The sequence below is a fragment of the Gossypium raimondii genome, chromosome 9 (genome assembly GCF_025698545.1).
Source record: "Gossypium raimondii isolate GPD5lz chromosome 9, ASM2569854v1, whole genome shotgun sequence".
NCBI classification, from domain to species: Eukaryota; Viridiplantae; Streptophyta; class Magnoliopsida; order Malvales; family Malvaceae; genus Gossypium; species Gossypium raimondii.
The window spans coordinates 36,045,878-36,185,687 of record NC_068573.1 but is presented as its reverse complement, the minus strand read 5'-3'; the positions used below and the strand labels follow the sequence as shown (position 1 = coordinate 36,185,687).

At 32.4% G+C, this 139,810-nt stretch overlaps 11 protein-coding genes, 1 long non-coding RNA gene and 1 pseudogene across 16 annotated transcripts in view; 7 read left to right on the top strand and 6 right to left on the bottom strand.

Moving 5' to 3' along the window:
* The first annotated feature begins 4,621 nt into the window (after positions 1 to 4,621).
* LOC105799326 (uncharacterized) lies at positions 4,622 to 8,198 on the top strand. The gene is made up of 6 exons (XM_012629828.2): positions 4,622 to 4,786; positions 5,451 to 5,504; positions 5,626 to 5,695; positions 5,885 to 5,925; positions 7,738 to 7,797; positions 7,907 to 8,198. Exons 1-6 carry the CDS (start codon positions 4,721 to 4,723, stop codon positions 7,955 to 7,957), a joined length of 342 nt encoding a protein of 113 aa, XP_012485282.1. The 5' UTR covers positions 4,622 to 4,720; the 3' UTR covers positions 7,958 to 8,198.
* A 960-nt stretch (positions 8,199 to 9,158) lies between these two features.
* On the bottom strand, positions 9,159 to 10,800 carry LOC105799325 (10 kDa chaperonin, mitochondrial). Its single transcript, XM_012629825.2, has 3 exons — positions 10,562 to 10,800; positions 10,337 to 10,476; positions 9,159 to 9,438 (listed from the first exon to the last, which is right to left on the bottom strand). Exons 1-3 carry the CDS (start codon positions 10,664 to 10,666, stop codon positions 9,390 to 9,392), a joined length of 294 nt encoding a protein of 97 aa, XP_012485279.1. The 5' UTR covers positions 10,667 to 10,800; the 3' UTR covers positions 9,159 to 9,389.
* A 6,434-nt stretch (positions 10,801 to 17,234) lies between these two features.
* Positions 17,235 to 20,753, top strand: LOC105799324 (proteasome subunit alpha type-3). The gene is made up of 9 exons (XM_012629822.2): positions 17,235 to 17,402; positions 17,502 to 17,541; positions 17,649 to 17,732; positions 17,854 to 17,927; positions 18,040 to 18,211; positions 18,335 to 18,381; positions 18,961 to 19,026; positions 19,508 to 19,598; positions 20,368 to 20,753. The coding sequence occupies exons 1-9, from the start codon at positions 17,299 to 17,301 to the stop codon at positions 20,437 to 20,439; spliced, it is 750 nt and encodes a 249-aa protein (XP_012485276.1). The 5' UTR covers positions 17,235 to 17,298; the 3' UTR covers positions 20,440 to 20,753.
* Positions 20,754 to 29,302: 8,549 nt separating this feature from the next.
* On the top strand, positions 29,303 to 30,880 carry LOC128032598 (uncharacterized). The gene has a single exon (XM_052621245.1). The coding sequence runs from the start codon at positions 29,303 to 29,305 to the stop codon at positions 30,878 to 30,880; it is 1,578 nt and encodes a 525-aa protein (XP_052477205.1).
* Positions 30,881 to 30,886: 6 nt separating this feature from the next.
* Positions 30,887 to 33,779, top strand: LOC128032597 (uncharacterized). Its single transcript, XM_052621244.1, has 4 exons — positions 30,887 to 31,066; positions 32,310 to 32,460; positions 32,623 to 33,153; positions 33,256 to 33,779. The coding sequence occupies exons 1-4, from the start codon at positions 30,887 to 30,889 to the stop codon at positions 33,777 to 33,779; spliced, it is 1,386 nt and encodes a 461-aa protein (XP_052477204.1).
* Positions 33,780 to 57,479: 23,700 nt separating this feature from the next.
* LOC128032439 (uncharacterized) lies at positions 57,480 to 59,264 on the top strand. The gene is made up of 3 exons (XR_008188582.1): positions 57,480 to 58,054; positions 58,167 to 58,946; positions 59,048 to 59,264. It is a non-coding gene; the product is annotated as an uncharacterized LOC128032439 (long non-coding RNA).
* A 2,407-nt stretch (positions 59,265 to 61,671) lies between these two features.
* LOC105799322 (transcription factor GAMYB) lies at positions 61,672 to 69,769 on the bottom strand. Of its 2 annotated transcripts, XM_012629819.2 has the most exons (5): positions 69,724 to 69,769; positions 69,309 to 69,363; positions 68,068 to 68,407; positions 62,448 to 63,408; positions 61,672 to 62,364 (listed from the first exon to the last, which is right to left on the bottom strand). In XM_012629819.2, the coding sequence occupies exons 3-5, from the start codon at positions 68,392 to 68,394 to the stop codon at positions 62,198 to 62,200; spliced, it is 1,455 nt and encodes a 484-aa protein (XP_012485273.1). In that variant the 5' UTR covers positions 68,395 to 68,407; positions 69,309 to 69,363; positions 69,724 to 69,769; the 3' UTR covers positions 61,672 to 62,197. The 2 variants fall into 2 exon arrangements, with proteins under 2 accessions (XP_012485273.1, XP_012485272.1); XM_012629818.2 differs by lacking the exon at positions 69,724 to 69,769 and having other exon boundaries at positions 69,309 to 69,696.
* Positions 69,770 to 95,701: 25,932 nt separating this feature from the next.
* Positions 95,702 to 98,881, bottom strand: LOC105797677 (protein NRT1/ PTR FAMILY 5.7). Its single transcript, XM_012627615.2, has 3 exons — positions 98,767 to 98,881; positions 98,313 to 98,533; positions 95,702 to 97,031 (listed from the first exon to the last, which is right to left on the bottom strand). Exons 1-3 carry the CDS (start codon positions 98,852 to 98,854, stop codon positions 95,805 to 95,807), a joined length of 1,536 nt encoding a protein of 511 aa, XP_012483069.1. The 5' UTR covers positions 98,855 to 98,881; the 3' UTR covers positions 95,702 to 95,804.
* A 13,251-nt stretch (positions 98,882 to 112,132) lies between these two features.
* On the top strand, positions 112,133 to 118,144 carry LOC105799321 (vacuolar protein sorting-associated protein 26A). 3 transcript variants are annotated; one of them, XM_052621329.1, is made up of 13 exons: positions 112,206 to 112,373; positions 112,540 to 112,614; positions 112,920 to 112,994; positions 113,429 to 113,503; positions 113,633 to 113,705; positions 114,067 to 114,111; positions 114,344 to 114,455; positions 114,621 to 114,687; positions 116,098 to 116,142; positions 116,229 to 116,303; positions 116,505 to 116,560; positions 116,673 to 116,848; positions 117,581 to 118,144. In XM_052621329.1, the coding sequence occupies exons 2-13, from the start codon at positions 112,612 to 112,614 to the stop codon at positions 117,757 to 117,759; spliced, it is 981 nt and encodes a 326-aa protein (XP_052477289.1). In that variant the 5' UTR covers positions 112,206 to 112,373; positions 112,540 to 112,611; the 3' UTR covers positions 117,760 to 118,144. The 3 variants fall into 3 exon arrangements, with proteins under 3 accessions (XP_012485266.1, XP_052477289.1, XP_052477290.1); XM_052621330.1 differs by lacking the exon at positions 112,206 to 112,373 and adding an exon at positions 112,417 to 112,440; XM_012629812.2 differs by lacking the exon at positions 116,229 to 116,303 and having other exon boundaries at positions 112,133 to 112,373.
* A 1,151-nt stretch (positions 118,145 to 119,295) lies between these two features.
* Positions 119,296 to 123,442, bottom strand: LOC105799319 (CBL-interacting protein kinase 32). Of its 2 annotated transcripts, none has more exons than XM_012629811.2 (14): positions 122,989 to 123,442; positions 122,831 to 122,893; positions 122,500 to 122,571; positions 121,947 to 122,054; positions 121,788 to 121,868; positions 121,572 to 121,625; positions 121,354 to 121,479; positions 121,184 to 121,273; positions 120,892 to 121,014; positions 120,685 to 120,804; positions 120,432 to 120,545; positions 120,292 to 120,348; positions 120,137 to 120,211; positions 119,296 to 119,713 (listed from the first exon to the last, which is right to left on the bottom strand). In XM_012629811.2, the coding sequence occupies exons 1-14, from the start codon at positions 123,157 to 123,159 to the stop codon at positions 119,690 to 119,692; spliced, it is 1,278 nt and encodes a 425-aa protein (XP_012485265.1). In that variant the 5' UTR covers positions 123,160 to 123,442; the 3' UTR covers positions 119,296 to 119,689. The 2 variants fall into 2 exon arrangements, with proteins under 2 accessions (XP_012485265.1, XP_012485263.1); XM_012629809.2 differs by having other exon boundaries at positions 119,296 to 119,658.
* A 4,412-nt stretch (positions 123,443 to 127,854) lies between these two features.
* On the bottom strand, positions 127,855 to 132,653 carry LOC105799318 (COP9 signalosome complex subunit 2). Its single transcript, XM_012629807.2, has 12 exons — positions 132,484 to 132,653; positions 132,277 to 132,369; positions 131,699 to 131,777; positions 131,115 to 131,355; positions 130,962 to 131,036; positions 130,746 to 130,880; positions 129,707 to 129,894; positions 129,100 to 129,168; positions 128,932 to 129,022; positions 128,685 to 128,819; positions 128,373 to 128,485; positions 127,855 to 128,274 (listed from the first exon to the last, which is right to left on the bottom strand). Exons 1-12 carry the CDS (start codon positions 132,491 to 132,493, stop codon positions 128,184 to 128,186), a joined length of 1,320 nt encoding a protein of 439 aa, XP_012485261.1. The 5' UTR covers positions 132,494 to 132,653; the 3' UTR covers positions 127,855 to 128,183.
* A 2,989-nt stretch (positions 132,654 to 135,642) lies between these two features.
* Positions 135,643 to 137,655, top strand: LOC128032596 (EIN3-binding F-box protein 2-like; annotated as a pseudogene).
* Positions 137,656 to 139,168: 1,513 nt separating this feature from the next.
* LOC105799317 (proteasome subunit alpha type-3) overlaps positions 139,169 to 139,810 on the bottom strand; it is a 3,156-nt gene continuing 2,514 nt past the window's right edge. The window contains exon 9 of the mRNA XM_012629806.2: positions 139,169 to 139,452. Within this exon, the coding sequence (XP_012485260.1) occupies positions 139,381 to 139,452 (72 nt within the window). The 3' untranslated portion in view covers positions 139,169 to 139,380. The remainder of the gene's footprint in view (positions 139,453 to 139,810) is intronic.

Sequence of the window (139,810 nt, the reverse complement as noted above, 5' to 3'; positions counted from 1 at the left end):
AGCTAGTTGGTGAGGCAATAGCTTACCAAGGCGATGATCAATAGCTGGTCCAATAGGATGATCAGCCACACTGGGACTAAGACACGAACCAGACTCCTATAAGAGGTAGCAGTGGGGAATTTTTCGCAATGGGCGAAAGCCTGACGGAGTAATGCCGCATGGAAGTAGAAGGCCCACGGGTCGTGAACTTCTTTTCCCGAAGAAGAAGCAATGACAATATTTGGGGAATAAGCATTGGTTAACTCTGTGCCAGTAGTCGCAGTAATATAGAGGATGCAAATGTTATCTGGAATGATTGGGTGTAAAGCGTCTATAGGTGGCTTTTTAAGTCCGCTGTCAAATCTCTGGGCTCAACCTTTGATAGGTGATGGTGTCACACTCCTAACTCGTATCAGTCGTTGGAACATAGTTACAAAGCATTACCGAAATAAACAGATCAAATACTTATATTTCATAATATTTAACATTCATGTCAGATATTATTTATAAACTCTCTTATATGAACCCTCGATGCCTAAAACAAACATTAGAAACAAGATGGGATTAAACCGGGTGCACAGAAAATTTTTCGCAAAATCTCAAAATTTTTCTAAGGTGCAGGGGACACGCACTCGTGTGGTCAGGCCATGTGGGTATTTGAAATGGGGCACACGACCGTGTCCCAACCCATGTAACTCTTTGACTTGAGTCACACGGCCAAGTCACACGCCCTTATGCTAGGCTGTGTGTAAGTGCAGGGGTCACAATGTCAAGCCACACGCCCGTGTGTCAGGCCGTGTGATAAATCCTGAGCATTCTGTTTTGAATTTTAAAGATGCAGAGGACACACGACCAATTCACATGCCCGTGGGCTAGGCCATGTGTCACACACGGCTTAAACACACGCTCGTGTCTCTGCCAGTGTGGACGAAATAACTTTATTTCCAAGCTATATTTCTCACCCAAATTTGCCTTCCACCTACATTAACATTTTAACTCATTCACAAATCAATTCAAGATAATTAATTCAAGCCAAAGTTATGTTTTAAACATGTCATATTACCATATATTATCTCAAATCAATCATCAATATACCTATATGTTTTTCATCTATCAATCATACCAAACACTCACATTGAACACGATATTGCCTCTTATATATACATCAAAATATGTCCAACATAAGTCATTCCAATGGCTTATTACAACAAAATGTTATTAAGCCAATATTAGCCAATTTACCTTATACATGCCGTTATAACCAAAAATTAGTTTTCTATATGTACCGAAATGGGCCGATGGATAGTGTGATGTGTCTCCGACCAACTTCCAACCTTAACGAGCTTCCGAGCTACTATAAAACAAAGAAAATAAAACAGAGTAAGCATTTAATGCTTAGTAAGTTCGTATAACAGGAAATAAACTTACCATTCATTTACATTTAAGGTAAGCATACAAAATGCATCTAAGCAATTTGGCTAATAGCCTAAACACACAACTTCATCAACATGTTAGTCATATATTTCATGTGAATACCAAGAATCAGGGATGAGCTCATCAATATCAAATTTCCATGTATTTTGTGTATATACATGTAACATTTCACCTTGAATTCATTAATTTTCTCATATCAAGATTTTGCCTATTGAATCATTTAAAATATCGATAGATACCCAGGTAGTACATATGAAGTGTACAAATTTGAAATCCGTCAATTCATATTCGGGGGTGCTCATTAAAGCAAATAATCGGGAAGCTCTCTCTCGAGCCATATAACAGGAAGCTCATGTGAGCCAAATAACGGGAAGCTTATCCAGGCTGTATAACAGGAAGCTAATAAGAGCCATAATCAAGAAGCTCATGCGAGCCAATAACAGGTAGCTCCAAAGAGCAATTAACGAAAAGCTCCAGATAGCTATATATCGGGAAGTTCAAGCAAGCCATATCAGGAAGCTCACGAAGAGCCATATAATGAGACGTTCATAAGAGCTGCAGTGTGCCCACAACACATGCAGGATCACGACCGATCGGGATGCTCCAAAGAGCTATTATCGAGAAGCTTACAAGAACCATATAAAGGAAAGCTCGAGAGGGCTATTAACGGGACACTCTTTTAAGCAATGGTGTGTCTGCAACATATGCATAACCACAACCAATACGGGAACCCTATATCCATCAAATTTCATTTATTCAAACGAGACTTAATACTTATCGATCATTGTCGGATATGTAATTAATTTCATGCATGACAATTACACAATTCACATACACAACATTCAATTCAAACATATACATATACAATTTAGTTACATGAACTTACCTCGACAATGTTTGTGAACTTGTATGCAACTAATCCGTTACTTTTTCTTTACCTCGATCTAGCTCCGTATTTGATCTATTCGGATCTATACGAGTAAATTTAGCTCAATTTAATACAATTCATATTCAATTCACATCCTAGGAAAAATTACCATTTTGCCCCTATACTTTTAATTAATGACGATTTCGTCCCTCGACTCGGAAAATAAACTTTATGCAATTTAATCATTATTCCAAACCTAACCAATTTTTACATGTAACATTTACAACCCAAGTAATTCATAAAATTCTAAATTTTCCCATAAATTTCACATCTTTACAATTTAGTCCTTAAATCACAATTTCATCAAAATTTATTTTACAAAAGTTGTTTATTTATCAACAACCTTTCATTTTCTACCATAAATTTCATAATTCATACATATTCATCCATTGAAAAACCCTAGTGCTTTGATAAATTTACAAATTAATCCCTGAGATAGCTAGATTAAGCTATTACGATCTAGAAAACATAAAAATTATTAAAAATGGGACAAGAATGCTTACCCAATTAAGCCAAATAAGCTTGCTTGAGTTCTCTTATCTTAGCTAGGGGTTCCATAAAAAAATTTGGGAAAGATGATGAAAAGATGATATTTTATTATTTAATTAACTTATCATCTTTTATTATTTCAACTTTCTAATTTAGTCCTTTTTATCAAATTTTCCATAGGTGAATCATCATACTTATCTACTATCTCCTCTTAATAGTCTATTTGTCATATAAGGACCTCCAATTTTGAATTCCATAGCTATTTGATCCTTTTAGCTACTAGAATTCAATTTTTGCATTTTATGCAATTTGGTCCTTTATCAATTAATCATGTAATCAATAAAATTTTCTTAACAAAATTTTTATACGATATTCCTATCATAATGCAGACCATAAAACAATATTAAAGTAAATTTTCTTTCAGACTTGAATTTGTGGTCCCGAAACCACTGTTCTGATTTCATTGAAAACGAGTTATTACATATGGAAACTACCAAGCTGGAGTACAATAGAGACAAAGGGAATTTACGGTGAAGCGATGAAATGTGTAGGGATCGATAATAACACCAATGACGAAAGCATTTTGCTGGGCCGACATTGACACTGAAAGAAAAAAGTTCGGGAGTGAATGGGATTAGATACCCCTGTAGTCTTAGCTGTAAATGATGGATACTAAGCGCTATGCGTATTGACTCGTGAAATGCTGTAGCTAACGCGTTAAGTATCCTAACTGGGGAGTACGTTCGCAAGAATGAAACTCAAAGGAATTGACAGGGGCCTGCACAAGCGGTGGAGCATGTAGTTTAATTCGATTCAAATCGAAGAACCTTACCAGGGCTTGACATGCCACGAATCCTCTTGAAAGAGAGGGGTGCCTTAAGGAATACAGACACAGGTGGTGCATTGTTGTCGCCAGCTTGTGCCGTAAAGTGTTGGGTTAAGTCCCACAATCCTCGTGTTTAGTTTCCACAGTAAGTTTGAAACCTTGAGCAAACTGTCAGTGATAAGTCGAAGGAAGATGAGGATGACGTCAAGTTAGCATGCCCCTTATGCCTTAGGTGACACACGTGCTACAATGGATGGGACAAAGGGTCGCAATCCTGCAAGGATGAGCTAACTCCAAAAACCCGTTCGCAATTTGGATTGCAGGCTACAACTCACCTGCATGAAGCCGGAATCGCTAGTAATCGTCTGTCAGCCATACGACAGTGAATTCGTTCCTGGGGCTTGTACACACCGCCTGTCACACTACGGGAACTAGTCATGCCCAAAGTTGCTACCTTAACCACAAGGAGAAGGATGCCGAAGGTAAGGCTAATGACTGGAGTGAAATCGTAACAAAGTACCCTTATTATATTATAAAAAAATTAATAATAAGAATTTAAAATTTATAAATAAATTAGTTAACTTTGTTTACAAAATAACTAAAATTTTCTTATTAATTTTAATGCTTAAATTATCTCTATTGGTTTTTTATTCTACCTAAAATAACCCTATTAATTTTTATACTCTTAAAGCACCTTTATTTATATTAAATAAAATAATTAATAGTAAGTAATTAAAATTTATAAAAATTAACTTTATTTACAAAATACTTAAATTATCTTTATTAATTTCTAATGCTTAAATTATTTCTATTTATTTTTTATTCTACCTAAAATACCCTATTAACTCTTGAACACTACTGATTTTATATAATATATAAATTTCAATTACTCTTATATTTGTTTTTTGAAGTTTTTTTAAATAATATAAAATTTGTCTTTTTTCCTAGTCATTGTTGATCCCGGGGCAGTTTGGTCATAATAAGATGATTAGAATCATGCTTGTAAACCTTCAGTCAAAAGGAGATACAAATTATTGAGGATTATTCTCAAACAGCTGGGAGACATGGATGAACAAGAATTTCGGCGCCTTCTTGATCTCTTCCCTGTTGTTCGATCTGGTGATTACCATGTAAATTTCAAAACCCCTCTTTATTTTTTCTACACCATTTTCTAATTCTAATCATTCTTTTGTTGTTCATTTATCTCTGGCTCTCTCATCGATCTTTTCCCTCAATTTCACCTTTTTTTTTCTTCTTTTTCCGCCCTGAATTGATAGGTTTAAGGTTTGTGAATTGCGTTAGTTCCACAATGTAAAACGTTCTGAGAGATCCTCGTTTTGTTTCAGTGCTATAATAATCTTATGTCTTACCATATTTAAATCGGTTTTTTTGTGATTGTGACGACCTTTTCTTGGATTTGATTGATGATCTGTGTGTTTCATGCATCTGTATTTGGAAAGAGAGTATTGTAAGGGTTTTTACGGGACTTAAGCATAAACCAATTCTATTAGTGCTAATGTTTTTGCTCGATGTTGTCAAAATGATGCCTTTTTAAGCTGTTTAAGGATTTAATTGTCTCACTATTGAATAGAAACATCTGAGATTCTTACTTGGCTTTAGTTGCATTCACAAATTGCTTGACGGGTGGCAGTTTTCTAGTTTAATTATGTAATTTCCGATTTTTATAACTGAAAGCTGTTGATGCATGCAATAATGTTTACGGCTATGACAGCAGTCATTCTGATACTAAATTTTTAGATTCATTTTGCTTGAAATTATCTTTAAATGTTTCAGGCCGAGTCTGCTTCATCTAGACAAGCAGCTTCTTGTTCAGCATCAAATGAGGCGGTATTTACTAAAACTGATTCATCCCCTTACTCCTCTTTCTATAATTGATCAATGTTTGTAGTATTCCGTTGAAATGTCTCCGTTATATGCTAGCTTGTCATGTTTTTCATTTGCTAAACAGATTAAGGACTGGCAAGATGCATGGCATGATGAAAGAAAAGAAACAGAGAATCAAGGAACTGATCTGCACGGTAAGTTATTACACACAGTCCATAGAATAAAATATCTCCATAAAACTGTATGGATAAGAATTTTGATCTGTTGTCAATTGATCCCTTTATATGTTAAACTTTGGGGAAATAATGGACGGCTTACATTTTCTTTTTTCGAAATATAGTCTTGCAACTTTTTTGTTTACATGCATGTATTCTTTTTGACAGATAAGTTCTGGCAGAAGCTAAAGTTGACAGCTGAGAAGAAGGTATGCCTAAAATATAATGACTCCAAGTTAACTAAATTTTCAGTGTTCTAAATTCTTTAGGCTTTCTTGAATTTATTCTCTTCTGAACTGGCATATTTGTTGCAATATATGTAGAAGTTATTATGATTCTGATGAAATTACTTACTACTGGACTATAAAATTCAACTGGCAACTTGAATGGTTTATTGTGGATTTGATGAGGCAAGGTATCGTTGGAATCAAAACGTTTCTTTTCTTCCACTGAAAACTAACCTCGTACTTTTTCTGATTAATGAAATTAAAGAAAGAAGTAAAAGTAGTACCAACGTGGTTTTTGTGTTCAGATACAAAATTTTAAGCAGAATGCGTTACTTACCGACATGTAACTAAAATTTGTAGATGTTTCCTGCCATCTGATTTTCTCAGTACTTAATGATCCTCCCTCCCATGGTCCTTAATTCCCATGCAGAGCTCCCTGAAATCTTCCTAAAGTCTTTAATTTCCATGATTTTTCCTTTTCTTTTTTTTTTTTTGTTGCTTGAAACGTCAACAAAGTTTGTTAAATTGTAATAAGCCATCGTAGTGAGATTGCTTCTACAACACCAATAATTTGATTCTTGAGGGGCCTTTACATTCTTTCAACCATTATTCTGACACCATCTCTTTTCTCTTTCAGCCTTTTTTCTATTATGCCATAGTTGAAGATCTTTTCTATTAGTTATACAATTGACAATTCACAAGCCTCTTGTGATGATAATTACTGAATATTTTGAATTAAAAGTTTTGGTTGGTTATGAGCTCTAATAATAACTGAGGGTGCAAAGCACCTAATATTGTCTTCAATGGTGCTGCATCAAGAGATCCAGCTATCCACCAGTGTCATGGGAAACATTATAACCTTTTTTTAAATAGTTCTGGGGCTAGGTGAATCATTTGTGATGATATAGACTATAGAGTGAATACATGGTAATTGCTAAAATTTTGATTATTTATGTGCTTTAACGATAAACTTGGTGAAAAGCATATGTGGTCCTAGATGACTCACACCAAGAGTTCCATCTTGTCAGCTATTCTCATGGGGCAACTGTGGCTTGTGCCTTTGAATTTTTTCTTTTTAAATTACTAGAAGTATTCTGCTTGAAAGAAGATAAATTTTAAAGTATTTTATTTAGTTCTTATTAATTAATTTAATTGAATTTGATGCTTTATATTGTTTATTAGAGTGAGCATTTCTTATGACATAGAACCTTTATTGTCCTACTCTACATAATGCATGGCAGTAATGAAGCCTTTTAAGCTTTATGTGCTCTCTTTTGGGAATGATTAACAGAAAATTGCAGTTTTACTTACCATTGATGCATAATAACCATAAAATGCTAAATAAGAAAGAGAGAGCTCCTCTCTTGTACAGGCTCTTAAAGGTTAGGTCACTACCTGCCTTTGCTGAAGAGGTTTACTTTTTACTACCCAGAGGTCATATAGATTGGAACCCAGAGTGATAAGAATAGAAATTAGCAGGAAAAAAAGTTTGAATCGAATCTTGTCTCTGCAGTAGCCTGCAGTTATGCATGTTGCAGTTACATGCCAAATCATCCATAAAAGAGCTTTTGCTACTGAAATGGTTCTCGCCTGTAACCCCAAATGTTATCATCTTTTTCTTGGTTTTGAGGTTCTTATGGGATATTTTTGTTGAGTTGATTGTAAATTACTGTTGTCATAGTAAGTTTTTGGTTTACTGTTGATACAGTTCCAATGCTTAATAATAGTTAATGACAATATGGTGCTGGAAGCATTTTAAACATGTTAATAATGGCTACTTGTTGACTGACATAGGTTGGTGCAGCAGAGGCAGACAAACTTTGCAAGGCTTTTCAACACGTTCACAGGAAACTTGTATGTCTATTTTAGTTAATCCCACATAACCATTGAATATTTCTTATGATTAATTTCCAATTTCTGATATTTGATTGGACAAAACTTCAAAATCTTTAATCATTTGCAGGTGTACGAGGGGCTGAGTTTTGAAGCTGCTCAGAAGTTCCTAAACTCATGAAACTGCTGAAGAGATAGTCCCTTCATGGCTAATACCTGTTTTATATTGTTAGGTTCTTTTCTTCATCTGTTTTTTTCCCCTTCTTGGTTATGAAGAAGTTGCAGAACCTGTTTTGGGAAAATTTATGATAAAAAAACTATTCTTGTTGTGCATTGTTAAATGAGTTTCATCGTATTTGACAGTCATTCTCAATGTAACCTACATTCAAAAGATTAAGACATCCTAGACTTTCAATTTTATACTCAGCTTGTCTCATAAGCGTCTCTACTCATGGGAAAATGAGGAAGAGCTTATTTTTGGCTTTTGCCCATTTCTGTTTTAGTTCTCTATCGTTCACTCATCAGACATTTCTGATGTTACTCTTTACCATATTGAAACTATTCATCCTTTGTTTTTTGAATAGCATAGTTGTTTTTTTCTTCTGTAATTATAAAGACCAAAAAAATAATAAAGCCGTATACTTAGATCAATAGGTTCCTGTAATAATGCATGGAAATTTCTCAGCTCATTGAAGATTTTTAAGTCCTTGTTGTCTCCTGTAGTTGCGGAAATTGGAGCAACTAGCTGGCAATGGGGCAAGGTGGGGAGGATTTTATAAAGGGATATAGGATGCAAGCAAATAAAATGTAGTTGATGTAGCAAACATATATATTAGTATATATTTTATGAGTTCCCTGTTACTGTTACGGTTGAAAGTATATGTCTCGACTTCACCTTTAACTATGGAATGAAACATTTTTTAAGGTAATTTCGTAATTATCTCAGGTCAAGGTGATGCAGGTTTAGAATAAACCTTAACTCTGACCTGACTAATTTTTAAAAATTAACACACTCCAATTCTGATCTATCCCCAGATTTGATTTCTAAAAGAAACCTGACCTTATAAGGTCAAGTCAGATATTCTTGCCATCCCTAACATCAGCTCAAGACCGGATTTAACATTTTACATAATATTCACATACGGAATTTCCTTTTAAGAAGATCCTTTATATATAGAGGAGACGAATTTAGGGATTGATTAGGATAAAAAGATGGCAACCATTGCCATTTAACCTACTCAATTATTAAATACCAAATTTGGTAATCCTTCAAGAAAGCATCATTCCTCTTGCTGTATTAATTTCCATGCATGTTATCATATGGTTTTGTGCATCGTTGAACTCAATTTTGTCCGTATGAAAATGCTTATGAATAAGCAGTATAAAACCAAAATGGAAGAGATTATTGATTGAAGATTTTAGCAACATTTTTTCCCCATAGCTAGTAAAATTCTTGAAAACATTCCTCATCCAAAATGCCTTCAAACGAATAAAAAGTCTTAAAACATGTAAAATTACTGATAGAGTCACAAGTCCAAGGTAAATATTTGTTTCCTTCAAGAACAGAGACATATTTGAATGAGAATCATTCTCCAGTCCCACAGCCGCAAAATTCAGTCATGAAGGGTTCCCAAGATGTCATCATCTCTGTATAGGTGATACCTGAACAATGGGTTAAGAAGAAAACATGTTAAAACTGAAAAGAAGTAACTGCCAATGAATGGGTAGCTTAATCTTAGAAAATGAAGAACAGATAACATAGTTAACAAGATGTTATCATGTTTGCACAACCCTATAATCCATCATGTTTGCAGAACCCTATAATCCACCAACTCCATGCAGCACTTGAGTTAAAAACAAGGTCAAACGATGATACAAGCATAGATAATTGCTTTTATTATATGCCAATCAGCAAGCAAAGAATGTGGTTTGCTCTCATTGACCTCCAGCATCTAGATTTCGGAATTGAATCCACCAACAACTTGTGATGTTTCAAAGGATTCAAGAACCAAAAGTTCGACTGCAGACTATAAACCACAAAAAAACTGATAACTAATTGTCAAAAAAACCAAGGTAGTAAAGTATGGAAAAAAACCAAGGTCATACATTATAATCTGATGCCACGGTCCATGATTGCCGATTAACACCTTGATTTCATTAACCCCAGGTTCACCATTGGCGGAGATGCATCTTGACTATCCTAGAGGCTTTATAACCTTGAACACACTTCTAAAGACTTCACCAGAAACTAGTACTTAATCAAAGATTTTTTCTTCTACTGTATCCCCCCCCCCAAATTCCAATATTGCAAATATATATATACACACGTCCACAATAATGATGAGGTGAACCTTTTAGAGGAATTACTGCATTGCACCCAAAGCACCTCAGCTTGCTGAACAGCAAATGAGTGTTAAACATTTTTAAGCGTTAAATAATTCCTCAAAAAACGAAAAGCACCAACCAATCACAAGCTTAGTGTAGTAAAAAAAAAAACACAACCATACAAAACATTAAGAAATAATAGCATGAAAAAGGAGATGTAAAACAAAGGACTAACTCTTTTTCACCAAGCTTGACTTCAGTGCCACCATATTCAGGCAAAAGAACTGTATCTCCTTCCTTCAGATTAACTGGGATATGCTTCCCATCTCTGTCTCGAGCTCCTGGTCCAACTGCTACCACTTTTCCAGAGTTCAACTACAACAAATGGGGGAAACACAAAATTAGAAGAAAAAAAATAACATCAACACAAAGTGAGTAAATTGATGGATAAAATAAAAACCTTGGGGGTCTTCTCAGGAAGCAAGATCCCAGAGTTGGTTTTAGAAGGAGGGATTATTTTCTCAACCAAAATGCGATTAAATGAAGGAATCAATCGCTTTGCCATGTTTGTTGTTAGAGAAGGGCAGAAACAGAGGTTCTTTGTGCGACGGGATTGGCTGTTACAGGAGATGATTGAAAGAATGGGGAGATCTTAGGGTTTAAGATGGATTCAGGGTTTCTGTTGAATTACGAAAATACCCCCTCACCTTAACGTTTGGAAGACTCTAGACTCTAGACTCTAGACTTTAAACGACAACAACAACAAAATTAGAAGACTCTAGACTTCTAGGGTTTAAGATGCATTCGTGCCCGTTATTTTTTTGTCTATTTATTTAGAGAAGCTAATAACCTTCATTTTGGAATTTAAGTATTCTATATTTTTAAAGTTCATTTGTATATAAAATATACTACCAATTGACCATGGAATGACACCTCATAAACAAATATTAAAAATAAATACAAATGGCCTTACATAAATTTATACACAAATTATTTATTAAATACAAAATCTTATTTTCCAAAGGGTATCCAACAATTTTTTTAAAAAAATATTTAGCATCGAGGTCAGTATTAGTTTTTTTTTAATTATAATTACAGGATAAAACTTGAACAACAAACACGATTAACACAACTCAAATCTAGGCCACACCTAGGACGATAAATAACCTTAACCATCGAGTCATCACATAGGATTAAATACTAATTTTAATTTTGATATACTAAAAACCTGTTTGTGAATTTTATTCTTCCTCAACAATGTGCACCATAATAATTCTGTAAAAAAATTATCAATATTTTTCTTTATATTCGAGACATTGCTTCAAAATTTCCAATTTCTTATATTTTCTATTTGATGAATTTTTTTATAATCCATAAATTAAATATTCATTTTACCTTTTATCCAAGTTTAAAAGTGAATCTCAAAATATAATTAGACTAAAACATCAAATACTATTCAATCAATATAATTATTTTAATTTTAACCTGAAAATTATAAATTATTATAATTTGACGGTACAGCCCTGCATAGTGGGGCAATATTACTAGTAAAATATAAAGTGTTTCACAGTTTAATATATCATGGTTTAGGCTTTTCACTTTTTCATCAACAATTTTTTCACAATCTTTTTACATTTATTTTTTATGCTGGGTTTTGTCCGATTTAAGGTACATATGATGAGTTTGGGCTCATAATTATATTGTTGTTGTAATAAATATAACAAACCTGTTTGATCTGTTAATCAATTTCGATTTTTGATTTAATAGTTGTTTTGAGAAGTTTGCTCAAAATTATGTCTTTGTTTTGAATCCATTGTTAAAATAAAAAAATTAGATATCAACTTTAATAAATTATGATATGTCATATCAAATTATCAAGAATAAAATTAGATGCGTAGTATACTTGAATCCATTAATATCGTAAAATCTTTGAGTCTTACGGTGTTGATCTTTCAAATTAACACACGAGTAATTCAAAGAATGTAACTCTCTTTTCTAAAGATAAGATGTCGGAAAAGTTACGTATATATAATTTAGGGTTATAATTCTAATATATAACTTTCGCACATTAGTCTTAATTTTTAATCAGTCCATCATCAATTACAAATTAGTTACGAGAGTATCTACACATATTTAAATCATACTTTATTTATTAACTGAAACTCAATAAACTTTAACCAAATTATATCACTTTTAATTTGGACTAATATTTTATGATAGTAAATAATTAGTAATTATGCTTATTATATATGTGATGTCCATATTTTTCCTATAATCTCCCACTTGGACCACATATATACCGATTATCTTATAATTACATGTCATTATATAACCTTATGAGTTCAAAACTTTACTATCATATCCAAAAGGTATTCCAAACAATCTCGTCCATTAATTATGTTAACATAGAATCAAGGCGACTTTCGTTACATATATCGTAATTAAAACCATCCCTGATCACGTATATTAACACAACCAATTGACATAGACCAAGTATGAATGTGTAGCATGAAAATTACTATTGGATCTGTTGCCCTAAGTGTGGTATTTTCATCAATATACACTTGTAATTTTTCAAACAGATTGGTTAATAAAACAAATTCATTTATTACTATCAATATACTTTGTATTATTGTCCTCAAATGGTTTTTGCACGCAAAGCAAAATGGAAGCAAATGTTGCTCATTGGTTGTTTAATGTTTAACTAATACTAAGCGGTATTACGTGGTCGGACCGTAGTACAGAAAGATAGCTTGTATTAGTACACGAACCTAAGCATATCCTTAGTCTAATCGGAAATGAGCAAACCGATTGAAAGACTAATATTCCGACTATCAAGTCCAATTGGGGAGATGTCTTATCTTGGGCATCAGAGCGGGTGACTACCAAATGATAGAGATATAAATATGACTGACTAGACTGACAATATATCAGACATGACCCAAGCAGAATAGATCCTTAATCGGTTTTATGGATTTAATCACTTGTGACGTTCATAGTGTGACATACCTGAATCCTGAGTGGATGACAGACTGTATATGCACGACTTGTACACTTTGATGTAAGTAAAAGTCTGAGTTCAAATAGATAAGAAACCGAAAGCTAACGCATTGGTTGTATGACTTATGTTGTATGTAGAGTCATTCACAATAGTGGAATTCATAACCCAAAACATAGGTAAATGATATCCTCTCACTGGCATTACATGGTTGATGAAAAGTAAACGTGGTCATAGGTCGTTCGTCTTTTGTAATGGATGATTTTATCACTATTTGATAGTGATTGACTTTTCTTGAAGGAATATGTAATGATTACCATGAGATAAAATATAATCATATTGGGAGAGCGGATATTATCTCAAAGAGATCAATGATATCCTATGAGGGTAACACACTTATAACAATGTCATTAGACGAACACTGAGTAGTTGTTTTCGTAATAGTATGTCGTTGGGGAGAGCTCAGTTACGATACTATAGTGGAATGACTTCGTGACTAAATGAGTTTATAATTAATATGCGAAAAGCCAAAACATAAGTATAAATCATTTGAACCTCAACTACATATGTCCAATCGGTTCCACCGCTAGCTCATTTAAACCACAAATGAATTGAGTGTTTGAATAAAAAAAAAAGGGAAACATTCAGGAATGGTTATGGTTTTCTCCGAAATGGAGAAATGGAATCATTTGGAAATGAATGTAGGTTTCCAGTTTCCAGAAATGGAAATAGAAATGAAAATGAAAATGGAAACTTACAATCCTATATAGGATTACTTAAAAAATGATGGAATAGTAAGTTTATGTTTTTTGACTGTTTTGAAGCCCAAAAATGAAAATAAATCATTCGGTCATAGTGAACATGTTTAGTTGTGACATATTGAACAAATTTTCTCGAAATTTTATCGGGGATAAAATCGTCAAAATTTTATCGGGGGTAAAATCGTCAAAATTTTATTGGGGGTAAAATCATCAAAATTTTACCGGGAGTAAAATTATTAAAATTTTACTAGGGTAAAATTGGGGTGAGAACTTATTTAATATGTAGATATTAAATTGTATTTTGAGAAATAGAAAAACTGAATTAAGTTGGGTCATATTATAGAGTACTAGGTCAAAAAGACCCAGGATGTAACACCCTTAACCTGACTCGATTCACCAGATTCAGATCATGAGTGTTATCACACAAAACGCTTAGTCAAATTCACAAAAATGTATCAGATAACCTCTTATTTAAAACATACTCTTTGACCCGAACTTTATTTATTAATTGAAGCCCAATAAATTTTAACCAAATTAGATCACTTTTAATTTGTACTAATATATTTATGATAGTAAATAATAACATGTAATTATGCTTATTATATATGTGATACCCATATTTTTCCAACACCGATACTCTCATACTCGAGGTTTGTGGTTGCCCCTCCAACAATATGTTCTCTAAAGTTTGAATCTGCATTCTTTTATTGGAGTGCAATATTGACTTACTACTACGTTCAACACTGTAGGCAACAACATTGCTTTTATCTAAATACAAGCTTTTAATTTTTCTATTTTTTAATGAATGAACTGCACTCAAGGTCACTAAACTATTAGTAAATTTATGTTTCAGTCACTCAACTTTAAAAAGTTACAAAATGGTCACTGAGTTATTTGAAAGCTTTCATTTAAGTCACTATACTATTATAATTGCTATTGTATGACATTCTTTGTTTGCATTGTCTACACTAATTGAAAGTTCTCATTTCCTTTCTCTTCTATAGTTCAATTTTTTATTTCATGAAACAACTTTGGATTTCACAAATCTATGAACCAAAGTCCAAAAAACTTTTGATACGAGCCAAGGAGGTGACACTCAAGGGTTGTTTTTCCTAGTGGTCTTATCACTCGAAGCAAGGCACAACAATTAAAATCAAAGATGAATGCTTTTGTCCAAGACTTTGTTGCTACAAATTTAATTCATCGTGTTCGTGACGTTGACAAATACGAGAATGCAATTCACTGGACCAATCTTGGAATAGTGAAAGCCCATAAATTGGTGGATTAATCTTTTATGTATCTTATTATTATTATTATTTACTTATTTCTCATTGGTTGGGACACATCACTTATGAGTTTTAAGTAATTTTATTGGTTAGGTTATTATTTATTTATTTTCTTAGAGAATTTTAAAGAGTTTTATTAGGGTTCAATTACTCTTGTATTTTGCCTATAAATAAGCTTGCTTTCTACACATTGAGGGGATGGAATAAAAAGAGAGTATTTGTTTTCTTCCAAATTTGTGTGAGGCAAATTTTTGAGAGTAGAGTGATTCTTCTCTTGCTATTTAGTTTGGAGTTTGTTACTTTCGAGGGTATTTCGGAGTTACAAATATTCAAATTTCTTTCTCGTTCATCGGTGTTTCTAGAGGTTCTTCTTCTAGGGGTTTCGTAGGGAGCCGCTCAATCATTGGCGTTTTTGGTTACAAGTTAACCAAGGGTTCCATAGGGCAAATCTATCTTTATTATTATTATTTAACTAATTTTATTTATTCTCATTTTATTTCTAATTTGTGTTTCTCTTGTGTCTAGATCCGGGATTCCGCATCAGTTGGTATCAGTTTCAGGCCATTCGGTGTTATTTTTTAAGCTAAAATTATATCCGAAACGAGTCAAAATACCAAAAACACTTCTCATCGGTTTCTTCGATTCTTTTTTTTCTCCTCTTATTCTTTTTTTTAAAGAAAAAGCATAAAAAAAAACCGCAAAAAAAAAGTTGCCTACCTTTCATACGTAGATTTCTTCTTTTCTTATTATTGTTATTATTTTTATTTTATTTTTCCCAAAATTGAATTTTTTTTCCTTATTCTTTTCTTGACTCAAGTATAATTAAAGCTTCAATTTTTGAAAATCTTAAGACACCAAACGTTTCCGATTTTTGTTTTTTTTTTTTTTAAATTGGGTAGAGTTTTCTTAAGTGTTCTTCTTATTAAAGCTTTTCTTTGACTCTAGAGTTAGGGATCGTTGCAGGTCTACGTTTTTTGTTTCTCTTACGCTTTCTAACACTTTGTTTCTTCTTGTGTTAGCAGATATTAAAGGCACGCACAATTCCTTCATCCGTGTAGCCTCCATTACAAATTGCCTCGTCAAGTTTATTGGCCTCTTAGAGTAATTAGGGTCTTCATTGTTTCTTTGAAGTTTGCACCTCCGTTATTTGATCTTGATTAGTAACCTTCTCCAAACATATTTATAAGTTTTGAATCATTCAGAGAGTTATTCTTTTGAGAGCTAACAAGTGAGGTTATTATTTTTTCTTTCGCATCAACTTTCTTCTTTGATCTCCTGTTAGATCGACTTGGATCTAAAGTATGTTTTTTAACTCATTGATGAGTACTGACCAACTATACTAATTGTCGAATCATCGCTTGGAGCTCACTAGCCAAACTAGAAAAAAGACATAATGCCAAAAATAGCCCTTAACGTGTCTATTTAGTCAATTTGGCCCTTTATCCTTTTTTTAGAACACTTTAACCCCTAACGTTTAGTTTTCTGTTAAATTATTCCATTTTTAACAGACATGCTGACGTGGCCATTAGTTGACTAACAATCAACATTAATTGCCGCCGTGATGGTCCAAATGTGACTAAAATAGTGCCACGTCAACATTTAATTACATTTGGATCACCACGTTAGCGGTTAATGCTGATCGTTAGTCAACTAACAACCACATCAGCATGCCCATTAAAAATAGACCAATTTGACAAAAAATTAAATGTTAGGGGTTAAAGTGCTCCAAAGAAAAAATAAATGGCCAAAGTGACCAAAGAATCAAATGTTAGGAGTTATTTTTGGTATTATGCCAAAAAAAACTTAACAACCTAATAACTTAAATGAAAACTTTCAAATAAGTCATTAACCATTATGTAACTTTTTATACTTAAGTGACCAAATTGTAAATTTAGTTTAGTGACATTAGGTATAGTTTCTCTTTTCTTAATTTAGCCAGGGGATGGGGAGGTGAAGGTTCTAGCCCGACCCAATACTTAGGGCTTCTGTGTGGCGATGGGGAGAGGTTCAGTGGATGGATTAGGCCCATTCCCATCGGTAATGATGTCTTGAGAAGAAAGAAAAGCTCCAATATTTATATAAAAAAACAAAAGCAGCAAAAAGAGCAAAGTATTCAAGTGTGGGGGAAAAAAGCAGAGAAGAAGAAACAAAGATGAGCAGCATCGGAACTGGTTACGATCTCTCAGTCACCACTTTCTCTCCCGACGGACGCGTTTTCCAGATCGAGTACGCCGCCAAAGCCGTCGATAACAGCGGGTCTGCCCTTCTTATTCTTCTATCTTATAGATCTCTTTTAGGGTGTCAAAATTCTAATTTTGTTTTCAAAAACATATTTTTCTCCTTTTTTTTTTGCAGAACTGTGATTGGAATTAAATGCAAAGATGGGATCGTTTTGGTTAATTTTCTCTTTTCCTTTTTTCCTCAATTGCTTATTTTGATGAACAAAGAAACTAGCAGCATCAAATATTTGGGTGTAGACTAAAATGGCTGTTACTATCTTAGGGAGTGGAGAAGCTGATAGCATCAAAGATGATGTTACCTGGTTCTAATCGTAGAATCCACTCGGTTCATCGTCATTCCGGCATGGTATTCACTATTCTTTCAGCTTTAGCTTTAAATCAGTGGCATCTTTACCCACATTTTTCAATGTTATCGTTTGGGGCTCTTACCACCTTTTTTCTCGTTGATGTTCAATTCTGTAATTCAGGCAGTGGCTGGATTAGCAGCTGACGGGAGACAAATTGTGGCCCGTGCTAAATCTGAAGCTACCAATTACCAAAGGTTTTTGTCCCTCTTCATTACTTTATTAAGTTTCAGTTCCATAAGTTCAGCTTTAAATTTACCTGCTATGTGTCCATCTAATTATAAGTTTCATTTGTTGGTGTTTGTGAAGTGTCTATGGTGAACCCATTCCTGTCAAAGAACTTGCTGAACGCGTTGCAAGTTATGTGCATTTATGCACCCTTTACTGGTGGCTCAGGCCCTTTGGCTGTGGGATAATTCTCGGAGGTTATGACAGAGATGGTCCCCAATTATATATGGTTGAACCATCTGGCATCTCCTATGTAGGCCCCAATTAGAGTCCTTTTGTTTCTTTCCGTGTCATTACTATGTTATCTGTATACTATTTTTTCACTAGTCAATAATGTTGTTCTTGTTTACTGTTTTGCTTGTTAAAATTTATGTAGAGATATTTTGGTGCTGCAATTGGGAAGGGAAAGCAAGCTGCCAAAACGTAAGTTATAAGTTTATTTCTTTTATGCTGTAAAATTTGGAGGAAATTTGATAAAAATCATCTGTTCATGCTAGCTAATTAAATGAACTAATTGGAGCATTGAATGTTGTGAAACATTTGTTTTTGCCAACTATTTTAAGCTAGTGGAGTTCTTTCATGATTTTTATGCCCAAACCTTTCTTTGCCAGATGTTTTACGTCCAGCTGAAAAGCCTTTGGTGGGCTTTATTCATTTTCTCTCTGAAGTCTAATCTGCAAAATATTTCTGGCATCCTTTAATCACACATGGTTTCCCTAATTGATCCATGCTAGTGGCCTTAATTCCAAACTTGCATTAGAAAATAGAGAGAGAAAAAGGAAAGATGAAATGTTGAAGTGGATGTATGAAAAAAGAAACATATCCTTTGTATATTGTTTCATTACTTGCCAAGTTGTCATTGGTCCATGAGTACTCAAAATCTAGTCAACACAACTTTGAGTCTAAACTATTTTGTTGGCTACATAAATCATTTCTCTCAGTAATATTAATACTAATACTAAACAACTAATAAGGTTACAAATGCATGGTCTACGTGGACAGGGAAATTGAAAAGTTGAAGCTGTCAGAAATGACCTGCAGGGAAGGGGTTATTGAAGTAGCCAAAATGTGAGTTTGTCTATCTTAATTCCTTGCAGTTTCTGTTTTAATGAACTTATTAGGAATCTGTTGTGTTATTGGTGGTTCATTGAAGTTATGTATATTTTTTCAGTTTCCTTTCTTACCTTTCAAGACGATTGCTTATATCTTCTTTTCTGAATGTTAATGATTCTTCTTTCTTTTCCTGCATTAAGTGGCAATCTAGAGAACATGTTGATGTTCCTTTTCCATTATTATTATTTATTTATTTTCTGTAATGTTGGTCTAGTACTATGACAAGCCTGGTGCTTGTGCACGATATCGAACATATTTATAAGAATGTAGGTCGAATACTCTGCTTGGAAATAACCATCTACCATGACTAAGATGGTGTCAAGCAAAGTGCTGGAATTGTATTTGTTTACATTTACAATGCATATGCACAATAGCATTTTCCTTTCTCTGAGAATGCATGTATAAGATTTCATAGTTTGAGTTTATCATTGAGCAGCATCTACAAAGTACATGATGAAGCGAAGGACAAGGCCTTTGAACTGGAGATGAGTTGGGTCTGTGATGAGTCAAAGCAACAACATCAAAAGGTAATTCCTGATACCCATTTTGGACATACATTACTTTCTGCCTTTTTGCTAGCTTCATCGACTAACAGCAATTACATGCAGTCGGCTATACGAATTGAATTATGTTTGTGTTTTATTCAGTTTCTTATCTTTCAATGAGCGTTTTGTATTTCATGGAAGTTGGGGACATGTAATCCTTATGTAAAAGCCGCCTTCGTTTCACTCATGGATGATTCTCATAAGAGATTCCTTGCATCTCATAAGATTCTTGTTCTTGAAATTCTGCACTTTCCCAACTCAGAAAATTTGGGTTACTTATTCCTTGGAGCAAATACTTTCATACATAGCCATCTTACATGGACATTTATAAATTTGTCTGATATGCCAAAAGCGACGATATTTTTTTTTTTTTTTACTTAATCTATTGCATGAGGCTTTCAGTTCTAATCATATTTTGCCACTTCCCACTTTTTGTTCTCTCTTCATAGCCTGACAAACTATAAAGTTACTATGTTGAAGGAAATAAACAGTGTTGGTGCCATGATCTTATCCACTTCTATATCTTATGCATAGTTTGATTTGTCATGCTTGTTTCATGCGCTGGAATCTGAAATTTATCAACTATAAATGGTCATTAGAACCATATTTAAAACGACATGGATAAATGTACATGTTCTTTATTTTCTGCGGAATTTAGTTGTCGTTTGGAAGTTTTATTGCAAAGTCCTTGATCGGTTTTCTTTTTCTATGCTTTCCATCTGACGACTTGTGGCACTTCACAAAATTTCAGGTTCCTGATGACCTTTTAGAGGAAGCCAAGGTTGCAGCTAGGACTGCATTGGAAGAAATGGATGCTGACTAATGATTACCGGAGACAGAATCATCTTGTTATCTTATGTATTTCGATCTTCACCAAGTTCCCAATGTTATGGACCGTCAAAAAAGGAGTGAGTGCCTGATTAAACAGGGTCTTTCTAAGATCATATGAGCAGCAGGCTTTTGGATGAGATCATGGATTCAAAAAACCTTGGAACTGTACTGTAGATTTTTTAGGCATCACGTAGACTTTGCCAGTGGCAACTACTGTGAAGGTTGTCGAGAAACATCTTTCTAGGTTTGGTGTGTATACCGCTAAACAATATATTGGTTTTACAGGGGCTATATTTTGGAAGTCAATTTGAATGGTGTGGTACTAAGACTTAGGAATGAGCATTCGATTGATTCAGTTTTGAAAATTGAACAAATTTGACGAACTTGAACCAACTGAAATATGAACTTGAAAATGGAATAATTGAACAATCTCGAACCAATTGAGACCAAAATCTGATCAATGGCCAGGTGAGAAATTGGACTAATCGAATTGAAATTGATTGTTTGGTCCTAGGTATATTGATAGTTAATTATTGGTAACTTTACAATTATTCTTTCACTACCATTAATGAGTAATCGCAAAATTATGTGGCTGTGAATTCATGATTATGATGATTATGATATGCATGACAAAGTTCTAATAACAAAGCGACTAAAGTGATTTGAATTCAAGTCACACTTGAAGTGGTGAATACCTAACACAAGGGATTAAAAAAAAGAGAGGACAAGAGATTAAAGAAAAGAGAGGACACAAGGGATTAAAAAAAAAGAGAGGACAAGGGATTAAAGAAAAGAGAGGGGCTGTAATAATAATAAAGATAAGCAAATAGTAAGAACAAAGATGAGAGGATGGTAAGACCCAAGATGGGATAATTTTTTTCTTTCAATTTGGATGCCTCTAGTTTATACATGTTTATTTAAAGGATTTTAATTGTTATGGGTTACAAATACATAAATAAGAAAATTAAGACACTCCATAAATTCTATGAGAATTTTAAGAGTTGGAAGGTCTTCCACATAATTGTTTAGGGTTATAGAGTTGAGAGGACATTCACTTATGAAATAATTACAACACTCTCTCTTGAATGTCCATCAACGAAAATGTGTCTCGTTAGAGCCTTACTAAAAAAAACTTTAAGAAGATTAAAACTTGATAAAGGAAAAAGAGTACATAATTTCTCATTATAATTTGTCTCGTTTAACACTTTTAATAGAAAAACATTACATTACCTTTTGAGTCGATGCATTCTAATCTTGTATACTACTTTTTCAAATGTTACAGTTTGCAATGCATTTTGATGTATCTGTCACTCAATTGAGCTATACATGTTGCATTATCTTTGTATAAGATTGTTGGCATCTTTTCTTGTAGATTTAAATCACATATTTTATGGTTATGTTGGGTCAACAACCTTATCCAAACACATTTTCGGCTTGCTCCATATGTTGTAATTACTTCTTCATGATTTCAAAAGACAACGACTAATGTTTGTTTTGTTAAAGGTCATGATACGGCTGTACCCCCATACGTAAACAAATGATTTGTTTCAGATAAACCTTTATGTGGATTCAATCCTGTACAAGCCCAATTTCGCCCAGCCCATAACAACAAAACAAAGGGCCCATTACAAACAAATAAAACACAAAATAACCTACTAACCCTCAGCCCAAAATAATTAAACCCCATTACCAAACCCAATACAACACCAGCCCAATACCCTAAATTAGACCCAATTGCCAAGCCCAACTGCATTGGGTCTAAGGTCTCAGCCTCCATGGTCAAACTAGGGTTTCAGAACTGAAACCCTAGCTTACCTGCCCTCAACGCCTAACCACCGCTAATCACTCATCATCATCTCCACCCACGCGCCCATGCCTACAATGACAGAGAGAAACATCGACAAGCAAAAAATAGACTAGAAAACTTGTGTAAATCGGCTATAAAGCCGAGAATTAATCATTGTAAAGGGTTCGATTTTAAGCAAAAAAAATACTTTGAAGAAATAAGAAAAACAGCAAAGGTGATTTTCTTAGTTTCCTTTCGGTTTCGACTAGTTTCTATTTATTTCTCTTCTTTATTATAAATATAAAATATAACTTAAGTAAATAAAAAAGGGGAACATACCTGAGCCGTCGTTGTTGTGGCGTCGCCGGAGTCCGAGTCACTGAGAACGGACGAGGATGACGACTTTTGGGGTTCTCTTTTTCGGCCTTAGGGTCTTTAAAACCCGATCTTCGAAAGGCTTTTGAAAAGGGGTTTAAAAAACCCGACCTTTCACCTTCTGTCCGCCGCCTACGGTGGCGCCGGCGCCGATAATCGACGACCAGCATGGTGGCCCTGGCAGGGACTTTGGCCGGAGAAAGGAGGGGTGGGGAGAGTATTTTTGATTTTTTTTTTGTTTAAAACAGAGGGGAATGAAAAATAACTAAAAAGGGCGGCTTAAATAGACACCCTAAATGGCGTCGTTTAGGGCTAGCACCATAGTCCAAAAACGACGTCGTTTTGGCATGGATCAAACCGACCCAACCCGAACCGCCTAGGATCCGCGTGTTTCTGGATAAAAGGGGTTATTTGCGCTCCTGATCCTTCCGCTTTTGAGGCTGTTTACGATTGGGTTCTATTTTTTTTATTTTTCAATTTTGCCACAAAATTTTATTTTTCTCTCGATTTGGTCCTCAATGAAGTTGTGCGTTTTAGAGGAGAAGGGAAATTTTCCCTTCCAGTCCCTCTATTTTATTCGCGCATTCAAATCATTCCTTCCCTTTTATTTTTGTTTTCGATTTCGCCCCAAATGTTGTTTTTATTATTATTTTAGTCCTTTTTCTATTTTTATTAGACCAATTAAGTTAGTACTATTATTATTATTGTATTATTATAATATATATACAAATACATTTTTATAATATACACTTATTTTTTATTTATTATAAATACATATTTTATGTTTCACTTTTTTTACATACATATACGTACATATATATATATATCTATATATTTTAATTCATATACATATATACCTATCTTTATATTTTATATATTTCATAACTTTATATATACATGTATATACATACTTACATTGTTTTATAATATATATTCTCATATCTATTTTGTCTATATGTAATATATATATACACACGCGTATTTTTATTCATATATATACATACTTATGTTTTCGTATTTTATAATTTATATATATATATTTATAAAGTTATGCATATTTGTATTTATATATACATATCCCTATGTATTTTAATTTATAATTTACATACATATATACATACATGTTTTGAATTTAAATGCACATACTTATATATTTTATACTCTATGATTCTTATACATATACATATATATATATATACGTGTAGACATACATATTTTCGTTATATATTTATATACCTACATATTTTTTCTTAAAATTTTAAATTCATACCTACATTTTTATATATTTTATAATTTTATTCATTTTTCTCATTTATTTGTTTTATTTATATGTCCATTATTATTATCTTTTTATGCTTTAGTTTTATTTGTTTATTTCTTATTATTTTGCATGTTGTCGATTTATCCTTTTTATTTATCGTATTTTACTATTGTTGTTCAGTATTACTTATGCTCACATTATTGCATTCATTAACATTTTGTTATGCATATTAATATCCTTAAAAAAATATATTTCAAAATAAGACAATATCTTGCGTTTGGAAATTTGAGGAACGTGCCCTAAGGTACTGGGTTTCGATTTCTCGTTCGACCAAATAGCTAAATATCCTTTTAAAAACTTTTAAAAAATAAGGTAATGTTTTGCGTTTGGAAATTTGAGGAACGTGCCCTAAGGTACTGGGTGTCGATTTTTCTCGTTCAACCAAATAGCTAAATATCCTTTTCAACAATTTCAAAATAAGGCAATATTTTGCGTTTGGAAATTCGAGGAACGTGCCCTAAGGTACTGGGTTTCGATTTCACGTTTAGCCAAATTGCTAAATATCCTATTGAATTTTAATCCATGCCATTCGAAATTTTTTTAGGGATCGTATTTTGAATTTCTTTAAAGTTTTCAGCTTTTCGACACTAAGACATTAAGTAATCAACTAGGTACCAATTTTGGGCGTATCGAGGGTGCTAATCCTTCCTCGTGCGTAACCGACTCCCGAACCCGTTTTTCTGAATTTCGTGGACCAGACTTGTTGTTTTAATAAAATAAAATCATTTTGTTAAAAACAACCACTTTTCAAGGTGATCTGATCACACCTTATTAAAAAAGGATTAGTGGCGACTCCCGTTTTTTTTGTTTTTGTCAAAACCCAAGTCGACCCCGTTTTCCATCAAAAAAATAGTGTCAACAGCTTGGCGACTCCACTGGGGAATTTAAATAAGAGAGTCAAGCCACGAGTTGATTATTTCTTGTCTTTTTGTCGAAAATTGAAAATTTGATTTAAATATACGATCTTCTCATTGCATTTCATTTGTTTTGAATTATAGCTTTCATTATGCTTTGTATTTTTAATTTTTATCTCTGCATTGCATTACATGACCGTTGGTCACACCTTTTAAGTGGGAGTGAGAAGCTATTCCTTCGTGAGGTTTTCACCTCCGTGCAGGATAGTGGATCGCTTTCGGGATACATCTGTACCTATGTCTTCGTGAGATTTTCATCTCCGTGCAGCCATAGGGAAATGTATTCCCCTGAACCGAACTCGGTCTGTATGACCCTATAATAGGTGAAGATCGAAGAATCTGCTGGTTTGGGTACCCTTACTTTAGAGCCAAACCATATATAGTGAACCTTAGGGACTCACCCTAGGTAAAACTACACCGAACCCTAGTGGTACCCTGATATGTGTTCTTTCTGAATTGTTTTGGATTATATGTTTATATCTGATACTAATCTTTGCTGTTTTACTTTGGATGCATGGCATTTTAACTGCATCGCATTTTATTACAAAAGGCGTTGATTCACATTCGATTTCTAGACAGAAAGCTCATCATGGAAAACGAATTTCTTGATAAGGCTGAAAATAATGCGGTTGTCCAAACATGGTCAGAAAGAACGCAACTTGAGAAAGGTGATAGTGTAATGGAGGGGTATACATCAGAATTATGGGACTTCACTTGTATCAACGTAACTCAGAATAATCTCCAAGACTTGAAAGAAATCTGGGCTCAGTGGGATGACGAGGTCAAACAGTTGTTTCCCTACTTGCTCGACATCAAAGTGGACGAGCATTTATTTCGAGCTCTGGCCCAATTTTGGAATTCTGCTTATAGCTGCTTCACCTTTGGGGAAGTAGACTTGGTGCCTACTGTGGAGGAGTATACAGCTTTGTTTCGTTGTCCAAGAATCCAAGTAGATAAAGTTTATGCTAGAACTGCCAATGTTCTCCCTTTTGCAAAGAAGTTAGCAAAGATCACTAGAATGAGCGAGCAATGGGTTACGACACGAACCAAGCAAAAAGGAGAAAATAAATGTATCCCGTGGAGAAGTTTGCGAGATTATATTTTGGCACACCCTGATACAAAGAAGAAAGTCGATGTCCTCGCCTTGGGTATCTATGGGCTGGTTATTTTCCCCAAAGCGTTAGGACATATTGATGAAACAGTTACAAATTTGTTCAATCAGCTTGACAGGGGGGTTACACCCATCCCAGCAATTCTGGCCGAAACGTTCAGATCTTTAAGTGCATGCCGGAGAGCGGGCGAAGGAAGATTCATTGGTTGTGCACAGCTCCTGTTAGCTTGGTTCCACAACCACTTCTGGAAGGTGGATAAGGTTTCTTACAAAGTATTCTCTGAAAGGTATTCTCCTTTGAAAGAATTAGCAGCGACGCCAAGACGTGACGATATTTCTGGAGAAAGGTGGATGGCAATCCTTCAAAATCTCCGAGATGAAGATGTTGAATGGAAAGCTCCTTGGATGGTGCCTGACGAGATTTTATATCGATGTGGAGACTTCGATTGGGTTCCTTTACTCGGAATTTGGGGAGCCGTTGGATATACCCTTCTGCTCGTATTAAGACAGTATAGATCAAGGCAGTTCATACCGGCAACTCAAGGACTGGCCGAATGTGAGTTTTCTTATGGAGATAATAACTACAAGGGAAAGATTCGAGAAATGTCCAACACTTGGAAGCAAACTCATCGGATAAAAAGATTTACCGTTGGGGCAATGATAACTCCTGAATATCATGGGTGGCGAAGTAAGAGAATTAACGACAATATTCCTGAACCAAGTCACGAAGGTAGTCAGTTAATGGAGGAGCATTTACGGGTCATCCCTTCCAAACTGGAAATATTAAAGCAAGACTTTGAAAGAAGAAATGCAGAATTAGAAAAGCAGATAGAGCGAATAGAGGAAGAAAAAATAAATTTAAGATTGGATGTAGATGTTCAGAAGCTTGAGGCAGATCAATTAAGAAAAGGGAAAGCTAGGGTTGAAGAAGATCTTGATAGTTTAAAAACAGATTACAAGAAGATGCGGCTGTCAATGAGGACTGCCGGGTTGGGAAAAACTTCGGAATAGTGGCGCAAAGAAATTCAAGAAGAGAAGAATAAGGCTGATGAATGTGAAAGGAGGTTCCAAGAAATTCAAGCACAGAACGAGACTCTGAAGAGGAGTTTGTCGGAGAATCAGAAAGAGAAAGGGGAGCTAAAGAACAGAGTGACTGAATTAGAAGGATCTCTTCATCGGCACCGAAATCGGAACTCTGTGATAGAATTGAGAGCAAGCCTAAATAGAATTGAAAAGATGAAAGAAAGAACTGAAGAGTTAGAGGCAGCATTGCGAAATTGCGAGATCCGGATCGAGTATTTGGAAGCTAATGAAGATCGTCAAAACGAGCAGTTGCATTACTTTCAGAACCAAGTTAGAGATAGGGATCACATTATGGGAGAAGCTGTGGCTCAAATTCGAGAGGTTGCGGATCATCTGCAGACACTAGCAGTGCAAGCTGATACGCTAAGTGTGAAGTATGAGTTGGAATCAAGCCGAGGAAAAGAGCTAGCTTCATTACTTAAGAAGATTAGAATTTTGAGCATTAGGGCAAAACCGTATATGTAATCGGACTTATGTAAAGAATTTTGTTTTTCTAATAAAGTTTTCTAAATGAAATTGAATCAAAGTCAATGCCTTTTCTTTCTGCATTCATTTCATGCATTGCATCACATTATATGCATTAACAACCATTAAAGGACCCTAATTGAATAAAATTATTTCAGTTAACCTGGAAAATCGACACTGTTACGGCACCCGTGCTAAATCAAAAATTATGGATCAAAGGATGGAAAAACTAGAACGGCTTCAAAAGGAAATGCAAGACCAGTTGCAGGTGCAAATGAAGGAACATATGGAAAAGATCCAGAAAGACATGGCGCAAAAGATGAAAGAGTCTCAAGATGACCTAATGACTAAATTGACGCAATTAATATCCAAGGGAGCGGATAAAGGGAAAAGTCTTGTGATTTGCGATGAAGAAGGAAACAATGATGAGCCACTTTTTCCTCCAGGATTCACACCTCCGCAAGCGCAAATTCAGATTGAACCACATCCCCGAAGACCTTCTGTTTCTATTAGGCCTCAGCACTGTCAAGTTGACGCTTCAATACCGAAGAACCTTCAGGTCAGATCTGGTTCTAGTCCTGGCGATAATCTGGTTGTCCCGGACTTCGATGAAGTAGCTAAGAAAGACAAGATGAAGGAAGAGTTACCAAAGCAGTTTGAGGAGAAATGGAAATGGATTGAAGAGAAGTTTAGGGCGATAGAAAGTATCGACAGCTATCGTGGAATAGATGCGAAAGATCTGAGCTTAGTTCCGGATTTGGTTTTTTTTACAAATTTAAGATGCCGAAATTCGAGAAATATAATGGGACCAGCTGCCCAGAAGCTCATATCACTATGTTCTGCAGGAGAATGACGGGGTATATTAATAATGATCAATTATTAATACACTGCTTTCAGGATAGTCTTATAGGTGTGGCGTTAAAATGGTACAATCAGCTAAGCCGGACCAAAATTGCTACTTGGAGAGATTTGGCACAGGCATTTATGAGACAATACAATCATGTCTCAGAAATGATGCCTGACAGGATAACTCTGCAGAATTTGGAGAAGAAATCGAACGAGAGCTTGGACAATACATACGAGAGGTGGAGAGAAGTGGCGATCTGAGTGCAACCACCTCTTTTGGAAAAAGAAATGACGACGCTTTTTATTAATACATTGAAAGCCCCATTCATCACTCACATATTGGGAAGCGCTTCAAAGAATTTCTCGGATATAATCATGAGCAGCGAAATGATCGAGCATGCTATTAAAAGTGGAAGAATAGACGGAGGGGAGAGCAATAAAAGGACAGCCCCGAGGAAAAGAGAAAATGAAGTGAATAATATGAATGCCTACAGTAAATCAATTACTGTGAGTCAACCAAGGAAAGCGGTCATTAATCAACAGGGCTCATCGAAACAAGAGTCGGGAATGAGGCACAATACTGAGAAGCCCCAGTTCACTCCCATTCCAATGACATATAAGGAGCTATACCAGAATTTATTTAATGCACACGTTGTCGCTCCTCGTTACTTGAGTCCTCTACAACCCCCATATCCAAAATGGTATGACACAAACGCTCAGTGTGACTATCACGCTGGAATTTCAGGACACTCGATAGAAAATTGTACTGCTTTCAAGAAGGTAGTGGAAGGACTTATCAAATTGGATGTTGTCAAATTTGGTGACTCACCCAACACAGAAAGTTCGTTGCCTAATCATGATGAAGGGGTGAACGCGATAATTGAAAATGGAGGAAGGAGAGTCAAAGCCAATGTAGCAGAGATAAGGACCCCCCTTGAATAGGTTTGGAAACAAATGATGAAAGGAGGACGCATCAAACAAGATTCAATAGAAAAGCCTGAAGGAGCAAGTAAGTTTTGTGAGTTCCACGCAGAAGAAGGCCACGACATCCAAAAATGTACCAAATTCAGAACCATGGTGCAAAACTTGATGGATAACAAAGAGTTGGAGTTTTATGAAGAGATTAATGGACTAGAAGAAGGAGAAGTTTATGCTGCAGAAGAAGGATCCACGGGGAAAGCCCAAAAGGCTAATCACCTAGTGGTAATTATTTCAAAACCAATGAGTAGAGAATCTAGAATTCAAAAAGCGCCAAAGGTCATAATCCAAAAACCTGTATCCTTTCCTTACGAGGATAGCAAAAAGGTTCCTTGGAATTACGACTGCAATGTGACAATTCCAGGGAAAAAGAGCTTGGTAAACGCTTCAGGAGAAGATGAAGGATTCTATACACGAAGTGGAAAACGCTATGATCCGGCAAACACAAGAGTGGAATCCGAAAAAGGAAAAGCCTTAGCGGTTGAGTTGGGAAAAGTAAAAACAGACAAAATTGAACCGCGTGTCAATCAGCCGGTGACTGAAAATGAGGCTAGAGAATTTCTAAAATTCTTGAAACATAGCGAGTACAGCGTGGTAGAACAATTGCATAAACAACCGGCTCGTATCTCGGTGCTTGAGTTGCTTATAAGTTCGGAGATACATCGTAATGCGTTGATTAAGGTGCTAAATGAAACTTATGTCGCTCACGATATCTCAGTGAATAAGTTGGACCGCTTGGTTAACAATATCAGTGCCGACAATTTTATTTTCTTTAATGATGATGAAATACCGCTGGAGGGAAGAGGAGCCACCAAAGCATTACATATCACTGCTCGTTGCGGGGAGTATGCGTTAGCAGGAGTGCTAATTGATAATGGGTCAGCCTTGAATGTTTTACCCCTATCCACCTTGAAAAGGTTACCGATGGATAGCTCTTACATGAAATCATGTCAGAATATAGTGAGAGCATTCGATGGTACTGAAAGGAAGGTGATGGGAAGAATAGAAATACCCCTCTTGATTGGCCCTAATATATACGAGGTGGATTTTTTAGTGATGGATATCAAGCCTTCGTATAACTGCTTGTTGGGAAGACCCTGGATTCATTCAGCAGGAGCGGTGCCTTCATCATTATACCAGAAGTTGAAATTGGTAACAGAAGGCCGGTTAATTATGATTGACGCTGAGGAAGACATCATTGCATCTGTAACCAGTGACGCGCCATATTTGGGAACAGATGATGAGGCGGTTGAATGTTCCTTTCGATCCTTAGAGTTCATAAATGCGACCTATGTCATTGAGGGAAAGAAGATCCCGATGCCCAGCATATCTAGAGCCACGAGGATGGGACTACAAATGACAGTTGGGAAAGGAGCTATGCTTGGAAGAGGACTGGGAAGATGCCTTCAAGGAAGGATAGAGGCACCAGTGCTGAAGGACAAGCAAGACCGTTTTGGTTTAGGATTTAAACCAAATGCTAAGCAAAGAAGAAAAGAGTTGGAGAAAAGACAAGAGAGGAGGAAGGCGCGTGTAAACGGAAAAGAAGTTGATTAGGAACCGATGGCTTTCCCCCACATATCCAAGACCTTTGTATCGGGAGGAACCAAGTATTCTGGACTGAGGACTCCAAGAAGGGAAATCACAGAGGAAATGCTAGGAAACTTGAATATCAATGCCATATCTGAAGAAAAATCTGAAGAAAGAAGTACATTAGGCATCTATCCCGTTGAACCTGGGAGTGTTTTAAACAATTGGACTGCAGAAGAAATGCCTGAAGTTTTTAGAGCTTTTTCAGAGTAATATTCAAAACATACTAATTGTTCTAAGCCTAGAGAAAATGAAACTTTTTGTGAAGTGAAAAGGGCTTATATTTGAACATTGTGATTTCAATGAAATATATTTTTGCATTTTGAGTATATATTCTTTTAAAATTCTTTTCATTCTTTCGCATAAATAGTCATCTTGGATGCTTTTATTCCAAATCATTCTTTCATTTCATTCATGACCATATTAAATAAGAATCCTTAAATTCATACATTCCGTGTACATTTTTCGGTACTTATAACAGGTCCCAAGACATCAATGACATGAGTGACCCTACTATGGACTTAGAAAATCGTTTCGAACGAGATATGTGTTTAGAGGAATCTCAAGATTTTGAAGATAACATAGATTGCAACCTATCTCCGGACTTGTTGAGGATGGTAGAGCAGAAAGAGAAACAAATCCTACCTCACAAGGAAACAGTAGAGACGGTGACCCTGGAAGAGGGAAAGGTGGTGAAGATTGGCACATGCATAGCTGAAGAAGTAAAACAATACCTCATTGAGTTGCTTCGAGAATTCAAAGATGTCTTCGCATGGTCATATCAAGATATGCCGGGGCTAAGTACTGACATTGTAGTTCACTGACTTCCTATAAAGAAAGATTGCAAACCGGTTCAAGAAAAACTCGAAGAATGAGGCCAGATGTTGTATTAAAAATAAAAGAGGAGGTGCAAAAATAATTCGACGCTGGATTCCTGCAAGTGGTCAAATACTCCGAGTGGGTGGCCAATATCGTTCCTGTCCCTAAGAAAGATGGGAAGGTACGAATGTGTGTGGATTATAGAGATTTAAATAAGGCCAGCCCAAAAGATAACTTTCTCTTGCCACACATCGACACCTTGATAGACAACACAGCGGGGTATTTACTATTTTCTTTCATGGATGGTTTCTCTGGATATAACCAAATTAAGATGTATCCTGGGGATGTGAAGAAAACTACGTTCATAACCCTATGGGGAACCTTTTGCTATAAAGTGATGCCATTTGGGTTGAAAAATGCAGGGGCAACGTATTAGAGGGCTATTGTGACTTTGTTCCATGACATGATGCATAAGGAGATCGAAGTCTATGTTGATGATTTGATCGCAAAATCTAGAACTGAAGAAGAGCATATTCAAGTCTTGAAAAAGTTATTTTTGAGATTGAAAAAATTTCAGCTCAAGCTTAACCCGGCAAAATGCACGTTTGGAGCCAGATCAGGGAAGTTATTAGGGTTCATAGTCAGCAGAAAAGGGATTGAGGTTGACCCTGACAAAGTAAAAGCAATACGAGACTTACCGCCCCCGCGCACTCAGAAAGAAGTTCGAGGTTTCCTGGGGAGATTGAATTACATTGTTCGATTCATTTCACAATTGACGGAGAAATGTGATCCAGTGTTCCGTCTCTTAAAGAAACATAATCCAGGTGAATGGGATGAGGAATGTCAGAGGGCTTTCGATAAGATAAAGTAATACTTGGCTAATACTCCAGTACTATCGCCGCCAAGTCTAGATAGACCATTGATACTGTATCTAACAGTGTTTAAGAATTCTATGGGATGCATATTGGGTCAACATGATGAGATAGGACGAAAAGAAAGAGCAATCTACTATCTCAGTAAGAAGTTCACCGAATGCGAAACAAGATATTCGCCAATCGAGAAGTTATGTTGTGCATTGATCTGGACAACTCGGAGACTGAGACAGTACATGTTGTACCATACAACCTGGCTAATTTCTAAATTGGACCCTCTGAAATACTTGATGGAATCAACCGCTTTGAATGGAAGAATGGCCCGATGGCAAATTCTCCTATCTGAGTTTGACATAGTCTATGTGAACCAGAAGGCTGTAAAAGGGAGTGCAATAGCGGACTTCCTAGCAAGTAGAGCGCTGGAGGATTATGAACCCTTGAACTTTGATTTCCCAAATGAAGATTTGATGAATGTTGCAACTATAGAAAAAGATTTTCAAGAAGATGGTCCTTGGAAGCTGAATTTTGATGGAGCTTCAAATGCTATAGGCAATGGAATCGGGGCAGTACTCATGTCCCCTAGTGGAAATCATTACCCTTTCACTAGCAAATTGGATTTTGATTGTACAAATAACATGGCTGAGTATGAAGCTTGCATTATGGGCATCCGAGCAGCCATAGAACGGAAAATTAAGGTGTTAGAGATTTACGGGGACTCTGCATTAGTAATTTACCAGCTCAAAGGGGAATGGGAAACAAGAGACCCCAAGTTAGTCCGCTATCGAAAATTGGTTATGGAATTGATTGAGGAATTTGATAGTGTCACCTTTAGTTATCTCCCACGAGATGAGAATCAGATGGCAGATGCTTTGGCTACCCTAGCTTCTATGTTCAAAGTAAATAGGCTAGAGGATATGAAGCCTATCCAAATCAGCATTTATGAGGCTCCAGCCCATTGTTGCAATATTGACAATGAAGGAGAAAATGATGATCACCCCTGGTACCATGACATATTGCGATATGTGAAGAGTCGTGAGTACCCTGACCATGCGACGGAAAATTATAAGAAGACATTGAGGAGATTAGCCATTGATTATGTCCTAGATGGGGATATCTTGTATAAAAGAGGAAAAGATCAAGTATTGTGGACGCTGTTGAAGCTAAGGAAATTTTGAAAGAAGTGCATGAAGGTATTTGTGGAACGCATGCCAATGGCTTCACGATGGCCAGACAAATTTTGAGATTTGGGTACTATTGGTCCACCATGGAAAGGGATTGAATTAATTATGCCAAAAAATGTCATAAATGTCAAATCTATGGTGACAAAATGCACGCACCACCGTCACCTCTTCATGTTATGGTTTCTCCATGGCCTTTCTCCATGTGGGGAATGGATGTTATTGGGCCAATATCTCCGAAGGCTTCTAATGGGCATCATTTTATCTGTGTAGTTATTGATTACTTCACTAAATGGGTGGAGGCTGCTTCATATGCAAATGTCACGAAGTCAGCAGTTAGCAAGTTTCTGAAAGAAGAGATCATATGTCGATACGGGATGCCTGAAAGGATCATATCCGATAATGCGCTGAACTTGAACAACAATTCAATAGCGGAAGTTTGTAGTTAGTTCAAGATCAGACACCACAACTCGTCACTGTACCGTCCAAAAATGAATGGTGTTGTGGAAGCAGCTAACAAAAATATCAAGAAAATTGTAGGGAAAATGACTGAAACCTACAAAGACTGGCACGAGAAATTACCTTTTGCCCTTCTGGCATATCGTACCTCTGTTAGGACTTCTACGGGGGCAACGCCATTTTCTTTAGTCTATGGGATGGAGGCAGTCTTACCCCTAGAAGTTGAAATTCCTTCTCTCCGAGTATTAGCTGAACTAAAGTTGGATGAGGCTGAGTGGATTCAATCCCGATATGACCAGCTGAACTTGGTTGAAGAAAAGAGATTAAAAGTTCGTCCCAGAGAATTTTACGAGGGGGACTTGGTGTTGAAAAAGATTCTTCCTCTACAAAAGGATTTTAGAGGAAAATGAATGCCAAATTGGGAAGGTCCATATGTGGTAAAAAAGGCATTTTCAGGAGGAGCTATAATCTTGAGCGAGATGGATGGTAAAAGCTTGCCAAATCCTATGAACTCAGACTCAGTCAAGAAATATTTCACTTGAAAAAAGGGGTCTAAAAAAAAAAGGGAGAGGCCAAGGTGAAAACCCGTAAAAAGGCACCTTGAGACCAAAGGGGATTTGAGTTGAAAACCTGAAAAAGGCGGCTCAAATTTTGATAAGGCAGGAGGTGAACGGAACAACTCAAATTTTGATCAAAAATCTGGGGCATGTGGTGGTCTCGCTATACCGGAATCGCAAGAAAGGGTAGGCGACATCTTGGGGTATCGACAAAATGCTGTAGATTCCCTAAGCACATATTAAACGGTCTTTAGAAGATTTGTGCAGGGAAGCTCGTGCTGCGATATCTGGGGCATCTGTTGTTATCTTATATTTTGAATCTTGGCGAAATTTGTTGCTTTGATTGATGTATTATTCATTTCAAGCTTTGTTCCCCAATAAAATTTCATTTTGTCTATTTTCATCTTATCTTAGCAAAATTTGTTAACTCATTTCGAGATTTGTTCTCAATAACATATTGTTTGTTTGTTGCGATAATCTTTCAATGGACTGAATGTTCAAGCAAATGGAGTTTTGCATATTACTCTAGAAATTTCTAAATAATGAAGGAACCTGAAACAGGACTATTGTTTAGAAAACACCAAGTTTAAAGGGTGAAATATCTAAGAAGGAAGAGTCTAAGTTAAAGACTATCCTTTTAGATTTTATTGTCTAAACATTGATTAAACAAAATGACAATATGTCGTGTTGGTAGCAAAGCTTCAATGAACCGACAAGCGATGTTTACCAGGCAAAAAGAAAAGGTCTTCTGGGAGAAGAAATTTTTTTGCAATTATGCATGAGCATTTGGTATGACACCTTGGGGATGAGGTAAAGGACCAAAGAGTTTCACATTCAATATAATTAAATTGCGATAGGAGAGGATTGAGAAAGCCGTATCTTTCTACCCTTGGGTTACAGTGGGAGATTGGTGGTGCAAATTTTTATGTCACAGTGGATTGAACTTTGACGTGCACAGTGGGGGGCAATCAGATTAAGTGTTTCTTTGGATATGTTAGTCGAGCAAGAAGGCGGTGTAGCACGTCGGTGATAAAGCCTTAATAAGCTTTTGTGTGATGATAACCTAAGCATCAATGAATCATTTTCATGACATTTTGCATGTCATTCATACACATCTAGTTAGGAGCATTTGATTCGTTCTGATCATGTCATCCTAATCATTAGGCATAATTAGGTTCATTATACAGGTCTTATCTCCCTGAGATTACAGTGGAGCAGACCGAAGAATTGTAGATCTTATCTCCCTGAGATTATAGCGGAGCAGATCAAAGATGGTAATCCTATCTCCCTGATATTACAGTGGAGCGGATTAAAACCAAGGATCTTATCTCTCTGAAGTTACAGCAGAGTAGATCGCGCCAGGTCTTATTTCCCTGAGATTACAGTGGAATAGGCCGAAGAATTGCAGATCTTATCTCCCTGAGATTACAGCGGAGCAGATCAAAGATGGTAATCCTATCTCCCTGATATTACAGTGGAGTGGATTAAAACCAAGGATCTTATCTCTCTGAAGTTACAGTAGAGTAGATCGTACCAGATCTTATCTCCCTGAGATTACAGTGTAGTGGATTGAAATAAAAGATCTTATCTCTCTGAAGTTACAGCAGAGTAGATCACATCAGATTGAAGCCAGAAATCTTATCTCCCTGAGATTACAGCGGAGCAGATTGAAGTTAGTAATCCTATCTCTCTGAAGTTACAGTGGAGTGGATTAAAATAAAGGAGCTTATCTCTCGAGTTACTGATGAGTAGATTGCACGGTCTTATTTCCACGAGATTACAAAGTGGAGCAGAATCAAGAATTTCAGATCTTATCTCCACGAGATTACAATGAGCAGATTGAAGCTGGTAATCCTATCTCCCTGAGATTACAGTGGAGCGGATTAAAACCAAGGATCTTATCTCTCTGAAGTTACAGTAGAGTAGATTGCACCTTGTCTTATTTCCCTGAGATTACAGTGGAACAGACCGAAGAATTTCAGATCTTATCTCCCTGAGATTACAGCGGAGCAGATCGAAGACACTATCCTATCTCCCTGAAGTGCAGTGGAGTGGATTGAAGCAACAAGACGCAGTGGACTGGAGTGAAGCTACTTGAAGAAAAGCACCAGGACAAGTCCAAAACAGGCGAGACTAGGCAAAATTGGCCTTTCTTGGTCTTTGCTCTATTCTCGTTACACGACAACGAGCAAAGAGGGGCAGCTGTACAAGCCCAATTTCGCCCAGCCCATAACAACAAAACAAATGGCCCATTACAAACAAATAAAACACAAAATAACCCACTAACCCTCAGCCCAAAATAATTAAACCCCATTACCAAACCCAATACAACACCAGCCCAATACCCCAAATTAGACCCAATTGCCGAGCCCAACTGCATTGGGTCTAAGATCTCAGCCTCCATGGTCAAACTAGGGTTTCAGAACTGAAACCCTAGCTTACCTGCCCTCAACGCCGCAACCACCGCCAACTGCTACTGTCATCTCCACCCACGTGCGCCCATGCCTACAATGACAGAGAGGAAACATCAGCAAGCAAAAAAATAGACTAGAAAACTTGTGTAAATCGGCTATAAAGCCAGGAATGAATCATTGTAAAGGGGTTCTGATTTTAAGCAAAAAAAATACTTTGAAGAAATAAGAAAAACAGCAAAGGTGATTTTCTTAGTTTCCTTTCGGTTTCGACTAGTTTCTATTTATTTCTCTTCTTTATTATAAATATAAAATATAACTTAAGTAAATAAAAAAGGGGAACATACTTGAGCCGTCGTTGTTGTGGCGTCGCCGGAGTCCGAGTCACTGAGAACGGACGAGGATGACGACTTTTGGGGTTCTCTTTTTCGGCCTTAGGGTCTTTAAAACCCGATCTTCGAAAGGCTTTTGAAAAGGGGTTTAAAAAACCCGACCTTTCACCTTCTGTCCGCCGCCTACGGTGGCGCCGGCGCCGATAATCGACGACCGACATGGTGGCTGCTGGCGAGGACTTTGGCCGAGAAAGGAGGGTGGGGAGAGTATTTTGATTTTTTTGTTTAAAAGCAGAGGAATGAAAAATAACTAAAAAGGGCGGCTTAAATAGACACCCTAAATGGCGTCATTTAGGGCTAGCACCATAGTCCAAAAACGACGTCGTTTTGGCATGGATCAAACCGACCCAACCCGAACCGCCTAGGATCCGCGTGTTTCTGGATAAAAGGGGTTATTTGCGCTCCTGATCCTTCTGCTTTTGAGGCTGTTTACGATTGGGTTCTATTTTTTTTTATTTTTTAATTTTACCACAAAATTTTATTTTTCTCTCGATTTGGTCCTCAATGAAGTTGTGCGTTTTAGAGGAGAAGGGAAATTTTCCTTCAATCCTCTATTTTATTCGCGCATTCAAATCATTCCTTCCTTTTATTTTTGTTTTCGATTTAGCCCCAAATGTTGTTTTTATTATTATTTTAGTCCTTTTCTATTTTATTAGACCAATTAAGTTAGTACTATTATTATTATTGTATTATTATAATATATATACAAATAGATTTTTATAATATACACTTATTTTGTTATTTATTATAAATACATATTTTATGTTTCACTTTTTTACATACATATACGTACATATATATATCTATATATTTTAATTCATATACATATATACCTATCTTTATATTTTATATATTTCATAACTTTATATATACATGTATATACATACTTACATTGTTTTATAATATATATTCTCATATCTATTTTGTCTATATGTAATATATATATACACACGTATTTTTATTCATATATATACATACTTATGTTTTCGTATTTTATAATTTATATATATATATATATATTTATAAAGTTATGCATATTTGTATTTATATATACATATCCCTATGTATTTTAATTTATAATTTACATACATATATACATACATGTTTTGAATTTAAATGCACATACTTAAATATTTTATACTCTATGATTCTTATACATATACATATATATATATACGTGTAGACATACATATTTTAGTTATATATTTATATACCTACATATTTTTTTCTTAAAATTTTTAAATTCATACCTACATTTTTATATATTTTATAATTTTATTCATTTTCTCATTTATTTGTTTTATTTATATGTCCATTATTATTATTATATTTTATGCTTTAGTTTTATTTGTTTATTTCTTATTATTTTGCATGTTGTCGATTTATCCTTTTTTATTTATCGTATTTTACTATTGTTGTTCGTATTACTTATGCTCACATTATTGCATTCATTAACATTTTGTTATGCATATTAATATCCTTAAAAAATATATATTTCAAAATAAGGCAATATTTTGCGTTTGGAAATTCGAGGAACGTGCCCTAAGGTACTGGGTTTCGATTTCTCGTTCGACCAAATGACTTAATATCCTTTTCAAAAATTTTCAAAATAAGGCAATATTTTGCGTTTGGAAATTCGAGGAACGTGCCCTAAGGTACTGGGTTTCGATTTCTCGTTCGACCAAATAGCTAAATATCCTTTTAAAAACTTTTAAAAAAATAAGGCAATGTTTTGCGTTTGGAAATTCGAGGAACGTGCCCTAAGGTACTGAGTGTCGATTTTTCTCGTTCAACCAAAGAGCTAAATATCCTTTTCAACAATTTCAAAATAAGGCAATATTTTGTGTTTGGAAATTCGAGGAACGTGCCCTAAGGTACTGGGTTTCGATTTCACGTTTAGCCAAATTGCTAAATCTCCTCTTGAATTTTAATCCATGCCATTCGAAATTTTTTTAGGGATCGTATTTTGAATTTCTTTAAAGTTTTCAGCTTTTCGACACTAAGACATTAAGTAATCAACTAGGTACCAATTTTGGGCGTATCGAGGGTGCTAATCCTTCCTCGTGCGTAACCGACTCCCGAACCCGTTTTTCTGAATTTCGTGGACCAAACTTGTTGTTTTAATAAAATCAAATCATTTTATTAAAAACAACCACTTTTCAAGGTGATCTGATCACACCTTATTAAAAAAGGATTGGTGGCGACTCCCGTTTTTTTTGTTTTCGTCAAAACCCAAGTCGACCCCGTTTTCCATCCAAAAAATGGTGTCAACAAATCCAACATTAACATAGCCAACTAATAGAGATCTTGAATCACTTAGAATAAAATAACTCATACTAGTGGTTCCTTTAAGATGTCTAAATGCTTTAATTCTATTACAATGTGTTGAATAAAAGCTAAATCTTGCTAACAAGCTCATGAAAAATGATATATCAGGTCCCCTGTTGTTTGCAAAATACATTAATGCTCTTATGGCACTAAGATATGGTACTTCAGGGTCAAGAAGCTTTTCGCCATCCTTACAAGGAAGAAATAGGTCTTTATTTACATCTAGTAATTTTACAACCACCGGAGTACTCAATAGATGTGTTTTATTCATGTAAAAATTTTTTAAGATCTTTTTTGTATAAATTGATTGATGGACATGAATTCCATCATTAAAATGCTTGATTTGCAGGCTGAGACAACTTTGTTTTCTCATTTTAAATTCTTTTTTTAAATAATTAACGTATTTTGAAGCTTTTCAAGAATTCAAATAATTTTAAATAGTTAATGTAAACAACAACCATCACAAATTCTAATTTTCTTAACTTTTAAATACTTTTATTCATAATTATAATAAGTGAAATTTCAATTTAAAATTCAAATAACTCATAAAAATGAAATAATGAAATATACCGCTATGACTTGAAATTCAATATGTTTGGTTCACTTGTATTAAAATTTTAATGTTGTTATTGTATGGGGAAAAAAAATAAACTTATGAGAAATTAATTGGAGGCTTCAAGGCATGTAACTGTGCCACTATCTTTAAGGTTCTATTCGCCTCCCCCTATACTTTAGTGTGCAAAAGAGTTATTGACAAATGAACCTTGAGGATACAATGAAGCCTAATAACTATTTACATTTAGCATTGACGGAAACAATCCACTGAGCATTGAGCGAAGTATATGTAACATCCCGATTTTGGGCCTAGTCGGAATAGTGGTTTTGGGACCACAAATCCGATGAGAAAAAAATTATTTTTCTTATATTTTTATGGTCTATGTTTTCACGGAATGATTTTGTGAAAATTTCGTTCGAAAATTTTGACGTTTGGGGACTCAATTTAGTCAAAAGGACTAAATTGTAAAAAGTGCAAAAGTTGAGTTCCACATGTTAGAGGTGTCCAATTGTTATGAAAATTTAAATTGGAGGTCCTTATATGGTAATTAGACCATTGGTTAAGTTGGTAGACAAAAATGGACGTGAGATAAGTGAAATGAGAAATTTTTAAGTTCGGGACAATTTGGTAATCTAGTAATAAAAAGAATTAAAAAGGGAAAAAGATGGCAAAATGTGCTCATCTTCTCCATGGTGAACGAAATCAGCAATGGGGAAGCCATATTTAGGGTTTTCAAGCTTCCAAGCTCCATAGTAAGTGATTCCAAGCCCCGTTTTTAATGTTCTTTACGTTTTTAGAGTCCAGGTAACTTGATAGCTTATTCTAGCAATAATTTAACCTAGGATTTATATTTGGAAAAATAACTATAGGTGAAATGTGTTTATTTTGATGTTTTATGATAGAATATGAAGCTAGAAATTATGTTAAACAACTTTTGCTAGCCGATTTTAAGCGAAAACGAGTAAAACGACATAATCAGTAAAAATACCTAATGTTCATAAGTACATGTTAGAGTGAGAATTTGATGTTGGCATAGAAGGGAAAAATGTTCAGCGTGTCATAAAACATAAGAATAAGGGATGAAGTTTAATTTCTGAGCCTTAGGGAAAAATGTAATTATGTAAAAGTTTAGGGGCAAAATCGTAATTTTTACAAAGTTAGAGTCGATGGCTGTTTTGATAAATGTGAGTATTAAATAATTTAAATTTTCTATTTTAGATCAAGAAGAACGAAACTCGAGGTTGGACAAAGGAAAGAGTAAAGTTGAAGACTAAGTTAGTGAATTGGGCTATATTTGGTACCGAAGTAAGTTTACGGTAAATAAATGCAATATTTCAATAATTATTATTAATGCTGCTATTTTCCAGCAACTATGAATTTATTCTATGAATTTATTTGATGTTGATTCAAGTATAAAATGATAAAGAATTAATATTAAAAAGTCTCGTTGATACATAAGGAAAGTACTTGATACAAATGTCATGACATTTGGGTAAAGAGATCCCATGTAAGACCATGTCTGGGATATGGCATTGGCATCCTTGGGATCATGAGAGGTGTAACAACCCGGTTTGACTCTAATCAGAATAGTGGTTTCGGGACCACAAATCCGAATTAGAAAAATATTTTAATATTATTTTGTGTGTTTATTTTGTATGCAATTAATTGTGTGAAATTTTCGTGTTTTAATTTTGTCGTTTAAGTGTCCGATTTAATAAAAGGGCTTAATCACGTAAAATGAAAATTTAGGGGTTAATTATTAAAACACCTAATTGTTGTTGTCTTTATAATTTAGAGGTTTTATTATGCAATTAGCCCACTATGTAAGTTAGTGGGTGGCAAATGACTAATGTAACCTTATTATATATGTTTTATATATATATATTAGTAAAGGTTAATATAGTAAAATAATAATAAGGTTAATATATGTTTAATATAACAAATCAAAATGCCATGTTCTTCATCTTTTGGCCGAATTGGAGAGAAAATAAAAGGGGTTTAAAGCTTGTTTCATCCGGCACTTTCAAGCTTTGATTAAGATCGAGAACCAAAGAAATCAGAGTTAGATTGGGGAAAAGCCAAATTAGTCGAGTAATCGTCCGACTTCGATTTTCCATCGTCCGAGGTAAGTCTATTAGCAATTTAATGTTATTAACTCAACATATATATATGTGTGTATATTTATTATATAATTGATGAGCTATAATTAAAAGTATATAAATTGAATTTAGTTAATATAAGCATTTATATATGTAAATAAGAAGTTCGAATAAGTATGTATATATAATTATAAGTTTTGGAGTTAAGTGAAAGTATGGATGTTATATTTGTATTTATAATGTTCGAATATATATATGTATATATATATAAATAAGTTTTTGAATTTAGTTGAATTGTGAATGTTATAAAAATATTAATAGGGTTCGAATAAGCATGTATAAGTTATTGTATTGAAATTAGATATGAAGTTATATATATGAGCATGAGGTTCGATTGTGTATGAATATATATATATATAAGTTCATGAGTTGAATTATAAGTATAAATTATATATAAATGTATATGAGATGCAAATATGTATGTATACATATGTATAATTTTGTATTGAATTGAAGGTATGAAATTATTAGCTTAGATTATTTATAATATATTTGAATGTATGATATGTTTTCTTTGAAGTGAATTTAATGCCATAAAATGTGTATGTATCTAAGTAATTGAATGTTAAATGTATATTACTTGGTATATTATAAATTTAATAGTATGATATTAGTAGTAGGATTCAAGTTATAAAGTTATATACATAAATTTGTTAGGTTGAATCATGAAGATATTGAGCTGGATTTGGTGTTTGAATTTCATGTACCTATGTGGTTCAAAGATATAGGTTATAAATTTTGAGCTAAATTTTTATGTATGGATTTATATACATATATAGTTCGAATATGAATTACGACTTCTTTGAACTGAAATTATTGTTGTGAATTATACAAGTATGTTTTAAGTGCATGATTGTTACGTAGAATTGAATATAATTCAATTCCAACGGAGAAACGACTATCGGATTTATTGCCAGTGAAATTATTCAGACTATATGTGTAACAGCCCGATTCTGGGCCTAGTCGGAATAGTGGTTTCGGGACCACAAATCCGACGAGGGAAAATATGGTTATTATTATATTTTTATGGTCTACAATTTCACGGAAAATTTTTGTAAAAATTTCGTTCGAAAATTTCGACGTTTGGGCACTCAATTTAGTCAAAAGGACTAAATTGTAAATAGTCAAAAGTTGAGTTCTACATCTTAGAGGTGTCTAATTGTTATGAAATTTTAAATTGGAGGTCTTTATGTGGTAATTAGACCATTAGTTAGTTGATGGACAAAATAGACATAAGAAATGGGTGAAATAGATTTTTTTAAATGGGGCATTTTAGTCATTTGGTTATTAAATAGAATTAAATGGGAAAAAGATGGCAAAATATGCTCATCTTCTTCATGGTGAACGAAATCAGCAAGGGAAGCCATATTTAGGGTTTTAAGCTTTCAAGCTCCATAGTAAGTGATTCTAAGCCCGTTTTAATGTTCTTCGTATTTTTGGAGTCCATTAACTTGGTTTAGCTTATTCTACCATTAATTAGTGTTAGGGTTCATATTTGGAAAAATATCCATAGGTGAAATGTGTTTATTTTGCTGTTTTATGGTGGAATATGAAGCTAGAGATTTTGTTAAACAACTTTTGCTAAGCAATTTTAAGCAAAGGTAAATAGACATAATCGGTAAAAATAATTAATATTCAAAAGTATGTGTTGGAGTGGGAATTTGATGTTGCCATAGAAGGAAAAATGTTCAGCATGTTATAAAACTTAAGAATAAGCGATGAAGTTTAATTTCGAGCTTGGGGACAAAAGTGTAATTATGCAAAAGTTTGGGGCAAAATTGTAATTTTCAAAAGTTGGGTGGTGGATTATTTTAATAAATGTGAATATTAAACGAGTTAAATTTGCTATTATAGATCAAGAAAGACGTGAAGAGTATATCAAGCGGGGAAAAGGAAAGATAGTGGAGTAAAGTGCAAAATTACGATATTTTGCACCGAGGTAAATAAACACGTGACTTAATGTATTATTTTGATATTATTTGATATATGTTGAGATTTATTTGGAATTAAAATAAATGTTTGGCAATATCCTAAAATGTTGTTAAATCGGAAAGGTGATAAAGGGTTGCAATATATGGGTTATGGGTTGAACACTCGGAATAAGCCGTAGTATGTTGTATATAAAAGGGGTTGCTGTGTCTGATTCCCGATTTATGGGTGGTGCTATGTGCGTGATCCACCATATCTTTGAAATGTGAAAGGGGTTGCTATGTCTTTGATTCCCAGGGGTTGCTAAGTCTTGATTCCCGATTCATTGGTGGTGCTAAGTCGATATCCACCATATCTTTGAAATAAAAGGGGTTGCTATGTCTGATTCCCGGGGGTTGCTAAGTCTGATTCCCGATTCAGTGGTGGTGCTAAGTGGGGATCCACCAATAACGGCTAACATTCCAGTGTTCAACGAAAAAGTGTGGAAGATGAATATTGCCATATGGTGGAAAATTTTATGGGGTAAATATTGAGTTGAATACTAAATCGACCCATGTATGAGATGGGAGAAAATATCAAAAGCATAAAGGAACGATTTAATTATAAACTGTGTTGAACAACAGCAATTGGGTAACTTTGAAAAATCACCATAAATGGTGGAAAATGAATGGGAAGCTGAATAATATATGAAATTGAAGTTGAATGTATCTATTCTCATATGAAAGAAATAGAATAAGCAAAGGAGTTGTATTTTGGAGATATCTGAATTTTACTGAAACAGGGCTGGATTGACTTCGAGATCCCCTGTTCTAACTTTGGAAAATTACCAAAATTGTAAAAAATAATTATGGCATGAAATTTATATCCCTGGAATCCTTATTGAGTCTATTTTATTAGAAACAAGCGAAACCATTTTTCAAATTTTGTACAGAGAGTTAAGTAAATTTTAGTGAGGAAGGGTCAGAACCGTTGGGCAGTGAAACAGGGAAGGTTTAATGAATAAACTGTACTAATTGGCTGAGTTAAAATTCTGAAATTTTATGGTGAAATTTTATATGAGTCTAGTTTCAGGGAAAATTTACAGAACTCAATTTGGAGCCCTGTAGCTCCAGATAAAAATAAATTAGCGACTATGACGCAGAAAAACAGCTTGCTGGAAATTGCCTAAACAATAAAGTTATTCATGAATAAGTTTATATTTTGGTGTAGTTATGGGAGTAATTACTTATTTATCATGTGTTTACTTACTAAGCTATATGCTTACTCGATTTTATTTTTCTCTTGGTTATAGTGACTTCCAACAACTCGGAAATTGGAACGAAGTCAGACAATCATCTACACTATCCTTCACATTTGGGGTATTTTACTACTAGTGTTCCGAAATTTTATGGCATGTATAGACACTTTATGTAATGTGGGATCATCATGTAAATATATGTTATGGTTCCCTTTTAAATGTAGTGTTTATTAATAGTTAAACTATATGTGTGTTTATACAAATGAAATTGGTTGGTATATTGGAATGTGTTCTAAATTTGCAGGAGGTTTAAGCAAAAATAAGTAGGAATGCTGTCGAAAATTTTTAAAAATTTAGTAATACCTCATACTCTGTTCCGGTAAGGAATACGGGTAAGGGGTGTTACAATATGTCTAGCAGGCTAAGTGCCGGTGAATTGAATCGGACTATACGTCCAGCAGGCTAAGTGCCGGTGAGTTGAATCGAGGCTACAAGCCTAGCAGGCTAAGTCTTGGGTGAACCGAATCGAGCTATAGGCCTAGCAGGCTAAGTGCTTGGTGAACGGAATTAAACTATAAGCCTATCGGTGAAGTGCCAGTGAATCTGCTTTAAATTAAGTGATTCTATGCATTGGGTATAAATATATATGATTTTGTTTATATGAAATGGATAAATTTATGAACATTATTTCAAGGTGGTTGATGAGTATATAATCATTGAATCCTTGTGAATAGTGAGTATGTATATATATATATATCGGTTATCATGAAATTGTTGGATATAAATATATGTGTGTATATGTATGCATTCGGCATAGGTGGGTATAAGTGTATATATGCATTTGGCACTTATAGTTGATAAGTATAAAATTTTGCTCTTGATATATGTAATTGAACAATTATATATAAATGGATCCGATGAAGTCACGAACAATAAGTACTCTAGTAATCGTATATGCGATTAATGATTATGTTAGTAACTTGATTATATGCATATAATGTATATGCCCTTGTCAATTTATGTATATTAGTTAAATATACATTCTTTTAGATTTAAACAAAAATGACTTAATATAGCAATGATTGGTTAGTAAATATATTTGATACTTGTGATTTCAATAAATTTACTTAAAGAATTATGTGATTCTTTTATATGTATTTTTAGATATGCTATAGACTTACTAAGCTATAAAAGCTTACTTTGATTGTTTTGTCCATTTGATTTTATAGATTTTGGAGACGCGTTACGAGCTCGGGGATCATCAGCATAGTCTATCACACTATCGACTTCTTTTGGTATTTTGTTAAATATTTAAACTTGATCTTATGGCATGTATAGGTTTGAGTACGATGTTGGTTAGATTTTGATTGTAAATTATAAATAGCTATGCGAAAATGATTTAATTTTCATGTTTAGGATCAGTTTGGTTTTTAAAATGGTTGTGTTTGTTCGGTAATGCCTCGTAACCCTAATTCGGCGACGGATACGGGTTAGGGGTGTTACATTTTATTGGTATCAGAGCTACGGTTTAGTCGATTCTCAGACTAACGTAGTGTGTATGAGTCTAGCTATACATGCCATAATTTTTATATTGAGATAGTGTGATGACTGCTGACATCTAAAAATGTGTTTTCGTATAGTAATGGATCCCGAAGGAGCCGTAGCCGATGATGTTGAGAGTATAGCGCCTGCTCCTGCGCAAGGGACAGAGCCGGTAGATTCTCGACCGACCTCGAGTAACCAGGAGGGAGAGGCTAAACAAGCCTTTTACCAAATGATGAATGACTGGTTTACTCAATATGTCCAAACAAATCCGGTTGTACAACGACCTCCACCCCCGACTAATCCATCTTCGGTTCCTGTTATACCTCAAGTAAGTGATCCGATGAGATTACTTAAACTTCCTGTTGATAAAATTCGAAAACAAAAGGCCGAAGAGTTCAGAGCTACTGATGATGATGACGCTGAGCGAGCTGAATTCTGGCTAGATAATACTATTCGAGTATTTGATGAGTTATCTTGCACTCCTGACGAGTGCTTGAAATGTGCCATATCCTTGCTACGGGACACTGCATATCACTGGTGGAATACACTAGTATCGGTGGTTCCGAAAGAGCGAGTGACCTGGGAATTCTTTCAGACTGAGTTCCGTAAGAAATATATTAGCCGAGATTCATTGATCGAAGCGTAAGGAATTTCTTGAATTGAAACAGGTCGGATGATGCGATGTGAATATGAGCGAAAATTTGTGAGACTCAGAGATATGCTCGAGAGTGTGTTTATTTGAAGCTATTATGTGTAAAAGATTTGAAGATGGGCTGAATGAAGATATTAAACTGTTAGTGGGCATACTTGAGATAAAGGAGTTCGTAGTACTTGTTAAACGAGCTTGTAAAGCTGTGGAGCTCGGGAAAGAGAAGAGGAAAGCTGATTATGAAGCTCGAGATTCCCGTAAACGATCATTTAGTAAATTGTTCCAGTCGACCTCAAGGAAATCCAGAGAGGATCATAGCCGATCTAAAGCTACTGCAGGGTTTCCTAAGTATGATCGAGATCGACCCCTTGTGAGTTCACGAGCTACTTCAGTTGCTAGCGTTGGTAGTGTTCGACAAAATAGATCAGAGTGCAAGCATTGTGGGAAATGGCATCTTGGAGATTGCAGATTACATGATCGGTCTTGCTTCAAGTGTGGTTCAAAGGATCATTTCATTCGAGAGTGTCCGATGGTAACTGATCAAAATACTGTGCAGAATACCAGACCGAGTAATGTGTCAGTACGGGGTAGACCGCCAAGGCATTTGGGTAATGCAAGTGGTAGTCAGAGAGGGACAAAGGACACAGCAGTTCGATCTGAGGCTCGTGCACCTGCCAGAGCATATGCTATCCGAGCTCGAGAGGAGGCTTCTTCTCTAGATGTTATTACTGGTACTTTCACTCTTTATGATACTAATGTTATTGCGTTGATTGATCCTGGTTCGACTCATTCTTATGTGTGTGAGACCTTAGTATTCAGTAAGACTTTACCTGTTGAGTCTACTGAGTTTGTAATTAAAGTATCAAACCCCCTGGGCCGGTGTGTGTTGGTTGACAAAGTGTGTAAGAATTGTCCGTTGATGATTCGAGATTTATGTTTTCCCGCTGATTTGATGTTGTTGCCATTCGACGAGTTTGATATAATTTTGGGTATGGATTGGTTAACTCTGCATGATGCTATTGTAAACTGCAAACGGAAAACTATTGATCTACGGTGTCGAATGATGAGATTATTCGGATTGAATCTAATGATCTGAATGGTTTACCAGCAATAATATCCTCGACGTCGGCTCAGAAGTATGTGAGAAAAGGTTGTGAAGCTTATCTTGCATTTGTTCTTGATAATAAAGTGACCGAAAAGAAGATTGAATCTGTGCTAGTAGTGTGTGAGTATTCAGTCGTGTTTCCTGAAGAATTACCGGGTTTGCCACCTATTCGAGAGGTAGAGTTTGGTATTGAGTTAGTACCAGGGACGACTCTAATTTCAATAGCTCCATACCGTATGGCACCGACCGAATTAAAAGAATTGAAAGTACAGTTGCAAGAGTTGACTGATAAAGGTTTTGCACGACCGAGTTTCTCTCCTTGGGGTGCACCAGTTCTGTTTGTGAAAAAGAAAGATGGAATGATGAGAATGTGTATTGATTACCGGCAACTCAATAAGGTGACTATAAAGAATAAATATCCGTTGCCACGTATTGACGATTTGTTCGATCAGCTAAAAGGGGCTTCATGTTTTCGAAGATAGATTTGAGATCAGGTTACTATCGATTCATGAGTTAAAGACTCTGATGTGCCAAAAACAGCTTTCCGAACGAGGTACGGACATTACGAGTTCTTGGTTATGCCTTTTGGACTTACTAATGCACCTGCTGTTTTCATGGAGTTGATGAATCGGATTTTTAGACAGTATCTGGATCGATTTGTGGTAGTATTTATAGATGACATTTTGATCTACTCTCGTGACGAAACTAAGCATGCCGAACATCTAAGACTTGTGTTACAAACTTTGCGAAATAAGCAGTTGTATGCAAAGTTTAGTAAATGTGAGTTCTGGTTACGTGAAGTCAATTTTAAGGCCATGTTGTATCGAGATCGGTATTCAAAGTTGATCCGAGTAAAATTTCAGCTATACTTGATTGGAAACCTCCGAGGAATGTCTCAGAAGTTCGAAGCTTTCTGGGGCTCGCTGGTTATTATAGACGGTTCGTGAAAGGGTTCTCTATGATTGCGACCCCGATGACAAAGTTATTACAAAAAGACGTTAAGTTCGAGTGGTCAGAAAAGTGTCGGAAAAGTTTTGATCGGTTGAAAGTTCTTTTGACCAAGCTCGATCTTAGTTCACCAATCGGGTAAAGAGTTTGTTATTTATAGTGATGCATCTTTAAATGGTTTGGGCTGTGTTTTGATGCAGGAAGGCAAAGTTGTAGCCTATGCCTCGAGGCAGTTAAAGCCGCATGAAAAGAACTATCCAACGCACGACCTAGAATTAGCCGCTATTGTATTTGCGTTGAAAATATGGCGCCACTATCTGTTTGGTGAAAAATGTCATGTTTATTCCGATCACAAAAGCTTGAAGTATTTGATGACTCAGAAGGATTTGAATTTGAGACAGCGCCGATGGTTAGAATTGCTAAAAGATTACGAGCTTGTGATTGACTATCATCCGGGAAAGGCTAATGTTGTTGCTGATGCCCTAAGTCGAAAATCACTGTTTGCTTTGCGTGCAATGAACGCGCATATGGCTATGTCTGATGATGGAGAGATAGTAGCTGAATTGAAAGCAAAACCGTTATTTGTTCAACAGATTTGTGAAGCCCAGAAAGTCGATGATGATTTACTTGCAAAACGAGCTCAGTCTGACTTAAATGTTGATTCAGAGTTTCTAGTTGATGCTGAGAATTGTTTGAGACTCAGAAACCGATTATGTGTTCTGAAAAATCCAGAGTTAATTCAGATGATTTTGAATGAAGCCCATAATGGACGATTTTCTGTTCATCCGGGTAGCACGAAAATGTATAACGATCTGAAACAACATTATTGGTGGCATGGTATGAAACGAGACATTTCTGACTTTGTTTCGAAATGTTTAATATGTCAGCAAGTAAAAGCCGAGCATCAGGTACCTTCTGGATTGCTTCAGCCGATCATGATACCTGAATGGAAATAGGATCGAATTACGATGGATTTTGTATCCGGTTTACCGTTAACACCGAGCAAGAAAGACGCAATTTGGGTTATTGTTGATAGGTTGACAAAATCGGCTCACTTTGTTCCGGTTCGTATTGATTATTCACTTGATAAACTTGCTGAATTGTACATTTCTCAGATTGTGAGGTTGCACGGAGTACCTGTTTCTATTATTTCGGACAGAGACCCGAGATTTACATCGCGGTTTTGGAAGAAATTACAAGATGCTTTAGGTACGAAGCTACATTTTAGCACAGCTTTTCATCCGCAAACAGATGGTCAATCCGAGCGAATCATTCAGATACTTGAGGATATGTTAAGATGTTGCATTCTCGAGTTTGAAGGTACGTGGGAACGATACTTACCTTTGATTGAATTTGCTTATAATAATAGCTTTCAATCTAGTATCAAAATGACACCTTACGAGGCTTTGTACGGTCGTAAACGTCGTACACCATTGTATTGGACCGAGCTCAGTGAAAATAAGATACACGGAGTTGATTTGATTAAAGAGACTGAACAGAAAGTGAAAGTGATTCGGGATAGTCTGAAATCAGCATCGGATCGTCAGAAATCTTATGCGGATTTGAAAAGAAATGATATAGAATTTCAGATCGGAGATAAAGTGTTTTTGAAAGTCTCACCGTGGAAGAAAATACTCAGATTCGGTCGTAAAGGCAAGTTCAGTCCGAGATTTATTGGACCGTATGAGATTATAGAGCGTGTTGGACCGGTTGCTTATAGATTGACGTTACCGCCTGAGTTAGAAAAGATTCATAATGTATTCCATGTTTCGATGCTCCGTAGATACCGATCTGATCCTTCACATGTGATTAGTCCGATGGAGATTGAAATTAACTCTGATATGTCATATGAAGAAGAACCGATTAGCATTCTGGCTCGTAAGATCAAAGAGTTACGAAATAAGAAAATTCCGTTAGTTAAAGTATTGTGGCATAAACACGGAGTTGAAGAAGCAACTTGGGAGTCAGAAGATACAATGAAAGAGCGTTATCCAAACCTATTCACCGGGAAGATTTTCGGGAACGAAAATCCCTAAGGGGGGAGAGTTGTAACAACCCGGTTTGACTCTAATCGGAATAGTGGTTTCGGGACCACAAATCCGAATTAGAAAAATATTTTAATATTATTTTGTGTGTTTAATTTGTATGCAATTAATTGTGTGAAATTTTCGTGTTTTAATTTTGTCGTTTAAGTGTCCGATTTAATAAAAGGGCTTAATCGCGTAAAATGAAAATTTAGGGGTTAATTATTAAAACACCTAATTGTTGTTGTCTTTATAATTTAGAGGTTTTATTATGCAATTAGCCCACTATGTAAGTTAGTGGGTGGCAAAGGACTAATGCAACCTTATTATATATGTTTTATATATATATTAGTAAAGGTTAATATAGTAAAATAATAATAAGGTTAATATATGTTTAATATAACAAATCAAAATTCCATGTTCTTCATCTTTTGGCCGAATCGGAGAGAAAATAAAAGGGGTTTAAAGCTTGTTTCATTCGGCACTTTCAAGCTTTGATTAAGATCGAGAACCAAAGAAATCGGAGTTAGATCGGGGAAAAGCCAAATTAGTCGAGTAATCGTCCGACTTCGATTTTCCATCGTCCGAGGTAAGTCTATTAGCAATTTAATGTTATTAACTCAACATATATATATATATATGTGTGTATATTTATTATATAATTGATGAGCTATAATTAAAAGTATATAAATTGAATTTTGTTAATATAAGCATTTATATATGTAAATAAGAAGTTCGAATAAGTATGTATATATAATTATAAGTTTTGGAGTTAAGTGAAAGTATGGATGTTATATTTGTATTTATAATGTTCAATATATATATGTATATATATATATAAATAAGTTTTGAATTTAGTTGAATTGTGAATGTTATAAAAATATTAATAGGGTTCGAATAAGCATGTATAAGTTATTGTATTGAAATTAGATATGAAGTTATATATATGAGCATGAGGTTCGATTGTGTATGAATATATATATATAAGTTCATGAGTTGAATTATAAGTATAAATTATATATAAATGTATATGAGATGCAAATATGTATGTATACATATGTATAATTTTGTATTGAATTGAAGGTATGAAATTATTAGCTTAGATTATTTATAATATATTTGAATGTATGATATGTTTTCTTTGAAGTGAATTTAATGCCATAAAATGTGTATGTATCTAAGTAATTGAATGTTAAATGTATATTACTTGGTATATTATAAATTTAATAGTATGATATTAGTAGTAGGATTCAAGTTATAAAGTTATATACATAAATTTGTTAGGTTGAATCATGAAGATATTGAGCTGGATTTGGTGTTTGAATTTCATGTACCTATGTGGTTCAAAGATATAGGTTATAAATTTTGAGCTGAATTTTTATGTATGGATTTATATACATATATAGTTCGAATATGAATTACAGCTTCTTTGAACTGAAATTATTGTTGTGAATTATACATGTTTTAAGTGCATGATTGTTACGTAGAATTGAATATAATTCAATTCCAACGGAGAAACGACTATCGGATTTATTGCCAGTGAAATTATTCAGACTATACGTCTAGCAGGCTAAGTGCCGGTGAATTGAATCGGACTATACATCCAGCAGGCTAAGTGCCGGTGAGTTGAATCAGGTTACAAGCCTAGCAGGCTAAGTGCCGGTGAACTGAATCAGGCTATAGGCCTAGCAGGCTAAGTGCCGGTGAACGGAATTAAACTATAAGCCTATCAGGTGAAGTGCCAGTGAATCTGTTTAAATTAAGTGATTCTATGCATTGGGTATAAATATATATGATTTTGTTTATATGAAATGGATAAATTTATGAACATTATTTCAAGGTGGTTGATGAGTATATAATCATTTGAATCCTTGTGAATAGTGAGTATGTATATATATATATATATATATATATATATATATATATATATATATATATATATATATCGGTTATCATGAAATTGTTGGATATAAATATATGTGTGTATATATGTATGCATTCGCATAGGTGGGTTTAAGTGTATATATGCATTTGGCACTTATAGTTGATAAGTATAAAATTTTGCTCTTGATATATGTAATTGAACAATTATATATAAATGGATCCAATGAAGTGCGAACAATAAGTACTCTAGTAATCAGTATATGCAGTTAATGATTATGTTAGTAACTTGATTATATGCATATAATGTATATACCCTTGTCCATTTATGTATATTAGTTAAATATACATTCTTTTATATTTAAACAAAATGACTTAATATAGCAATGATTGGTTAGTAAATATATTTGATATTTGTGATTTCAATAAATTTACTTAAAGAATTATGTGATTCTTTTATATGTATTTTTAGATATGCTATAGACTTACTAAGCTATAAAAGCTTACTTTGATTGTTTTTGTCTATTTGAGTTTATAGATTTTGGAGACGTGTTACGAGCTCGGGGATCATCAGCATAGTCTATCACACTATCGACTTCTTTTGGTATTTTGTTAAATATTTAAACTTGATATTATGGCATGTATAGGTTTGAGTACGATGTTGGTTAGATTTTGATTGTAAATTATAAATAGCTATGCGAAAATGATTTAATTTTCATGTTTGGGATCAGTTTGGTTTTTAAAATGGTTGTGTTTGTTCGGTAATGCCTCGTAACCCTAGTTCGGCGACGGATACGGGTTAGGGGTGTTACAAGAGGTCCCCTGTAAGACCATGTCTGGGACATGGCATGGGCACTGAGATGAGAGGTCACATGTAAGACCATGTCTGGGACATGGCATTGGCACCGAGATGAGAGGTCCCATGTAAGACCATGTCTGGGACATGGCGTTGGCACCGAGATGAGAGGTCCCCCGTAAGACCATGTCTGGGACATGGCATGGATACCGACATGAGAACATCCCATGTAAGACCATGTCTGGGACATGGCTTTGGCATGTTATTATCAGAAGAGTACCGAGTATCCTTATTATTCCAATGTAGTTCAACGAGCTAATAAACAAATCATGTTCAGGAAAGTTCAGTTAAAAGCATAAATGGCAAGCTTAGGTAAGTTATAAGAGTTAAGAGCTTATTATATTATCAATTGATACTCAACATTTCAGCAAGGGTAGAGTAAGTTATGATCACGAGTTAACTAAGTAAACAAGCAAGAGAATGAGAATGAGATTAATCAAAGAGTAAATTAGAGACCTTGACATTCGAGTATAATCATTTGTGTTAAATGTTGTTATTTATTTGCTAGTAAACTTACTAAGCTTAATGCTTACTTCTTTTATTTTTCTTTCTCTTATAGTATTGCAAAGCTGCTTCAGGGATCCTAAAGAAGTCGGAGATCGTCTACACTATCAAGAACAACTACTCGGTATTTTATGATGAAACACGTTTGAGTTATGGCATGTATAGGGATTTAGTTATTTTGCATGTTTGTAATTATGATTTTGCTAAAGAAAGATGTGTAAGTATTTGATGATGAATGCTTATTAAAATGGTTAAATATGAATGTGTTTGTTGTTATAAAAGCCTAGGTGACAAGTTATGCATGGAAATTGTGAAAGGGTAAAATTTTGCAAAGAAACAGAATTCAGGCAGCACAGTGACGTGACTTTGAAAAATCACCTAGGATGGTATAAAATTAATTAGAGAATTTATGATGTATATAATGAAATCTTGTTGAGTCTATTTTCATGGAAAAATAACGGTTGAGCAAAAAGAGTTTTATATTTTGAGATATGTGAATTTTAGTGAGACAGGGTCAGAACTGTTTTTGGAGTCCCCTGTTCTGAGTTTAGAAAATCATTAAAAATTGTAAAAAAATAGTTTTGATTTTTAATTCATATTTATAGATTCCTTATTGAGTCTATTTTCTGTAGGAACAAGTGAGAACACCATATGAAAATCATACAATGAGAAAACTTATTTTTAGTAACAAGAGGTAAGAACAGTGGAATGGTGAAACAGGGGAGATTTTAACTAATAAACTGTACTAATTGGCTGAACAAAAAATTCTAAAAATTTTATGGAAATTAGATATATGAGCCTAGTTTCAGGGAAAATTTACGGAGTTAAATTTCGAGTTCCGTAGCTTGAGTTATAATTAATTTAGTAACTGCTACGCGATTGGACAGATTGCTGAGAGTGAAATTAATTTTCAAAACAAGTTTTTATGCTTCGAATTAGTAAGATAAGCTAAGGAATGCCTCGTGCTTGACTCCAGCAATGATCTCGGGTAAGGGGTGTTACAGTATAGCAATAGTATCAATTTCTATAAAAATAATTACAGTAATTCTTTATAGAGCAATATTTGAATATAAAATATGGTGGAAAAATAGAAAGAAACTTTGTTTTTATAGTTTTTGGTTGTTGCCATACAAATGAAAGTTCACTCCTATTTACAGGAGTTCTCATGTCTCTTTACAAATACATAACTATTCAATATGCTTATTTGGATAGTCACAACCATTACCAATAAATTTAACTATTCAATAATAGTTATAACTCTTTGTTAATTAACCAAATAAGCTTTCTATATTTAAATGATATAACTCTTGGTTATTTTTAACCTTTCATTTTCAACTATTGGAACACTATATAAATTGAAAATGTTCCAACAATCACCCTATTTTCAAAATATTCTAGATATTGATAATTTTCAAATATATATATAAATAATCTAAAAATATATATAAATTCAAAAGGTTATTAATATATAAATAAAAATATTATAAAAATTAAAAAATACTTAAATTTGTTAAAGTTTAATATATTATTTTGAAAATATATAATGTCATTAAATTTTAAAAGATAATTAAAATATATAATTTCAATTTTGCCTTGATTAATATTTTCATAAGAATCATATTAGTTTGTATAAAACATCTACTTCTATCATTATAGGTATTTGTTTTATTTTTTAAATTTCCACTCTTTTATTCAATTTAGGTATAAATAAATTGATCAATCATCTCAAGTTTGATCTCACTCAAATTCAAATAAGATGTTTTGGGTTAAGAATTCATTACATTTTTTTTTACAACGCTAATGTAACATATCGAAAACCTCCTGTAACCTCTCCAACTCGGCCTAAACGTTAGACTCGAATTCAGAAGATTACATTAGTCTTCGAAATGACTCAGTAAGCTATCAGAGTTTTGAAAACAATCATTTTAGAACATTTGTTTATCTTTAGAAGAAGACTTAGTTAATTACCGAATTATTTATTACTCAAAAGTTTAATTGTAACACCCTAAGTTTTTTAATTTTTTTATTGTTAAAATGTGTCAAGTACTTTGATCTGGTTCAATTGTTAAGTATCTGATTTTGTGTTTTAGATTCCGTGTTCGACTTCTTTCCCGTAATTTTTTTTATTATTTTTCTCCCAATATCTAGCTTGTGACGCTTAGATTATCTCTAGTTTTCATAAGTTTATTAACAAGTGTGGGCAACAGCCCCATGGTTAAGCATTCTCCTTTTCCTTCTGCAACTCAAATTCAAATCTCGTTTGTGCTTAAGTGAAATGATTGTTTATTATTATTATTTCTTCCCTGCTGTGCCACCCATGTTGGTCAAACTCAAACTCTAGGCAACCTGATTGAGATAAAAACGGAATCAGATTAGGTAGGATTTAATTAGTTTATTTTTTAAAATTTTGAGGACTTATCTCCTAAAAATCCTCCTAGTGTCGCCCCCCTCTCCCCCATTTCCCCACTTTTCTTTGTTTTCCACTTTTGTTGCTGTAACCTCCTCTTTTGTTGAATTCTCTCTATTTTTCCCTCCTTTCTTTATCTTCTTTCTTTTTACTCATTTGTTTCCATAATTTCACGTTAACACCCTCTTGATTTCATCTTTTGCAATCCCTACCTACTGTGTTGCCGCCGTCCAGACTTTGATCCTTCCTAGTGCCGTAGCTAACCCTCTGGTCTCGTTACTGGTTGTGTGTGATTTGGAGTTTCAGTATAATATCATAATTTTGCGTAAGTGTAATCCATTTGTTTTAAAAAAAGCTTGTTTCCGGTTTTATTTGAGGGGTTTGTTGGTTGTTGTTGGCTGAATAGTGATGGTCTAATCGTTTTTGGTTCTATTAAGGTGAGGATCGTGAGGCGCATACCCCTCCTGCGAATTAAGTGCCTTGGAAACCTCTACTCCTTAGGGTAAGTAGTTGAAAGCCTAGTCAAGGGGCTGGCAGGTGTTAATTTTTGCTTTGGTCGAATGCTCTCAGGGAGCAAGGGCTGAATGCCTTAGGCTGATTTTCTATTATGGATGCCAATTGGTTAAGGTTTGATGTCATGGGCAGAGCGCGGATTGTTGTTGTAGTGCCGACACCTCAAAAACAATTAGGTGTATGTTTTAACCCTACTTGATTTGTGAGAGTAGAAGTTAATCAAATGTTGCGGTGTTTTAATTAAACTCGTTCGGTTGTGACTGAGTTTTTTTTTTCTGGTGCTGGCTGAAAGTAAGTATTCCCTTAATTGTTAAATTTGGTGTTAGTCGATTGGCTATGGGTGTGTTTCGGTTATGGCTGAATCCGAGTAGGTAAGTTGGGTGTCGTGATTGAAGGTGAGTATGCTTGATTTGAGTTAGCTGATTGCATGTATGTTTCAACGTGTTGTTGAAAGTGATACTTGCTTGTTTTATTTGCGAGGGCCGAACTTGCCAATAACTTGTTTCTGATTTGTTAAACTATATGTACCATTAGCATGTTACCGATCTGTTTAATATGCATATGGACATGTATGATTTGAGTATGCTTAGTATGTCAGGACATCTGCATGTGCATTGGGATTTGGGATATGTTTGACTTGGAGGAAGTTTTGGCAGACTATGATCTACGATTCTGGCTGTTTTCCCGCAACTCTGATTTGGCAGGTAACCTGTGATATCTGTTTCTGGTAGTATTTTCACGATATATATCTGGCAGCTTATCTGCATATTTTGATGGCTTACGACTACAAATTTTGGTGTTCTAGTTGGATGGGTACATAGCAACCCTGTTTGGTGTGTTGGATAGACGAAGTTGGTGTACAGCGGTTGAGGATAGGATTACTCTGAATAGTACTATGCATTATTAAGTATGTCATGTCATTTGTTTTAACCTTATTCTTAATGTGTTTTTGGGTGATTCTCTAATGTTAATTGTGAATTTTATACTCTTAATATTTTAAATTCATATTTTAATGTTTAAAACTCGAGAGCAAGCTGCAGGAGCTACACGGGCTAAATCACTCCACATGAGCATGTGACCTACACAAGCGCATGGTAGGCAGTATCGATTTCACGGAATTGCGCACCAAATTGCGGAAAATCGCAATTTGTAGATTCTTTGGGAATTACGTATATATGACAAAATAAGAAGATAAAAGTAACCGTCATAGAATATTTAAGAAAACAACTTGAAAAACACCATTGAAGCCGACTTTAAAACAATGTCAACATTGAAGATTCTCATTTGATTTCTTAGGAAATTATCATGAGTTTTTTTATTTTTTCAGTTATACTTTATCTTGGATTTTTTTTTCAAACATGAATTAATTTTCTAAATATCTAGAAAATGAACATTATGATGGATTCCGTCGTTTGATTTTTATTTTACGCGATAAATATTCAGTTTATTGTTCTTTATTATGTGTACTTAATTCTTGATTTGATATTTCTAAATTATTGATTCATGTTTGATGTGCTTAAATCGGTGGTTGAATAGACTATATTTAAGAGTAGATCTTGGAGTTGCTTACCTAAATAATATAAAAAAATAAATATTTATTGATATGAGATATGCTAATTATTATTTACAAAACTAGGCAAAAGGAACAATGGATCAACGGTGCTACTTGAGTAATCGGCAGCACCACCCCTTAATTGTCAACAATGACAAGTGAAATTATTACTTTTTTAAAAAAAATAACTTTTTTATGATGTCACTTGAGCAATCGGTAACATCAATATCACGTACCTAAAAAATACTTTAATATTTTTTAATAGTGTCACCAATGTGTCAGGCGATACCAAAATAAATTAATAATTAATTTTTTAAAATTCAAAAAAAAAGTTCTCTCTTTTATGCTAATGGGTTGTTCATGTATTAGAGTCGTAGGAATAGATCAAAGGGAGTCTTATAGCTGGGTTTTCATCAGGTTTGAAGGGAAGAAATGATTGTTTTGTTTCTGCTATGTCTTTTCATTTCCGATTGCTTGAAATTTTTTCGTTCTTTTTTTTGTCTGGGGCAGTGTAATGAGGGGCTCCAGGTTTGACTTCTGATTAGTGCTTTATTTGTCGAGGTTAAGATTATGTTCCAAAAAAAAACGGAAAATCTCCATGTTACCCATTGTTGCAAATTCAAAAAATATAAAGGCTCTTATTTAGGCCCTTTTTTCTTTCTAATTTTAAATAATTATTAATTTATTCTAATGTTGCCTTTATATATCGGCGACACTATTAAAAATATTTTTTAAGCTGACAGTATAAAATATTAGTGTATATTTTGGGTACATGATACCGGTGCCGCTAATTGCTCAAGCGGCACCATAAAAAAATATTTAAAAAAAAAATCATTTTACTAATCATTACTAGCAGTTGAGGGTGGTGCCGACGATTGCTCAAGCGGCACCAGTGATCCACTGTTCTTTTTGCCTAGTTTTTTTAAATAATGATCAGCCTATCCCATATCAGTAAATATTTATTTTTTTATATTATTTGGGTAAAAACCTGTAGATCTTACATAGTTGAGTAGAGTTCATGTAATTCTAGAAATAGGACGACGTAAATTTACTAGATTAGAGTCAAATTTAATAGGGGAATTCATAGTACAAGTTAATGCAATAATAGGAGTTTTAATTAGAAATTCAATTAATCAACCTAGAGTCAGTTGATCTTATGGTCGAAAGAGATATTTGCATAATTTAGATATTTCTACGGATCAAAATATTAAGTAAATAAATTGCGTAATTTAAATTGATAGTGACATATGAAATCTAGGTGAATTCTTTCCTAGATATTGTTTTGCTTATTGATTGTTAATTGATTATTTTTGTATTTTATTTTTATTGTGTTCATTAATTAATTAAATTAGTTAATTTTAATTTTAATTAATTAATCAAATTATTCGTTAAATAATAGAAATACGGCAATACTAATACTTTTAGTCCTCGTGAAAACGATATATTTGTTCACTGTAGTTATACTATTAATTGATAAGTGCACTTGTTTTAACCAAATGTTTAATTAATTTCGTAATGCATAAAAATATTGTAAAAAAATTAAAATATATTTTAAAAATTTTGATAGTATTTCGATTGTTATCAAAATTACTTTTGAAAAATAAAATGATAATTTTAAACATTATGTTATAAAGTAAAAGATTTAATGAGAGATGAAAGAAAACATAAGTTCAAAAATAATTTTCAAAAGTTAAAACTTTGATTTTAGTTTAAAATAATGATTTGGTTTGAAAACGACTAATCTATCATTTTTTTGAAATCAAAGTTTAAGTTAAAAAGTACTTTTCAACATCAATAATAATTAAAATTTAAGATGCATTTTCATTATGGTGAAAAAGACTTCTGAAATAAATATGTTCTTTTTTATTGTAGAAACAATGGAAAACACTATACTTTTACAACAAAAAAAAATGCAGTTAAAAAATGCTTTTTCATCCAATCGCAAAAGCTAAGATAAAACTCTCATTGTCGAATTGAGGTGCAATTAATGTCACTAAAATGGTAAGACATACACTACTGATATGAATGTTTGCAATCAATTTGGTCTTTGAGCATCATGCTCTCTCTTGAACTGAGCACCATAGAAAATCAAACTCGCACAATCTGTTACTTCAAGTGCTACATCCAACATCAGCCAATTTGTTCAGAGTGCCACAAACGTTCTTGGCACCACCACTTTCATCTGCTTCAAATGTCAATCAAAAGTTCAATGACAAAACAATTGTAGTTCCATAAAAACTTATCCAACACCTCCTCCAATAGTTCACAAATTCACAAAAATCTTTAAAAATTCCACCGACAGCAAGGGAAAATATCATAATGGCAATTCGAGTTCCAAGCAATTTCAATGATTTTCAGAAGGTTGACAAAAAATGCAAGCACCTCGAATACAAGACGAGTTTGCTAGTAGCCACAGCAAGCATCTTCACCGAGAAGAGCCGCTATAACATCTGTTACAATGGGTTTATCGTTCACGCACCCATTGTCATGACCAAACTGACCACGTCCCAGAAAATCATCTAGTCCAGAAATAGCCATCTGATTCGGAGTTTCATTCTTGCCGTTGCCTCCTGCATGAGTCACGACGAATAGTATTAATATAAAATATTATTAATTATGCCACAGAATTCATCGATTGCAGAACATTTCTCACCCAGAATGCTCTCAACAAACTGTGATTCATCATCCAATGAGCTTCCACAAACAGGAGTGTGCTCACTAAGAACGGATGCAGCAGAAAGAGCAGAAGGAGAATTCGGGTCGCAGTGTGCTTCAAATTCTAATTCACAATCCTTCAGGTGAAAATCAGCAACATCGTCAAGCATCAAATTAGAAGACTGCTGACGAGAATCATCCTTTGAGCTATTAAGCTTCTTTGACTCGTAAAGTACAGCTTCAAGGAGACCACTGTTTTGTAGTGCAAAACATTCTGACTTAGCCCGCTTCATTGGAGGGGACTGGATCAGAGTATCAACAGACTCAACCAAAGCTAGTGGGACTGAAGAATTGACCCAGCTATCTTGTTGATTATCTGAATATTGGTATGAAGGGAGCTCCAAGTTCATAGGCCCGGACAAGGGCTCAGAAGGAGAGAAATTACTATTTAGAAGGGCATCACTGCCAGGATGTATACCAAATGATGATTGGTCATTGGTACTGAAATCAGAATCATATGGAGAAGATGACTTGTAGGGCTCATCAAAATTTTCCTTGCAAGCAAAATCAGTCATTTGGTTGGGCAATGACATATAGTTGCTGACACTTTCCTGAACATGCTTCGGAGGGCATGCCATTGGGAACACATGGCCATAACCATGGGACAAACCAATAGTTTTTGGAGGAATGTTGAGAAGTTCGGGTGAATAAGACAAAAATTGTTGGTTAAGCTCTAAATTCTCAAATTCCACATGTGGAATCCCAAAAGCATCTGACTGCACGAGATTGGAACCAAAGGAGTCCTGATTTGGCATTGAAGCCACGTTATGACTCTCTTCTTGACTTAAATTTACTTGCAAGCACACATCAGGAGGGTAAATTGGCAAGCCAGCACGTTGCAGTCTCTTAATTCTTGTATTCCAGAAGTTCTTTATCTCATTATCAGTTCGTCCAGGCAACTGGAGAAAATAAAGGGATGGAATGATTATAAAAGTGAATTAAATAATAAGAAAATAGCACATGAAGGGATTTTGTTTCAAAGAAAATTTACTATTAGGAAGAAAGAACATGCGTATGAGAAGAGCTTGCTTATCATGCCCCAAAAAGATGAATAAAACTTACAATTTAGACTAAGCAGTACAATATACATAAGGGAAAAAATATGAAATGGGCTGTTGGCTAGGTACATATATGCAGATATACGTAGCTACCAACCTTTTCGTCTGCGTCCCATATATTGTCCTCCTTAACATTATTAACTATTGTTATTCTAGTTTTAAATTTCCATAACAAGGAATAAAATTATACATGAGCATCTTTTTCGTTTAATTATTTAAATTTTCTGTCCTACTATAGTTATTGGAGTTTATTTATGTTTAAAAGTATTTTATTAAATATTTAATGTGTGTGTGATTAGATAGGATTCTTAATAAGAGTCATAGTATAAATATACTACTAGAGGGTTAATAGGACTATTAGTAAGAGGTTTTAGTATAAATATTCTAAATGGTTAATAGGATTAGTTATTCTTTTTCAATAAGAGATAGGATTAGTTTTTTTCAATAAGTGAATTTTATTAGTAGTAGGTTATTGAAAAAACCCAAAACCCCATTCTTTCAGTTACAGCAATAATCTCCTTTTAATTTTTTAGCCATTTAGATTTTCCACTCAACCGAATAATTTACCACATCAATTTTGGTATCAAAGCCTAATTAGATCCTAGGACTTATATTAAAAATCGCTTCTAAGCCACGACTAGACATACAAGAGGTCAAGAGAAAATTAAAGCTAGCAAATAGACTTGTCAGAGATGAGACGTATGATTGAAGAATTGTCGCAAGTTGTACAAGCTTTGCAACGACATGGACAGGTGGAAACCCGAATGGAGATTCTGAAAGGTGCCTACAATCCCTAGGACATGTCAAAAGGTGGTCTTGAAGGTGAATCCAATGAGGGAGAGGTTGATAACCCCTTTCAAAATATGGTTAATGTAATTTAGAATATTCTTGACAATATGCCTTACCCGCTGAGAAAAGGGTTTTACACCATGGTGCAAGGAGACCTTTATCTAGTTGGGCAAATGGCGTCTCCCAAAATAGTTACAATGGTAAGGAAACTGCTTCTTCGGGGTCTATGAAGGAAGTGCAACAAAAACCAACAAAGGTGATATAAGAGTGAGTTGCGGGGTGGAACACAATCCAACTTTAGTAAGGCAAACATTGACAATAAAATAAAATCAAATGTTTTGGTTGTGTTGATAAGGGACATGCATCTTTTGCTTGTCCTAAAAAGGAGGGTGAACCTAATTGAACATAATGAAAAAGGCCAACTGTTTGATACATCTATGGTGATCATACAGAAGGGGAACCATTGAGGGTTGCAAGGTTAATGAACATCCCACAAAAGAGAGAATGAAGATCGGAGGAGACAAAACATTTTTAGAACCGGTGTACTTGGGGTTTTTTAAGTATGTGATGCAATTATTGATAATGGGAGTTTAAAAAAAATTCTAAAAAAAAACAATGAACATGTTAAAGTTACCTAATGAGAAACACCCACGTCCATACAAATTTCAAAGGGTTAAAGAAGGGATTTGAGATACTTATCAAATTTCAATGTTAAAGATTCATCAAATTATTAACCATAGGTTGTTGGCAAAACCCCAACCCCATCCTTTCAATTATGTTAATGTATCTCCTGTTTTTTTTAGCTATTTAGACTTTCCACTCAACCTAATAATTTACCGCATCATTTTTTGTATCAAACCCTAATCAGATCTTAGGACTTCTATTGGAAATCACTTTTAAGCTATGACTGGACATACAAGAGGTCAAGGAAAAGAAAATCAAAGCCAACAAATAGAGTTGTCAGAGATGAGGCCCATGATAGAAGAATTGTTGCATTTTAATTTTTTTAGCTATTTAGATTTTCCACTCAACCAAATAATTTACCACATCAATTTTGATATCAAAGTCTAATTAGATCCTAAGACTTATATTGGAAATCGCTTTTAAGCCATGACTGAACATACAAGAGGTTAAGGAAGAGAAAATCAAAACCAACAAATAAAGTTGTCAGGGATGAGATGCATGATAGAAGAATTGTCCCATTCTAATTTTTTTAGCTATTTAGATTTTCCACTCAACCTAATAATTTACCACATCATTTTTGGTATCAGAGCATAATTAGATCTTAGGACTTATATTGGAAATCACTTTTAAGCCATGACTGGACATACAAGAGGTAAAGTAAGAGAAAATCAAAGCCAAAAAATAGAGTTGTCAGAGATGAGGCGTATGATAGAAAAATTGTCGCATTTTAATTTTTTTTAACTATTTAGATTTTCCACTCAACCTAATAATTTACAGCATCAATTTTTGTATCAGAGTCTAATTAGATCTTATGACTTATATTGAAAATCACTTTTAAGCCATGATTGGACATACAAGAGGTCAAGGAAGAGAAAATCAAAGCCAACAAATAGAGTTGTCAAAGATGAGGCTATGATAGAAGAATTGACACATTTTAATTTTTTTAGCTATTTAGGTTTTTCACTCAACCAAATAATTTACCACATCAGTTTTGGTATCAGAGCTTAATTAGATCCTATGACTTATATTAGAAATCACTTTTAAGCCATGAATAGGCATATAAGAGGTCAAGGAAGAGAAAATCAAAGCCAAGAAATAGAGTTGTCAAAGATGAGGCGTATGATTGAAGATTTGTCGCAAGCTATACTAGCTTTGCAACAATATGAACATGTAGAAACCCAAACGGAGATTCTAAAAGAAGCCTACAATCCTTTGGTCATGCCAAAATGTGGTTTTGAAGGTGAACTCGATGAAGGATAGGCTGATAACCCCTTTCAAAATATAGTTCATGTAATTTAGAAGATGACTGACAATATGCCTTACAAGCTAAGAAATGAGTTTTACACTATAGTGCAAGGAAACTTTTATCTAGCATGGCCATCTCCCAAAACAGTTATAATGGTAAGGAAACTCCCTCAAATAAGGTCTATGAAGGAAGTGCAACAAAAACCAACAAAAGTGATATATGGAAGAACTAGTTACGGGGTGGAACACAATCCAACTTTGGTAGGGCAAACAGTGACACTCAAATCAAATGTTTTAGTTATGTTGACAAAGGGCATGCATATTTTGTTTATCCTAAAAAGGACGATGAACTTAATTGAACATGATGAATAAGGCCAAGAACTATCTGATCCAGTTATTATAATCATATTAAAGATGATGATAACATAGATATTTACCCAATACAAAGGGAATCATTGATGGCCAGAAGGTTAATGACAACATCCCACAAAATTGGAGGAGACAAAGCATTTTTTAGAACTCCTTGTCTTTGCAGTTTGAAGTATGTGATGCAATTATTGATACCGGGAGTTCAAAAAATCATATATTAAAAGAACAATGAACATTTTAAAGTTACCTAAGGAGGACACCCGTGTCCATACAAAATTCAGTAGGTTGAGAAATGTCTTGAGATATCTATCAAATTTGAATGTTTCATCAAATTTGTTATAGGTAGTGATGTAAGTGACAAGGCTTTGTGTTATCTTGTGCTGATGGATGCATGTTATCTTTTTTCGACCTTGGTTATTTGATCATGATATACAGCATTTCATTGAAGAAAATACATATTATTTTCATAAAGGGGTTAAAAGGTACACTTTACACCCTTAAAGGGAGACGACGACATCCAAAATCAACAAGTTGAATGGGTTCGTAACAACTAAATAGTTGGAGGCAACAAGGTAAAGTAAGGTTGTCCAAGAAGTTCTTGATGCCTACAGGTGATTCCTAATAAAGTGGGTGGGAAAACCAACTTGCAGAAGCATTTGGATTGTAGAAGATGAGTTGAGGAAACTTGATCCTGAAGTTCATGAGGAAGCGGTCAAAGTTTTTGCATCTAAAACAACTTTTTCTCAACCAAGGGAGAATGATGCAGGAGCATCTAATTTTACTTAATTATTTAAAGTTTCTATTTTACCTTAGCCATTGGAGTCTATTTGTGTTTAAAATTATTCATATGATTAGGATAGGATTCTTAGTAACTCCTTTTAATTTTTGCAGTTGTTCGGATATTCCACTCAACCTAATTATTTCCGGCTTCATAAAATTTCTTTTGCAACAAAGGAAGAAGATGTATGACCATCATAGCCACAATCCTTGGTTGGACCAAGCCAAAAAACAGGATGTTCATTCAACTAAAATGAATTTATCAAAACATAGAAGAACTAGTTCTTAAGCAAGTTTATCATGTGCACTATGCATCGATAAATCCCGTGCACTTAACTCTCCATGGAAGCATGCTAATCATTGTCTAAGCCATAAGTTTTGAGTCTTCACATATCAGGATAGAATAAGGAACGTGAAGGAAAAATGACTTTGCACATTACAAAAATTGGCCATTCACAAGCATCAATTAGAACATTTCATGAGATAGGAAGAATCATCATCATCTCTCGAAATAAACATCAACATTAGAGATTGCATATGTTTGTTGATTAGTGCAAATGCTGTATTCTACCAAACCAACTTTGAAAGTTAAAAGCGATATGTTATTATATTGAATAAGTCAAAAGCAATACCAACCTCAGCAGCCATTCGTGCCCATTTGTTTCCCAACTTAGCATGTAGCTCAACTATACGACGCTCTTCCTCTGGAGTAAACATGCCCTTCTTCAAATCCGGCCTTAGGTGGTTTGCCCAACGCAGGCGACAGCTTTTCCCACATCGTGAAAGTCCAGAGTGTTTCTGGACAGCATTCCAATTTCCCTCACCATGCTTCTTTACATAGTCCACCAAAATCGCATCTTCTGCTGAAGTCCAAGGCCCTTTCTTCAAATGACAGCTTTCTCTCATGTTGCCTCTCCTACCAGCTTCTTCAACTAATGAAAAATCAGACTGACCTTTCCGCATGACTCCGTTGCCTCTATTTTCATATTACAAAAACCAAAAAACAAAGATTTCTTCAGCACCAAAAACAAAATACCTAGGATGATACTTAAATGCATCTATTTTAGTATAATATTATTGTTTTTCTAGTAGAGATGATTAAGGTTCGATTTGTTTTACACAAAAATAACGGATAATATATAATATTAATTTAATAGAATCTCTAATGGACACAACGAAAGTCCCACTAGTTGAGATCAATTTACTTCATTTTTAATTCTAAAATTATATTGTTTAATTTCTATTACTTTTTCCAGAATTTTAGAAATAAAATATTTGTTTTATATAATGAAAAATAAATTTCAATTAGAAGGATTGTGGTTTTAACTTATGAACAGAATACCAAACCAAATAGGCTTATAATTATCCAAACTGAATCTAATAAAAACCAAACCAAACACCAAAATTCAATTGATTTTTGGTTTTCTCGATTCTTTTTCTCAACCCTACTTTCTAATAGGTCTTTGCACTTATTAATGTGAACCATAGTGGTGATAAAAACCTACTCCATTAGAGTAGCATGATTTCAACTATACTATTTTTATCAATCAAATTTGATAAACAATATATTGTAACAAAATAGGATGATTTTATTTATTTTTTATTTTCGATACGCCGAGCATTCTATAGAAAGGTTCTGAGTAATTCTTAAAAATTTGATCATAACAACTGGCAAAATGTTCCGAAAATCACATTTTTCACTGCCCTTTCTATTTTATTTTTATTTTCTACGAATTGGTTATGGAAAATCATTTCTACAAATAAGCTCAAAATTTTATTTACATTTCATTCAATTTTTTAGTAGATTAATCTACAAACTGAACCATCAACTTGATCAAAATATAACTATCGAAATGCAAAATAAAAGTTGTTCTTACCAGAATGAGCTGAAGATCAAGGGAGTTTGCAGAGCTCATCCAAAACCCTAAATACCTAATTAGTTATTACGGATTTCCAGAACCAAAAGCAAAAGAAAATTATTTTTTTTAAAAAATTAAAAGAAAAAATATATAAATTGCTCAAAAATATAAATATCAAAATTGGGAAAAGGAAACCATGAATAAATCAACTCCAGAAAGCCACATTTTCTTTGAAATATTCTAAAAGAGATTGTAAGAATATAGCTGAGAGAGAGCTGATTTAAATTGAGCGAAGAAGCTCTGAATTTTTCTCTTTTCTTAAAAAAATTAAAATAATAAAAAGGAAAATGAAAAAGTGAGAAACCTAAGGTAGCAAGGGAAGTAGAGATGGCAAAAAGAGAGGGAAAATAGGAGAGAGAAGAGGCTCACTCACCTGAGTCAGCTCACCACACCTCATGTCTCTCATTTTTTGAATTTTTATTACCTTTTAAAAAATTTTAAAATACATTTATCCTTTTAATTTATAGAAAAAAAAAAGAGAAAACTTATTAAAATAATCACGAACCAATAACCAGGTTATTATTTTTATCATATTACCAAAAAAAATATTTTTCTTATTTATTCTTATTTATAGTTTTTAATTAAAATAAACCACAATTATATGCATGGAGAAATTATTTTATGAACCATTCTCACTACATTATTCATAGTTCATTTCTAATTATTTAATCATCTTTCGGTAATTTTTTTGTAATTAACACAATTTTTTTCATGTCATTGACTAGGTGTGAGTAAAACTTGATTCGATTTGGAAAAATTGAAAAAAATTCGAGTTAATCGAATCGAGTTATTCAAATTATTCGAATCAACTCGAGTCGAGTTTCGAGTTCGAGTCGATTTAAATTTCATAGTTCGAATAATTCGAATAATAGATTGGTGTTAATATTTTTTTGGTCCCTGTCAAGTAGACCTGTCTATGGGTCGGGCCGGGCCGGGCCCGGAAAAATTTTTCGGCCCGCCTCCTAGGCCCGAGCCCGGCCCAGCCCGAAATATAGGCATGAAATTTTGCCCAGTTCGAATTTTGCCCAGCCCTACCGGAAAAATATCATAAGCCCGAGCCCTACCACTTCACCCATTTTTAAAATAAACATTAAAAATTTATTTTAAAAATAAAAAAAATTTATTTTAAAAGTATTTTAAAATTAAAAAATAAAAATAATATATTTATTATATTCGGTTGGACCGGTCAGGCCAAAAAGTGGTGCCGAGGTCTGCCCATTTTTAAACGGGCCTCATTTTTGCCCAAGCCCATATTTCGGGCATATATTTTACCCGAACCTCCCATATTTCTAAGGGCCGTCAGTCCGGGCAGAACCACCATGGACAGTCTCATGTCAACTTTGAAAATAAGCAAATTTGTCTCTCTTAACAAAAATTACAAAAAATTTCAAATTAATTTTAAAATTCAAAATATTTATAAAAATTTTAAATTTTAAATTTTTAAAAATATATAAAATTTTAAAAATTTCTAAAATTGTATAAAAGTTAAGATTTTAAAATTTTCTAAAATAATAATTTTGGGACCTAATTAATTATTCAAATTTATCATACTCAAGTATTTTTTATAATTATCTTGCTTTGGAAAAATTATCAAATATATATTATTTCAAATTTATGTGCTCTAGCATGGAATTAGTTATACCGTAACAATATTTTTATCTGACATGTTTAATTTTTTTAATTTAACTCGAACAATTTGACTCGATTCAATTTGACTCAACTTGAATTTCATTTCACTTTACTCGATTCGAAAAAATTTCAAATCAAGTTAGGATAATAAAATAGGACTCGTGAACTTGATTAACTCAAAATTTTTCACTCGATTCGATTGAATGCTCACCCCTATTATTGACACATAATTTTGGTAATTATTTTCAGTACAATATCTGGTATTAATTTGTGATCACGTTTAGTAAATTTCGAGAAAATATGAAAATGAGTTAGATAAAAAGAGTTCATAATGAATTTAATAAAAAATTTAAATATATATATATATATATTTAAAGATAAATAATTTTACAAGTATATATGAATAAAATAAAATTTTAATATAGATACATAATAATAATTATAAGAAATGTAATCCACGAGAAATTTTTTGTTAACATCTATATTATTTTATTAACAAAAATCATATTTTTATGTAGGTTTGAGTTTTTTTAAACTTAATTAAACCCCAATTTTTTTACATTCAATTGAGCCATTAAACACATAAAAGTGGTCAAATAGACCCTTTGACTGACGTTGACTGTTAGTATTTAACGACAACACTAATGTAAGCGACACATCAAAAAAATATAAAATAAAAAATTTTTAAATTAATTTTAAATAAGTACATAATGGATTTGGATATTTTTGTTGTCCATGTTCATTTGAATTAGGACAATCATTTGTCGAGATTCATTTTAGAATTATAAAAAATATAGAAATTATTAGAAATTAATTAAAAACCATAAAATTTTATAAAATTTATAAAAATTAACTTATTTAAAACCACATGATATTTAGAAAATATAATTTATAAAAGTTATTAGAAATTAATTAAAACCATAAATTTTATAAACAATTAAGTTACATTTTATAAAATTTTATAAAATTGTTTTTCTCATTTTGATTAACTTATTTGACTAATATAACTTGCACAAATTGAAAAATGAGAAGCAAAAATATAACAAAAAAATTGTTAATATTGATTTTATGATATAAGTTGTTGATGTTTGTTTTCTGATTTAAAATATAAAAATAATAAAGTATTTTATTATTTTAATTAATTTCTAATAATTTTGTTAAATTTTAATTTTTTATAATTTTATTGATTTTTATGTTTTCTTATAATTCTAAAATGTATTGGGTAAATGGGTGTCCAGATTCAAATGAACTTGAACAACCTTTTGTTCAAATTGATTGTGTATTTATTTTAAAAATAATTTTAAAATATATATAGTTGAGTCTTGAAATTTTTATTTTTGCTGATATGTCGTTTGTTAACAACCGTGTCAGCATTGTCATTAAAATACTAACGGTTAATGTTAGTCAAAGGGACTATTTAACAAGTTTTATTAGTTCAATGGTTCAATTGGATGCAAAAATTTAGAATGGATTAATTAATTTGTTTTGAAAAGTTTTGAGGACTTATAATACTATTAAGCCTTTATTAAAACAAAACAACTTTAACATCTATAGAATTTTAAAAATGTAACCCTATACTTTTTAAACATTTGTGAAACGTTATAAAATAAATTTCATATTTTTATTAAACAAAATTAAGGCAATTTTTCCACATCTTTATGAACCATTCCGAATTGGAATACACGTGTATTGTTTATATTTTTCTCATATCATTTATGGTGTGAATTTCAAAATATTTAATTACATTAAATGCATTTATTACAAATTAATAAATTTAAATTTAATACTCATCATATAATTCCATAAAATGGAAATTAATAATTTTAACTTTATCTATTAAATGCATTAAATCATATATACATTCTTTCTTAAATTTATATATATGGTATGAACCCCATGCGATGGCTTGATAGTTAACGGTGTTCATCGTCCTAGGTGTGGCCTGGATTTGAATCGCTATAGTCATGTTTGTTGTTTAGGCTTTACCTTATTATTATAATTCACCAAAAAAAAATCGAGAAGAAACCCAGTTAGTGACCCTAATCAACTCTCCAAGAAATAATCTCACGACTCCTTAAAGAAAATAGAGAAGAAAAACTCTTCTAAATATTACAAGAAGACAATCTTGCACAAAAGAAACTAACACCACTATTAAAAAAATTATTAATGGAAAACAATTGTCGTTAATGAACAATGAAAGGGTTCTTATATAGGCTAACTAATTACATCCAAATAAAACCCTAAAGTATATTGAAACTCTAATTAATCTAAATAAAAAGTAGTTTTAAACTAAACTTTTTATTGACTAAGAAACACAAAACTCCTAAATAACTTAAAAGAGAATAACTTACATTAGGATGATCCTAAAAACTAACGTTTTTAGGCACCAATAAAATTTTGCTAGATCATCAAATTTTAAAGACAAGAAATTATTATACACTCATCCATAGAGAAATTATTTTATGGACCCTTCCCACCACATTATTCACGGCCCCTTTCCAAATATTTAATGATATTTCAATAATTTTTCCATGTCATTGACACGTAATTTTGATAATTTTTTTTACGTTGAACCCCAAATCCAAAACCTTAAACACTAAATCTAGAGTCCTAAACCTTAAACCAAAAACTTAACACCCCAAACCCGAACTAGGAACTTGTAACCTATAACACAAACCCTAAACTCATAAACCATAACCCTAAATCAAACATGAACCTTAAACCTTAAATCCTAAACCCAAACCTTGAACCTTATGGTTTGAGGTTTAAAGTTTAATATTTAGGGTTCGAGTTCAAGGTTCGAGGTTCAAGGTAAAATAATTACCAAAATTATGTGTCAATGACATGGAAAAAATTGCACAAAAGTTACTAATGTCATTGAAAAAATTGCACAAAAGTTACTAATGTTTTTCTTAATTGGTTGCACAAAATAAAGAATATTAACTTATGAAAAAATAAAATGATTAAAATTTGTAAAAGAAGAAACATGTTTGTTTATAATTTAAAAATTAATTATTCAATTAAAGTTAAATTAAGTTGGAGAAGATATTAGAGATAGATGAGTGTATAATAATACATTGTTATATTTAAAATTTAATGACTGACACTATTTTATTGGTGCCTAAAAACTATGCTTTTTAGGATGATCCTAATATAATTTATTCCCTACCTTAAAATACTTAAAAAAAATCCAAGGAGATTAATGATATCTTATGAGGGTAACACACTTATGAAAAGGTCATTGAACGAGCACTGATCATATTGCTTTTGTAATGTTATATCGTTAGGGAGAACTCAATCACGATATTATAGTGGAATGACTTTGTGACTGTTGGGGATCAACCCAATTAAGCAACGAACAAGTAAAAAAAGTGGAAGAAATTAAGAAATTGGACACACAAATTTAACGTGGAAAAACCCTTCCAAAGAGGATAAAAAACCACAGGTAAAAATAATTATACTATAATGGCAAAATAACAAATAGTACAAAAGATGGAGATAAAACTAAACCCCAAAAACCTGAAAACAAAGAACCCTCAAAATGTAAACACAAAATTCTCTAAATGTGTTATGAGTTCTAATCTCTAACGTGTGTGTTTTCTAAGGTTGTAAAAGAGCCTATTTATAGGCTAAATTCAGGTCAAATATTAATAAAATAATCTAGACTAATCAGAAATTGATAGAAACAAATAAACAGAGTTTAACTAGAAGATTGATTCTCTAATTTGACTGAAATAGGAGTCATACTTAACAAATCTCCACCTTGACTCATATTTCCACAACGCCATCTTTGCCAAAGCCCGCCACGGGCCTATCTTGAACTATGTAGGGATTAATTGAGTCGAATCTGTGCTTAGAAACTGGAAGACTTCTAGCCTTTGATTTGTATACTGCCAAATCAAAACTAACTCGGGTCTGATTTTCACAAACACAGTGCCCTAACTTTTCAAATCCTGCATGCAAAAGAGAACCTCTCTTCAACAAAACAGTCATACATTTTTCCCTCATATGACCAAGTTGCCTCCGCTTCAAACGAGTTGACTTCGACTCCGTAACAGATGAGGGATGTCTGATTTCACTATTCACTGTAGAACCTTCCAAAATATAAAGACTGCTAGTCCTTTTACCTTTCAACAAAATGAGAGCTCCACGAGATACCTTAATGCTGCTCGACTCGATGTTGATTCTGCATCCTTTTAAGTCTAAAATATTCAAGGAGATGAGATTCTTTCGTAAATCAGGTATATAACGGACATCTGAGAGTGTCCTAATCGTCTCATCGTGCATTCTAATTTTAACAGTACTAATACTAATTACCTTAATGGATGAATCATTTCTCATGCACACAACTCCACCTTCAACTAAATTGTATGTGGATAACCATTCTCTATTGGAAGACATGTGGAAAGAACATGCCAAATCTAGGATCCAATCGGATGTAAGCTCAGAGCTTTTGCTCGTTGACACTAACAAGAAATCGTCACTGCTTTCGTTGGTCAAATTAGCACCAGCTACATCTTCCTCGTTACTCTTAGCAGCTATTTTATTTCGCAGTTTATAACAATCTGCTTTGACGTGACCTAACTTTTTACAATAGCGACACCTTTTGTCTCGCTTCTTTGATGCTACCAAAACGGAAGCTTGCCTATCTGCCTTGCTATCCAAACCAAACTCATTGTCGAGTTTGTCTCTACTCAACAAATGACCCTTCACATATTTGAACGAGAGTTTGTCTCTACCATAAATCAAGGTCTCCTTGAAAGACTTGTATGAAGGGGTAAAGAGCAAAATAATAGCATAGTCTGATCTTCATCTTCAATTTGAACCTCAACGTTATTTAAATCATTTAAAAGAGTAATGAATTGACTGGTGTAATCTCTAAGAAGCTCACATTCGTTCATGCGAAACATAAATAGACATTGTTTCAACACTAAATAGTTAGCTAGAGACTTAGTCGCATAAAGAGTTTCTAGCCTTTTCCACAAGACGGATGAGGTCTTCTCCATCAATACCTCCCGCAATACCGTATTCGCGAGACACAAGTGGATTGCAGACAAAACCTTTTCATCAAGCTTTTCCAATTTTGTTTGATTTAGATTCTCAGGCTTTTTCCCGGTAACAACCTTTTTCAAGCCAGTTTGAACTAGAATTGCCATCATCCAAACTTGCCACAGATTGAAATTTGTCTCACCATTGAACTTCTCAATTTTAAACCTTGTTGCTGCCATATTTGAACGGGCTAATTTATAAAAATTGAACTAACTCTGATACCACTTGTTGGGGATTGACCCGATTAAGTAACGAACAAGTAAAAAAAACAGAAGAAATTGAGAAATTGAACACACAAATTTGACGTGTAAAAATCCCTCCAAAGAGGATAAAAAATCACGGGCAAAGAAAATAATACTATAATGGCAAAAGAACGAATAGTACAAAAGATGGAGATAAAAACTAAACCCCGAAAACAGAAAATAAAGAACCCTCAAAACGTAAATACAAAATTCTCTGAATGTGTTATGAGTTCTAATCTCTAATGGGTGTGTTTTCTAAGGTTGTAAAAGAGCCTATTTATAGGCTAAATTCATAGGTCAAATAATAATAAAATAATCTAGACTAATCAGAGTTTGATAGAAACAAATAAACAAAGTTTAACTAAAAGATTATTTCTCAAATTTGATTGAAATAGGAGTCATACTTTACAATGACTAAATGAGTTTATAATTAATAGATGAAAACCTGGAACTTTATTATAAATCATTTGAGCTCTAATCGCATATGTTCAATTGGTCCCTCTGCTAGCTCGTTGAAACAAGAAATGAATTGCATGCTGAATCAAATGAACAAAAATAAATAGAAATGGTGAAAATGGAGAAAATGGAGAAATGTGAAACATTCGGAAATGATTATAGTTTTCTCCAAAATGAAAATGAAAATGGATAAATGGAATCATTTAGAAATGAATGTGGTTTTCTCAAAATGAAAATGAAAAAAAGAATGAAAATGACCGAAATGAATTTATGTTTTTGAAGTTCAAAATAGAAATAAATCATTTGGTCATAGTGAACTGCTGAATAAAGAAATATTAAATATATTTTCTCATAAATTCTTTTATGGTATAGTAGCCATTATTTTAACAGAATTAGAATTTTGTTAAGAAGATTATTTAATTTGAAATATAATAAAGTTTAATTTGAAAAATAGAAAAACAAATATCCTGTTGGATCAAATTATAAAGTATTGGGTTAGAAGTCTAGGAAGTATGTAATATCCTCAAAACCCCATTGGTTGTAAATAATATGAGATTAAATATTAACAAAATAAGGTATAAGATGAAAGAAAGTGAAAGTTGCAAGATATCAAAGAAAGTTAAATCAAGAAGCATGACATGATGTATTAAATTAATGAAGGACTAAATTTTAAATATGTGGAAAGTTCTGTGGCACAAATATAAATATAGAAAAGTTGAAGTGAAGGGCCAATAGTGCAAATATCTTTAAGGTAGAAGGATTGAGAAATTAAGGAAAATGGATGAATGAGGACTAAATTGAATAAGTGGAAAAAATATAAGGGACTAAATTACAAATTTACCAAATTAAGTATTTAAGGATGGAATTTTGAAAGATCATAAATGCCAAAATAGTAAAAGCAATAGAGAGAATTCTAGAAGGCAATGATGATATCAGAAATATTTGATGATATTTTATAATTATTTAATTAGATAAATATTAATTTTTCATTATAAATGGCTACCATTGAAGGAGAGAAAGATGAAGAAGAAGAAAAAAAAAAGGATCATCCTTCCATCTTTCCTGTAACACCCCGACCCGCGTCTGTCGCCGGATTAGAGTTACGAGGCATTACTAAACAAAGCACACATTCGAAAACACATAAAACCCAATTTAAACAAGATGATCATGAACAAAACGTTTTTAAAACCAAACTGATCACAAACATGGAAATTAAACCATTTTCGCATGGCTATTTATATTTTATGATTCAAAACTAACCAAAAACAACTCAAGCCTATACATGCCATAAGATCAAGTTCAACATAACAAAATACCAAAAGAAGTCGATAGTGTGATAGACTATACTGATGATCCCCGAGCTCGTAACGCGACTCCAAAATCTATAAAACAAATGGACAAAAACAATCAAAGTAAGCTTTTATAGCTTAGTAAGTTTACAGCAAATCTAAAATACATATTAACGAACATATATATAAACATTATATGTTTATAATCAAGTTATAGACATAATCATTAATTGCATAAATTAATTTCTAATATACTTATCATTTGGATTTCATCGAATGCATATCTATGATCTTTCAAATACATATGTCAAAAGCTTATATTTTTACTTATCAACTTCATGAACCAAATGCACATTTATACTTCTAATCCACATGTGCCGAATGTATACATGTATATTCAACAATCTTCATAACAACCAATATATATATGTGCCTATCCACTAAACACATAGATCCAAACATTTATATGCTCATCAAGTACATATAAATAAATATTCATATACTTATCCATTATATATAACCCAAAATCATTTACATATTTATATATATCAAATGCATATAATCACTTAATTTAACATCTTCAGATCACCAGCACTTAGCCTGCTAGGTTTATAACCTGATTCATATCACCGGCACTTAGCCTACTAGGCTTATAGCCTGATTCAGATCACCGGCACTTAGCCTGCTAGACGTAAAGTCTGAAACATTTCACCGGCATCAAGCCTGCTAGACGTAAAGTCTGAAACATTTCACCGGCATCAAGCCTACTAGACGTAAAGTCTGAATTATCTCATTGACAATAATTCTTTTAGGCACCAATCAGCTCAAACACTCAATTCACCCAAATATTACTCATTTTCGAACTATATAGGTATATAAATTCCATGCTTAAATATTCAGCTCAAAACTCATAATTTATATCTTTGAAACACATGAATATGTAAATAAAACTCAACCACCAAATCCAATTTGATAATTCAATAAATTAACCGAACACATTTATGCATAACCTTATACTTCAAATCCTACTACAAATAGCATACTATTTAACTAAAATATTCTTGAATAATATACATTTTACATTTGAACATATTAAACTTATACATATATATACACATAATCTAAACTAACATATACAAATATCATCTAATAACAAATTTCAAAACTAAATCTTATACATGTATACATATATACACTCAAACCGCATATACTTTTATAATGACACATCTTAATTGACTCAAAAGTGTATATATATACATGTATATTTACATGTTTAATTAAAAAATTACTTACACAAATATAACATACATTTTACAAATCCAGTCCAAAGGTTTATACATTTATATATATATATATATATATATCTATGTATATTTTGAATCCCCAAGTACACATATATACATATACATATCTTTGATTAAATCAATAATTTATACATGTATATACGTGTATGAATTCGAACCTTGTATATATATAAAACCCTTATACTTCAACTAAATTCAATAACATTTATGTATATACTTATATACCTTCACACTTTAGCTAAGTTCAATTACCTATATAAGTTCGAACATTAAAAAAAATACATAATCCAATCATACTTTTAATTTATTCAACCGATATACTTTAAATTATAATTCACCAAAATAAATACATATACATACTTATATACTGATTTTAGTTCTATTTATAAGCTAGTAGACTTACCTCGGATATCGTTGACTGTTAAATCGGCTACTCGACCACTTTTGTCTTTCCCCGATCCAAATCCGATTTCTTTAATTCTTGATCTAAATCATATTCAAATTAAGCTTATTTAAACACCATTCTATTCAATTTAGCCTAAAAATACATGAATGGGCAAATTACAATTTTGCCCCAACATTTCACACTTTTTACAATTTAATCCTTTTTTTGCTCAAAACGCAAAATACACAAAATTTAACTACACTCCTAATGGCCGAAAATTCCTAGTGTCTATATAATTCCATATTTTCATTTATTTAGCATTTTAGTCCCTTGAAAATTTTATTTTCACAATTTAACCCTAATTACTCAATTTCATCAAAAATTCAAAACAATACATGTTAATCTAACAAATATATTTCATATTTCACCTACTAGCATCATAAAACTCAAGCATTCATCAATGGCACATTTCAAAATTATTCACAGTTCACAAAATTAAGACATGGGTTTTGAAAAACAATAAGCAACAATCTCAAAAACGTAAAAATTTTTAAAAACCCAACAAAATACATACCTAAATTAAGGATTACAAGTGCCGAACCAAGCTTTCTCTTTTTTTTTCTTTGTCTTTTGAAGTTTCGGCTAAAATGATGAACTTTTTGCATGTTTCTTTTATTTTTATGTTTTATTATAACATATATTATCAAAATTTTTAGTTTACCAATTTAACCTTAAATAATTAATATACAAAACATATAATATAAGGTCATTCTTGACCATTGGCATCCACTAACTTATATAGTGGGCTAACTGCATCATAGAACCACCAAATTATAAAGACAACAACAATTAAACACTTTCATATTTAACCACTAAATTTTCATTTTCTCATGATTTAATCTTTTTATTTAATCGACACTCAAACGATTTAAATTAAAACACGAAATTTCACAGAATTAAATTCACACATAATAAACACACAAAATAATATTAAAATTTTTTTTTAACTCAGACTTGTGGTCCCAAAACCACTATGTCCAATTAGAGTCGAAATCAGGCTGTTACAACTCTCCCCCTTTAGGGATTTTCGTCCCCGAAAATCTTACTTGTGAATAGGTTTGGATAATGTTCTTTCATTGCATCTTCTGAATCCCAAGTTGCTTCTTCAACTCCATGTTTATGCCACAATACTTTGACTAACGGAATTTTCTTATTTCGTAACTCTTTAACCTCACGAGCTAGAATATAAATCGGTTCTTCTTCATATGACATATCAGATCTAATCTCAATCTCTGACGGACTAATCACATGTGTAGGATCGGATCGGTACCTACGAAGCATCGAAACATGAAATACATTTTGAATCTTTTCTAGCTCAGGTGGTAACATCAATCTATAAGCAACCGGTCCGACACGCTCTATAATCTCATACGGTCCAATGAATCTTGGACTCAATTTGCCTTTACGACCGAATCTGAGTATTTTCTTCCACGGTGAGACTTTCAAAAACACTTTGTCACCGATCTGAAATTCTATATCCTTTCTTTTTAAATCCGCATAAGATTTCTGACGATCCGATGCTGATTTCAGATCGTCTCAATCACTTTCACTTTCTGCTCGGTCTCTTTAATCAAATCAACCCTGTATCTTATTTTCACTGATCTCGGTCCAATACAATGGTGTACGACATTTACGACCGTACAAAGCCTCGTAAGGTGCCATTTTGATACTAGATTGAAAGCTATTATTATAAGCAAATTCAATTAAAGGTAAGTATCGTTCCCACGTACCTTCAAACTCGAGAATGCAACATCTCAACATATCCTCAAGTATCTGAATGATTCGCTCGGATTGACCATCTGTTTGTGGATGAAAAGCTGTGCTAAAATGTAGTTTCGTACCTAAAGCATCCTGTAGTTTCTTCCAAAATTGAGATGTGAATCTCGGATCTCTATCCGAAACAATAGAAATAGGCACACCATGCAATCTCACAATTTGAGAAACATACAATTCAACAAGTTTATCGAGCGGAAAATCTGTGCGAATCGGCATAAAGTGTGTCGATTTTGTCAACCTATCAACAATAACCCAGATTGCATCTTTCTTGCTCGGTGTCAACGGTAAACCGGATACAAAATCCATCGTAACTCTATCCCATTTCCATTCAGGTATCATGATCGGCTGAAGCAATCCAGAAGGTACCTGATGCTCGGCTTTTACCTGCTGACATATTAAACATTTCGAAACAAAGTCAGAAATGTCTCGTTTCATACCTTGCCACCAATAGTGTTGTTTCAGATCATTATACATTTTCGTGCTACCCGGATGAATAGAAAATCGACTATTATGGGCTTCATTCAAAATCATCTGAATTAACTCTTGATTTTTTTGGAACACATAATCGGTTTTTGAATCTCAAACAATCCTCAGCATCAACTAGAAACTCTAAATCAACATTTAAGTTACACTGAGTTCGTTTTGTAATTAAATCATCATCGGCTTTCTGAGCTTCACAAATCTGTTGAACAAATAACGGTTTTGCTTTCAACTCAGCTACTATCGCACCATCATCAGACATAGCCATATGCGCGTTCATTGTACACAAAGCAAACAATAATTTTATGACTTAAGGCATCAGCAACAACATTAGCCTTTCCCGGATGATAGTCAATCATAAGCTCGTAATCTTTTAGCAATTCTAACCATCGGCGCTGTCTCAAATTCAAATCTTTCTGAGTCATCAAATACTTCAGGCTTTTGTGATCGGAATAAACATGACATTTCTCGCCAAACAGATAGTGGCGCCATATTTTCAACGCAAATACAATAGCGGCCAATTCCAGATCGTGAGTCGGATAATCCTTTTCGTGCGGCTTTAACTGTCTCGAGGCATAGGCTACAACTTTGTCTTCCTGCATCAAAACACAGCCCAAACCATTTAAGGATGCATCACTATAAATGATAAACTCTTTACCCGATTCTGGCTGAACTAAGACTGGAGCTTCGGTCAAAAGAACTTTCAACTGATCAAAACTTTTCTGACACTTTTCTGACCACTCGAACTTAACGTCTTTTTGTAGTAACTTTGTCATCGGGGTCGCAATCATAAAGAACCCTTTCACGAACCGTCTATAATAACCAGCGAGCCCCAGAAAGCTTCGAACTTCTGAGACATTTCTCGGAGGTTTCCAATCAAGTATAGCTAAAATTTTACTCGGATCAACCTGAATACCCGATGCTGATACAACATGGCCCAGAAAATTGATTTCACGTAACCAGAACTCACATTTACTAAACTTTGCATACAATTGTTTATCTCGCAAAGTTTGTAACACAAGTTTCAGATGTTCGACATGCTCAGTTTCGTCACGAGAGTAGATCAAAATGTTATCTATAAATACTACCACAAACCGATCCAGATACTGTCTAAAGATCCGATTCATCAAATCCATAAAAACAGCAGGTGCATTAGTAAGTCTGAAAGGCATAACCAGGAACTCGTAATGTCCGTACCTCGTTCGGAAAGCTGTTTTTGGCACATCAGAGTCTTTAACTCGCAACTGATAATAACCCGATCTCAAATCTATCTTCGAAAACACTGAAGCCCATTTTAGCTGATCGAACAAATCATCAATACGTGGCAATGGATATTTATTCTTTATAGTCACCCTATTGAGCTGCCGGTAATCAATACACATTCTCATCGTTCCATCTTTCTTTTTCACAAATAGAACTGGTGCACCCCAAGAAGAGAAACTCGGTTGTGCAAAACCTTTATCAGTCAACTATTGCAACTGTACTTTCAATTCTTTTAATTCGGTCAGTGCCATACGGTACGGAGCTATCGAAATTGGAGTTGTCCCTGGTACTAACTCAATACCAAACTCTACCTCTCGAATAGGTGGCAAACCCAGTAATTCTTCAGGAAACACGTCTGAATACTCACACACTACTGGCACGGATTCAATCTTCTTTTCGATCACTTTATTATCAAGAACAAATGTAAGGAAAGCTTCACAACATTTTCTCACATACTTCTGAGCCAACATCGAGGATATTATTGCTGGTAAACCATTCAAATCATTAGATTCAATCCGAATAATCCCATCATTCTAACACCGTAGATCAATAATTTTTCGTTTGCAATTTACTATAGCATCATGCAGAGTTAACCAATCCATACCCAGAATTATATCAAACTCGTCGAATGGCAACAACATCAAATCAGCTGGAAAACATAAATCTCGAATCATCAACGGACAATTCTTGTACACTTTGTCAACCAAAACACACCGGCCCAGGGGGTTCGATACTTTAATTACAAACTCAGTAGACTCAACAGGTAAAGTCTTACTGAATACTAAAGTCTCACACACATAAGAATGAGTCGAACCAGGATCAACTAATGCAATAACATTAGTATCATAAAGAGTGAAAGTACCAGTAATAACATCTGGAGAAGAAGCCTCCTCTCGAGCACGGATGGCATATGCTCTGGTAGGTGCATGAGCCTCAGATCGAACTGCCGTGTCCTTTGTCCCTCTCTGACTGCCACTTACATTACCCAAATGCCTTGGCGGTCTACCTCGTACTGACACATTACTCGGTCTGGTATTCTGCACAGTGTTTTGCTCAGCTACCATCGGACACTCTCGAATAAAATGATCCTTTGAACCACACTTAAAGCAAGACCGATCATGTAATCTACAATCTCCAGGATGCCATTTCCCACAATGCTTGCACTCTGATCTATTTTGTCGAACACTACCAACGCTAGCAACTAAAGTATCTCGTGAACTCACAGGGGGTCGATCTCGATCATGCTTAGGAAACCCTGTAGTAGCTTTAGATCGGCTATGATCCTCTCTGGATTTCCTTGAGGCCGACTGGAACGATTTACTAAATGATCTTTTACGAGAATCTCGAGCTTCATAATCAGCTTTTCTCTTCTCTTTCCCGAGCTCCTCTTCTTTACAAGCTCGTTCCACAAGTACTACGAACTGTTTTATCTCAAGTATGCCAACTAACAGTTTAATATCTTCATTCAGCCCATCTTCAAATCTTTTATACATAATAGCTTCAGTCGAAACACATTCTCGAGCATATCTACTGAGTCTTACAAATTTCCACTCATATTCTGTCACTGTCATCTGACCCTGTTTCAATTCAAGAAATTCCTTGCGTTTCTGATCAATGAATCTCTGACGGATGTATTTCTTACGGAATTCAGTTTGAAAGAATTCCCAAGTCACTCGCTCTTTTGGAACCACCGATACTAGTGTATTCCACCTGTGATATGCAGTGTCCCGTAGCAAAGATATGGCACATTTCAAGCACTCATCAGGGGTGCAAGATAACTCATCAAATACTCGAATAGTATTATCGAGCTAGAATTCAGCTTGCTCAGCATCATCATCATCAGTAGCTCTGAACTCTTCGGCCCCGTGTTTTCAAATTTTATCAACAGGAGGCTTAAGTAATCTCATCGGATCACTTACTTGAGGTATAACAGGAACCGAAGATGGATTAGTCGGGGGTAGAGGTTGTTGTGCAACCGGATTAGTTCGGACATATTGAGTAAACCAATCATTCATCATTTGGTAAAAGGCTTGTTTAGCCTCACCCTCCTGGTTACTCGAGGTCGGTCGAGAATCTACTGGCTCTGTCCCTTGCGCGGGAGCAGGCACTATACTCTCAACATCATCGGCTACGGCTCGATCGGGATCCATTACTATACGAAAACACATTTTTAGACGTCAGAAGTCATCACACTATCTCAGTATAAAATATGGCATGTATAACTAGACTCATACACGCTACGTTAGTCCTAGAATCGACTAAACCGTAGCTCTGATACCAATAAAAATATAACACCCCGACCCGCGTCTGTCGCCGGATTAGAGTTACGAGGCATTACTAAACAAAGCACACATTCGAAAACACATAAAACCCAATTTAAACAAGATGATCATGAACAAAACGTTTTTAAAACCAAACTGATCACAAACATGGAAATTAAACCATTTTCGCATGGCTAATTATATTTTATGATTCAAAACTAACCAAAAACAACTCAAGCCTATACATGCCATAAGATCAAGTTCAACATAACAAAATACCAAAAGAAGTCGATAGTGTGATAGACTATGCTGATGATCCCCGAGCTCGTAACGCGACTCCAAAATCTATAAAACAAATGGACAAAAACAATCAAAGTAAGCTTTTATAGCTTAGTAAGTTTATAGCAAATCTAAAATACATATTAATCGAACATATATATAAACATTATATGTTTATAATCAAATTACGACATAATCATTAATTGCATAAATTAATTTCTAATATACTTATCATTTGGATTTCATCGAATGCATATCTATGATCTTTCAAATACATATGTCAATAGCTTATATTTTTACTTATCAACTTCATGAACCAAATGCACATTTATACTTCTAATCCACATGTGCGAATGTATACATGTATATTCAACAATCTTCATAACAACCAATATATATATGTGCCTATCCACTAAACACATAGATCCAAACATTTATATGCTCATCAAGTACATATAAATAAATATTCATATACTTATCCATTATATATAACCCAAAATCATTTACATATTTATATATATCAAATGCATATAATCACTTAATTTAACATCTTCGATCACCAAGACTTAGACTGCTAGGTTTATAACTCGATTCATATCACCAAGACTTAGCCTACTAGGCTTATAGCTCGATTCAGGATCACCTAAGACTTAGCCGCTAGACGAAAAGTCGAAACATTTCACCCAAGCATCAAGCCCGCTAGACGTAAAGTCTGAAACATTTCACCAAGCATCAAGCACGCTAGACGTAAAGTCCGAATTATCTCATTGACAATAATTCTTTTAGGCACCAATCAGCTCAAACACTCAATTCACCCAAATATTACTCATTTTCGAACTATATAGGTATATAAATTCCATGCTTAAATATTCAGCTCAAAACTCATAATTTATATCTTTGAAACACATGAATATGTAAATAAAACTCAACCACCAAATCCAATTTGATAATTCAATAAATTAACCGAACACATTTATGCATAACATTATACTTCAAATCCTACTACAAATATCATACTATTTAACTAAAAATATTCTTGAATAATATACATTTTACATTTGAACATATTAAACTTATACATATATATACACATAATCAAAACTAACATATACAAATATCATCTAATAACAAATTTCAAAACTAAATCTTATACATGTATACATATATACACTCAAACCGTATATACTTTTATAATGACACATCTTAATTGATTCAAAAGTGTATATATATACATGTATATTTACATGTTTAATTAAAAAATTACTTACACAAATATAACATACATTTTATAAATCCAGTCCAAAGGTTTATACATTTATATATATATCTATGTATATTTTGAATCCCCAAGTACACATATATACATATACATATCTTTGATTAAATCAATAATTTATACATGTATAGACGTGTATGAATTGAACCTTGTATATATATAAAACCCTTATACTTCAACTAAATTCAATAACATTTATGCATATACTTATATACCTTCACACTTTAGCTAAGTTCAATTACCTATATAAGTTCGAACATTTAAAAAAAATACATAAACCAATCATACTTTTAATTTATTCAACCGATATACTTTAAATTATAATTCATCAAAAATAAATACATATACATACTTATATACTGATTTTAGTTCTATTTATAAGCTAGTAGACTTACCTCGGATATCGTTGACTGTTAAATGGGCTACTCGACCACTTTTGTCTTTCCCCGATCCAAATCTGATTTCTTTAATTCTTGATCTAAATCATATTCAAATTAAGCTTATTTAAACACCATTCTATTCAATTTAGCCTAAAAATACATGAATGGGCAAATTACAATTTTGCCCCTAACATTTCACACTTTTTACAATTTAATCTTTTTTTTGCTCAAAACGCAAAATACACAAAATTTAACTACACTCCTAATGGCCGAAAATTCCTAGTGTCTATATAATTCCATATTTTCATTTATTTAGCATTTCAGTCCCTTGAAAATTTTATTTTCACAATTTAACCCTAATTACTCAATTTCATCAAAAATTCAAAACAATACATGTTAATCTAACAAATATATTTCATATTTCACCTACTAGCATCATAAAACTCAAGCATTCATCAATGGCACATTTCAAAATTATTCACAGTTCACAAAATTAAGACATGGGTTTTGAAGAACACGAAGCAACGATCTCAAAAACGTAAAAATTTTTAAAAACCCAACAAAATACATACCTAAATTAAGGATTACAAGTGCCGAACCAAGCTTTCTCTTTTTTTTTCTTTGTCTTTTGAAGTTTCGGCTAAAATGATGAACTTTTTGCATGTTTCTTTTATTTTTATGTTTTATTATAACATATATTATCAAAGTTTTTAGTTTACCAATTTAACCTTAAATAATTAATATACAAAACATATAATATAAGGTCATTCTTGACCATTGGCATTCACTAACTTATATAGTGGGCTAATTGCATCATAGAACCACCAAATTATAAAGACAACAACAATTAAACACTTTCATATTTAACCACTAAATTTTCATTTTACGCGATTTAGTCTTTTTTATTTAATCAGACACTCAAACGACGAAATTAAAACACAATTAAATTCACACATAATAAACACACAAAATAATATATAAATTTTTTTTAACTCAGACTTGTGGTCCCGAAACCACTATGTCCAATTAGAGTCGAAATCGGGCTGTTACATTTCCAACTTGAGTGAAAGTGATAAGGAGATTATGGAGAACAAGAATACCACCTTAGATTCAAGAAAACAAAAGTTGGAGGAGAGAGAAAATCAAGTTAATATTTGAAATCAGTAGGACAATGTAAGAATATCAAGATTTCAATATATTTTTAAGTTTGATTTTATTGAAAAAGCATAAAAATAATGTTAAAGTAGAGTTTTCTTATATAAATTTTATGTTCTTAATATGTTAATGAAGGAAATAAGAGGAAGTGATGAGAAATATTGTAGAGAAAGGAAATGAAGGAGTTACAAACTTAGTTGTCAACATTTTACACTAAATCAATTTTGGACAGCAATATAAGTTTGACTTTGAAAATTCACCAAAAATTATACAAATCAAATTAGAGGTTAATTAAAGTATGAAATAAAAGCCTATTGAGTTTAGTTTTACATAAAAGAAATGTATAAGCAAAATAATTTTATATTATGAGATATATAATTTTTGTGAGACAATGTCGAATGATTTCGTGTTTTTGAATTTTATATTTTAGAATCTCTTTAGAATTTGTATATTTTTTGAATTTAAATTTATTTTTGGGTTTTTTTGTAATTTTCAAAAGTTTAGCTCTTTTTAAGTTTAATTTTAATTTATTTTTTCATTATTATTTTGTAAATTCTTTTTATTTTATTTTTCTATGATTTTTAAATTTTTAATGATATATAAATATTTTATTTTTCTGATACTTTTAAAATTCTTATACCTTTTTATTTCCAAAATTTTGTTTTTTAAAATATTTATTGACCTTCTTATCAATGTGACATTTGTGCCTTGAGTAAAAATCTTATTAGTTATTGAAGTGCATAATGTTTAGCAAGTAAAAGTATGGATGTGGTCCACTCCACAAATGCATAAGAACTAGCATTGACTAATTGCGCAAAGTTTGAATACCAAAATTTACATTAATCCAATTTTGAATTAAAATTTTAAAGCACCGTTAATAGTTACAAAAGTAAAAAATACGCGTGCCATTAAAATAAATATTGTTAATCATAGACCCTTGGTTATATGAAAATCATTTTAGATTTTTTCAAAATGCCAACAATTCAATTTAAAACTTTCACTATTCTCAAAATTTAATAATTTCATTCAAGTTTTTTTAACATAAATTTAATTTTTTCATCTAAAATTTATCTTAATCCTAACCTATAATTCATAGTTATAAAGTCGACTTAAATATTAATTTAATTAGTATTGCTGTTACCACTTCAGGTGAACTAAGGCAGGTAAATCCTCCATAGGTAAGAATCTCAATGCGTTCTTTTTAACTCCTCAAGGAATGCTTGACAAGTGATGAAGGGTTGTTTTGTCGTTATGAAAATATGGTTATAGTTTTGATCTCTATTATACTCACATTTTGTATTTTAATTTCACATAATTTACTCCTCTATTTTTACAATCACATAAGTTAGTCCAAAATAATTAATATCCTTAACTGTTTTTGTTTAAAATCCTAATGAAGTTTTCTTAAAAATATATTTCTAACACACAAAATTGTCTTCACATTATATTATAAAAGTATAGGAACCAAATTATATCAAATTAAAGTGTAGATATTAAATCCTAAATTAAACATAGTATAGGGACTATAACCATATTTGATATAAAACAATCTATTGTCATTTGTTTTATTATAAAAAGTTTAATGATTTTAAAAATATATATTTTTAATTAAGGGTCTGTTTATTTACATTTAAAAGTTTTATAGAAAATATTTTTTGCATTTTCCGTGTTTGTTTCACATAACACAAATTGGTCAATGGAAAATAACTTACAAGTTAATGTAAAATAAGCCATTTTTCTTGTAAAATGACTTCTCCTTTTGAAAGCGTAAGTCAATTTTCTAAAAAGAGCTCCTCTATAGATAATTTTATTTTTATATAAAATTAACTTAAATCAAGCTTAATATTATTATATTGATAATAAATTTTATTTTATTTTTAAAATATTTAAAATTATTAAAATATTATATTTTTCAATATTATTACACATACATATTTAATTATTTATATTTACTCATATAATAAATTATTTAATATTTCAATTTTATTTTGATAATAAATTTTAAAAATAATATTATTCTCGTATTATTGAAAATATTCGTATTAATATTTTAATAATAAATATTTATTACAATTATAAATATATTAATAATAAATATTTTGTAGTATAAATATTAAAATATGCCTTAAGCTTATGTACACGTAACAAATTTGCAATTTAGTCTTTGTACTTTTGTAACAGCCTAATTTTGACCCTAATCGGATAGAGTGGTTTCGAGACCATGATACGAGTCAGAAAAATATTTTTATAATGTTTTTAATGTGTATCGCAGTTTAAGTTATATGTGTGAAAATTTCATGTGAAAATTTGATAGTTTGAAGGCTCAATTTGATAAAAAAAAGGGCTTAATCGCGTAAAATAAAAATTTAGTGGTTAAATATGAAAGTACCTAATTGTTGTTGTCTTTTAAATGGAAGGTTTAAAAGTGTAATAATACCAAAAATAAGATAGTGGGTGGCAATAGTCAACATTACCCTTATATTATATGTTTATTAAATTAATTAATAAAGGTTAAATAAGTAAAATAATAAATAAATAATATATGTTATGTTAAAACATAAAAAAATGGCCATTTCATCATCTTTCTTAGCCGAAATGAACAAAGAAGAAAACCATTAAAGCTTATTAGGGATTCGGCACTTTACTAGTTGATTAAGGTATGAAATTGTTTCGGTTTTTGATAATTTTTACGTTTTTGAGATCGTTGCTTTGAATACTTCAAAACCCATGTCTTAATTTTGTGAATTGTGGATGATTTTGAAATGTGCCATTGATGAATGTTTGAGTTTTATGATGTTAGTAGGTGAAATATGAAATATATTTGTTAGATTAACATGTTTTATTTTTGAATTTTGGTGAAATTGAGTAATTAGGGTTAAATTGTGAAAATAAATTTTAAGGGACTAAAATGCTAAATAAATGAAAAATATGGAGTTGTATAGACACTAGGAATATTCGCTCTTAAGGACTGTAGTCAAATTTTTGTGTATTTTGTGTTTTATCCAATAGGGATTAAATTGTAAAAGTGTAAATGTTAGGGCAAAATGGTAATTTACCCATTTATGTGTTTTTGGATTAAATTGAATGTAATTATATTTAAACTAGCTTACTTTGAATATAATTAGATCAAGAATCGAAGAAATCAGAGTTGGATCGGGGAAAAACTAAAGTTGTCGAGTAATCGTCTGGTTTCGAATTTACACCGTCCGAGGTAAGTCTATTAGCAAAATAATGTTATTAAACTAGAATATATATATATATATATATATATATATATATATGAAAATCTATCATTTATTTAATAAGTTGAATTAACTTTGTTAATTTCATATTGTTAGCCGAATATACAAGTTGAATTGGTAGGTTGAAATTTTATTGTACAAAATTGTATATGTTATATCATGTATGTTTGAGTTTAATAAGATAAAATTAATAGCATAAATTATATAAATATAGAATGATGTTCGAATTTATAATACAAATTCTTTGAGTTGAACTTAATGTTATAAATTGTATATATATATGTGGTTCAATAAATGATGTAATATTTTTGAATTGAATGTAATGTTATGAAATATATATATATATATATAAGAGGTTTGAATATAAGATACAAGTTTCTTCGAGCTGAACTTAATGTTAATAATTATATATAATTATACATGTGGATTAAAGATAGGATTTGAGTTTCTTGAGTTGAATTTAATGTTATGAATCATGTATATGTGGTTCGGATGTGAGGTTGCTATGAAGAGTTGAATATAAAACAATTCTTATCGAGATATAGTTATTGAGAAAGATTTATGTGAATTATAAAGAATTATATGAAAGATTAACTTTGTATTTGAGTTATTCAGCTATGTGCCTAGCGTGCTTAATGCCGGTGAAATAATTCGACTTTACGCCTAGCGTGCTTAATGCCTGGTGATACATTTCGGACTATAGGTCTAGCGGTGCTAAAAGCCGTGTATCGAATCGTTTTAAAACCTAGCGTGCTAAGTGCCGTGAATCTATTTAAGTTATGTGAGAATATGCAATTGATATATTTATGATTTTGATTATATGAAATTGATGAATACATAAACATTCAGATTTTACATGCTTGGTGAGTATTCACCTACATTCGGTTTTGCATTGGTTAAATATAATTGTATGCTTTCGTATATATATAATTAATAAAAGCATATGTATATTAAGTATATGCGATTGTTGAATTTATAATTACGTATGGTGATATGCGGTTGTTAAATATATATATATATTGAGCCTATGTGTTTGATAATTATTTATGTATGCATTTGAGGTATATATATAAATGTGCTCATTTATATATATATGAAGAATATGTATATATATTTGAATGTAGGTATTAGCTATGCATTCGTGTATAAATTTATAATGAGTATATATATATATATATATATATATATATATATATATATATATATACAAACGATTATACAATGTGATTGGTATATATGTGTATGAGTAATTATATGCATATGATAAGTACATATGTGCATTCGGATGTATGCGTGTAATAAAGATGCATACACATTCGGTTATAAAATTGTTAAACATATGTTTATATATATGAAATCGGATATTTATGTTAAAATGTTTATACATTCGATTTTTATTTTAAATTGTTGACAATTATGCGTATGTATACTTGTCTAAAGACATTTGTTAATGTAAATGGTGTTTGTGAATTCATTAAGTGTACCAGAAATTTTATAATTTATATATATATATATATATTTATTTATGGTTATGCTATAGACTTACTAAGCTATAAAAGCTTACTTTGTTTACTTATGTCTTCCTATTTTATAGACTTAAAGATCAAGCTTCAAGCTCGGGGATCGTCAAGAAGTTCATTACCCTATCTATTATCTCGGTATTTAAAATATTTAAATTCTAACTATGGCATGTATAGACTAGATAAATGTTTTGAAGGTCGTATTTTGTTGTATTGTATATGATTATAATAGCCATACTAAAATGGTTTATCATCTTATGGATTTGCTAGTTTGCAATATCTTTATTAGTTAGATTTTAATGTCTTTGTTTGTTTTTCTTAAAAATGGTTGGAAGGAGAAGTTTAAAATTTTGCATTTTGTTTTATAATAGACCAAGCTTATTATATTTAAATATATATATATATATTTAATATATATGTATTGAATTTGAGATGGTTGTGTTTGTTCAAGAATGCTTCAGAACCCTAATTCGGTGACAAATATGGGTAAGGGATGTTACAACTTTTATTTTCAAGAATTTAGTCCCTTTCCTTTTCAATTTTAAAAATCAAGTCCAATTTTAACATCTTTAATTTTTTTGTCAATTTTGTTGATGTCACATTTTAAATAAAAATACTCACCGGGTAGTCGTGTAATTAAAAATGACGTTGTAATGAACTCGAATTTAACATAATATTTTTATATGTGCAAAACAATGTAAAATATAAAATTATAGATAAAAATAAATTCAATTAAACAATGAAAAAATAAAATGTATGTTTGTTTCATTGGAAACAACTTTTATGAAATATTTTAAGAAATCTACTAAACAATGTAAAATATTTTATATGATTCATCCAAACACCGTAAAATATTAGCTTTTCCGAAAAGTAAATCATTTTTAGAAATCATTTTCGAAAGTCATTTTCTATTAAACAAATGGAACCTAAGTTCTTTTATTAATAAAGAAACAAGTTCAATGATTATAATTAGTTTGATAATTATATATTGGAAATTTAATAATCATCTAATAAATAAGGGTAAACTACATAATTGGTCATTAACTTTCATAAGTTTTTATTTTGGGCATCGAAAATAAAATTGTAAATTGAGCATTGCCACTAACATCTATTTTCATTTTAGTTACTTAACTTTAATAAGTTCTCATTTTGATCATCCGCCGTTAATTCAATGTTGTACACTCATTTTAGTCACTCAACTTTAGTAAATTTTATTTTAGTCATTCATTTTATCTTTTAAAATCAATTTTATTGTTTTAGAATTAAATTTAGTTTTTCTGTAAAAGGAAAAACTCAGGGCTTTATAGGGAATTAACTAAGTTTTTATAGGAAAAACTTGGATTTTTACAGGAAAACTATTTTATCTTTTAAATTCTTTTTGTTTTCATTTTTAGAATTAGTTTTAGTTTTTCCAATGAAATTAAGAAAAAAAAGAGATTTTACACGGAATTGCTAAGTTTTTATAAGAGAAACCCATTTATCTTTTTAATTTTTCCTTTTAGAATTAATTTTAATTTTTTCCAATAAAAGGAAACAATCTGGGGTTTACAGAAAATGACCTGGATTTTTACAAGTAAAATTCATTTTCTTTTTAATTTCCTTTATTATTTTCCATTTTATAATTAATTTTAGTTTTTTTCCAATAAAAGAGAAAACCTAGGTTTGTTTGTTCACAAAAACTTGGGTTTCCTTAGGGAAAAGAGAATTGAGCTATAGGAAAAACTTGGGTTTCATCTCCATAGTTGAATAACTCAATTTCATCTAAAATAAATAAAGTTTTTTGGAAAAAATAAAATTATTTTTAAAAAGTAAATGAGTGACAAGAATGAAAGCTTATTAAAGTTGAGTGACTAAAATGAGTGTACAATAACATTGAATTAATGAGATTGACCAAAATGAAAACTTATTAAAATTAAGTAATTAAAATGAAAATTTATTGGTCGTTAATTCAACTTGTACACTAATAAATTTTTATTTTGGTAATTCATTTTATCTTTTAAAAAAATCAATTTTATTTTTAGAATTTAATTTAATTTTTCTATAAAAAGGAAAAACTTAGGATTTTATAGGGAATTACCTAAGTTTTATAGGAAAAACTTAGATTTTACAGAAAAATTTATCTTTTAATTCTTTGTTTTTTTTTCAATTTTAGACTTAGTTTTAATTTTTTCAATGAGATTTTATACGGAATTGTCTAAATTTTTATAAAAAAATCAATTTAACTTTTATAAGAAAAATGAGTGTACAATACTATTGAATTAACAGGATTGACCAAAATAAAATTTATTAAAAGTAGGTAATTAAAATGAAAATGATGGTTAACAGCACAATTTAAAAAATATTTTATATTTTATACCTAAAATAAAAACTTATAAAAATTGACTAACCATAACTTTTAGGATAAATAACTATAATATCTCAACATCCCTTCCATCCACCTCCTCTATTAATATCTCAACATCGCTTCCATCGACCTCCTCTATCTCAATATCTCTTCCGTCAACCGCATCTGGTATGTTCCAATCAAACCTTAAGGAAAGAAAGATGTAAAGGGGCAGGACAGCAACATTCAAAATCGCCAACATGAGTAAGTACTTGTCCAATTGACGCTTGTCAATGGTGTCGCCGAGCCAGTCTGGTCCAAGCAAAACGGCAAGCCCACTTAAGAAACTCCCAATTACCGTCAAACTTTGATTGAATAGGACCACAAAATACCGTTTGGATTCGGGCACACGGTCATAAAAGAAATCTGTTAGCCCCTTAGAAACAAGTCCATTGGCAATTCCTAGCAAGCCAAACTGAGGAGCCAGCCATAGTATTGTCATGCGAATAACTTCGTCGTTATTAGGGTTTTTCTTGATTAGATCCGATCTCCGGCGCTCCACTAACCAAGCACTTGACAAGGAGCCAAAACCAACCGCCATCCCAACACCCATTCTCCAATATCTAGCACCACGTTGCATGGCTTCTTCACTGCTCCAAAGCTTCCTTATTAGATACTTGGTCGACATGGATACTAAAAAGCTTATGAATTGTTCAAACACGTAGAGTGAGCTCACGGGAACTTGATTAAATGAATGTAGAGAAATCCTGGGATTAATTTCGGTATCCAATCTATCACTTTGAAGTATGAAAATGGAGAAACCCGCAACTTCCACTAGACAATAAGGGATGAATAAAAGCCAAAGAGGGATCAATTTCACAAGCCCCCCCGCTTCCTTCAATCGAGAAACAGCGGTTCGTCGTGTTGGAGGTATGCGTAGGAAAAATCGTTTGCCGCAGATGAAAAGTGCGTAAGCCGCCGCCACCTCGATGAATGAAACCATGATCCTTTGCTGCCAACGAAGGCTTGATGTGAACGTCCAACATATGAATTGTCCAAGAAAGCCGGCACCAGTGGACCATAAACTAGCACGACCGTCTACAATATCGTTATAGTCTTCCTCCTGTTGTCTTTCCGACTTAGTCTCATCAACAACAATAGTTTCTTCTACAAAATGCTGACGTAAAAATCCTTCTAGAGAAACTTCCTTTCCGGCTAAGCCAACCAATATTACCGGTAGAGCTATGTAAAGCATTTGATTCCTCGTTTGTTGGGATCGAAGCAAACTAGAAAGCCATAATATCAATAATCCCTACAAAAATAATGCCATTTATTTTTTATTTTTATATATTGTTATAAAAAAATGAATTCTATTCTTATTTTGTTTGGTAATTAATTTTTATGATGAAAATTTTATAGTTAAATTAGTTATAAAAGTGTTTTTAAAATTTAAAATTAATATCTCAATCAAATTAAATTGGATGAACTGCAGTTTCAATAAGATATCATTTTTAAACAAAATTTATTTTTTGATTTATTTCATTTATTCCAAGACTAGAACATGGGATACACGTTACATCATGATTTTGAATTAAAAAAGAGATTTCAAGAAATGACAGATCTATAAAATTCAATTCAGTTTGATTGTTTTGGCGTTAATAAAAAAAAGATGACACTTCATATGGTGATAAGTGGAGAGCCGTATTTTCCCCCTCCTTTCTAAAGTCATGTTTTGAAAATTTTTACATCTCATTTGCATCTTTTCACGTATTATTGTAAAAAATCATCTTAACTTTTTTTTTTACATCAATAAAGTCAATTATTATTAATATTTAATTCAATTTTGATTCATATTCTAGACCTAGAAAATAATTATAAATTTTTTTACAACAAATTCGAACCAAACTATTATCGTCAAGCATAAAAAGTAGGTTGCTTATATTAGGAACAACCATATTGATACTATTGTTACTCTCAAAGTATTTCTTTTAAGTTTTAATCGTTTTATTTTCACTGATTTAAATATGAAAGAGCACCTAAATGTAGATGTTACAATGTACTCGTAGTATATGGTATAGATGTAGTGATTTATTTGGTTCTTTAATTTTTAAAAAAATTATTTTAATTTTAATTTTTTAACTTTTAAATTTGTGTTATTTGTCAAATCACCACAATATAAATGAAAAAATTATCATCTGTTAACTTTGGTCCATCTAGCATTTAGCAATTAATTAATTTTTAAAAATTTAAAATTTAAAAATCTAAAAATATTTTATATTTTCATACCTTTTAAATAATTTTTATAAATTTTAAAAATAATTAATTATTAATATGGCATTTATGTGGCAATGTACGTCTATACCACTTTTTATTCATTTTGAATGATTTGATAAGTATTACAAAATTAAAAACTAAAAAGCGAAAAATTAAAATAATTTTTTTATAAAATTGAAGGGTCAAATAATTTATTATACTTATATTATAAATATATTTGGTAAACCCAAAAACCCGAGGAAACCAGAGATCACATTGGGCCCATCACTTAAGAGATAAACGTGAAGGTTTAAGTTAATAAAAAATAGTAATTACTTACGAAGATCAAACATGGGATGGTGAGGATAATGACTCGGAAATCACCGTGACGATCAATTGCAAGGTGGTGAATGAGAATGACCAGAAATTGTTGTATGCCATCTGCAGCTACTGTATAGACTATAGCTACCCCAATAGATAAGTTTTCCAGGGAGTCGATGATGTAGAATATCAAGAATGCTTTAAAAGCGTTCTCTATAAATGATTTGCTGAATATCAAACCTATCATTATTGATATCAGGTTAACCCAAAAAGTAAATTGCCAATCATGAAGTGCTAATTCTAATTCCATGTTCTATAGTGATGCAACAATGGGTGCATTTGTGCTTTTCTGCTCAATGGATTTTAATATTGTAATAATAATTTAAATTCATTTTTAAGGTTTAAACTTTGGTTATTAGAGTAGTAACAAGGGGCTAATATATGAAAAATGGGATATAGAAGGATATAGTTACCGCTGATGAATATGGCGGCCTTGGAGAACCGAATGTAAGAGGACGCCCATTTCCATGAGCTGGATATACAGTGCTTGAAGTTTGCCATTTGTCACAGTGAAGACGATGATGTGATGTTGGGAATGGAGATTAATTTATGTATGGTTCAGCAGTTCCTATTCTGATAACAATTCTGGTAACTTTGCTTCAACCCAGAGGATGGAATTGTCCTTTACTTTTTGCATCCTCTTCTTTTACTGCGCAGTTTGACGTAGTCCCCGTGATACACGATGAAATTATATCATTCATGAGTAATGATGGGAGAATAATAAGAAAATATATATTCACATGCCTCTTTTAATTTATATTAGTATGATTTTCACCACGTTTTGGAGCAAATTAATTATATTTTCGAGTTATATTATTAAGTAAAATTTTAAATATTAAAATATGTTTTAAGTTTATATATATATTTTTTTGTAAATTTAAAATTTAGGATTCTTTTGGATGGGCAATGTGTTTATCTACTATTAGTGTCAAAATAGTGACGGCAGTGAGATTAAATACTATAGCGTGAGACAAAAAGAAAGCTAAATGCACCGCACTAGATATATTCATCCAAAGGAGCCCTTAGTCTATATATTTTTACTTTTAGGAATTTTATCTATTCATTTCTAAATTTAAAAATTCAAATCCAGCTGTTAACACCATTAAAATTTTATTAAGTTCTTTAATGTGACATTTTAAAATTAAAAAAAACACACATATGGTAGTCATATAATAAAAAATTACATTGTAATAGACTTAGATTTGATAAAAAATTTAACGATATTAACAATTTATAAAATTCACATAAATATTTTAACCAAAATAGTTAAAAATTAAAATATATATATTAAATCTCAAATTTAAATACAATACAAGGACTAAGCTAAAATTTGACCATTATTATATAATTGTAAAAAGAACCAAAAGGTTGTGATACCTACAATAAAGGAATGACTTTGGGTAATGATTTTTTTGGCTCATATTTATATGCATTATGAATCAATATCAAATAATAAATCTAATAGTTGAATATGCAATATATTAGGGATGATTGTGTTCAGTATAAATTGTCATTCATTCATATTATGAATTTTGATCCCTTTTCAGGTTTGAATTTGAGATTTAATTATTATACTTTTATTTGGTACAATTTATATTAGGAATAGATTATCTTTTGTCTTTTATGGTTTTGATTACTTTACCATGCTTAAATTTGATATTTAATTCTATACTTGGTTTAGGTAAATTCGGTCTCTATTTTATTATAACGACGTTAGCTAATTCAAATAATTAGTATCTTTAATTATTTTAGTTAAGATGTTGATGTGGACTTTTTCTTAAAAGCACTAGTTCAAATTAATAATGATAAAATATTTTTTTATTGGAATAATGTTCTTAAAAAATTACATGTAACCCCTAACCCATATCTATTGCCAGAATAGGATTATAGAGCATTACCGGAGTTTACAAATTAATTTACAGACATTTCATTTCATCAAGCATTCATATTTAAAATCAATCAAAATCAAAACATTAATGAGCTAACGTTGGCCAATTTAACTTATACATGCCATTCAATGCATTATTCCCCTAACATGCATAAACTCAATATTCAAGTTAGTTCAATAATTTCCATGTATCAATAATATATATACCAAGATTGACGAGCTCATCGATACCATGATTTCCATTTCCTTGTTATTTTTCCATATTTATCCCGTTGAATTTCTCGGAATTTCGACAGATTTTCAGGGGTACACTTTAGTGTACAAATCCGGGTCTGTCAATTCATATTCATGTGGGCACATTTCCATTTCAGTGAGCACACTCCCGTGAACCTCATCCTTATAGCGGGATTACCAGTCTAGGCTAAATCCCCTATAATATAAACTCATAGAGTATTGTCGGGATTACCAGTTCAGGCTAAATCCCCTGCAATGACAATTACTCTAATGAGCTTGGATCTGAATTACCAGTCCAGGCTAAATTTAGACCCTAATTCGGATCACCCGTCCGGGCTAAATCCATTTTCCACATATTCTTCAGAAGGGCTATATCAGAATAGGATCACCTGTCTGGGCTAGATCCTTTTTACCGTCAATTCCTTTTCAGAGATCCATCGAATTTTCCTTTCATTCAACCGGGATTTCTTCCTCTTTTATCAAATATATCAATGTTTCACCAGTTTTCATACAATGAATATTCAAATCATATTCACATCAATAATATATATTTCAAGCATTTAAGAATATAATTCAAGTTACACGAACTTACAAGGCTAAATTGCAAAAATACCAGAATTTAGGGACATTTTGGTAATTTTCTATTTTTCTCGAATTTCCACCCAATCTTGATCTAAATTAATATTTCATTCAATTTATTAATTTAAATAATAAAACAATTCATTTCATGCAATTTGGTCACTTTTTAACATTTTTACAAATTTACCCTTAAAATATTACTTTCATTCAATTTAGTCCCTGAACCTAAAACATGCAAATTAGCCATTTTAATGAAAACTCATGCTAGTTTAATAATCATATACTTTCCTCCTCCTCCTCTCCATTCCACATCCTTAATGTATATAACATGCTTATATGTAACATTATCTATAATTTCACTATTTATTTATTTGTTCATTCAAAGCTGTCCACTTGAGTCATAGTGACAAAATTATTTAAATCTTGAGCTACGTAACTCTGAATTGAGATCCATTAATTTTATCTGAAACTAGACTCACATGTATTCTTACTATAAAATTTTCATAATTTTGGTTTAACCAGTAAGTACAGTTTATTCTTTAAAGTTTCCTTATTTCACTGTTTGATAGTTCCGACCCCTCTTCACTAAAAATTAATTATCTCTTTGTACAGAATTCAGATTATATCCCCATTTGTTTCTTTTGAAAATATACTCATTAAGGATTTTAAAATATAAATTAAAACCCATAATTATTTTTTACATTTTTAATGATTTTTCAAATTCAGAATAGGGAACCTGAATTCATTCTGACATTGTCTCACAAAATTTATTATATCTCATGATTTAGAATTCCATTACTTGCACCGTTTCTTCTATGAGAAACTAGACTCAATAAGATTTAATTCCATATTTTATTCATACTCTAATTCGATTTCTACGATTTATGGTAATTTTTCAAATTTAACCTACTGCTGCTGTCCAAAACTGTTTTAGTGCAAAATGTTGATTACTAAATTTATAACACCCTTCTTCCCTTTCTCTATAATATTTCCCATCACTTTCTCTTATTTTTCTTCACTAATATATCAAAAACATAAGATCTTATATAAGAAAACTCTACTATAACATCATTTCCATACTTTTCAATAATATCACGCTTAAAAATATGTTGAAATCTTGATGTTCTTACCTTGTCCTATTGGTTTCAACCTTTAACTTGATTTTCTCTCTCCTCCAGCTTCTATTACTTGAATCTAACTTGATATTCTAGCTCCCCATAGTCTTCTTGTTATCTTTCTCTCTTGATGGCTATGGAAATTCTTTTGATTTCTAGGTGAAAATGGTAAATTTTTGGTGGAAGGACCAAATTGTAAAGAAAGCAAAACTTTCTTTCTTCTCTTCCCTTCTAACGTGAAATGCATGGGAAAGATGATGATTTCTCTTCATCTTTCCTCCCTTTTATATTAATCATTTAATAATAAAATAATACTAAAAATCTTAATAAAATATTAACTAAATAACATTTATCTAATTAATGAATTAAAAATATCGCCAACATCATCATTACCTTCTAGAATTCTCTCTCTCTCTAATTGACCATTTTTCCCTTTATAATCTTTTAAAACTCCATCCTTGAGTCATCGCTTAATTTGGTAAAATTGTAATTTAGTCCCTCAAAATTCTTCACATTTTCAATTTGGTCCTAATTCATCCATTTTCCTTAGTTTCTAGATTATTCCATCATTAAAATATTTATACTATTGGTCCTTTAACTTTTTGTATTTACACTTTAACTCCTCAAATTTTGAGTATTTACTCTTGGGCAACAAAATTTCTCACTTTTGCGATTTAATCCTTTCTTGAATTAATATGTCATAATATATTTTCCAATGTTGACATAACTCAAAATTACCCTTTTATCACTTTATTTCCTTATTTTACTATATCGAATATTATCTTACTTTCTTCTGTAGTAATTTTCGGTATTACATTACATTAGCATTTTAATCTAAATAGTTCACAAAAGTATTTGTTTTGACTAACTAATGATATTATGAAAATTGAGAGATTAAATTATGTCAAAAATTAAAGCATAAAAATTCAAATTCAAATTTCAACATATATAATATAGAGGTCAAAATTAAAATTGATCATTATTTTATAAAGTAAAAAGAAAAAAGACAAAAGACAAAAGGTAAACAAAAGATAAAGAACCACGTGTCAAGAAAGAACCTTTTATCTATAATAGTACTGTCTTTAGGCACCAATAAAATAGTGCTACGTAATTAAATTTTAAAGATAACAAAATATTATTATACACGTATCTATATATAATATCTTCTCCAACTTAATTTAACTTTAATTAAATTACTTAAAATAATTTTAATAATTTTGTTTTTTTCCATAAGTTAATATTTTTTATTTTTTTGTAACCAATTTAAAAAAAATAGTACTTTTTGTGCAATTTTTTCATGTCATTGACACATAATTTTGATAATTATTTTACCATGGACCCTGAACCTTAAATCATGAACCCCAAATCTCGTGGCTCAAGGTTTGGGTTCAGGATTTAAGATTCAAGGTTCGGGTTCGGGTTTGGGGTTCAAGATTTAGGTTTAGGGTTCAGGGTTACGAGTTTGGGGTTTGAGGTTTTGGTTTAGAGTTTAAGGGTTCGGGGTTACGAGTTCGGTGATTAAGTTTAGGATTTTGGGTTTAAGGTTTTGGGTTCAGGATTTGAGATTCTAGATTTAGGGTTCATGATTTTGGGTTTGAGATTCAAGGTAAAAAAAATTACTAAAATTATGTGTTAATCACATGGAAAAATTTGTTGAAATGTTATTAAATAATTAGAAATGGACCATTAATAATGTGGTGGGAATGATCCATCAAATAAATTCTCTATGAGTGAGTGTATAATAATTATTTTATGTCTTTAAAATATGATGATGTAGTAAAATTTTATCGATGCCTAAAAATTAAGGTTTTTAGTATCATCCTAATCCTAAAGTAAATGATTTACTTTTATGTATAGCATAGGTATAGCAGAAAATATTCAAATAAGATATAAAATATATCATAAAGAAAGTAAAAACATAATCCGAATTATCAGGCTGTCAAAATAGAAATTATCCGATATTGCGGTTGGGGTGCTAAAACCACTTCTACCCCGCAGAAGTAATCCCCAACAGATTGCTTTTGCAACCAAAAGCACTTTCAAGAAGTGCTTATCCAACCAAACGGGAAAGATAGTGAGGAGCTGCAGTTGGTTTTGACTTTGGCTTTTAAGTACATAGTGAAGTAATGGAAGTTTATATTCAAGCTTTTAGTTACTGCCATTTTGAGATTTTTAGACTCTTTGCCCCCAATAGAATTATTTTCAGATAAGGACATTTGTGATTACATAAAAAAAAGTTGAAGAGTAATTCTTCAAGTTTCTTCTTCAATTATTATTATTATTATTATCATTCAAGGTATGCCCGGCCTAAAGGTCCACTCAAAAAATGAGAATATTTGGGCAAAATATAGACCCAAAAAATAGACATGGGCAAAAAAAATGTATGTTTAAAAAACAGGTCAGGCCTCAGGTAAATTTTTTTACGTGGACTCGACCTAGCCCGAATTTGAAAAATAAAAAAACTGTTGTTTTCTTGCTATTTTTCCCTGTTTTGTTACTCTTTTTTTTTATTGTTTTGCTATCATTTTGCTATTATGTTGTTATTATTTTGTTGCTATTGTTTGAATATTGTATAATTCATATTTTATTGTTAATTTTGCTACTATTTTAGAGCATTTGCTTGTTAAATTGCATCTATCTTAGTGCTATTCACATATAAAGATTTTTAAAATTATTTTCAATTTGTTAAGAAACATTTATTTTAATATTTTTAGTATTTTTTATGTATTATATTTTTTAAAAATATAAAAAAATAATATAAAAAAGTTAATACGGGTGTGCCGAGTCGCGCTCGGGTTTTAATATTTTTATCCGGAATGAGCTTAGTCAAAATTTTAAACCTTTTTTTAGATCAGTCCCAGACCTATCAAATAAACCTGAAATTTTGTTAGGGCCCAACTCGGTCATGAATAGATCTAATGTTCAAAATATATTATTTTGCTATTTCTTGGTTTGGTACTGTAAATGTAATGATCTGTTAAAGTCAAAATTGCAGAGCAGTTTGGTATGCTCTGCTCGATCTTCATTTTTTTCCCCTTTTGTTTCTTAAATTAGCTATAGCATGTAAGGCATGAATACTAGCACTCTATAATTTGTTTATTGATAAATTTGGGTATTTGTTAATAGTTTGGCATCAACAACATTTGTTGATGGCTTATTACTGTAAAACCAATAATGGCACTGGGCTTAAGCTGAACTCCTCCTATTAAGGAACCTGCATGAGTGTGGCTTAGCTTTTTTTTCTTTTGGTGAATTTTGGCTCGGCTTTAATTGCTATAATCGGGTAAAACCAAGATATATTTGTATTGGTGGCCCCTAGTCCATGCGGTTGGCCCATATATATCTATTGTTTTTTACTTAACTCTGTATATATATTATATTGCTTTAATAATAGATTAATGATTTTTTTTTGTAAAGATAAGAAAACATCAAAAGGAATTAATGAAAAATTAAAGCATAATATATTTTGGTGCTAACTAAACCGCATTGGCATGTGGATTAATTTTGTTTTGTTGGGCCGTGGTTGTCCATTATGTGGGACTCTGTTCCCTACATATAGTTTGTGGGTTGCTGAAAGAAACAAGAGAGTGTGTGTATGTGTTGCAAGTCAAAGAAAAAAAATAAGAAAAGTTGGAGAGAGCGGTTTTTTCACACATTCCAGCTTTAGTATTTTTTTCGATCAGAGGTTCATGTGGTATACGATGGAGTTGATTTTTTGACGGTAGCTAGTAGACTTGAAGATCTTTAAAGTGTATAGGATTGATGACAATAACAAGTTGTTTATGCTTAAAAGAATGATGACGTTGAGTTACAAGAGCTTCTATAACTAACCAATTGAATGAATTTCAAAGTTTGTTGATTCAACTACATGGTATGGGAATTAAATTTGATGATGAGATTATGAGGCTTTAGTTGCTTGCTACTCTAGCAGACTCTTGGGATATATTTCGAGTTCTATTTATTAATATTGCTTCGAAGGGTATTATGACTTAAAAATTGCTAAGAGTGGTGTGTTGGATGAAGAGGTGAGAAGAAGGTCTCAATGTTCTTCATCACAATTCGAGGTTCTAGTTACCAAAAGTAGGGGGAGAAGTAAAGACAAAGGTGAAAAGGGTAGAGATAAAAGCCAAAGCAAGTCGAGATCAAGATACAAGAATCTTAAGTGTTATCATTGCGACAAGAAAGGCCATATCAAAAAGTATTGCTACAAGTGAAAAAGAGAGAATAGAGGCAGTGGTGATAAATAAGAGAGAAGGGATAATGAGAAATTCGAATGAATTACTGCCACTGCTACAGATGATCTGTTAGTCCTTTGTGATGAGAATTTGATCAACCTAGAATGTGATGATACTAGTTGGATGATAGATATTGGTGCTTCGTTTCATGTTATGTCACGAAATGAGTTCTTCACATCTTATACTATGGTGATTGCGGGGTATTGAAGATGGGTAATGATAGCTTGGTACAAGTTGTTGGTTACTAATAATGGAACCAAGTTGACACTTAAAGATATTAGAATATTCGTTTGAATTTGATTTCTGTAGGAAAGCTTGATGATGATGGTTTTTGTAACACTTTTAATAAAGGTCAATGGAAATTGAACAAAGGCTTCTTGGTTATGGCTCGAGGGAAAAAGAGTTCGAGCTTATATTTGATGCAGGCTTCGATTCCCGAGGTATGGTGAACCGTGAATGTAACAAAAGATAATGACTTAATGGAGTTGTGGCATTGGTGACTTAGTCACATGAATGAGAATGAGCTTAATTGTTTGGTAAAGAAGAATCAAATTTCATGTTTGAATAATGCTACACTGAACAATCGTGTTTATTGTCTAGCAGAGAAGAGTTTTATTTAAGCATCATCCTCCTTTAAGAAATTTAGATCTTCTAGAGTTGGTTCATTCTAATGTTTGTGGTCAGTTGAAGGTTAAGTCACATGGTGGTGCACTTCATGACTTTTATTGATGACTATTCGAGGAAGCTTTAGGTCTATGCTTTGAAAAGAAAGGACCATGTATTAGATGTGTTCAAGCAATTTCAAGTTTCAGTTGAGAAAGAGACTAGAAAGAAGTTGAAGTGTATCCATACTAATAATTGTGATGAGTATAGAGGATTGCTTGCTGTTTATTTTTGGTTATAGGGAGTCAGACATCAGAAGACACTACTGAAGACTCCACAGTTGAATGGGTTGGCTGAAATAACGAACTGAACATTGATTGAGAGAGTCAGATATTTGCTTTCAGATGCAAAGTTGCCTATATTCTCTTTAGCTAAAGCTTTGTATACAATTGCACATGTGATTAATCTGTCTCATGGTGTTCCTTTGCAGGGTGATGTACCAAATAGGCTTTGGTTTAGTAAAGACATGTCATATGATCATCTGTGTATGTTCAATTGCAAGGCATTTGTTTATGTTCTGAAATATGATATATCTAAGTTGGATGCTAAGACTCGGCAATGTATCTTCATTGGTTACGGTCATGATGAGTTTGAGTACAAACCGTATGATTCGATTGAAAAGAAACTTGTGAGAAGTAGAGATGTGATTTTACTTAAAGGTCAGACCATTGAAGACATTAACAAGACGAAAAAGACGGGTCCACAAAGTATTGGTGACTTAATCAACACAGATCTGGTTCCTCTAGCTTCTTTGTTGAATTCTATGCAGGATGATATGTAATAAGATAACATTGATGACTAACAGGGTATAGTTGATTTTGATGCTCTCATAGATGAGGTTAAGAATGACCAACACTAATCACCTATAGCTCCACCAACAGTTCTACCTCGACGATCTTTCATGAGGTATTCTACTGGTAAGTATGTTCTTTTGATTGACGAGGGAGAACTAGAGTATTATGATGAAAAGACTATAGAGAGTGAATGCAAAGATAAGTAGGCTGAAGCTGTGAAGGATGAACTTCAATCCTTGCTTGACAACCATACATTTGAGTTGCAGAAATTGCTAAAGGGTTAGAAAGCTTTGAAAGATCGCTGAGTTTACAGGTTGAAACAAGAAAAGAATTCAACTCCATGATACAAAGCTAGATTGGTCATCAAGGGTTTCAGACAGAAAAGGCGATTGACTTTGAGGAAATATTTTCTCTAGTTTTGAAGATGTCCCCCTATCAAAAGTATATTGAGTTTGACAACTTATTATGACTTAGAGGTTGAACATATGGAAATGAGAACTACTTTCTTTCATGGTGATTTGGAGGAAGAGTTTTACATGGAACAACTAGAGGGTTTTGTTGCATAAGGGAAAGAGGACTATGTGTGCAGATTGAGGAAGAGTTCATATGGTTTGAAGCAAGCTTTAAGGAAATGGTACAAGAAGTTTGAGTCTATTGTGATGGAGCATGGCTACAAGAAGACTACTTCTGATCATTGTGTTTTGTGATAACCAAAGTGCTATTCATCTTGGTAAGAAATTGAATTTTCATGCTCGATCTAAACATATTGGTGTGAGGTATCATTGGATATGAGAAGTCTAAGTTGTTTGAGATTGAGAAAATTCACACTAATGATAATGGTGTGGATATGTTGACCAAGACCTTACTAAGAGGAAACTTTGGAGCTTGTTGCTCGATCGTCGGTATGGTGAACACCCCCACATAATAGGAGGGGAAGATTTGTTGGGTCGTAGGTAGTCCCACTATATGCCCTACATATATATTGTTTTGGGGGTTGTTGAAAAAAGAGAGAGAGAGTGTATGTGTTGCAAGTTAAAGAAAAAATGAGAAAAATGGGAGAGAAAATATTTTTTTACACATACTAGCTCTCTTATTTTCTCGATTGGAGGTTCATTCAATGTCCAAAAGAGCTGATTTTTTATGGTAGCTAGTAGACTTGAAGATCTTTAAAGTGTATGGTTCGATTTTCACTTTGGGTACCAGAGCTTTGGGCTTTCGACTTTCAAAGTTAGCCTATTTTTTGTTACATTCTCAACTTTTCTCTTAAAGTTTGCTTGAGATTATTTGTTGATAGCCTTATTTGTGTTGTATACTCTTTATTGTGGCTTGGTTGTGATCTTGTAGCAAGACTTTGATTATAGTGAAATTTTTGGTGGACTTTCAAAGTCTCGTGATTTTTTCCATTTGCTTTAAATGGGTTTTCTACATAACAATTACGTGTCTTCATTTATTATTTTTGCTTGTGATACTATGGTTTATTTGCATCAGTTGTTGATATATTGTGTTATTAGGTTTGCCGTAATTACCAAATTGATTTTTCGGGAGTAAAAAAAACCAATTGTGCTTCTGCGGTGTTTCGTCGGGTTCAGTTTCATCCCAACATGTTTTGAGTAGGTGCACTTCAATAAAATAAGATTAGAAAGAAAATAAAGTAAAATGCCAAATGACATAAAGTAAATAAAATAATGTATATTTTTTGAAAAAAACATTATTTATATATCCAATTTTATTTATTTTATTTGCCTTTTTCCCCTTATAATTTCACAATGTTTGTTTAACTTGGATTGATTGTAGGGGCTTATTTTATTTCTTTGGAGTTCTTTACTAGTGCAATTTGAATATGTATATACATCATTCACCAACAGTGGGTCTCTACGAACTTTATTTATTATTATTGATATTTATCACAAGCTTAAAAGAACTAAAATTTGAAGTCATTTTATTGTGATAGATGAAAAGTGTTATACTTGTTGAAGCAAGTGGAATATCCAAAGGAGCAATATGGGATAGGAGGTTGACAATAACATTTTGTAATCATTGTATTAACGAGATAAGTAATGAAAATAGACCTAGTACTCATTTCAAAAAAGAAGGAAGGCTAAGAATTGTTGTCAATTTTGAAAATGAAACATGCAAGGCTTGTGCACAAAAACAATTAAAGATAGAATGGACTTATTGAAAAAAAGATGAAAGGCATGGAAAAACCTTAAAGGGAAATATACTAGTTTAGGATGGAATCTCATAAAATGAACAATTGATGCCTCTGAATATTGGTGGAAGATTGGTGGAAGAATAGGCTAAAGGTACAATACTTTTTTGTTTAAGTATTATTTATCTTACTTATAAGGTCCTTAATTTTTACTAAACCATTATTTTATATGTAAGTTGTCCTTAAAGATTAGAGATTTAGAATTGCAATCATTGATATTGAATTAGAAGGAATGTTGGACCAAATGTTCATAGAGATAGTTGCAGTCGGTGAAAAAGTATGGACACCTTCTTTAGGTATGTTCCCTAACAATTCAAGGATGAAAATAATAAAACATTTGAAGAAAACGAAGAAATAAATCCAATGAATGATGTTCACATGTCAACTCTAGTAGGACTTGACATAGATAGAGACAACCAAACTCCTAACAGGCCACTTGAGCTTGAACAACATGTTCTAGAGCTACATTAAAAAAAATTCCATGGAGGTAGGATCTTCTCATGTTAAGACTAGTAAAAGAAAACCTCAAATCCAAGAGGGGCTGCAAAGTTATCTAGCTAAATTAATAAACTATGCACTGTTGCTAACAATATGAGCCAAACTACATATAGCTTGACTCCAATTAATGATCTATATGGCATTCTACAAGCTATCGAAGTGCTTAATAGCTTATTGGAGGAAGTTCCAAAAGCTAGCCCACTGTACTTTTTCTTGTTGAAGTGATTGGTCTATAAGGATAAACAAATTGTGTTTTTATTCATTTCTCCTAATATTAGAGTTTGGTGGCTTAAGATGGAAATAGAGGAGAGTTTTAAATTTGCTAGCCTTCTTGGGACATAAGATATGCATTATCAAATTGCTCCAGGTTTCTTTTATTTCATTTTTTATGTTTGGATATTAGTTTTCATTGGACATTTATAAGTGCCTGATGATGTTTGACAGTTTATGTATGTTTGTTTACTTTCGTATAATGGTAAATGTTTTTTTATCTCCTTTTTACATGTGACAATGGTGAATGCATTTTCACACGGAATGAGTATGGATACTAGTGAAGTGATGATGAAAGGAATGTGATTTTACAACATGTGGAACGTTTTAATAGGTTGTGTAGGTTGTGTTGAGACTATAGTTATCCAATGTTGATACTTCGATCTTTGTTTAAACAACTCCTTAACTGTTTGCTCCCTCCTATGTTTAGACAACTGACTAAACCGACCTTTAAACAATAGTTTAGACATGACTTCAGGACATCTTAAATGGAGCTATATGTTAGCATTTTGACTTGGACCTCCATAATTGTTTTTTTCATAAGCAAATGAGTTTCAGAATGTGTTCTATTTCATCCCAAACAATGGTGGTCAATTTTAGATGATTGAGTGAACTATCGTTTAAGCCTTATCTTGTAGATTATGTTGATGAATTTACTTGGATAATAATACTATAATTTGGGATAAATATTGGAGGATATTTGTAGGATTATTATGCAATAAATTAGTGATTTTATCTTTACAAGATTTGTTAAGAAGAGACTCTTGTACTAGCATATAAAAAAGTTGTTAATTGACTTCCTCGTTGAGCCATTTGGGGTGTATAGAGATTTTTATGGAGAGATATTGTATGTAATGTGAGGGATTTGGGGAGAGGGATTTGTACCAATTTGAGTTCGACTTTGGGGCTACAATTATCCATTGTAAGAGGGTAGATTGAGCTTTAGCCAATAATTGTACTAGATTAATTGTTGAACCTTTTTTTTTTGAAACTTTTAGAATTAGAACTAAATTCACAAATTTTTGTAAATGTTGAGTCTAAATTTATTGAGATTTTTTAGAATTAGAACTAAAATGACAAATTTTGTATAAATTAATGGCTAATTTTGTTGAATTCTTTAAATTTAAACTTAAATTTATAGAATATATAAATATTGTTATTAAACTAATAAAAAATACCCACCTTAGCTTTCCATGATTCATATAACAACTAATACTAATTGGCGATTAACTAAAAGAAATTACTCGTTGAGTGACGATAATAAAACTGAAAGCATAGTGTAGTGACTGTTCTTGTAGTTTACCCTTTATTTATTGATCTATTTTTTTTGGCCAGGAAATTTATCTATTAAAGTCATAAGTAAAATGGAAAGTTTTGAACTGTGAAAATCATCGAAGACTCGAAAGAAGACCGGCTGGCAGCAGAATCCAAGAAAACGCTAATTATATATACATATTTTAAAATTTTTGTTACTGCTGATCTGCTCTTAATTCATCAGTCAACCCCCGTCCTCGTATCTCTGAAACCTAGTTAAGGTATTTTCTCCCCTTCTCCTCGTTGTTCCTTTGATCTGATTCCAGTGCTAAGGCTTTTCCAGGGAAAGTAAGAAATGGTGAAAATTTGATTTTAGGCCATTTTTTTTCTTACTTCTTTTTGATTAATTGATTTCAGATTTCCTATAATTTATGTTACTGTGTACAGGTTCTTCATGGTACTGTGTACAGGTTCTTCATGGTAAGCAAAAGTCTTGATCCAGGACTCAACTAAAACATCATGGTAATAAACTTTTAATTTCTCAGGAATTTGCTTCTTCTTCTTTTCTTTTACCTTCTCAAAAGAATTTTATTTCTGAAATAATGTGGAAAACTATGACCGGTAAGTGAATATTTTTACATTTGAACTATAGTGTATATTGCATAAGTTTGATTATTGTAAATACACATATTTATACTTAGCTATAGAGACTCAACTGCTACTAACTAAATATGTTAGCAAACTACTAACAATCTGAACTACCTAACTACTAACTGATTTACAGCTTCTTGATATACTCTAACATTTATGTACTTGTTTTCTTGCAGAATTATCTAGTTGGAGCTTTCAAGCCACCGTGTAATATTTTCATTTCATTCACTGATGGAAGAAGCCGCAAGCAGGTATATCTTGCTTCTCAAATTTTAGGTAAAAAGGAAAAGTATGCATTTAGATACAAAGCAAAATGCATGAATTTACAATTGTATACACAGTTATGTTACAAGTAATGTTATGATTTGGTCGGTGTTTTCACATGATTTTCCCTTATACTGTTTCCAGGCAGTTAAAGAATAAAGTTGAGATTTAAGTAGTTGTTCATTACAAAATTGTTTCACTGTTTTTTGGCATGCAAAAGGTTACATATATGTGTGTAAATTTTGTTGCTTTTGAACTCATTTAGTTATCTTCCCTCCTGTTTTTCTCTTTTCTAATGCGGTCAACTTTGTTCAATGGTTGTGCACTTGAGTTCTAGATGAGATTGCACATTTATTACTGAATGTTTTCTTTGGTATTTTGTATTCAAATATTCTCTTCATAGATCAATGTTACTTTGTAGGTTCCGCTAAAGAAGGAAAATGGGAAAACAGTTATGGTTGCTCTCTTCCAGAGCCAAGAAAATATTGTAGGAGAGGTAGTGTTTTTCATGTTGCCATTTTGGAACTCATGACTTAGCTTATCTGCTTGTTATATCCAACCAGTTTTGTTCTAATTTTCAGTCAAAACTGTATCCATGATTCTACTTTTATTACTGATTCTTCAGGTTGTTATAGAGCCAATACATGGGAAGAAGGTTGAACATAATGGTGTTAAAATTGAGCTCCTTGGTCAGATAGGTGTGCTTCATTTGCTTCATGCCTTTCATTTTAGGTCCGCATTTGTATATAGTTGTTTCCTGAGCATATGTATATAGTTGCCATCATTTGCCGCTTTTAATCTATAAATTTTTACATACAACACATCTTAAGAAGCACATATTATATGTATTTATAATTTAGCCTGAGTAGATCTTGAGTCCTACATACTATTATGTTGTTTTTCTCTTTTTAATAATTGAGTTTGTTCTGTACTTTAAGTTTTCTATAGTGATTTTTATTTCCAAATTTTTTGAATAATGTGTAATGTTCAAAAGCAACATCTCCATGTTAATGCTGCCCCTATACCTGGATCATGACATTTTTTTTCTATTCTTTGCAGAATTGTATTTTGACAGAGGCAACTTCTATGATTTCACATCTCTTGGTGAGTATATTTGACCATATAAGAAAAGGCTTAAGAAGCACTTAGTTTAACTAACAGTTGTATGGGTCCTTACAAGTTATACTATTCGTTTTCAACATGATTTTTCCCTTCTCCCCCCTCTCCCTTTTCCTTCCTGGTTTGTGGTGGCAATATATGGGACAATAAATATCGGTTCATTTATTATGGTAAATTGCTTCTAAGTTTTCCCTAATTTTCAATCTTTTTTCTGCAGTACGTGAACTTGATGTTCCTGGTGAGTTATATGAAAGAAAAACATATCCATTTGAATTCTCTACGGTGGAGATGCCATATGAATCATATAACGGAGTGAATGTTAGACTTAGGTAGGCTATCCATTTAATTTATTGGTGGTATCCCTGTCATGCTAGAGTGTGAGGACATAATATGTTTGTTTACTTTAACTTTGTTGATGTTTACTCATGACCAAGGATCCTTTAATATAGGATATAACACAAAACTTATCTAACTAAACATTATTGCATGTATAGGTATATACTGAAAGTGACAATCAGTAGAAACTATGTCAGCAACATTGTGGAGTACCAAGATTTTGTGGTAATGTGTTCTCCATAAGCACTGTATGGAAATATTATGCTATTCTACTTGAAACAGCAACTTGAACTGCTTTTACATTATTGTGATATCATGATTTATCTATCACCTTTTAACTTCTGAATATTTATTTATGATTTGACTCAGATTATGTGAGAATGATGTCACATTACTGTTCAGTTTTTTAATTCAACCGCCCTGATGAGGCATAAGGGTCTTATACCTAACTGTTCCTGATAAGAAGACTTTGTTATGTAAAAGGAATGTATGAGGTGTGGATGAGTTGAAAGTGAGAGAATGAGGAAGTTTTTCTTTTTTAGACAATCTAAATGGTGGCTCAACATTTTTGACTTAGTCATTGCTAGGTCTAGGGAGTTTCATAGATATACAACCTTATTCTTTTGAAAAGAGGCTTTTTCTGCACCCATGACTTCTAGGTCAGTATGGAACCATCTTAACATTCTTCAAGATTTGCTCTCTCTTGAAGGATTGGTATGAGGTGAAACATTGGTTGTTAGGAAGTAACTTTTTTTTTGTTGGAAGCCATCTTCATGCGTCTTAACTGATCAACTAAGAACAGATTTATAATTTGCATCTTCCTTGGTTTGAGAGAGAATAAGGAATCAAATTGTGAAATGGTTGTCCTTAAGATCTTGAGTCTTGACCTCTTACTATATATCCTTTGAGTCCAATAAGACTGGTTTCTCTGAAGTAATATCATTTATCTAAAGAATTTATTCCTATCCATGACTGTAAGTTACTTGCACAGAATTCTCTTTGATAATCATTGTCAAAGGAAACACGACATTAGATCCTTGCATAGAATATGTTATAATTGTTAAGCATCATTTGCCTTGCATGTGATTGATCAAATGTAAATAGATAATCAGAATGCTAAAAAGGATATGAATTTTGAACTTAGAAAACAAATTACCTTGCATGTGTTTAATAGAATATAAATAGATTAATCTGAACGCTATCTAGGATGTGAATTTTGAATTTAGAAAAATTAGGACTTTAATGATAAAGCTACTTCACTAATTTATTAATTTTCATGTGTTCAATCTTGGACCTCATGACCTTTTGAAAAGGATTAGCTGTTTGGTATTTAACATTGTTTCACCCATATGGTGTTCACTACAGATATTAGTATTTGATGATCCCTCCCCTTATATATAGCACCTAATGATACTCAGATGTCAATTGTTGTTTTCTTTGGCCATTTCATCCTCTTAATGCACCAACATGTCAAGGTGTAAGGGGTTCCTTTTACTTTGTATTGATTTTATATTTTTTCCTATCTTGTATTTATTTGTTTGTTCAGTTAGTTAGATTACCTGGATTAAGAACGTAGCATAGCAGATTAATTTTGATTTTTCTTTCCTTTTTTTTTCTTTTATATTTTTGCATCAGGTCCGCAATTATACTCCTCCTCCATCAATCAATAACAGTATTAAGGTAAGGAAATTTCCCTTTATTTCCCTATGCTTATTTTTTTCAGGTAAATTGATGAGGTTTAAATTAAAATACTTCTATCATATCAGGATGTTCCATGCCTAAATTTGAGTCACTCTTATCATGGTTCTTCTGCAAGAGATGATCATTTAGTCCCTTTACAAGTTACATGGTGCTATAAACTCTCCCACACTAATGCCTGATATTCCCAAAGTTTCCATGATAGTAATTGCAATGACCTTAAAACTGTTTCTTCAATTGTTCGTTGGTGATTTGCTGGTGGATATGATGTACTACTCCATACCGATTCTGATATTTTGGAATTTCTTATTGACTTTATTTATTTGCATTGATTGTTCATCTAGATGGAAGTTGGGATTGAGGATTGTCTACACATTGAATTTGAATACAGTAAAAGCAAGTATGTCACTCAAAAGTGCATTTCTAAGCAGGAATTTGTATAAAATCTGATGTCAATTATTTTATCAGCTTGGAAGGATACTAATGTGTTTATATGGATTTCAATTATTCAGGTATCATTTGAAGGATGTCATTATTGGCAAGATATATTTTCTTCTTGTTAGAATTAAGCTAAAAAACATGGAGCTTGAAATCAGGCGCCGAGAATCAACTGGATCAGGGCCAAATACATATGTTGAGACAGAAACCCTTGCTAAATTCGAGTTGATGGATGGTGCTCCTGTGAGAGGTACCGTAGCAAACTTTATGTATCTCACACCATATTTTCTAACTTATATTTTTAATATCACAGATTTAGAATTCTCTGTAGATATCTCGGAAATTCTTCAGCACAGAACACTTTTACAGCCATGCTTTTATAGAATTCGTGCTAGTGTTAGTATTTGCCTTGAGGTTTCTGTATTGATGAATTGGTGGAACAATATACTTTCTAAAACCTTCATTCTAGCATGACAGCGGCTACGTTGCTACAACTTCATTTTTGAAGTATCAATGTGCTACTTATATTTAGACATGGGTATGAGAATACGACTCTCTAAGAATCCTCCTCCAATACATGAAAAAACTTAGTAAAATTTGAATATATCCCATGTCATCCAACACTTGCACTCAAATCCAAGTAACATAGGACAGCAGTACTGTCTTGCATGCTAAATGCTATGGTTGCTGGTCAAGATCACTACTTAAGTTGTAATACTATCATTTTAGACTAGGGTTTCACTTATAAGTTCTATATGAAATTGAGAAGTTGATTGTTGTATTTACATGTTTCTGCTCAAAATATTACTAGTAATATTCTGTCTTAATTATTCCGAGATCTATAATCAATGAGCTCGTATCTAAACTGTAATAAGATTATGCTGGATTTTGGTTTGGTCTGATCCTTTTTATGGAGTCACGTCTGTCACCTAGGGTCATGAGGCATATCTAACTTGAGCTATTATTATTGGTGCTTTTACAGGAGAATCGATCCCAATCAGATTATTCTTAAGTCCGTATGAACTGACACCAACATATCGCAACATCAATAACAAATTCAGCGTGAAATACTATTTGAATCTTGTGCTAGTGGACGAAGAGGATCGGCGGTACTTCAAACAGCAAGAAATCACTATGTACCGGAATCTTGAAGCATCATAATTCTTCTTTCAAATCTAGATATGTTCAGACATGAATGTGGGAAAGAACTCAAGAAGATCAGAGTAGTTTATGGGAACATTTTATGGAACTCTTTCTGGTGTTCTTCGAGCTTGTCAGTGAAGTTCTTCGGCTGTTTTGTACAAATAGCTGCACTGGTTTCAGGTGATGGCACAGTACTCGTATCTCAGTCTTGTTTATCTGTTGTGTATTTTCCGATCAATGAACCAAACAACAGAAAAGAATAAAAAATCCAGGTTCCATTGTTGGCTGTAGGCATGTTCAGTTGTACTGAAAGTTGGCTTGCATGGAGCCTTTTTCATTTTTCATTTTGTCAGTTCTTTAATCTCTATTTATGGTGAATAGAAATTGTCTCCTGTTTTGTGCATCAGGTTTTCTGCCATTGGCTTTATTCCATCTTTTTTTTTTCTAAATTTTTTTCATGGTTTTACTTCTAAGTCGAACTATATTTTTTCTGCCATCGGGTACGGATATCTAAATCGGTGTAACATAGAACAAAGGGGATTTTATTTTATTTTATTTTCAAATATAATACTTTCCTAGTTTGGTAGATTTAAGCATAGTTTAAGAAATTTATTTTTATATATGCATTTATTTTAAATAAATTTTGATTTAATTGCATCAAATAAGTATGAGTCTCATTTTAAATTTATCTTTTAACCTTCAAATTGTTTTAATTATATTTCTAAACTATCAAAGTTAAAGTTATCATTAATTTAATTTTTAAATAGCACATTAAATTTTATATGCTATAATTTAAAATAAAATTTTTAAAAATAAATATTATAAAATGTATCAAATACAATACTCTCTTTTCTTTTTTTTTTTTGGTTTTACTTTGGGTAATTATTTATGTAATTATTTTTTACTAAACTCTATAATATACTTGTCAAATCGAAATTTACTTGTGGAGTCTAAAAAGTTCATCGGCAATATATCAAATAAATTTTCTTTTACTCTGTTTTTAGTTTTTACTTTTAAAAATTATGTGACTATTTTATTTTTAGTTAAATTTGTCTTTTAAATTAACAGTTTTAATTAACATTTGTGGTGATCTGAGTGATATAACATCAATAATTTGAAGATGTAATTAAAATGTTTTGAAGTATGGGATCAATTTAGGATGAGAGTCATAATTTGGGGGTGTTTGGTGCAATAAACTCGTAATTTTTCACGTGAGTTCTCAAAGTATCAGTGTTGCATCAATCAAATTCTTTCATTAGTTTAGTGGTCAGTAATTTTAAAGCGCGAAAAAAAAGTTAGTTTCATTAAAATTTAGGAAAGTTTAATTTTTTTTTTAAACTTTTTATTCTAACTAGAATATTTTCATGTGTTTACAAATTGATTTATGTGTTTTAAAAATATGGTAGTTAAATTTGAGCTATCATTTAACATTAAATTAATTAATAATTATATAGACAGAAAAACTTGATTAATATGATATTAATACTTTGGAAATTTAACTAGGATGCTTTATGGCTGAATAACCATTTGTAATTGACATTTTAGTGTAGAGGATAAACAAAAACCCTGCTTTCCATATCCATGGGAATCCTCCAAGTTTTCCAAGTTCCAACACTAAAATCAAAGAAAACAATAGGAAGATCTATGGATGTTTAATTGTCCTAAAAAGAAGAAAACAATCCCAATTCCCACCCCGCAACCAAAAAAAGGGGGGGGGGGTTACTTTTAAATTCAAAAGAAGGATGATAGGGGAGAGCCATTGAGGAACATCAAAGAACAGTGGGAACAAAATATCAAAATCATATTACAGTTGGGAAACATGGGAAAGATTGAACGAGTTGTTTAGTTCACTTCTTTCATGTCCTCCTCAGTTTTCCACACAACATCTTCAAGACATGTTGAAAGGTTTTTGTAGAACTGCAGAGCAACCAAAAAACAACTGAATGTTTCAATGGCTACCAAAATATAATCTCTGTAATGAAGAACAAGCAACTTTAGAACAGAAATAATGTAACTGAATTGACTGAAGAAACTTAAAGATCACCACCGGGCATGTTTCCTTGTACATTAATGGAAACACTGTCTGAACCCACAGTTAAATCAATGCATAAATCCAGTTTTCCAAAACTTGTCCTCTGCTACCCGTGGATTTTCCAACACGTATTTGGACATGGGGTATGAGAATATGATTTTCCATATATATGAAAGAACTTGACAGAATTCGAGTCTATCATGTGTTGGACACACATAAATATCCGAAACAGACACTGAACCTCAAGTCCGGATAACATAAAGGAAGCAGATTAGAGCATATGCCGTTATGTTACTCTCATCGGTAGTTCATCCGACTGCATATAAAATGCGACGAAAGCATATCGAGGGAATCGAGTGGTACCTTATGGAATTCCAATGTGTCCCCCTTTGCTTTCCGCAACTCGACCATATGTAAAGAAGGTGCCATTTGAAATATCTGATTGACATAATAATAAGAAGTTGCATAACTGCAAAAATGTAAGCCTGGATTTGAACAAAAATGTTGGTGTAAGTTACCTCCGTCGCCACGTTAAGGTTTCCTTTCCTTCCGGCTTTTGAACTCTCGAGTCTCATCTAACATAAAATCATAAGAAATAAGTGAAGTCAGTATAGAGATTTTGATAATTGCCTTCATAGCATGTTTCAGATTCGATCACCTTGTAGTTTTTCTTGTGGACATCGAAGCCGAGAGGCTTTGCAGCGGCTTCGATCTTATGGATAATCTCATTAGCCGGACATTTAGACGTAAATCTGGTTTCTCGCTTGAATCCCTACAGAAAATTGAACTACTAATAGTTACGATCCGGCATTGGACAACTGGTGCATACAGCTTCTAACGCTGATAAACTCGTGCAAAGGAAAGATGAACACTCTTTGATAATCACAGTTTATTTTCTTTGGAATACAAACCTGTTCTGCATCAAACAGATTCTCGAGGTTTAACCCTTTCGACATGGAAATTAACTCGAAAGCATTCATAGTTGTTGGTTGTTCTTCTTCTTCTTTTCTCTTTTCCATTACATGGTGCTCCTGTTACAGAACCAACAGTGCCGACTTATTAAAACAAGTGAAGTTAATAAAAACCGTATATTATAGCACTTGTTTGGTACCACTTACTTCAGAGTCCTTGAAAACAGCTTCGACATCATCTAAGTTCGTATCATCTTTCTCCTCGAACACCGGGGGTTTATAACCTTTCTTAAACCATTCATCCTGCAAAATTTCCGGAATGGTAATGCGCTGCAACACACGAAAGAGCGATGTATGCATCAACCTCGTGCAACTCGATAATTACAGAAGATGAAAATTTTCCAAGTAATCATGCAGGCCCAACATACTACTCAAAGATTAAATAGTATATCTAATTCAGTGCTGTTACTTTGTTATACTTTTACTAGCTGTAACTTACAGTCATGGGGTTCGGGTCCAAGATTCGAGTTATCAATTTCATTGCACTCAAAGATAGCCAAGGGGGGCAAGTGAATTCAGCTACTGAAATCTGCAGATTTCAGAAAGATGAGAATGAAAAAACAGACAAAAATGACAATGGATAACTGTAACATATACAAAATGGCATACCTTTCTGTATAGGTCGATAAGATTAGAATCATCAAAAGGCAAGTATCCGGCGAGCAATACAAAGAGAATGACGCCACACGACCAGAGATCCGCCATTGCCCCATCATAGCCTTGATCATCAAGGACCTATATAGGAAGAAAAACAGGAAGGAAATGGTTAAAAAAACCAGAGGTTTCGGAAGGGTAACAAATGCAGGAATAAAAACAAGGTTCCAAACCTCGGGAGCGACATAATTCGGTGTTCCACAGGCAGTGTGAAAGAGACCATCATCCTGTAATATTCAACACAACATTTCTCGATCAAACACAAATAAAGATGGAATAAGTATTACGCATTTACAGAATCACATAGTCCAAGTAAACATTCTCACAAAACACTCGCACCCGAGCATGGGTAGCATAGAATTCTGTCATATTATGGATATCATAATTACCCTGACTTGCCGGGACAGTGCACTTAATCCGAAATCCGAAACTTTGAGATTACCATATGCATCCAACAGCAGATTTTCAGGCTGCAACAATATCAGGAGGATATGAATATACATGTATGAACATATTCAACATGGAAGGGTTCCAAATTTAAAAAATACCTTGAGGTCCCTATGGTAGACACCCCTGCTATGGCAGTAATCAACAGCATTGATGAGTTGCTGAAAGTATCTTCGTGCCTCGTTTTCTATCATCCGACCATGATTTACCTTCATTTAAGAAATGGTTATGTGGAAAATAATCCCTGGTTTGTCATTAAATAAAAGAAAAAGGAATATCTCTACTACTTCCTTCACATCAATTTTCATGTAAACAAAAAATATTTAATTTCGACTTATATCATCCAACTTCTATTATTAACAAAGTAGGTCAATTATGCTACTTTCATTGAATAATTTTAATGCAAAAGTTGTCTGAACATGCATATATTAATTATTTTTTGAACATAATGGAATTTGAAATATCATGCTAAGTTACGGAAGCCATGTTTGAGTCCATTTTTTCTTTAGAATTAGTGAATGGAGTTAACCTAATTTGTTAATAATAGAAGTCCAATGATGTAATTGGATGAAATTAAAGAATTGTGACTTGCATGAAAATTAAAGCTAAATTAAGTGACCTATAATGCAATTAAACAAAACTTCAACAACTCACAATTTTATCAAAGAGCTCTCCCCCGGTGACGAACTCCAAAACTATAAATATCTTTGTCTTGCTTGCCATCACCTATACATGCATATTTATATATAAACAAAAAATTGGGAAATCATGTTGAAGCTTGTTGCTTGTATGCTGTTCTACAATACAATAATACAAGTGGCACAAAAAAGACCTTGCTGAAATATTACAACCAAAACAAAAAACGGGAGAATTGCATTTTAGCCCTCCCAAAAATTAAATCATTCCATTTTTAGCTCTTAGTTAAATGGAGAATTTTCATTTTTGGACCTCAATAACATAAAATTAAAATATCTTAATTTCTAACCTCGTGTAAACGGATGACATTTGGGTGCTTTATCAGCTTCATTGTTGCTATTTCCCGCTTAATCTGCAAAAACAAGCAGAAAAGAATTGACATATAGATAGAATTTGGTGGGATGATTCCCCTTCAACAAAGAAAAGAAGGGAGTTAGAAAAAGAAACCTGTTCAGCCATTTTGTGCTTGAGAACCTTGTCTTTATCAAGGATCTTAAGTGCCACTGGTTCCCCAGTCTCAGAATTTCTTGCGAACTTCACTTTAGCAAAGGTTCCCTCTCCAATGGTCCTTCCCACTTGGTATTTACCCACTCTTCCTTTAATTTTGGGTTGATTCATCCCTACCAAGCTTTCAAATTCTCTTCCTCACACTAATATCCAAAATTTCCCTAAGAAGAAAAATAAAAACTATATTTTCTACCAACTTTATATAGAAAACCTAACAGCAAGTACATTGGAATAAACAAATGAACCAGTGCATATAAATTATAATATAATTCCCCCACGAGGATCCTTTCCTATTGCTGAAAACCATAACATTTTTGTAATTATATGAATCTCGTAACAGAAAGTGAATCAAGTAAAAGCTTTCATCAAGTTTTTCTGATTCTACAAATTCAAGAGTTACCCAGAAATTAAAGAGCTTGATTTGATTTCAATAAGAGCTGGGGCCAAAAGGGTCAAGAAAACATCAACCAACAGTCAAATTCCAATATTTTGTGTACGTAAAGGTGCGAAATTCAAACCTAATTCCATAACGGCACTATATACACGTATATATATATTCGTATACACAAGGGAGGCAAGCAGCGTCCCCGTCTTAAAAAATAATAAAATTTCATTTTCATCCCTCTAAAAATTATAAAATTATAAATTAACTTTCTAAAATTTCTAACTTCTCTTCTTCACATTCACAACCAGTAGAATAATTAGAGAACGGAGAAAAAAAAGTGTGCAAGTAAGTCGAAAGAACAAGGGAACAAATGGCTTTTGAGTTCATTCAAGAGTCAAATATCAAATATCAGCTTTGATAATCATCATCATCATCAACTATATATGCTGCTATAAGCAGACAAACTTTTGTCTTAAAGTAGTAAAATGGATCTGAATCTCTTCATTAAACTTAGTAAAATAAAAGAAAGAGCAGTAACCTTTGAAGCATTGATGAAAACGTTGTTTGGTGTTGGTGGTGAAAGGCAACTAACTGTAGACATAAATGATTGTAAGAGAAATCAAAATTTAAAAACCATTAATTCTTGGGGACCCTCAAAACCTACCCAAACCTTAGAAGAATCCACACTGTTTACATTTTCAATACATTTGTTTCTTCAGACAGACTGGCAGAAATTACCACTCTTCTGATTACTTTTATAGCATTACTTTTACTGTCACTGCCCTGCCTACTTACTTGCTTTTTTTCTTTAAAATAAATTAGAAGAATATGACAGCAAAAAATAACGTGATTCATGCAATATATATATATTATTTATTGACTTTGACATGATTCTAAAAAAATTTTAAAAAAATAAAAATACATAAATATTTTTAAAAATATAATAATAATTTTAAATTTTGTATTAATATAATTATATTAATATTAAAGAAAATAAACCCCCACCCCCACCACCGATCTTTGATTATATATTTTTTAACAATGGCCCCCATTTCCTCCTCTAAAAAGGTAGGATTATAGTCATCACAATTCCCACAACCCAAAGTTTCCTGCTCAAAAACTCACTCTCAAATACATCACTTCTTTCCTTGTTTATTTGTAAAATAAACGGGGAAAATAATGGTGATGAGACTATCCAGGAAGCAGGATCTGAAGGTCCTGATCCAACACTGCAACACATGACCAGGGTCTGTTTTTAGCAACCTAAGATCGATGCCCTGTTGAATCTGGCTAAAACGTATAATGGGAGGACGATGGCATTTGAAGTTTGCATGGAAAGATGGATGTTGAAGTATGGTGGTGGATGGAAGAGGGATGAGGGTGGGGGATCTTTATTTTATTTAATATAATATAATTATATTTATTTAATATTAATATTAATATAAAATTTAAATTTATTAGTATATATATTTTAAATATTTATGAGTTTATATATATATATATATATTTAAAATTAAGATCAAATTGTGATTATTTATAAATTTTGAGGATTATTTTTAAAATTATGATTATATTAATATAATACGTAAAAATTAAGAGTTAAATTTATTATTATATTATTTTTTCAAATGTCACATTAATTTACCGTTTGTGATTTTATTTCTTATACCTAATATATATAAAATTTATCATTAAAAACAAATTTATTGAGAAATCAGCGTCATGAAGAATTTGATTGGTTCCACATGTGGTAAACAAGGTTACTAAAAAATAAAATAAAATAAAAAGTATGGGTGACTTTCTAATCCGTACAAGTTTCTATTTCATTCAATCCAAATGAATGTTCTAAATAAAATAATTGAATGAGATTTTAGATATTGTGATTAAAAGGACGTGAATGCTCCATTCATTATTTTAAATAATAATAATAGTAAATATTTTTACATTATGATAACTGTTGAAGTAAATGACTTTTGGTGATAGTTGAGGCAATTCACAGTTGTTAAATAATGGTAGGTTTGGTACAAATATTGTTTTTTAATATATGTGTTAGCAATAAATTAATTTAATTATTTTCGTGCTTTACTTTTAATAAAAAGAAGGAAATTTTCACTTATTTTGAATAAGTTTTATTTTTGTAAAAGTTTTACTCATTTTTTTTTAATTTCAAGTTTAAATTTGTACTAACTGTTCTTTATTTTATGTCTAAACATTATGATTCGTATATAATAAATAAGTTTTTCTCTATTATTATTACACTAGTAACTAAAGGAGACTAGTTGTTAATTTATTGTTAGAGATACTTATTTAGGAAGAGAGTTGTTACAGACTTTAATAAACTTAGGTCTTAGGGTCAGTTCATTACTTTTGAAAAGTATCAAGAAAATATGTCTTTGAAAAATGTGAGAGTGCTCAGAGATCCATGCGATATTATCAAATTAGTCTATCTATTATAAATGAATCAATTTAGTCCATATATTATTAAAAAGAATCAAGTAAGGCTAAACCGAAATAGAGTTAACATTTATTGTTTTAAAAATATATCATTTACTCTTTAGTTGAGTTAATATTATAAAGTTTTTATGGTTTTGTAAATGAAATATCTTATTTGGAATTGAACTGTAATTGAAAAATAATTTTCAAGATATTTTTAATACAATGAATGTTAACTCTGTTGCAATTTAGACTTTTTTATTATTCTTTTATAGTATAAAGGCTAAATTGATCCATTTAATAATAGAGGACTAATTTGATATAATCTTTATAATACAGGGATCTCCTAGGTCTTTTAACCTTTTGAAAAATATTTTGAAAATTTTGGTTTAAAAGGTAGGTATTTAGCATTGTTGTTAAAAAATATTTTAAGAAATAAAATATCATTTTTAAACATAATGTTGTAAAGTAAAAAAATATGCATTTAAATTACGTTAATATTATGACATTTCAATAAAAATATAAACAAATAATATTATTAATATTTTGGTGAATGAAATATAAATTTTAAACAATTAATATGAATTTTTGTAAAATTTAATTTAAATATATAAACTATATTTTAAATATTAAAAATAATCCTTATAAATTGAAATATATAATTTTATACTAGATTTTGCCACAGAAAAATATAATAAATTTAAAAAATTAAGAAAATCAATATAATAGCAAAAATATCTTAGTTGAAGGGTAAAGTTAAAATTTTAAAATAATAATATTTTGAGTTTGAATTTCATTATGCTAAAGTATTTTTCTAGATTTTATATAAAAGGATAAATTATGCTCAAAATAATATCTATTACTTTAAAAATGATGGGTTTTTTGTAAATTTATTATTGAAGTAGTGACTGATTGATATGGTATCAAATTTAGTAAAACACTTAAATAAATAAAGTATTTTAAAATTATGTATGTTATGTTAATATAAAAACAGCCTTGATCTCTGGAATAAGCACAACCTTTGTAGCATTTATCCCATTAAGCAATTTCCCCTCTTCTATCCCATGTCCCAAAAACTATTAACCATATAAATATTGGACCCATTCGGAAGACAGCCCTGTAATTTTCTTCCTCGGTGACATTCATCTCTTGGGAAACCAGAGCTGGTATTGGACAGTCCAAAATATCACTACCAGTCTCATTTCCAATAGGATTGAAAGTATCAGTCCGGAATAATTAATTGAATTGGCTGGTTAGGTTGATTATTTTTTAAATTTAAATAAACTGAGAATAAATAAGTTAAGTGATTTTCGGAAAATGAAAAGAGAAGTAGCTAAAATTTCCACTTCTATAAATGTTTAGCTTTTCTTTCAAATGGGTCTTTACCTTAACAGTTGTCACGATGAGATGATAATGTAAATTTCCTGTGAATCAGGTATGAAAACAATGTCGCCCCACGTCGGATTTGTATTTAGAATTACTTTCGATGTGTTAAAAATATTTTATATGCAAAACCAATCTATTTCTGGTAACTATTTTGAGAAGAAAATTAGGATATATCGACATTGATACATACAATCATTTCAAAATCATCAATATATATTAAAAATATTTGGTTAGGATATTGACTATTTTAGTTTATACATGTATGCTTGCTGGTCTTGCTCTTCATAACGGGGACCACCTTGGTTATAATGATAAAATTAGACATAAACGAAATTCCATTTTTGGTTAAAGTTGTTAATTAGTTAACAGCAGTTGTGCAAAGCAAGTATCCTCTCTATTCATCAATGAAAAGTCAGAAATATTTTCTTAATTTGTTTACTGTTATGTTCTATCAATCTTGCATTCAATATGATTCAATTTATCCTACCCATATATGAAAAGAATAAGCTCTAATTGTTCTGAAGAATTTAAACAGCACTAAATTATAATTCTACATTCTTCCATATACCAGACAATACACATTACGACAAAACAAACCGATGTGACCGCATTTAACGTAGATTTTGATTCCATCATATATTTATAGTGCTAGTATCACTTTTTTCATGTCAGATCTACACAACATCATCACTTCATATAACAGCGTCAACCCGGAATCAAAATTCTTGCAAACAGGCAAATATATCGGGTTTTCTTTTTTCTGTCATTGAATAAGAATAAAACTTTGACTAACCAAAACAAAACATAAACTTTCGAATCTAGATTATCTAAAGTCACCTAACACAAGAAAGCAAGCATATTCTTGTAGCCCCAAAAAAGAAAGGGGAGTACCTTAGCCAAAGGGATTATATCATATAGCATTTTTGCATTCTCAATAAACCCTGTTGTTAACGGTTTGATAAAGGGACCTCAGTTGTGTGTTCCATTTATCGATAGCAGTGTACTTCTTCATACCCTTCGACCTGCACAAGCAACAAAATGCAAGTAAAAGTTTAATCACGGTGATGTTGCTTCAACTTTAACTCAACCTTGTATAGTAGTGAATAATAAGTAGGCTGACCTGTTACCACGCTCCAACAGCCGGTTCACTTGATCAATATGCCCATCGATTCGATTATCCAAGATCAAGGAAACCAACAACTGCTCTACATCTTTTTCTGGCACATTGAGTTCCTGAATGTTGAAAGTTCATGGAGGAGTTCAAATTATATGTATATATATTTATTTGAGAAATATACAAGCATATATATGGAGTTTATTATAAAAATGAGAGTTCAAACAAGAAATGCTAGCTGCAATGATAACGAAAGGGAAATAAATAAAATGAAACACTCAAAGTAACCGACTAGAAAGGAAAAGCTGCAGCTTTCACCTTTGATATGAAAGGGATCCGGATTCTCGTATATGGTTTTATAAGCTTAAGTAGTACTTGAGTTCTGACATTCTTCAAAAGATCTTCAATATAATTTCGGATGAACGGATCATCCATGATTGTCCTTCGGTTACTCTAAGAAAAAAAAAAAAAGAAAAGGAAAGAAGAGATCCAAGCTTAACAAAAAGGAAAGCAAACAAATGCAAACAGCAATATATATCAGAACATCTGAAAGCATTGCACAAACCTTAAGGATTTTTTCAAACTCTATTATCTCATTTCGTTGATAGGCTGCTATAAGGTTTGTCATCGCCAAAATCTCAGGGTCATTTTTGTACCTGCAGTAAGGGAATGCTGAGAGAGAGAGAGAGAGAGAGAAGCTACATTTAGAAGGTAGATATAAAAAGGGACTTACGGCTTTGCCTCCTGGCCATCAAAAGGATTAACTTCAGATTCCATCAGCATGTTAGCTAGAACAAGGTATCTGGAAATGAACCCACAAGATGAAAAGATAAATTTGAAACTTTATCTAATTGGGGAAAAGACAGGACCAAGTGGATTTAATGAAAGGCATACGAGGACTTATTTATTGGATAAGATTCTAATAATATTTGCAATATCTCTACTCTAGGATAGTGTTCTTCTTTTCCAACCAAATTTATCCCTACTTTGTCTCTCTTTTTTTTCCTCCCCTAGATCTCACTGACTGGGATTTTCTTCATTTTCCTCCATATTACAATCTGTCCTCAAACTTTATGCCTTTAGTAGCAATTATTTATTGCTTATGTCACTTTTGATAAAAGAACCTTTTGCCTCAAAGTACCCCCTCAAACATGTTCAGAGAAATGCAATCCATTTTAAACATTTGTTACGGGTGATCACCCTGGTGCTATAATGGGATTAAACCAGTAGGCTAAAAGAGCTTCAGCTCCCATGTCAAATATTATGCTACCAATGAAAGAGAAAGGAGGACCATGCATCAAACAGAAAATGTGAAAAATTACATTAGACAATAATCATACTTTAGGCATTGTATACGTCTCTGGTTTCCAGCTTCATCATAGTTCTTGAAAGCTTCAAAGAAATCTGTGGCTGCCTCAGCCCATTGACGCTCAGCCATATGCATCTTGCCACCACATTCACGAATTATTCCCATGATCCTAGGATGTGGTATTGCAGACTTGACAGCAAGTGCTTTCTGGTATAATTGCTGCATTAAAACCAATATCTCAGTCACAGCTAAACCATTATATAAAGACCAAACCAGGACATAACTGTATAACTTTGTAAAACAATTATCAGACAGAACCAAGGTTGGTTTTTCAGCTATAATATAAAATAGAACAAAGTTACAATTATCAGTCAGGAAGAGAAGTAGTGACCACATGCAATTGAGACTAAACAACAGTGAAAACTTCTCGATTTCAGTATTAAGGATTAACTAATAAAGCTTCATGCTAATGTAAACAATGTCATTGACCAGGATCCAGATAACCAATCCAGACTACAATTGAATATACTTTAGTAGTTTAAATTTGAGAGTTGCTAGAATTCTAAAAAAATAGCAAAATCAAGACACAGGTGAACTTTCAAGCCTAAAGTTCTACATATTTCATATCTTAGTTTAACATTGCTTCACTTGAATTCCAGAAGGAAGCATACTTGATATCCGCAAAGCAGAAAATTGGGTACATATTCTACCATGTATTTTTATTAAATGGTAGATAAATGGTGACAGCAGAAACAATATAAACTAGCTTTCAGTAATAGACCTTTACAAGAGAATTAAGACTGCTTATGTGCCCCTCCTGAATTGCCACTTGTAAGTAATCATATTTGACATGTAATAGAATCATAGAATCATTCCTTCCTCATCAATAAAGAGTTCTTTATCTTACCAGCTCGATTTAAAATACTTACTGTCAGATTTTGACTTTTTAGGTACATATAGAGAAAACCTAGCAGAGAAGACCTTAGACCTCAATCCTCTCAAAGAGAGGTAACAACTGCTTGGCCGGTTGTAGATTTATACATTGTATCTTAAAAAGGAAGTTAAATTACCTTGAGCTTTTTGTTGTTCTTTGTCTCGGTATACATTTGAATTTCAATTGCATATACTTCCAGAAGCTGACTTCCCTTCTTTTGATCGTCTGTTCCATCTTCCTTTTGACAAGATTTATGAAGTTCCTTCAAAATCTGATAGTGCAACACATTAAATGATTATTTCTATGGTTCTATATCCTGTGTAAATGAAATAACAAGGTTTGGAAAAGATACCTTGCTCATTCGCCCATACTCACCCATATCAAACCAGATCTTGCATAGCTTAAGATTTGTCTTAAACCAAAGTCTCTGCATGACAAGAGCAATACATCACATGTTTATGCAAATGCTGAAGTGATGGTATTGTACATTTGATAGTTTTCTAACCTCATTCTTTGCCTCTTCAAGGGCCTTTAGAGTGGTCTGATAGAATTCTTGCAGGAGCCCAAAATTTTGACTAGCTGACCCAGACACAAAGTCCATAATATTATTTATACATTTCTCACTGTAATTCCGTGTCACTGCTGATTTGATGTATGTTAGCATCTCCCTGTAAGCCTCCATCATTTCTTTATACCTCCCTAATCGGTAATAGAGCTTTACAGTCTGCTTAAGAGCTTTGAATCCCCTTGCATAGAAAGTACAAGTACACTATTTAATATTGATGAATACAGCTCAAATAAAATACATATTTCTTGCTGAATGGCATAATTGCTTTTAATGGATAGATAAAACAAAGACAAGAATCAGTAAAGGTTGCAAGATGCCCAAGAACTTTTATTTATATAAGGGAACTATTTGGTAAAATCAAAAGGAATTCATCCCTATATACCTACGAAGTGCTAAATCATAAAAAGACTTAGCACAAGGAAAGTAAAAAAAGCATTAGTTGGCATAAATTGTAAAAAGGCAAGATAATAGCCATAATACCAAAAAGTAATAAATAAAATTATTATTTCTGAAGAACTCACCACTCAGCCTTTTCCGGTTCCATGCTGACCACTTCAGCAAAACCAGCTAGAGCTCCTTCAGGGTCTGTTTCTACCAAACCTTTTACGACAAAAGAAAACAAATTATTAGTAACAATAAGTAGGAAATCATAAAATTGTCAACCAACAACAAGGATTTAAGCATTTATGCAGACAGAATAGGACCCTTGAGCTCACCTCCACTGCTTCTCTAGGGTGCAAAATATGCTATTCAAGAACCAATTATCATGTAACCAAGAGGAAGTTGTGGAAATGAGATTAATGGCTAAACTCATAATGAGCCTAATAAGTTTAGGTTATTATTCAGCCACTACGCAAATTATAACTACATAATTTCCCAATTTGACAGGGATAAACCCTAACAGCCCTTCACGACTATACTCGAAAAGTGAGCTCTAACTCTAATCTAAAAGTACTCTTTTGAAGCATATAAAAATACGAAGGAACAAAAATTATACATTTTTAGGTAAAGCTGAAACAAAGCATAATCGAATCCATACCAAAATTAAGATTAGAGAATAATATATATATATATATATATATATATAAAGAAAAAAAACCTTTGGAATTGTAATATTGATTCTCGATATCAACGTCTTGTTCCTCAGGTTCCTCATCGGAGTACTCGAATCCATAATCCTCCATATCTGCATCTGTCCAATCCAAGAAAGAAAACAATTTTATCAAGCGCTAATAGCGAAACTGATTTTTTTTTTTTTACAGAATTTAAATTAGAATCAAAGAAAATCACAGAGAAAATAAGAGACCTGAAGCCATAGTTACTGGGAGAAAAAATCGGTTAAAGTAGAAACTTTCCCGAATATAGAGAGGCGACGGTGACGGTGTCGGTGTCGGTGTCGAGTTGCAGAAGTTAAACTAAACTACAAAAACAACCTTGTACTGGCTACGTTCGGCAAATGTAAAAAATTGTTCCTTTTTTTTTTTAATATAAGAAAATGTTAACATATAACATTTTCAAAATGTCAATTTTAGGATTTTTTATTATTTTAGTTTTAAATTAAATATGTCGGAAGTAGAAGTGTTCATGGAGTCGATGAAATGTATTTAAATTAATTTTTGAAGTTTGGGTTTGGTCCGTTTTAAAATAGATTTATTTTTTTCAAATTTGACTCAATTTAAGAAAAATAAATTTAGGTCTATTCCCCATATTTGATTATTTTTAGATTAATTTTTGTTTAAAATATATTTTTTAAATAATACACTACCATAAATATAATAAATATTTTATTATATTAAAAACACAAAATAATACTATAAATGTTTTGAGTTGAATTATTTAGTTGGATAAGTTTTTAGATTTTGGGTTATTAATTTAATTTTTATTAGGTTAGTGATTTAATATAAATATATAGTTATTATTTAATATATATAATTAATATAATTAATTTTTAGAACGTAATATATTATGATCGGGCCTAGCTAAGCTCGAGCCAAAAAAATAATGCTAAAATCTCAGCCCATATAGAGAATAAGGCTTAAATTTTACCAAGCCCATTTTTCGAGCCTCATATTTTTGTCTAATCTCTCCCATTTTTCGGACGGACCTTTGGGCCTACTTCAATAAAATTTTAAGGGTAAATTACACTAGTAATCACCCAACTATTAGTAAACTTCTTTTTTGGGTGACCATTTTGTAACATTTCATAGTTGATGACCAAAAGAGAAATCTACTAATAATTAGGTGACTACTAATGTAATTTACCCAAATTTTAAATTTCATATTCTTTTTGCCCTACTAAATTTGTTTATCAAATTTTAAAAATACTATATAATTACAAATATGGTGTGGTGTAGTTACTTGTCTATCTGAATTTGTTCACTTGAGTTCATCGAGTTAAAAAGGTTAATGAAAAGTGAAAAATGGCAATGGAATGTTGAGTTTGTTATCCAATTGGTTAAATGTTAATTTGATTATGGAAATTGTATTGAAATGGATTGATATATGTTTCAATTGCCATTTGATGTCATTATATGTTAACTCGCTTTATTGATATGTGAATTGCTATGTTTAGACAAATTTTGTCAAGTTAAATAGCTTGTTGTATCAAATTGTAAATTGATGTAAGTTTATGTTTAATGCCTATGAACTTACTAAGCATTCGATATGCTTACCCTATTTATTTTTCATTTCCCTTGTAGATCATCTTGCGAAACTCGTCAAGCTGAATCAACTCGAAGCTCACACCATCCTATCACCTATTTGGTAGATGTTTAATTATTTTGAACCTCGGGGTTGTGGCATGTATATAGGTCTTTTGGAACAAACTTAAATGTATGAAGTCTAAATGATGTTTGAAAGTCATTTTGATCAATGGTATTGAACTTGATATGTATATATATATATATATGATCTAGATGTTGGCATTTGCATATGGCTTGAAAATGCATGATTTGGCATTTGAAATGGCTAGTTAAATGGTTAGTTAAGTGGTTTGGCAAAGGTTGTGAAATGAAATGAATTAGCATATTTGAACATGGATTTGCATAGGTAGGAATTTGGTATTTGAATGGTTAGTAGGTTGAATGAATGGTATATAATTTGAAGTATTGAATTGGTATGTTTTGTGATAGATTGAATCTATATCGGATCAGTTTGAGTTAGATGAGTAATTAACTTGTTTTAGTATGAAAAAGTAAGTGTTTAGATATGTTTTGAAGTGATTATGTTGAATGGTTGATTTGGGGACCTTAGGGCCAAATGTTGATTAGCATGCTAAGTTGAGGCTTTAGAAAACAAAGACTTAGTGGATTGTTTTTAGTATCGCGATACCACACTTTGGATATTGCTATATTGACCCAAATTATTTTGTAAACTTTGCAATTTGATCCTCAAGTTGGGAAGTTTGACTACTATCTTCCAGATCGCGATACCAAACCCTAGATTTCGCAATACTCACTTGACATATTTTGATGTTTTGTTATTTTCTTTGGGATCGCGATACCCTCTTCTTACATTTTGAAATTTTTTAGTTTAGTTCAATTTCGACCTCGAGATGGTATTTAGCTTTCTTAAATTCGATTAAGACCCGAAAATGATTATTTAACATATTTTGAGCTTGATTAACACTTGATCATATGTATAAATCTTTGTATGTTGTTTGATTGATAGTTGTTGCTTCGACAACGAATGTGACATCCTGTAACTCAGACTCGACGATAAAATCAAGCGAGGGATGTTACAGTTAAATTTTAAGCAGAGTTAACTTTAACTATAAAAACCACTTGTGTTTTAAAGTGACATAAAAAAATTTCAATATTTTTAAATCACAACAATGATTAAATTATTCTTTTTTCATGTGACAAGTTAAATTTTGACATTCAACCTTAATGCAGTTTAAACTTTTAAACATTTTATTCGAACTCTTAAAGATTTTGTTTTTTGTTTAAATACCGAATGTCAAACTTAAATACATAAGAACCAGATTACTAACTGGTATATTAAAAGACTAGGGTAAACTACACATATAGTCGCCTAACTATTTTTTTTCATTTTTGGCACTAAAAAAAACTTACATTTTTAGGCACCCACGTTACATAATTCAATCATTTTTGTCACTTCCATTAAAATCATAAACAAAAATCAGACATAAATTTTTCTTTTAAATTTTGATTTTCCACATAACTGAAGTAAATTCATTGTGGTTGTTAATCATTAAAAAAATCATCATTCTAACCACCCAAACTTTAATTTAATTTAAATAAGGTATAACTCTAAAAAAAAATGGGACATTTGCATTTGTGAGCTTCTAGTGTACGAGAAATGCAACAGAGAGAAAAAGAACTGGGAAGGAAAGACGAATGAGCGCAAAAAGGAAATGAAAAATATAATTACAATAAATTCCTTTCTCTTCAACTCCTTGTCTCTTACACTACCCAACCAACTGGATGCTGGCACTTCCTCTAAGATGGGTATTCAACAAAAGTTTAAGTGATTAAAATGATAAATTTTTAATAAATAATAACTGCATGGATTTTTCTTTAATTATGTGGAAAATCAAGATTTAAAAGCAAAATGTATGTCTAATTTTTGTTTGTGATTTTAACGGGAGTGACCAAAATGATCGAACTATGAAACATAGGTGCTTAAATTGTAAACTTTTTTGGGTGCTTAAAATGAAAATTTTGATAATTGAATGACCATCTATGCAGTTTAACCACAAGACTAAGCGTTCATATATACTATTATTTAAGAATTTAATTGAGTTTATGTCACATATCAATGATATTATAACTTAGTTGTAAAATTATTAAAAATTTAATATTTTTATAAAAAATAATATTATTTTGAAAGTATTTTTGTCTTTTAATATTTTGTATAAAATCTAAAAAGTATACATACACATATTTGGCTTTGAATCCAAAATATCATAATTTTCATTATCACAATTTTATTATTTCAACAAACCACATTTAAATTTTCTATTATTTTTAATAAATTTATGAGAAAATTATACCAATAGTTACTCAATTTTGAGATAATTGTCAAAACAATCACTCAAATTTTAATTTAATTATTTAACTTTTGAAAAAAAAACAAAATATTCATTTTAACAATTTTTGTTACAGCTGGTTACTTAACACCAATTTAAACAACCCATTTATAACCAATTTAGGGTTTATGCAGTAAAAGAAGAAGAGAAAAAGAAGGAGGAGGAGAAGAAGAGAAAGCTTTCTATTAGGGGAAGCAACTCTTCACGTGAAGTAAGGTTGTCCTTCTCTGAAGGTACTTTCTTTGTGGAACGTTCTGCGTGGAGATGAAGGTTTGTGCAAGATAGATAAAGAATGTCATTTGTTGGAGAAGCTTGATCTTTGCCGGTGCCCCCACGTTTCAAATAAGGGGCTAATTGCCATCGTCGCCAATTGCCCTAATTTGACTACGTTGAGTATCGAATCTTGCCCAAAGATTGGTAATGAGGGCCTCCAAGCTATCGAAAAGCTTTACCCCAAGCTGCAGTCCATATCTATCAAGGATTGCCCACTTGTTGGGGATCATGGAGTTTCAAGCCTGTTGTCATCAGCATCTTCCATCCTTTTAAAGTTAAGCTTCAGGGTTTAAGCATATCAGATTTTTCTCTTGCTATGATTGGGCACTATGGCAAGCCTGTGATTAATCTGATGCTGAGTGGTCTACAAAATGTGAGCAAGAAAGGATTTTGGGTGATGGGTAATGCTCAGGGTCTGCAAAAGTTGGTCTATTTTACAATTGCTTCTTGCTGGGAGAAATTGATGTGAGTCTTGAAGCCACCGGAAAGGGATGCGCTAACTTGAAGCAGATGTGCCTTTGCAGGTGTTCCTTCGTTTCTGGTGATGGATTGGTGGCTTTTGCCAAGTCTGTTGGTTCTCTTGAGTGCTTGCAGTTGGAGGAGTGCAACAGGGTCACTCAATCCGGAGTTATTGGTGTTCTCTCAAACCAGATTCCTTGTTGTCTTTAACCCTGTTAATCGATTTCTGAATAGTTTTTCTAACCCTAAAATAATTTTTGAATCGATTTCTAACCCAAAACCCTATTTTTGAATTTCTTTTCCTCCTTTAATCACAACCAATTCGTGTTTTTTTACCTAAACCAACCCACATATTCAGATTTTTTCCTAAACCCATGTAAAGTTTGACCCTTTGACTGCTTCACCAACATGTTAACTTGACATGTCAGCCTGTTAACTTACTATGTTAGCGGTCCCGTTAAAATAGTAACGAAAAATGTTAATAAGTGATTAATTTATAATTTTTTGATAATGTTAATGACTATTTTGTTATTTTTCAAAAGTTGAGTGGATGAATTGAAACTTGAGTGACTGTTTTGTCAACTACCCCAAAATTAAGTGATTGTTGGTGTAATTTATCCTAAATTTATTACCTAAGTTTTTTCATCTGCATCGTGAGTGAGTTGTAATCTAATTCTAATTGTTTTATTTGTACAATACACATGCTAATTGTATGTATTAATTAAATTACTTTTAATTATTTCTTTTTTAAAATTATAACATTTCATAAATAATATGATTAGGAAATTAAAACATAGTATATGTTTAATTTTAAATTTTATTAGGATGGTTTTCATTATGGGAATTTAAATTTTACAAAAGTAATAAAATAAAATGATACACTAAATATTAAAAACCTGTAAATTATAAAAATAGTTATTAAAAGTGGAAATCCATTTATAATAATGTAAAAGAAAAGAACCTAATACAATTAATTCTAAAATATATAAAAATATTATTTATTTAATAGTGGGTCTTAATATTATTTTAATATTATAAGTGTTGATATATCAATAAATAAGATCTACTATTTGTCACATTATGAACTTCTCCACTTAAGATTGTTTTCTATTTTACATGAAAACATTACTTTAAATAATATCATATTTATAGGCAATGTACTAAATATTATTCATATATAAATGATGAAATTATTTTGATACAAAGTCAATTCTAATAAATTTATTGGAGGGTCCCATTGGCGTGTATCCAATAAAAATTGAACTTATAAATTCGTTATTTATAAGTTGAGCGCTCTAGCCATTTAACCATGAATGCTTAGCGGGAATCCTCGTACATGGTGAATAACCAAATTCCAATTGAAATGAAATCTTTAACATAAATCAATAAAATTTAGGAGAAAACAATGAAATGACATCAATTCAAATCCTGAATTTTCGAATTTTGAGAGAAAAAAAATTCTCATTATTTCTTAAATTCATGGATCCAATTCAATTTAGTGGAATCTTTCATTCATATTTTTTTCCACCAAGAACGTTTTATATACACATACAATAGGTAAAAAGCTACAATTTATAGATCAATAGATTGGCCGATTAAGTCTTAACTCAGTTGAATTGACATTATAACTGATGAAAGAAGACATGGATTCAAATGCGCTAAAAGTACATATACCTTCCTATTTAAAGATTAAAGAAACATTATAAATGATTCTAGACATCAAAACCTAAATTTGAATAAGAAAAGAACTTGAATAATAAGATACATTCAAACCACTATTGGGATGGGTCTAATATTAATATTTAAAGGGTGGGTTACTATTAAATATACTGTTGGTTGTTGGTTATTATTAGATACCATCAATTAAGAAATTTAAAATTATGAAAATGACAAATGTCTCTCAAAAGCATATAAAAATTTTAAGTTTTTAGATAATATGTGAACACGTTAATTACCAAAGACAACAAATACATTATATGTGAACACGTTAAAACTCGCATCATCTTCCTATATGTTGCAACAACAACAATGATACCTGAACTAAAGCTAAATCAATTACCTTATTTGCCATATTACATTTAGACCTTATGTCCAAATTTGTTGAACCTACAAGCAACAAATCTATACCTTCTATAAATTTATCAAACATCCCAATTCTTCATATGAATTTCGAACAAAATAAATTCCAAGATTCTTGGAACCGAGAAGATTTTTGTAAATTCTTAGTTTGCACTGTTGAAGCCTAAATAAAAAGTGACAAAGGCATAGTTTATAGTTCTGTTTGAAATCCATGTTCCTAAAAAAAATTGTCAGCGGGGATCTTATATGAAAAATGATACGAGGACAGTTTAAACCATAACAATGGGGATTCATGAAGATGAAAATATCAATAACAAAGACTATTCTGGCTTCACTAACAATTTAATCAGCATCCATCTCTTCTAGTGCAGTCCTAGCAGCAACCTTCGCTTCCTCTAACAGGTCATCAGGAACCTTAAAAAAACGAGGAACAGTTCAGATGACGTATTTCTAAGAATACAAACATATAAACATCTACATGCAATAAGTGATCTCCATAAGAGGTTTAAATTACATGGGAGCAAAGAGCAATATTAATCATTAATGCCACATTACAAGGAAAATAGTTAATTATTCTTGCAAGCACCTGCCCTATGGTCCTAATCGTTAAGCCGTTTATGTGACGACATATGCCCAAAAAGATCTAGCTTGCTATTATAATTGTTTGAGCATACAAGTATAGCATAAAACATGAAAGCCTTCTAGAACAATGAGATAGAGCCAATTGAAATAAAACACGAGAAAGATTTTAAGGTTGTTCTAGACATATGTA

What these genes read in the sequence shown, in the direction of transcription:
- LOC105799326 (XM_012629828.2), top strand. Translation starts at nt 4,721, where the DNA reads ATGGATGAACAAGAATTTCGGCGCCTTCTTGATCTCTTCCCTGTTGTT. An exon ending in AGTTGACAGCTGAGAAGAAG is followed by an intron (nt 5,926 to 7,737) that starts GTATGCCTAAAA and finishes TGACTGACATAG; the next exon opens with GTTGGTGCAGCAGAGGCAGA. An exon ending in AACACGTTCACAGGAAACTT is followed by an intron (nt 7,798 to 7,906) that starts GTATGTCTATTT and finishes AATCATTTGCAG; the next exon opens with GTGTACGAGGGGCTGAGTTT.
- LOC128032598 (XM_052621245.1), top strand. Translation starts at nt 29,303, where the DNA reads ATGATGAAAGGAGGACGCATCAAACAAGATTCAATAGAAAAGCCTGAA.
- LOC105799318 (XM_012629807.2), bottom strand. An exon ending in AGAACAACAAAAAGCTCAAG is followed by an intron (nt 129,895 to 130,745) that starts GTAATTTAACTT and finishes GTTTTAATGCAG; the next exon opens with CAATTATACCAGAAAGCACT. An exon ending in GGATCCCTTTCATATCAAAG is followed by an intron (nt 128,486 to 128,684) that starts GTGAAAGCTGCA and finishes TTCAACATTCAG; the next exon opens with GAACTCAATGTGCCAGAAAA.
- LOC105799319 (XM_012629809.2), bottom strand. Translation starts at nt 123,159, where the DNA reads ATGAATCAACCCAAAATTAAAGGAAGAGTGGGTAAATACCAAGTGGGA. An exon ending in ATCTGTTTGATGCAGAACAG is followed by an intron (nt 120,546 to 120,684) that starts GTTTGTATTCCA and finishes AATTTTCTGTAG; the next exon opens with GGATTCAAGCGAGAAACCAG. An exon ending in ACACATTGGAATTCCATAAG is followed by an intron (nt 119,659 to 120,136) that starts GTACCACTCGAT and finishes GTTGCTCTGCAG; the next exon opens with TTCTACAAAAACCTTTCAAC.
- LOC105797677 (XM_012627615.2), bottom strand. Translation starts at nt 98,854, where the DNA reads ATGGCAAACTTCAAGCACTGTATATCCAGCTCATGGAAATGGGCGTCC. An exon ending in GGCCGCCATATTCATCAGCG is followed by an intron (nt 98,534 to 98,766) that starts GTAACTATATCC and finishes CAATAATGATAG; the next exon opens with GTTTGATATTCAGCAAATCA. An exon ending in CCATCCCATGTTTGATCTTC is followed by an intron (nt 97,032 to 98,312) that starts GTAAGTAATTAC and finishes TTATTTTTGTAG; the next exon opens with GGATTATTGATATTATGGCT.
- LOC128032597 (XM_052621244.1), top strand. Translation starts at nt 30,887, where the DNA reads ATGGCTTTCCCCCACATATCCAAGACCTTTGTATCGGGAGGAACCAAG. An exon ending in CACTCAGAAAGAAGTTCGAG is followed by an intron (nt 32,461 to 32,622) that starts GTTTCCTGGGGA and finishes CTAATACTCCAG; the next exon opens with TACTATCGCCGCCAAGTCTA. An exon ending in TGGAGCTTCAAATGCTATAG is followed by an intron (nt 33,154 to 33,255) that starts GCAATGGAATCG and finishes CTGAGTATGAAG; the next exon opens with CTTGCATTATGGGCATCCGA.
- LOC105799322 (XM_012629819.2), bottom strand. Translation starts at nt 68,394, where the DNA reads ATGCGGAAAGGTCAGTCTGATTTTTCATTAGTTGAAGAAGCTGGTAGG. An exon ending in GGGCACGAATGGCTGCTGAG is followed by an intron (nt 63,409 to 68,067) that starts GTTGGTATTGCT and finishes TATTTTCTCCAG; the next exon opens with TTGCCTGGACGAACTGATAA. An exon ending in GTTTGTTGAGAGCATTCTGG is followed by an intron (nt 62,365 to 62,447) that starts GTGAGAAATGTT and finishes TGACTCATGCAG; the next exon opens with GAGGCAACGGCAAGAATGAA.
- LOC105799324 (XM_012629822.2), top strand. Translation starts at nt 17,299, where the DNA reads ATGAGCAGCATCGGAACTGGTTACGATCTCTCAGTCACCACTTTCTCT. An exon ending in AAAGCCGTCGATAACAGCGG is followed by an intron (nt 17,403 to 17,501) that starts GTCTGCCCTTCT and finishes TTTTTTTTGCAG; the next exon opens with AACTGTGATTGGAATTAAAT. An exon ending in GCAAAGATGGGATCGTTTTG is followed by an intron (nt 17,542 to 17,648) that starts GTTAATTTTCTC and finishes TTACTATCTTAG; the next exon opens with GGAGTGGAGAAGCTGATAGC.
- LOC105799321 (XM_052621329.1), top strand. An exon ending in CTATGATTTCACATCTCTTG is followed by an intron (nt 114,112 to 114,343) that starts GTGAGTATATTT and finishes TTTTTTCTGCAG; the next exon opens with TACGTGAACTTGATGTTCCT. An exon ending in TGGAGTACCAAGATTTTGTG is followed by an intron (nt 114,688 to 116,097) that starts GTAATGTGTTCT and finishes TTTTTGCATCAG; the next exon opens with GTCCGCAATTATACTCCTCC.
- LOC105799325 (XM_012629825.2), bottom strand. Translation starts at nt 10,666, where the DNA reads ATGGCAAAGCGATTGATTCCTTCATTTAATCGCATTTTGGTTGAGAAA. An exon ending in TTCCTGAGAAGACCCCCAAG is followed by an intron (nt 10,477 to 10,561) that starts GTTTTTATTTTA and finishes CATTTGTTGTAG; the next exon opens with TTGAACTCTGGAAAAGTGGT. An exon ending in GTCAAGCTTGGTGAAAAAGA is followed by an intron (nt 9,439 to 10,336) that starts GTTAGTCCTTTG and finishes CCCATTGTTCAG; the next exon opens with GTATCACCTATACAGAGATG.